This window comes from Nerophis lumbriciformis, linkage group LG06 (assembly GCF_033978685.3).
Source record: "Nerophis lumbriciformis linkage group LG06, RoL_Nlum_v2.1, whole genome shotgun sequence".
NCBI lineage: Eukaryota > Metazoa > Chordata > Actinopteri > Syngnathiformes > Syngnathidae > Nerophis > Nerophis lumbriciformis.
The window spans coordinates 30949643-31093821 of NC_084553.2; the positions used below are offsets into that span (position 1 = coordinate 30949643).

Genomic DNA, 144179 nt, shown 5'->3' on the forward strand with positions numbered 1-144179 from the left:
CTTGCGAACATGCCATTAAGACTGTGTGAGCTTTAGGGGTGTCCCTAACTTTTTCGCTTCCATTACGATTCTGGCATTGGATAATACTGATATTGATCCGATACGATATCAGAAAGAATCATACATACCAGTACTTTTATTTTGTTTTAGCATTGATGGACTATTAAGCTAAAGTGACCTGCATGTCACTTTTTTATGCGGCTGGACTATCCATCCATACATTTTTCTAACGCGTGTCCCTCTCGGGGTCACAGGGTGTGGCTGGAGCCTATCCCAGCTGCATTCGGGTGGAAGGCGGGGTACACCCTGGACAAGTCGCCACCTCATCGCAGGGCCAACACTGATAGACAACATTCACACTTACATTCAGGTACATTTTAGTGTTACCAATCAACCTTTCCTCAGGTCCATGTCTTTGGAGGTGGGAGGAAGCCGGAGTAACCAGAGGGAACCTACGCAGTCATGAGGAGAACATGCAATCCACACAGAAAGACCCGAGCCCTAACCAGCACTAACCACTGTTCCACCGTGCTGCCTTGGCTAGATAATGCTTCAACAAAATATTGTTGACATGTATAACTGACATTATTATGACACTGACAATAAAAGGATTTATTGACTGATATTTAAAAAAATTACCTCTTTATTATTAACTGTCTGGAATGGACTTATGCTGTCTTTACATTGAAGTGGAGTAGTGATTGCAGAGTCGTGTATAGAGAAAGTATGGCCAACCCGGTTTCAGGCAATCTCCTCAATCATTGGTCAAAAGGCTCTCACGTGACCACAGTATAGGGCGCTATGACTGCTACCAACTTTGAGTTGATGCTATGTGTTTGCTGCGCTTCCTCTTTTGTTTTTCAACGTGTAAAAATGCCCTGTCGTGCAGCATATGGCTGCTCCACCCGCAAGAATTGTAGAAAGCTTATACGTCGCTTTCCCCACAACTTGTAAAGAAGACATGGAAGTAAAGGTTCAGCATCAACACTGGACAGCCATCAACTACAGCGTCTTGTGTGAGGTAAACACATGACACGTCTGTGTTTTATTCAGGATAGAACACACAGAAGCTAATACAAATTATAACAGGAAAAAAATAATACATTTAAGAGACGGTTTGACAAAATCAGACCGTCTTTGAATCTCAGTAAAACTAAAATAATGCAATTCGGTAACAGTAGAAGAGAAATTCAAACACAAATACAAATAGACGGAGAAGACATGGAATGAGTAAAAGAAACCACATTTTGGGTGTAATAATAGATTAGAAAACAAATTGGAAATCCCATATTAAAAATATACAACATAAAGTGGCAAGAAATACATCAGTAATGAATAAAGCAAAATATGTTCTGGACCAAAAATCACTCCATATTCTCCACTGCTAGCCAGTGTTAGTATATCTGAGATATTGTGCAGAAATATGGGCAAATAACTACAAAAGTACTCTTATTCACTGATCAGTTAGAATAATACATAATGAGTGATACATACAGTGATTACAAATACATTGGAGGCAGCCAGCATTGTTGACATACTTCACACAAAAGTCATAATGTCTTAATAATTGTTGGTCCATAGCTAATAAAGATTTTGGCAAAATGAAGTTGTTCTATGTTGTGTGTATTTTCTTATGTTTATTGCGCCGTCGGGTGCGTGTTAGAGAGCCTGCTGGTCACTAAACACTGCATGAATGTAGCAGCAGAGTGCGTCAAATATGGCTGCAAAATAATACTTTCACAAAATAAAAGCAATTTTATTGTAAAGTTATGAGCTGGAGTAGGTTTGGAACTATATATAGACATGTTATTTTGGTTTATTTAGTCAGGAAAATGAAAGTGAAACCCACAGCATTTGCCTGCATCCGGCCGCACATGTTCTTGGTAGCAAAGATGGCGCCTGTTGTTTAGTTGGTCATACTCTCTTTATACACGACTATGGGTAATTGTTTTTTTAGGAGACGCCTAGTGGTCACAATAATTAATTAAGCTAATGACGCAGTAAGTTGTATGATGCGGACACGTTTGTTACTGGATAATTTCTAAAACGCTTCTGCGTTGTAGACGTCGTATTTGTAAGTAATATGCCATCATATTTATTTTATACTTCTTTAAATTGACAAATGTGGTGTTTTAGACCAAAAAATTCATTACATTATTACGTATGTCTACCTTGTGTGCTATTGTGTGCTTAGCTGTTGTATAGCTGCTAGCTCTTCGTCGCCTATAGCCTACCATGTTTACCATTTGTAAATGACCTAACTTAAATACAAGAAAAAGACCAACCTTGCGTGCTTATTGGAGACATGTATGTTAATTCGACGTTGCACAGGTAAATTTGCTGCGGGACTGCTTTTATTGGAGCTAATATCGTAAAGTTTTGATGCAAGGCTATATAATCCAATACTTTTTTTGCTGTCATTGAATTTGTATCTGATATCAACATCTGAACGGTACACCTCTAGTGAGCTTAAAAGATGGTTATGAATATGTATTACATTTGGAAAGCCAAACTGTGGCGGGCCATACCAAATGACTTGGCGGGCCAAATTTGGCCCCCCCCGTCCACTTTCGGTACCACAGGCCTAAAACATGTGTTAACTTCTCAAGCAACGAAAGAAACAGTTGTCCCTCTTGTCCTCTCCAGATGTTTTATTGAGTGAGCCCCGTAACACTAAGGAGGAGAAGGAGTAAGTCCACTAAATTTTGGCACTATTTACACTCACAGGAAGTACACATTGTAGCTTGCAGCCACAAAAAACATAACAGTGCTTTCTTGTGTGGCCCGTGCGTTTCATTTTGATGTCTACACCTAAAATGTAAGACTGCATTGCAATAAGTTCAACGTCTTTATTTAATCCATTATGAACAATAGAAAGAGCATCCATGCATGTTTTGCTCAAGAGCACGAGTGACGAGTAGGCGGAATTAGACCTGCGGCCTTTCACTCACAGACTGCCTAACCACTAAGCAGTTGTCAAACTCGTTTTCATTGAGGGCTCCATCATATAGCCGATTGTAACAGTAAATAATATATGAATATAAATATATAAGGAGTTCCCTCATGATATTGTTTCACAATTACCTGCGCATTTGATTATTATATATGTTTTTACGTCAAACCATATAAAAAATCTGTACATTTTCTAGTAAAAAACTGGAAGCTTAGTCACCAGAATTTTACTGTAAAATTCACGGTGGTTTTACAGCACATTACTGTAAATGAAAAAACTGGACCAATACATGTATTGTCATTGATACAGTGTAGAGTATACAGTTATAATATAAACCAGGATTAAATTTAAGTATCTATTTTTATTTTTATTTAAAACATTTAGAGAATGTATGATAATAAAATATTTGTTGTCATGCAACTGCATGCAGTACATCACATGTTTTTTTCTGTCAGAATGGAAAGGACGAATACATTTAGTAAGAACAGATAAAGTACTTTATTGGTGTACATTATTTTCAGGCTTACGCGTGCCAAGTAAATTGCTTTATATTTTACCTATGTGGTTTATTGCAGTGGTTCTCAAATGGGGGTACGCGTACCCCTGGGGTTACTTGAAGCTATGCAAAGGGGTACGTGAGATTTTTTTTTAATAATATAAAAATAGCAACAATTCAAAAATCCTTTATCCATCCATCCATTTCCTACCGCTTATTCCCTTTGGGGTCGCGGGGGGCGCTGGAGCCTATCTCAGCTACAATCGGGCGGAAGGCGGGGTACACCCTGGACAAGTCGCCACCTCATCGCAGGGCCAACACAGATAGACAGACAACATTCACACTCACATTCACACACTAGGCAAATATATTTATTGACTAATACTTCAACAAAATATGAATGTAAGTTCATAAACTCAGTGAAGCACAAGCTCAGGTTTCTTACTAAAATGTCTGTCAAAAGCAACAATGCAATATTCAGTGTTGACAGATAGATTTTTTTGTGGACATGTTCCATAAATATTGATGTTAAAGATTTCTTTTTTTTGTGAAGACAAGTTTAGAATTAAGTTCATGAATCCAGATGGATCTCTATTACAATCCCCAAAGAGGGTACTTTAAGTTGATGATTACTTCTATGTGTAGAAACCTTTATTTATAATTGAATCACTTGTTTATTTTCCAACAAGTTTTTAGTTATTTTTATATCTTTTTTTCCAAATAGTTCAAGAAAGACCACTACAAATGGGCAATATTTTGCACTGTTATACAATTTAATAAATCAGAAACTGATGATACAGTGCTGTATTTTACTTCTTTATCTCTTTTTTTCAATCAAAAATGCTTTGCTCTGATTAGGGGGTACTTGAATTTAAAAAAATGTTCACAGGGGGTACATCACTGAAAAAAGGTTGAGAACCACTGGTTTATTGGACTCATCTGCCTTGTACTGTGGCATTCATAATTCCAGACTGCCACCTGTTGGACAAATAACTCAGGGGCGCTTCAACTGAAAAAGTCAGATAATATCCATCTATCTAATTCTAAACTGACTAAATGGATTAGAGACAAGAAATCACTGAATAAACAAACAAAAATCTTGGCTGAAGGCAACTACGATGTAATCCACCCAATGACAACCCAGCATTAAAGAGGACCTGTTAGGCAAATCCAACATTTTTTACCTATTGGGATCTGCTTTTGTGTATTTGGGATTCACATAAGTCCCAAAAATATGAAATAAAACCATAGCGTCATGGCGGAGATATTTATAAAACAGTCTTGCCTTTCTTCATATTTCCACCAAACGAGCTGTTTGTAATTTACCCAATTTGTGATATTTTTCCTTTTGGAATGTCACCTGATATCTTCATATATGGTAACGTTTTACCCTAAGAGCTTTGTGCGAGTTCTAATACAACATTGTAGTCAAAATTAAAGTCCTTCTTTTTCCCTATCCTCTTGTTGTGGGGCAGACTGGCTCGTACATTCATGTATACTATGCTATTGCCATTTCTAAAACAAAGTAGCGCATAGTATTACTTATGTCTGTCAGTTGACTCGATATGGAAGCGCCAAAATCTACGACATGGCTGATGGGAAGAAGACGTAGTCAAGTGGAGGCACTACTGTAAATACCACAAAACCACCCACAAAACGGCGCATCCTGAAGATACAGTCAGAAAGCGGTTTGAAGTTGGTCTGTAAAACATAATTTATGCAAGATTTTGACAAAAAAAACACCATTATTTATTATGTAGACAACAAGGAAGTGTTTTTTAAAAAATCATAATATGACCCCTTTAAAGGCAGTTCCCCTGCAGACCACCAGTTTGTGCTGTTTTTCCAATATTTTCTTGTCTTTCCAGGGTATAGCTGCCTTCGGCCTGAGGGCAGCTGGGATAGGATCCAGATCCTCCTACCCCCCATTGATGTCCAAATGATCCACTCAATACATGGTGTTTACGTGACGTCACACATCCGGGTTATCCCGGGTCATCCGCCATCTTGGGAGGCAAACAAAACACACCTGGCCTAGTTGACACGCTTCACGATTATTGACAATAGCTTCGAGCAAACACTGGTGAAAGGCGCATAATGGTTATTTCCTGTTGGGTGAATGGATGTACAAATCGACGGGATGGATCAGTGCAGCGAGGATTTTTCAGTATTCCTAAAATTAGACACAACGAAGGAGAACAGACAAGGAAAATCAGCGAGGAGAGACGACGCTTGTGGTTGGCAAGCATCAACAGGAAAGAGGAGCCATCTCAACATTCCAAAATATGTGCTGATCACTTTGTAACAGGTAGGATTACGTCTCAATCTGTTTATTAAACATTTTAGAACGATGTATTGTTTATTTTTTTGTCAATTTGCTATTCTCGAAGCCCTTTATGGGATGGACCACGAAAGCGAAAGCATTGTGTCTTCTGGTTGTATCTTTCCAACGTCTGGTTGTCCAAGCCTTCTTTATACTTCTTTTTTGCTGGTTTCTCGGCCATTATGCATACGTTTGTGAACGGGTTCGTATATATGAATTTGCTGATGTTGTACCGGTGCGCTTGCCTTTCAAAATGGCGGATCGTGCGGAGCATCATGGGAAATCAGTCGGGCGTGAAAACTATGTATTGGACAACACATTTTCCTATCAATGTCATGTTGTACGTTTCTAAAACACAAGGGGGAGAATCTCTCTCAGTCCCAAAACTAGTCATTGAATTACCTGTTGTACCTGAGGTGCCTGATACACTAACCTGACTCTCGCCAGATCCTTGTAGTTCGCTGAGCTCCACACAAGGATCTGGGCTCGAGGGCAATGCAAACTCCTTCAAGATAGTAAGAAATAATGAACCAATCAAGATCGGCAGGCGGGATTTCATAGATGTGATGTAGCGCCGAAGCTACTGTTTGATTCAAACAACAATGGCGGCATGCAGCGAGGAGTCGTGTGCTGACATTGATTCTGCTATTGCAACTGTTTTGCGACATCGATCATCTACGAACATTGCTGCGTTGTTTCAGTAAAAGTTCTCTAACTTTTCGCTCTGTCGTTATCCAATATGTCGGCTGTTCTGTTTTGGATTTCCCAGCGCCGCCCCAAAAAAATCATTGATCTCATAACTTTTTCCAGTAGTACCCTGGTTGTTTGCTTTTCGCTGAAAAAGTTCCACCAAAAGTTAGTCCCAGTTTTCGTATACCATATCATGCAGCCAAGCTTTGCAGGTGATAAACTAATCCATTTGCCAGTGTATCATTCAGCAAAATTGAGTGATGAAACAAAAATCCTGGTGAGTCAGTCTTTTCTTTATTGGGTTCAACAGAAAATTAACTCACCAGAAAGTTGTATGTGCCAACATGATAAAGAGGGTGAGAAACACTATTGAAATTTACATATATTTACATGTATTTGCACTACCGGTAGTAGGTATGTTTTTGTTATTTGTAGGCCCTATGGTATCTGCATACTATGCTTGATAATATAATACGAACCGGGATTTATTTTCAAATTTCTAGTAAGCTATGAGTATATGTGGCCACGAAAGTAACTCATTGTCATTGATGGTGGGTGTATAGTGCTTGTTCATATTGCTAAAATAAGAGTTAGCATCCAGCATTTAAAAGCAAAAAAAATATAACAAGAACACCACCGGCTAGCTTATGTAACCATTAGTGTTTTAACAGAGCACATTTGTATGAAAATTGTCAATATTTTTCAAAATTACAAAGTTTATGTAATAAACATTTTTACCACCCCAATAAAATGATTGGTGTTTACGGTGGTCACTCACCCGGGTGAGGACACATGCTAATAGCAGGGAGCGCATGCACACATACAAAAGCAGTCCAAGAGAAGCAACGAACAATTTGCAGTCATGTTGTTGTTATGATAGAATATACTTTCTAATGACAGCTAACGGTAGCTATCCAAATTGCTATTAGCTAACAACGCCTAAAGCTATTGCACGTGCACAGGGCCGTTGTATAGGGGGTAAAGGTGATGACAATTCTAAGGGCCCACAGCTCGCCATAGCCCACACATAGCCCCCAGTACCCTTTATGACAAAATTATTACTCATACACTAAACTAATATATATTCATACTAATGAATCTGAATTAAAACAAAGACACAAGCCCATTCTAATTGTATCATTTCAATAACATCCCTTGCTGTAAAAATGGTTTTGTCCACACCAATGTTCCTTCTTAGGTGCGCACTGCTCCTGTCCTCTGTGAACAGAAAATTATGCAGCGCACAAAATCCAAATCCAATTTAACTCTTACAAAATAAACACACAATAATTTATTTTGTAACAAGTGGTCACAAAAGATAAAACAATGGTGACGTCAGCTGAGACGTTTTAAGGAGGTCTGAATCAACATTTTACAAATTTTATTGAGCAAAAATGATTACTGTCGGCCGTAACTACACCAAAACAACATTAGCAACAAAACGACTTTCGAACAACAGTGGTCCCTTTCACACCAAACAAACAAATTACATGTCGTATTAACAGCAACCCCTCGCTCTCTTTCATTTGCGTCAAAAGACCCACATGCTTGGTTCAACTCTTCTGTGTTATGACACATTCAAGTTCTACTTAGTAGTTAATAATTACTGAGTAATTATTAACATTATCATTAATAATTACTGAGTACTTATGGCCTTTGTCAGATGCTCATAATTACTAATTATGAACATCTGACAAAATTCAGTTACATTATCAAAATGTGTTTAGTGTGTCCTTGTAAAATGTGTTATTAGTGGGACATTTAATAGCCTAAACACGAAAAAGTTAGATGTTCAAATATTTGTTGTTATTGTTGTTATTTTGATTTCATAGCGGTATAAAATCAAAGACACCTTATAAGCTGATAACAACAAAGTAAAAAAGACTATTTAGAATTTTGGACAGTTTATATTGACTTTTGAATGGTTAAAAAATGTAATTGTCTGAGGAAAGTGAAGCTCTCCACTTAGAGCTATGGTAGTACTAAGAAGCCCATTTAGATTTTGTCCAAGAATAGGTTAGTTCTGCATAATTTTTTTCATGAAAAATAACATTTAATGTCATGTGTTTATTTTGTTTGGAGTAAAGTTTAGGTTGGATTTTGGATTTCGATTTTGTGCGCTGCATGGACACATCGGGAGCAGTGCGCAATTGCGCAGGCGTGCACCTTATAGGGCACATTGGTGTAGAGTGTGTGAACCAAACCATTTTTAAGGGGCCTACGGTGTTATTGAAATGATTAAAATTAGAATATAGTATGACTTGTGGTTTTGTTTTAATACGGATTAATTCGGTTGAATATATATTAGTTCAGTGCATGCATAATCTTTTTGTCATTGAGGCTAGGCCTTCGTATGGGATGAAAGGTGATGACAATTCTAAGGGCCCACAGCCTGCGAGGGCCCACACACAGCATTCAGTAGCCACCGCCAAGAGCACTGAAAAACAACAAAATTGAAGGTGGCAATGAATAAGGTAGAGGGGTGTTTTGTCGATGTCTGCTACCCATTGATGTCTGATCCCCAACGCTACTTAGCATGCGCACGAATGCAAATGTTTCAAATATTAGCTTCAAACAGAAAGCAACTGCCTTGTGTACAAGTAAATGTTAAATACTGTTTATTTATTTCATTGTATCTTCTGACCAGCAAGCAGATAGAAAATTACAGTGTGAGAAAGCAACTGGCAGTTTTTTTCGAGGAAGCAGTCAAATTTTCAGGGCCGTTGCTAGGATTTCTGAGCCCCCTAAAAGAGTATCAGTGTCGGCAAATCTACCCCATTGTGTTGTTTTCAGTGTTCTTGACAGTGCCTAGTGTAATATACACTCAATTTGTTTCCTTTTTTACGATTAACGACTTAACAAGTCAGAGTATTATTATGTATATTATGTATTATTACTTGTCTTACTCTCATGTCACTGATTTGCAACATGTTATTACACCGCTGATTGCAAATACATTTTCAATTAACCACTCAACATATAGGTAGTGGGTATTTTATTGTATTTAACAATCAAGCACTGATATACAAAAAAAACTAAATGTCCTTGTTAAAGATATGTGTGGGCCTTAGCAGGCTGTGGTCTGCAGATCAAACCATTTTCTAAGAAAAGGTCAAGGGGTTATTGAAATGAACAAAATGTTAATATTGTATGACTTGTGGCTTTATTTTGATTCAAATTCATTTGTATGAATATACAGTTTATTAGGTCAGTGTATGCAAAATAACATTGACAGAGAGGCTAGTTGGGATTATGTGTGGGCCCGAGCGGGCTTTGGGCCCTGAGAATTGTCATCACCTTTCCCTCCTGCGTTAGGAGGGAAAGGCGAGATGGGGTATATATTGTCAACCATCCCACACTTATCATCATACCACTTTCCCAAAATAGCATATAATACTCTCTGATAGCTTAAAGGTGCCACATGTAGTAATGTGGCCAGAAATGGTACTGCAATCATGGTCAAAATTCTTTAGTCCCCTCCCCCTTTCCCTGACTGAGGTTGCCAAATAAGCAGCCAAATCCAGCTCGATCAACTGGGCAACTCCAAGGAACTTCAAACTTCCACTGCCTCTTACTATGGGTTGAGATGCTGGGCCCATAATAGCTGAATAGACAAGCGTTTTGTCAATAAAAAATCTCTAACCAACACATTTTACACAGAATTAGGCTATTTTCAGGAAGATGTACGTCATCCCTGTGTACAATATCACAACAAATGGCGATCATATGGTTATTGCCAGTACTATCAGAAAACAAACACTAAAACAAAATACACCCAACGCTAGCATTGGTTATACTGGTGAAAATAAGTTATACATGCTTAGCAGCTTAATGTACGCCCAAAACTAAAGAAGAGACATTTTACAAAGGTATGCTGATAGGCTACACGAATGAGGAATTATTTTATTATGTGATTTGGCTGTCTCCATATGTTTCACATTGCCATGATGACAGCCGTGCTAATGTCGGAACCCATTTCCTCAGCGTATCGGCATATTGAGAGCGAAATATGCACATAGGTTTTATTTCTCGAAAATATATTTTACCCTGTCAGTTCGAATACACATTCACATACAGGCTAACGGGCATATATTTCCCCCGTTGGCCTGTATGTCGATGTGTCATTGACCGGGCTAGCATACTAAGCATTACACTAGGAGCGAAGCACCATCACACTAAGCATTCGTTGCATGAACATACTAGCTTGGTAAAAGTCCACAAAATGTCCACAAGATCATAGACTGTATTGGACAATATAGTTTACATACCAAATGTCCATTTCCATTTATTACAAGTAATAAGAAAACATAAAGGCCTGATTTACCTATCAAGGAGGAAATTAGCAAGTTTGGTGTCAGATGAAATCGTCTCCATCGTTCAAAAAAAATCCTTGTTTTGTTTCTTGCTTTGTCATGAAAAAGTTGAGGATCATAACAACGCCTTTTAGATTTACTAAGGTCTGACATATTTAGTAACTTTACCAGTGACAGTAGCCAGACGAAGAGGGCGGTGCATAACTGGCAACCAGGATGTGACACACTCACAGACTTTTTTAATTGTTCAAATCGAAATGAAAACAGTAACAAGATTTCGGGGCTGTAAATCTAATTTTGAAATGAGCATATCCCAGCTGAACTACTCTTACCAGTTATAGAGGTATTCGAAAAGAACATGATTTATTAATGCCTTTTGACATATCGAGGTCATTTGGTGATGACTTGACATGAAGTTATTGCATATTGCTCCTTTAACAAAGACTCATTGGCCTTACTGTTGGTGCGATCCATTTGTACTGGAAAGTCGGAATTTCAATTGGAACGCCCCTCGACGTCAGATTTCCGACTCGAAATGTCGGGGCTATCTCAACACCTTCGAGTTGGGTCAAAGATGGCTTCTCTGGATGTAAACAATAATATCTGGTATTCTGATTGATTTTCTTGCACTAATTCAGCCATACACGATGTATTGTTAAATGTTACTGTAGCGTGAACTGAATTTATTTCATGTGTTTTATGCGTTCTACATTGCGAGCAATAGCGCCTGTTTCCTTTTCATCCACCTTGTTTGAAGGCTGCCGAAAGAGTGCATATTTTCCCATAAGTTGTTAACATTCAGACAAGGCAAACGCAAAAATAATATTCATGACATGCACCTGGGGATAGGTTGATTGGCAACACTAAATTGACCCTAGTGTGTGAATGTGAGTGTGAATGTTGTCTGTCTATCTGTGTTGGCCCTGCGATGAGGTGGCGAATTGTCCAGGGTGTACTCCGCCTTCCGCCCGATTGTAGCTCAGATAGGCTCCAGCGTCCCCCGCGACCCCAAAGGGAATAAGCGGTAGAAAATGGATGGATGGAACTAGAATGCTTAACGCTGCTGTGACGTCATTAACATCGCCATGCGAGAACTACACCCATGTAGTATGGCCGTTGTGTAACTTCTCGAATGCGAAAATAAAATTGCGCATTCAGTGACTCTTTCACAATTGTACTAAATACCGCTATGTTTGTTATTCAATAGACACAACCAATCGATTAAGTTGTGTTTTCGCTGGGAAACCGAATGATCTCCCAGCATGCTTTGCGGCACTTGATTTTCGACATCTTCCCATAAATACCATCAACTAATAAATCGTACATTTGCTCGTTTAATAGTTTGTAGGGAGAAACATGTACATTACATGACAAAACACGTTGGCTAAAACATATCGTCAATTGGTATATTGCGCGTCGAGTTCGAGGTTCTCTTTGAGTTCAGGGGCGCTACAGTTTGTAGTAGAAGGCGCCATGATTGGTGATTCATTGCGAGTGTTTCCGCTGTGCTTGGCTGGCTCACTTTCACGGCACCATTTCTGCTGCTGCTGCTGCTGGTGGTGTTGGAAAAAAATGAGCCGCAGTATATGCATTTAAAGGACACATACATTGACGCTGGTGACGAGACTGTGACGTGGTCTGATAGACAGGTAAGCGAAAAAAAAGGAACCAAACTACTGAAAACAACGTCCACGCAATACATTTATCGCGGTGTCTTGCAGACAATGAAAACAAGCTAATGAGCCCTGCAAGCTAACGTAGCATGCTGTCTTACGGCGAAGTAGCGAGTGGGGAAGCTAGCAATACGAGTTGTATTGTTGAATAAAAACACCCTGAACGGTTATTATTTAGTCGCTAACATTTGTAGCATGTGGGTGTGGTGGGAGAGAAGAAGCATTGTAAAACATTGAACGCTAGCTAGCTAGCATCAGTTTAACAGAGATGGAAGCTAACAGTGCTTTATGTGGTTATTTTGTTGGCGGTATTAGTGCATTCCGATTAGTGGTCATACATTAAATCCTTACCGAGTAATATATTTTTTTTGTTTTGCATTAGTTTAATTCCATACTGTTTGTTCTGTATGAACCCACAACGAGTGTTTAGGATATGGGGAATCACAGTAAAAATGTGACGCATGATACTGTTACACATTTGTTAACATTATATAAATAAATGTTTGCATTTTTAAAAATTCCTTGTGAGAATACAAATGTGGCCTAAATGTATGCAGGATTTGTAGTTACGTCATCAATTCCGCCGCCATCTTGGAAAAAAACCTTTGTGTTTATTGTCAGGTTTAATCTTATTAGATGTGGCAAAACTCTATCTGATAACACTTTCTCTTGCTGGATGTTTTTAATATAATGTCCAATGAAATTGGTGTTTATATTGTAAAGGTAATTGATGGTGATCATTTGTAAGCATTGCAATCTAAGTCTTGGGGTGGCTATTGCTCATTGAACATCTCAGCAGTTTTGCTAATAGCTAGCAAAGAAATGTGTGACAAATGCAAATCTAATTGCAACTGTAAAGTTGGCCATATTAAAAGGTATTTTATATACTGAAACCTCAAAAATAAAATGTTAATATCTTAAAGGGGAACCACACCTTTTTTTTTTTTAAATTTTGCCTATCATACCAATCATTATGAAATACATGACGGATGCATTGGCAACACTAAATTGGCCCTAGTGTGTGAATGTGAGTGTGAATGTTGTCTGTCTATCTGTGTTGGCCCTGTGATGAGGTGGCGACTTGTCCAGAGTGTACGCCGCCTTCCGCCCGATTGTAGCTGAGATAGGCTCCAGCGCCCCCCGTGACTCCGAAGGGAATAAGCGGTAGAAAATGGATGGATTTTTTAAAAATGCATTCTAAATATTAAATAAATGCGATCAAATGTCCACTTACAATGGAGCCTATGGGAGCCGTTCAATTCTGCCTGTAAAACCCCTAAAAAAACATCCAAACACCTCCATTAGGGTTTAATACACAGTCGTGGTCAAAAGTTTACATACAATTGTAAAGAACATAATGTCATGGCTGTCTTGAGTTTCCAATAATTTCTACAACTCTTATTTTTTTGTGATAAAGTGATAAGAGCACATACTTGTTAGTCACAAAAACATTCATGAAGTTTGGTTCTTTTATTAATTTATTATGGGTCTACTGAAAATGTGACCAAATCTGCTGGGTCAAAAGTATACATACAGCAATGTTAATATTTGATTACATGTCCCTTGGCAAGTTTCACTGCAATAAGGCGCTTTTGGTAGCCATCCACAAGCTTCTGGTTGAATTTTTGACCACTCCTCTTGACAAAATTGGTGCAGTTCAGCTAATTTTGTTGGTTACTACAAGATCTAGGGGAAACCCTGATCTTGTATAAATATATTGCTGTACGAGCATCTACACCATTCAGTTGTGAACATTGAACCTAAAGTGTGTACTCTCTTAGAACAGAGTGATCGATCTACGGTGGTACCTCAACTTACAAGCACATTGCGTTCCACGAATATTGTTTGAAAAAAATACACTAGCACGTACTGCAAACCATACGTTCCACACGGACTTATTTGAGTGACGAACCGGAGAAGATAACAAGCAATGGGCATCTGTGTACCAAAGGTAATACTTGACCGTCCAGTTTATTTAGTCAGGACTAGACAGAACAAAACACAGCATCTGCAACCTCTTAATATTTTTATAGATAAATGTTTGTCGTTTGGATGTTTGTGGCTGGATGCAGCGGAGGCTGGCTGTAGCTTGTGTGAAGCAGACTGACGCTACGGCAGTGCTTGAATTGCCGGGTAGGCTCATAACAGGTAAGACCAGATGTCGATCTCTTAGCGGCACTCTAACGTGCACGTCAACTGGCCAATCAATTATTGTGTAAACAATACAGGAACACAAATGTATAACAAAATGTTAACCGTTTATTGCTCGCACGGCACAACTCTGTTTCCCATAATAGGATAGGTTAGTCTTAAAGTACCAGTAGAGTGGAAAAACAAGTTGCCTCTATATCAGACCTGGGCATTCTGCGGGCCACATCCGGCCCTTTGTACGTCCCTGTCCGGCCCGCGTGAGGCCAATCATAAATTACAAAATAAATTTTAAAAAGTATCTATTTCGAGTGTGCAATACAACGGTGCTGCATTTGTTTTGAAAAGCGTTATTTGTATTACTTCCGTGTGGACGTATGCTCGTGCGCGATTGTGAGTGAATGTGAACAGCGGCAATCACAAATGACAAAATAAATTTAAAAAAAAACATTTATGTCGTGCGTGCAATACAACTGTGCTGCTTTTATTTTGAAAAGTGTTATTTAAGGGCGTATGTCCGTGTGTAACCTGTGAGTGAAGGTGCACAGCGACAAGTGATGCCCAGTTATCCCCGAGACGCTAAAAAAGAAAAGTTGATGACGAATGGCGTGTTTTCAACAAGACATGGACTGCCAAGTATTTCTTTACAGAAATTAAAGGTAAAGCCATGTGCTTAATTTGTGGTACACAAGTTGCTGTGTTTAAAGAATATAGTGTAACGAACTGATGTTGTGTTCTTGAGTTGCGGATATGAGGAGTGAGGATAGACGTGCGTGTGGAAGGAACGAGATAAGTTGAGCTGTGTTAGTATAAGTTGCTCAATAAAAGTTTAAAAAGAGCGTCAGACTTGGTGTGCGCTTCTTCTGGACGCTACAATTGGTGTCAGAAGTAAAACTTTGCGCATACTGCCGCTGCTTGTGTGCGCATACTGCGCTACTTGTGTGCTCAGCCTGCTACGTCATCGGGAGGTACGTGCCACGGTGTTTCCTGGCGACTTTGTCAAGATTGAACGAGGGGAAGGACATTGAGTGGGGACTTAAGGTGCCGGCAGCGACTGCAGATGTCTGTGTGAATCCCGGACGTGAGGAGCTCGTCGCAAAGAGAGAGAGAGAGAGGGAGGAAGGAGAGCGGCAGCGTCTACAGGTGCAGCGCGCGCTGCTTGGCATGGGGGAATTCCGCCCTCAATGAGACTCCCAGGTTTGATGGCAAGGCGAACTGGGAGGCATTTCATCCCACTTCTGACACCAATTGTAGCGTCCAGAAGAAGTGCACACCAAGTCTGACGTTCTTTTTAAACTTTTATTGAGCAACCTATACTAACACAGCTCAACTTATCTCGTTCTTTCCACACGCACGTCTATCCTCACTCCTCATTTCCGCAACAGCAACGCTTCCTCCTTCTTCGCCAATCACCTTACAGGCGTGCTACGTTCACAACAAAGAGGATGCAGGATAAAGAGACAGAAATGGACATTTTTGCATTGTATTATACATCAGGAAGTGTTGTGTAAGAAAGTGTTAAAAATAAAACCATCAAAAGCCATCTGCTTTTGTATAGAGATAAGTTAGGTTAAATGAAAATATTATTATTATTTATCTTACGGTATATCAAAAATAATTTGAGAAAAATTTAATTGAAATATTGTCGGTGTGGCCCTCCAGCAGTGCTCGGGTTGCTCATGTGGCCCCCGGTAAAAATTAATTGCCCACCCCTTGAAGCTATTTTCATATACAGGGTCTACATTAAAACATTCTTGTTCATACTGCATTAATATATGCTCATTTTAAACTTTCATGCAGAGGGAAATCACAACTAAGTCAATTGACCAAAACTGTATTCATTAAACAGTTCAGTTCATGTCATTTCCAAAACAGAAAGTGCAAGATTGTCAGAGACATTTTAAAACAAGCTACAAGTGCACTTTTGTTCATGATGACACACAAGATATTTCAATAAGTGTCACATAAAAATGAGCTGCATATCAAATAGTATATGTCCTACGGTGTTGATGTGGAAATAGTTGCTTCGGCATTGAGTTGGTGTGGCACCGAACGGAGATGTTGACCTCAACAACATGGAAGCAGCCCGTGAGATGAACATCATGGTGGATAATGCCCGGTTACAGTCCCAACCTGTTCCCACGTACCTCGGTGTGAAGCTTGACAAAACACTGACATTCAAACAACACCTGCACAGGCAAAGACAAGTGCCCGTGCCGCCCAAATACGGCGACTAGCCGGCACCACATGGGGAGCCACGACGAAGACACTGCACATTTCCACGTTGGCCCTGGTGTTCTCAGCCGCCGAGTACTGTGCCCCGGTTTGGTGCCGTAGCACCCATGTAAAGAAGTTGGATTTCGCCCTCAACAGCGCCCTGCGGACCGTCTCCGGGTGCCTGCGAGGGACCCCAGTACACCAACTGCCCATCCTCGCTGGCATCGCCCCGGCAAACATCAGACGAGAAGCAGCCACACTGGCCCTCTCCCGAAAGGCACAGACCAGCGAATCCCACCTCCTCCATAAGATCGTCACAGAAACACCACGACGCGTGCGCCTTAAGTCAAGGCGCCCCTTTGCCATGCAAGCCCACGAGCTGCTCAGCACAACATCAGCTGATACTTCCAAGGCCACCTCGGTCAAGACGAGATGGAGAGAACAGTGGAAGTTAGCAGAACCATCTAGGCTGCACCACTACATCGACGACCCCACAGACGTCTCCGGCCAGGAACTGCCCCGTAAGCAGTGGACAACCCTCAACCGCTTGAGAACCGGCGTCGGACGCTACGTAGCAGCGATGAAGAGGTGGGGACTTGCGGAAGATGCCTCCTGCGAGTGTGGGGACCCAGTCCAGACAGTAGAGCATATAGTAGCTAATTGCCCCAAACACCGGCCACCAAATGGCGAAAAAGGTCTGATTGACCTGGAAGATGACACGTTCACCTGGCTCCCCTCAACAGAGCTGAAAATCTAGACACACGACAGAAGAAGAAGAAGAGATGTTGACATATTCCCGCTTGAAGCCAAACCACCGTCAGGCGATGGACCCTGTGCTGTTTTTCTTGGGAATTAATTATTCCTCCATTTGTTACCAGATTCGCATCTTCTTTCTCTCGTATTACCACTCAAACCACACCGTTAGCTTTTAGCATCACAGCTAACGTTACCATGTCGCTATCTGTCTGCTCCGCGGGAGCGTGTGACGTTGCTAACGTGACATTATGTGACGTATGTAAGAAGGTGCGCTTGATTTAAGTCTCTGAAAAGGAGAGACAGGAAAGAGTGAGAAACGCATGCAGTTTAATGCCCCGGAGCTAAAAGCAACTGTATGAGAACGTATACTCGAATATCACGATATAGTCATTTTCTATATCGCACACAGAGACAAACCCGGGATATATTGAGTATATCAATATATCGCCCAGCCCTAGCTGTAAGTAAGACACATTTGCAAACACCAATGATATTGATTAGTCTACAGAAACACTGCTTCATTTTCTATGCCCCATTCAGTTAATGATAACTGCTGGTTCAATGTTAGGCTTAGGTTTTAGCAGATTTTCCGTATTTTTCCTACAGGCAACATTTGGTGACCTCAAACAACAAGGCTATGGATTGATTCACACTGGTTTCGCCTTTAGAAGGGTACTAGAAAAAACTGGAAAATTGATCTTGAAAGTCCTTAAAAAGTGCTTGAATTTGGCCATGGAAAAGGTGTACAAACCCTACATATATCTGATGTGTGACAGAAAGACTTACAAAATTTGCGAGTACATACATATGATCAAAATAGTATCAATCTCAGAGACTCCCGAGCCATTTTGAGAGATAATGAGCGTCTTAGACATGTGATCGTGTGACATAGAGGTAGGAACAGCAGATCCCTTACCTACCAACAACAATGCAAATCATGCAGACTATGGGAGCAAATAACGACTACTTTGAGACAAATGATGGTTTAGAACTTTATACTTTTGATCCTGAATATAAGGAGACTGAGCTGCAAGTTTTAGAAGTTCTGCTAAACAGATCCAGCTTTTGTGAATATATGTATTCCCGTTCAGATGAAGATTTAGTTTTAATCCAGATGAAGTGTTAAAAAAGTGGCTACTGACAGTTACACTGTCTTCCGTTGTGTGTGTGTTTGTCTCCATATCCGGGTCTAAACTGAATGTCACAGATGAACAGCTTCTAGATTCATGGCTAAATCCTCCTAGTACCAGATGAGAGTCATGATTTATAATCTAGAATAATTTTGATGAGCCGAACACGATGCAGTGGTAACAGAAGCAGCACACCATAAGCTTCTTCTTCTTCTTTACAGTTTTACGGCAGTTTGCATCCATATATGTTGCATTATTGCCATCTTCAGTTTAATTTTATAATTACATTAAAGTTTCTCCTTGAGTCCAGTGCAGCATAAACTATAGTTAGCTCTCAGTTATCAATGCTGAAAATAGTTTGTCTGCGCTAGCGCTTATAATAACATCAACAATTAATATTTGGTTAATTTACAGGTCACAAGATGTAAATAGAGTATTTTTTTGCGGGTTTTGGATGGTTATTTAGAGAGTTGTGGGGGCAAAATAGAGAGACCCCATAGACTCCATTGTTAGCTGACTTTATTTATTTACAACTTAGAATGCATAAAAAATAAAATATTGTGTTCATGTCTTACATAAGGATTGTCAATGATAAACAGCACATCTCTTTCAAATTTTTGCATATTTCCAGTATGACTGATCTGATAACATGGCCAGAGTGCAGAAGCGTTACTACTGTGAAGTCAATCTCCGGAAATAGCCAAAGATATTAGGAGCGGAATATTCAAAATGTGGCATTTTGTGATGTTTAACCTGTGTTTTCACATAATTTGTGAATTGTAAATACAATCGGATATGGTTTAATCCAGTGTTTTTCAACCACTGTGTAGTGTGCCACGGCACACTATTGTGCCGTGAGATACAGCCTGGTGTGCCGTGGGAGATTATGTAATTTCACCTATTTGGGTTAAAAATATTTTATGCAAACCAGTAATTATGATCTGCAAATTGAGTGTCGGTGCTGTCTAGAGCTCGGCAGAGTAACCGTGTAATACTCGTCCATATCAGTAGGTGGCAGCAGGTAGCTAATTTCTTTGTAAACGTATCTAATGCTTAAACCAAAAATAAACAAAAGGAGAGTGCCCCTAAAAAAGGCATTGAAGCTTAGGGATGGCAATGGAAAATGAAACTAAAACTGAACTGCCTACAAAGTAAACAAAAACAGAATGCTGGACAACAGCAAAGACTTACAGCCTGTGGAGCAGACGGCGTCCACAAAGTACATCCGTACAAGACATGACAATCAACAATGTCCAGACAAAGAAGGATAGCGTCCGTATAACTGAAATAGTCTTGATTGCTAAAACAAAACAGGTGCGGGGAATAGCGCTCAAAGGAAGACATGAAAATGCCAACAAAACAGGAAAAGCCACCAAAATAGGAGCGCTAGACACTACACACAGGAAAACACCAAAAAACTCCAAATAAGTCACGGCGTGATGTAACAGGTCGTGACACTTACTTTGAGACAAGAGCTATAGTGATGCATGGTTGGTTATGGTTTAAATTCATATCCAACAATTGCAACAATGACTTTACTGTCAGGACTAGACAGAACAAAACACAGCATCTGTTTTACTGTACCGAGTTTACATTTTTTGTTTTCTGCTGGTTTTGATTGATTGAAACTTTTATTAGTAGATAGCACAGTACAGTACATATTCTGTACAATTGACCACTAAATGGTAACACCCGAATAAGTTTTTCAACTTGTTTAAGTCGGGGTCCACGTTAATCAATTCATTTTACAAATATATTCTATCAGCATAATACAGTCATCACACAAGTTAATCATCAGAGTATATACATTGAATTATTTATAATCCGGGGGGTGGGATGTGGTGGGGCTTGGGGGGTAGTGGTGTGCCGCCGCATTTTTTCAATGAACAAAATTGTGCCTTGGCTCCAAAAAGGTTGAAAAACACTGGTTTAATCGATACAATGAAACACAATTAAGCATATTAGGTCAACTTGTTTTTCCACTCTTCTGGTACTTTAATTTATCCCACAATAGGGAAATTATGTGGTTGCAGTGCTGATACAAAAAGTCCACAAAAATAAGGTTAAAAAAAAGAAAACAATAGGGAAACATCATAGAACACAAAGGACTAGGGATGATGTTCGTTAAGAAATTATCGATGTCGATGCCATTATTGAATCCTCTTATCGAACCGATTCCTTATTGAATCTCTTATCGAATCCAGATAGGTTGCTGTGTGTGCACTGAGTTCCAAAAGCCGTAGATGTTATGTGACTGGGCCGGCACGCTGTTTATATGAAGGAAAGGCGGACGTGACTGAAGACAGCCTGCGGACGTTAAAAAGGGTGAAGGTTTCAGGTGAGAGAGGACGCTAAAGGCACGCCCCCAGTGAGCATATAGTGCTGCTGTGTACGTTGTAAATAAAAAAAATACGGTATAGTGGCTTTGATAACGGGAACCGGTTCTCAATAAGGGATTCGAGTCCATGGAATCGGTTCTTTTCTTATCAAAGCATCAGGAGAGCCGGTTTTCCCTACAAAGGACATAAAAGACAATAAAAAGAGCACAGAGCTGATGCTGCCACTTCGGTGGTGCCATTTCTACATACAGCTACAAAAGTAAAACACAATGGAAAAAAACAACATGAGCAATAAATAACAGGGTTTCCTCCAGTTTGCCAATATACTTGTGGCGTTGGGGGCATGGCTACAGGCATGGTCAATGTGACATCATCATATAATTTGCATAATTGTTGATGGAAAAATGGGAAACAATTTCTGAGTTCTTTACATGCATGTTATAGAATTTTACTTTGTTTTCAATGATAATTTTAGTAAATGATCGACTAAAAAAACCTAAAAATTCTGTGGTACATTACATGGGACTTGTAAGTGTCAAAAAGACAGCCAAAAGAAGTTGGTAGATGAGAATAAATCTAAAGGTAAAATATAGTGTAAAAATGCACCCAATTTCAGGAAATATACCGTATTTTTCGGACTATAAGCCGCAGTTTTTTTTCGGACTATAAGCCGCAGTTTTTTTTCATAGTTTGGCCGGGGGTGCGACTTTTACTCAGGAGCGACTTATGTGTGAAATTATTAACACATTACCGTAAAATATCAAATAATATTATTTAGCTCATTCACGTAAGAGACTAGACGTATAAGATTTAATCGGATTTACCGATTAGGAGTGACAAATTGTTTGGTAAACGTATAGCATGTTCTATATGTTATAGTTATTTGAATGACTCTTACCATAATATGTTACGTTAACATACCAGGCACGTTCTCAGTTGGTTATTTATGCGTCATATAACGTACACTTATTCAGCCTGTTCACTATTCTTTATTTATTTTAAATTGTCTTTCAAATGTCTATTCTTGGTGTTGGGTTTTATCAAATAAATTTCCCCCAAAAATGCGACTTATACACCAGTGCGACTTATATGTTTTTTTCCTTCTTTACTATGCATTTTCAGCCGGTGCGGCTTATACTCCGGAGCGACTTATACTCCGAAAAATACGGTAGTCTTGATTTTCAAAATTGTCTTTCGGAGTTCGTGTGGCAGCACTTTGTGCTGATAGAAATGTTCCTCTTTTTTTCCCCCTGAATTTCCCACTTTTTTTCATTAAAGTGTGCCTTTGCCTGAGCCCAGTGCATCATGTTTCAATTGACCATCCTTGAGATTTTCTTACAGTTTAATTGGAGTCCTGCTGTGGTAAATACAGTTGATTGGACATGATTTGGGAAAGCACACACCTGTCTAAGGTCCCACACTTGAACCAAAACCAACCATGAAGTCGAAGGAATTGTCTGTTGACGTCCGATACCGGATTGTCTCAAGGCACAAATCTGGGGAAGGGTACGGAAAAATATCTGCTGCCTCGAAAGTCCCATGAGCACAGTGCCACCAGGACTCTTTCTAGAACTGGCTGGCTAAACCGAGCGATCAGGGGAAAAGGGCACTAGTGAGTAGGGCTGTGAATCTTTGTGCACTGCATGATTCGAGTCGATTCTTTGGGGTAACGATTCGATTCAGAATCGATTCTCGATTCAAAATTCATGCTTTTTTTAATAACATTGGGTGCCAGTTCTATGATTAACTACATTCCTTCATAAAATAAACAGCTTAGTGTTTATATTATTTAAAATAAAACTGTTTTGTTTAATAAAATGTTACCCAAACATTTGATAAAGTCAAACACAAATTAGGCAACAAAAGAAGTATCCCACACTTCTCTTTTCTGAAGTAAATATTTTACAGCAGATATGGGCATGTACATCGACAATACGATTGTCTATTTTATTTTTAATCGATTAAGAATCGTTACAAATAAGAATCGCGATACATTCGAAAACTTTTTTTTTACACCCCTACTAGTTAGGGAGGTTACCAAGAACCGGGTGGTCACTCTGTCAGTGCTACAGCATTCCTCTGTGGCGAGAGGAGAACCTTCCAGAAGGACAAACATTTCTGCAGCGATCCACCAGTCAGGCGTGTGTTGGGGGGGGCCAGACAGAAAGCCATTCCTTAGTAAAAGGCACATGGCTGCCTGCCTAAAGTTGGCCAAAATAAACCTGAAAACTGTCAGACCATGAGAAACAATTTCCTGGTCTGATAAGACAAAGATTGAACTCTTTGGCGTGAATGCTAGATGTTACATTTGGCGTAAACCAGGTACTGCTCATCACCAGGTCAATACCATCCCTACAATGAAGCATGGTGGTAGCAGCATCATGCTATGGAGATATTTTTTCTGCGGCAGGACCTGGGAGACTAGTAGGATAGAGTAGGGCTGGGCGATCGATCGAATATACTCGATATATCGCGGGTTTGTCTCTGTGCGATATAGAACATGACTATTTATAAATGGTTGATTTATATAGGCTAGTAAGGTGAAGTTTTGTACCTGACAAGTTTCGGCTATCTTGCTTCTGCAGCCCTCATCAGAGGTGTCACGTGATGTTAGCGTGATGTCATCTGTGACGTGTTATATGGATTGTTCCATCTCACCTGAAGTGGTGGAATGGCGGTGTCCCCTGGTGTGCGCCGGGGGTAGGATGGTGCGCCCCCTGTCGTCTGGATGTCTACCAAACAGCCGGGGGCGGCCGTGCAGGACTGTGTCCCAGGTGTGGGATAGTTGGTAGGCTCCTTCGTCCCTGTTGACAGTCTTTGGGGCCCGCTTCCTGATTTCAACCGCCTCTTTGATCCACCGATGAAATTTGTTGCTTTCCATTCTAATGACCTTGGCTGCCTCCCAGTTCATTAGATGGTTTTACCTCTTGCGGTGGTCTGAAATGGCTGATTTTAGCGTAGCTTTCATTCTCGTTGCGCGGGTGAGCGTTCCAGATGTTTCCTTTTCACATTCTTTCTGGTGTTCCTTTTTTTTGGGATGGAACAATCCATATAACACATCACAGATGACGTCACGCTAACATCACGTGACACCTCTGATGAAGGCTGCAGAAGCAAGATAGCCGAAACTTGTCAGGTACAAAACTTTACCTTACTAGCCAATATAAATCAACCATTTATAAATACACATTAGTAGGCTAAATGAACCTCTTCAACATATAGAAAATGACTATATCATGATATTCGGGTATACGGTCTCACGCAGTTGCTTTTAGCTGCGGGCATTACACTACAGGCTTTTCTCACGCTATCTTCTCTCTCCTTCTCACAGAAACATAAAACAAGCGCACCTTCTTACATACTTCACATACTGTCGCGTGTGCAACGTCACTCTCGTGGAGCAGAGAAGTAGCAGCATTGGTAACGTTAGCTGTGGCAGGTACGAGTGGTAATACGAGAGAAAGAAGGTGTGATTCTGGTAACGAATGAAGGAAGAATTAATTCCCAAGAAAAACAGCACAGGGTCCATCGTCTGGCAGTGGTTTGGCTTCAAGCAGCAAGATGTTGAACAGACAACCGTAATATGTCAAGTATGCGGCAAAAGCGTTGCGGCAAAAAGTAGCAGCACTGCTAATTTGTAGCATCATTTGAAAAGTCACCCGCTAGAGAATGAGGAGTGCTTGAAACTCCGCTTGTCAAAATCTCCGGCTGGTGCCACACCCACAAAATGCCAAAGCGACCATTTCCAGATCAACACCGTATGGAAAAAAATAGTCAACAACAGAATGAGATAATGTCCGCAGTAATCTACCACATAGCGAAGGACATACACTATTTGATTGTCTATTATGCAGCTAATTTTTATTTGACAGTTATTGAAATATTTTGTGTGACATCATGCACAAAAGTGCACTTTATTTGTTTTAAAATATTGTAGTGACGTTCTGTACAAAAAGTGCACTTTAATTTAGTGTTGTTTTGATATGTCATCTTAGTGACATAATGCACAAAAGTGCACTCATAGCTTGTTTTAAAATGTTTCTGACAATCTTGCACTTTCTGGAAATTACATGAATGTTTGTGCCACTGCTTAACTGTTTAATGAATACATTTTTGGTAAATTGACTTAGTTGTGATTTCCCTCTCTGCATGAAAGTTTAAAATTAGCATATATTAATGCAGTATGAACAAGAATGTTTTAATGTAGACACATTAGGGATGTCCCGATCCAGGTTTTTGCACTTCCGATTCGATACCGATATTGTTTTTGCATTTCCGATCCGATACCGATACTGACCGATACTGGCCTATCCGAGCATGTATTAAAGTTTAAAGTTATTTAGCCTACTTAGTTGTCAGAATCATGTTGAAAAGGGTTTTAGTACTCTTGATAACAACTAGCCATCTGAATTAGGGGAGTTTGATTAATACACAATGGTTGGTGACAAGAAACTGACCTGTTTATTCAAGGATAAACACAAAATAGACAAAATTATACATGACAAACAGAAATGGCATCATTAAACTAGGGCTGGGCGATATGGCCTTTTTTTAATATTGCGATATTTTAAGGCCACATTGCGATACACAATATATATCTCGATATTTTGCCTTAGCCTTGAATGAACACTTGATGCATATAATCACAGCAGTATGATGATTCTATGTGTTTTGATTGATTGATTGAGACTTTTATTAGTAGGTTGCACAGTGAAGTACATATTCCGTACAATTGACCACTAAATGGTAACACCCGAATAAGTTTATCAACTTGTTTAAGTCGGGGTCCACTTAAATTGATTCATGATACAGATATATACTATCAGATATATACTATTATCATAATACAGTCATCACACAAGATAATCACATTGAATTACTTCAGTGTTTCCCACACATTCATTTATTTGTGGCGGCCCGCCACGAAATAATTATGTCCGCCACAAATGGATTTTTCGGCTTTTGACTCGCTCGACCGCTCATAAAAGCAATGGGACTGTCTGTGAATGTTGCTTGTAGTTACACCTCCGGTGCAGTAGGTGGCGGTATGCATTGTAACTCCGCCAAAAGCACTTAATTCACCTGGTGGGCCAGAAGAAGAAGAAGAGGGACGGACGGACGGGACCAAAATACTCGCCGACTACTTTTCATAATGATGGCGCTTCCTACGTTTCTACCTCAAACGTCCAAAAGCTGCTGAAAGCCTTGATCCAGGATGCCATGGGGAAAAAAACTTAAATGGTGCCTTTTGGCGATAGTTAGCAGCTTGGTGGCTCATAGCCGGCTAGCTAACGCTTGCTAGCGTGGTAGCATTGCTTCATTTTTACAGGTGTTATAGGTAGATAGGTTATAGCTGCATCGCTCGCGGCTCGTCATATATTTAATGTTAATCCGCGATTTCACCGAGCGTTTCACTGACGGTTTCGCCTGACGCTGCTTCATTAACACCGCCGCTGTTTGACTCGGTCACCTGTTTTCATACCGACGAGCTAACGTGTCCAGGTTATAACCCTGTTGTCAATAAACACACATGGACTGAAGCTAAATTGTCCACTGTCCACTGCAGCATGTGAATGCAATGAAAAGAATAAAATCTGAGCCAACCAGCTGTTAAAATGTTGTCCAGGTTAATTTTTTATTAAAGGCCCTTCATTTCAAGATTTCAACTGTGATTGGGCTTTAAACAGGTGGATGACCTGTTCAGATGGGTGTAACTGCTACTGGTCAAATAATGTGAAATAGCATTTAATTTTACATGTATGCAATGCCATTTAAATGTAATTATAGATAATAATAATAAATACTGTGTAGTGTTGTAAATAGTCAACGGGAAGGATTCTAGTAAGATATAAGCCATGAGCACTACACAGCCAGAAAAAAACCTAGGCAGGACAAGTAAAAATATTGGGGCAAGTAGATTTGAGAAGTCGGGCAAGTAGAAAAAAACCTTAACGTTGAACCCTGCATGTGTTGAGCTGCTGGTTAGACGGCACTGTACATAGAGCGCTTCTGCTCGTTAGTAATAAATTCTAATGTTGGATGTTCACTCCTTTACACAGATGAGTATAGAAAAATATTTTCAACGGCCGAAAAGGGCTGGACTTGGAGAGGAGGTAGGCCTACAGTCCGGACCACAGGTGCGACCTGTTCAGCAGGAGGAGGAGGAGGAGGTTGACTGACTGTGGCAGGACACCTCTGCCTCTGTTTCACTTCATGTTGCTGGTAAATAATATGGTTGTAGTAGTAGGCTAAAGTTAAATTATTTAGTATTCACTAATTAAAGGGGCAGAGCTTTAAGAGACATTTTAGCTTTTATATTTTATAAGATATATTTTTTGTAAGAACCACAATTAATAAATATATTTCAGTGAATCACTAATTGTTCAAATCTGTATATAAATATGTACATAAAATGTTGTAATTATATTCCAACTCCGCGTTCTTCTTGGTCATCGCCGCCCGCCCCGCCCCCCCGCCGACCACACCACCACAAATAGATGCCTGTCCTGTGGGAAACACTGTACTTACATTATTTATAATCCAAGGTGTGGAGGGGGGCGCCGGATGTAAGTGTCAAAAAGTCAGCCAAAAGAGTTTGATATGAGAATAAATCTAAATTTAAAATACAGGGTAGAAATGCACCCATTTGCAGGAAATGTAGTCTTGATTTTCAAAATGTTCTTTCAAGGCTTGCATGTCTACATTAAAACATTCTTCTTCATACTGCATTAATATATGCTACTTTTAAACTTTCATGCAGAGAAGGAAATCACAACTAAAAAAATCACACATTTTTTCATACGGTGTTGATGTGGAAATTTTTTGCCTCTGCATTTTGATGGTGTGGACGTGTGGCACCGAATGGAGATAAGCGTCTCGACAGACGTTACAATATTTGAACAATGATGACGAAAACTGTTGTCTCTGTCGTGTCCGTGTGTCGAAAATTGTTATGCGCTTATTTTTTTATTTGATTTTGTGCGTGGCATAGATTTACTATGCGCAGAGGACGCTTAAACAGTGCGCAATTGCACAAGCGAGCACCTTAGAGGGAGCGTTGCTCACACGGCTGCACTAGCATCACAGCTAACGTTAGCCACGCTGCTACCTCCCTGCTCGGGGAGGACGTATACGTATGTGACGTATGACGTGACAGTATGTGACGTATGCCGTGACAGTATGTAACGTATGACGTGACAGTATGTGACGTATGCCGTGACAGTATGTGACGTATGCCGTGACAGTATGTAACGTATGACGTGACAGTATGTGACGTGTGTAAGAAGGTGCGCTTGCTGTCTGTGAGAAGCACAGACACAGAAAAGAGTGAGAAGAGCTTGTCGTGTAATGCCAGCAGCTAAAAGCAACTGCGTGAGAATTGTGGATGTGTTGAAGGTGTGCTGGAAAATGCGGAACGGAAATTACGGAGCAGCAGAAAAGTGGAATGTATTATTTAAATCGGTGCGTAGGAAAACACGGACCGGAGTTTTTTTTAAACTGGATCTGGATCGGCATTTTCCCATGCCTTGCCGATACGCAATTTTTGGCAAATATCGGCAGCCGATGCGATCCAAATAACGGATCGGGACATCCCTAAGACACATAGAATCATCATACTGCTGTGATTATATGCATCGAGTGTTAATTCAAGGCTAAGGCAAAATATCGAGATATATAACGTGTATCGTGACATAGCCTAAAAATATTGAGATATTAATAAAAGGCCATATCGCCCAGCCCTAGGATAGAGGAAAAGATTAATGCAGCAATGTACAGGGACATACTGGAAAAAACCTGCTCTTGAACTCAGACTGGGGCGGCGGCTCATCTTTCAGCAGGACAACGACCCTATGCACAAAATATCAAAGGAATGGCTTCAGGACAACTCTGTAAATGTCCTTGAGTGGCCCAGCCAGGGTCCAGACTTGAATTTGATTTAACATCTGCACACTGACTCTTCCTATCCAACCTGATGGAGCTTGAGAGGTGCTGCAAAGAGGAATATAATATTTTATATTGTTAATATAGCTTATGTTATTATTGAGAGCGGGTTGTGCAGTAACAAGAAAGTTCCTAGTTCGAATTGTTCTTCCTCCACCACAGTCACTGCTTTCTGGGTTGCCCTCACAGGGAAGCTTCACCGGCCGAGAAGCTAAATCACAGCCAGGTACGGTCCCCGGGCGCTACATGATGGCTGCCCGCTGCTCATCAAGAGAGGATGGGTCAAATGCAGAGCCTTCTAAAACCACAGAATGTTTAGGAACTTTTTCCCCAGTCGCCACAAAACTTGCAGCTCAAAGACGTGCTGTCAATCTGCCATACCTGCCAACTACTACGGTTTTCCCGTAATTAGTACGGTTTTCATCAACCTATTCCGGGTTACGGTTGCAGTGATAAAAAATATGGTTTTTCATTAATTAAATTTTTTTTATTTTTTTTAAGTTGTATTCACGAAATCGCGTAACAACAATGACAATCGACACTGCTTCCCGTAACTTCCTATCGAGCCATTCCGAATGCCATGTGTAACACGGGTGGGAAATAAGCCATATTTCCTCTCATGACATCTCCTCATATTACCTGCGCCGTTTCCACGTTTAATCTCGCGAGTTTAACACACGCGCTCACGTGACCCGCTGCAGCCAATCACGCTCTATAAAATCCAGCATTCCGAGATGGCTGCCAGGTGCGGTGGCTAAGCCTGGGGACATATGAAGCCGGTATGTTTTAAAGTTGTCGTTTGCTTGCATATTGTAAAAACAACCGTCCAACATTTTACAACTAATTGTAAACTTGTAGGTGCCGAACATCAGGGACGTGTTGCGACGAGAGAGTGTGTCGATGATAAGATATTAAGCCGAGTTGGTAAGTGAATCTGTTTGCTAATAGTAGCGACTAGCCGTACCCATGTATTTCCTATGGGCGGTTAGCATCGGGTTTTAATCCCGTTTCCTCCAATGTTTCTGATCCGATTGAATTTATATTTATGTCGAGTCTTTATTTTGAGTATTTACATATGGTAACTGAGTGTTGTGGCGTTTTAAGGCCATTTGCACTTTTTATGCTATGGTAAAGACAATGAATGAATACTGCCGCTGGTGTGCGGTTACACCCGTCATAGTGACGTCACTGTTATTGTTAATGTTACTCCCGTCATAGTGACAACACTGTGTACTGTCGTGTTTATTTTATACATGCATGTGATTGTTTAAATATTGTTAATGTTAGCAGTATTATAGCTAATAATGATAATAATAAGTGTAACTTATTTATTGAAGGTCGAACGATAGATGACTTAATGTTGATGTTATGTGCGCACATTGATTGAACTTCGGGTCCTGTGCTTATGCAGGCCAGGTCCCTAAGTCTTGGATGGCGAGCTGTAGATAGGCCTCGAGCCTGAGCCCAAGGATCTCCACCTCTCAACCCCTGAACTCCACCTGCTCTGGTCGGGCCGGTAGGCGGCTTATAGCCGAACCCCTTGCCTCGCACCTCATTGCTCTGCGGCCCTTTGCACTACCTCATACACACCCTGCCCATAAACTGAACTCTCACTACAAACTGCCATACCCACAACCCCAAACCGTGTGGCTGTATGAACTCTGAATGCGCATATGGACTGCGATCAGTCTCATATGACCTTTTAAGAACTTTTGATACTACCTGTTATGAATTACCTGAACCCTTGCTGTTTTTTTCTTTTGTTTTGAATGGCCATTCCTATCAATGTATGTCCACTATTTGTTGCACTGTACATATTTAAATAACACCAGTATAATTTAAAGCATTTAATTGTGTCTGTCCTACTCTCTCCGAGTCGTAACCTAGACTTCTGATTAGCCCAAATATTGAGAACGTCTACTATAATAGCTAACGTACCTGTTACGGTACACATGCGCGAGGCTATTTATAGCACCGCTGCCAAGCACGAGGCACCAGTTGCCATTGTTTCCAAACGAGCGAACGATCATGGAATCAGCCGGAGAAAAATCGCATACGAGTCTTAAACCGAAAAGAAAACTGCAGTCATTCCGTGAAGAATATTCAAAAGCCTATCCGGGAATAATTATCCGTTCCAAAAAGGGTGAAAACTACGCGAATTGCACCTTGTGCAGACAAGATTTTTCGATCGGACACGGAGGAATTAGCGATGTAAAAGACCACGTTGGGACAAAAAAACATAAGTCTAATGCCGTTGCTAGCGATACAAGTGGAAAACTTTCAACGTTTTTCGTCGCCCAAACAGATTCTTTGGATGTGATAAATGCCGAAGTTTTATTTACGGAGGCAATAATTGAGCAAACAAAAAGGTAATGACACCAATGTTATCTATTGGAATTGTTTAGTACTGTTATACTGTTAAAAGTGTTTATACTATTTATGCTTTCAAGTCCAAGTTGAAGAAATCTTGTTAAATGTTGACAGCATAACTACCAAAATACAGAAGTATGTCCTTAATATTTTTGCAGTGCTATTTCTGTTGAAAAGTTAAAATGATTACATTAGAGATGTGATGTGCCACTTTTCAAGTGTCTGATGGCTTAAATTAATTTTCATTAATTTTTCATATTTTGAATTCTTTTGAAAGGCTTACAAAAAAACTACATTTTAATTGTAATTCCATGCTATTGACAGGACTATTAATTTTAATGAAGTTATCTTACCATGTTTACAGTATGATAATTGTGATAGAAATATGAATTTTAGGCACAGAATATTTTTTACAATTGAACAAGGCAGTAGATTATACAAGCTTGGACAGAAAGTTAATGACACCAATTTTTTTTTTAATGGAATTGTTTAGTACTGTTTTACCATTTGTTTACTGTAAAAAGTGTTTATACTTTCAATTAACAAATTGAAGTCTTGTGAAAGGTTGACAGGATAACTGGCATTAACTGTCAAAATAATTTCAAACTATTGAAGTTAGCTTACAGAATAAACATGTCAATCAACCCATATGATTTTTGCTGTAATATTTTTGTTTTGAAAAGTCACTGTGACTGATAGAAAAGTGATGGTTTTAGCAACATTTTAACCTGTCTGAATGCTAATAATCATTTTGCGTCGGGGGGCGAAGGAACCCCCCACCAGGACTTTGTCCTGGACCTACCGGGGCCTGCGGCCCTTGGACCCTGGCTACTAGGTTTTTCTGATTTCAAAAGTTGGCAGGTATGATCTGCTCATGTCTATGGCTGACAGACGTGTTGCCGTACTGTGTGGATATTATTGTCTCTCTTGACTTATTAATCTAGTTACTAATTTCCTCTTCTTACCTGGTTACGCTTTGCTAAAACGCAGTTTCTGTTAACCTTCTGTTGAAGTGTACAAAGCATTTATTATTTTCTTGTTTCACTACTTCCCATTCAACTAGCTTAGTGTCGCGGCTAGCATAAACTTGTCATCTCCTCCCCCTTCGTGTGTCTGCGCTAACACATAACGTTAAAAGACTGTTAGCTAATTCCCAGTTGCTAATACTATTCTGTGTGATAGTACTTGTTTGCGTAAAAGTGCCGTTGAAATCACTTGATTATTTGGTCAGCGTATAGCAGCTGTTTTAGACAGCTGTGCATAGTAACACTTCACATTTCCCAAACCCTTTGGCAAGCTACTCAGAAAGTTGTGGCGAGCTACTGGTAGCTTAGCCGCTAGTTTAATGCCAACATGCAATGGCAATCTGGATCCATTGACAGGCTAACGAAAATTAATTATGTGATTGTTTTAAACTTGTACAAACAGTTCACAAATTAAATTTTAACATAACAAAATTGACTTAAAACAACAAATACATTTCAATTTACAGGTATAGTCACCAAACTCTGTAGTAATAAGTATTGACCGCTTTCGTTGTACGGTTAGGCCAGTCTGCTGATCTCCACTCTGCACTGACGGGCCTCACAAGTAAATGAATGCATCGGAAACACTGGGCTTGTTTTGCTGTTTCTTCTTTCTTAGTTATGTTCATTAAACATTGTGTCAATTTGTGTTTTAGATCCAACATGTCTGAGCTTTTTATGGAATGTGTGGAAGAAGACTTGGAGCCATGGCAGAAAGCAGCTTCAGAGCAGTTAATTGAGGATGACGACGAACCCATTTTTGTTGGAGTGCTGCGTATGTGCACACATTTAAGTAGAATTGCTATTTTGGTGTTATAAAAAAATGTTTGGGATAGTTTCTATGCAATCCAATTGCAATGACGCTAGTTTGCTCTTATCTGTTTGTGTATTATTGATATTGAAGTTTTCTCTACATACTCAGCCATTATTATTGTTCCCATTGGGAAATATTTATTTGAGGTTTTTTTTGTCTTTTAACATGTTTTACAGCAAAAAAGGAACACATTAGTGACTCTATTAGAAAGCATGATGCAAAGTCTGCTGCTGCTGCTCCTGTTCCTGCTACTCAGCCAGCCCTGAGCTCCTCATCTATTATGTTACCATTGAAAATTGCTGGAAATGCCATCACTGCTACTACTGTAGCCAATCTCACGACCATGACTCCACGGCCTGTTATTGTCAACAATCAGGTATTGAAATTAAAACTATTACATATTTTCCAGGGAACTTGTGTAATCAATATTATATATTTTGACATGATTTTTATTTTATTTTTTTCCCAAGGGCTTCATTGTTACGTCCCCACAGTTAACTAACAACAGTAACCTTATCGCCACTCTTGGGAAACAGTATCCTCCTGGGACAAAATTTACCATCGTACCAGGTAGAGTTGTAAAAGTAAAATGATAATTGATTTGGTTTTAAATGTGCTTTTAAGCGTTTACATTTTGTGCATTTCAGCTGGTCAGCAGAAGCAGCTACTCCAGCGAGTCACCCCTGTCTCGACGATACCCGGTGTTGTCCATCGGCCTCACGTGCAGCAAATCACCAGCAATGTTGTAACATTGGCTAATGTTCAGAGCCCCACTGTTTATTCAGCCAAACCCAATCTGCTGCAGGTCAGCCAGGCCACTTCTCCGCAGACCATCACCATGCCTGTGCAGGCTAACATTGTAAACAAAGGTGCGCTTTTGGAAGCTATCACATTGGATTGGCAATCCCCGTAAATCTGTCCGCTTATTTTATTTTTATTTTATTTTGGGATATCGTACAGAAAAAAACACGATGAAACGAGTGTTGCCACAAGAGCAGATGGTCAACATTATTAAGAAAATTAAAGTTGATGTTGGTAAGTTGTATTCACAGAATTACATTCTATTCTAATGCCACAACTCTCACTGCGACACAAAGGGCTTAAAGGGAGCAGCTTGAGGAGAAAAAAAAATATCTAAACTGACATTAATAGCACTAATAGTTTCTGACTATAGTTGAGTCTATGCTTTTTTGTACAGTAGGGCAAGCAAACACAACTAAGCCAGTGGAAAATGGTACATCAAAGAAAACATGCCCAAATTGTCAAGAAGAATTCTTTCAGCAGGAGGCCCTGAATCATCATATGACTGTAAGTACGCATGTTGTTAGTTTGTCATTGTTGCAATATAAAAATTGTATTGTTAACACCCGTTTTACTGTAACAATGTTTGTTTCAGAGCTGCCTGGTCAGAGTGGACACTAACGTTTCACTAGCCAATAGCACGGTCACACACAAACTCATCATGCTGGTGTCAGATTTTTACTATGGCCAAGCTGATGGGCAACCTGACAAAACGTCTCTGCAAAGAAGTAACACCACTTTCAAGTGTCAAAGCTGTATGAAAGTTCTCAAGAGCAATATCAGGTACGTTAATGTGTTTACTGAGGAAAACTAATTCCACATCCGGGAAAAAAGCAGTGTTGGGAAAGAAACTACTGCAGGTCTAGATACTTGCTTGTGTTGCCAGTTGTTTCGACTGTAATGTCTGTGTACGGTATTTACTCATTTCATCAACAGTACATTTATATTGCTATACAAGCTGTACGTTGACTACTCTAAAGTATATCCTGTTTCATTATATTAGTATTATGCCTGAAGAAGATATACTGGGATTTTTTTGCAGTCTAGAACTAATGTTGCTAAGGACCCTTTGTGAAGGTATAGGTCAGGGGTCGGCAACCTTTACCACTCAAAGAGCCATTTTGACCCGTTTCACAAATTATAGAAAAACAATGGGAGCCACAAAACTTTTGAAATTTAAAATATAACACTGCATACAAAGTTTTTTTTTGCTTTGTGCTATGTATAAACCAGGGGTCTCAGACACGCGGCCTGCACCTTAATATGAAAATTTAATGTTTGTGCGGCCCGCAAGTTTTATATGAATGCCGCTTGACAGCGTCATACTTGCCAACCCTCCCGATTTTTCCGGGAGACTCGCGAATTTCAGGGCAACTATTCTCTCGAATGTCTGCTAATTTACACCTTAACAACAATAATAAGGGCGTGCCGTGATGGCACTGCCTTTAGCGCCTTCTACAACCTGTACAAACAGCGTGCCAGCCCATTTACATGTTGTATGCGGCCTCTGCTTACACACGTAAGTGACTGCAAGGCATACTTGGTCAACAGCCAACAACTTTAACACTCTTACTAATATGCGCCACACTGAACCCACACCAAACAAGAATGCCAAACACAATCCGGAAGAACATCCGCACCGTAACACAACATAAACACAACAGAACAAATACCCAGGATCCCATGCATCCGCCCCCCCAACCGCCGCACGGGTTGGGGGGGCGGGGTTTGGTGGTAGCAGGGGTGTATAATGTAGCCCGGAAGAGTTAGGGATGCATGGGATTCTGGGTATTTGTTCTGTTGTGTTATGGTGCGGATGTTCTCCCGAAATGTGTTTGTCATTCTTGTTTGGTGTGGGTTCACATTGTGGCGCATATTAGTAAGCAGAGGCCGCATACAACATGTGACTGGGCCAGCACGCAGATAGTATGGTGAAAAAGCGGACGCGACGACAGGTTGTAGAGGACGCTAAAGGCAGTGCCATCACGGCACGCCCTCAATATTGTTGTCCGGGTGAAAATCGGAGAATGTTTGCCCCGGGAGATTTCTGGGAGAGGCACTGAAATCCGGAAGTCTCCCGGAAAAATCGGGAGGGTCGGCAACTATGCAGCTGAGCCGCATCAGAGTGATCAAAGAGCCGCATGCGGCTCCGGAGCCGCGGGTTGCCGACCCTGGTATAGGTGCTTGAGATTTTTAATAGGAAAGCACATCTGTACCTCAATTGCACTCTAACCCTGCAGGTCACAGGTCATCCACATTCTATTGGGGGAACTGAGGTAGCAAAATGCACAGACTGAAAAATGGGCCTTGTTCCATCAGAGTAATATCATTAATGGATTAGATTTTTACAGCGCTTTTCTAGACATTCAAAGCGCTTGACAGAGAACTGCGAACCCATCATTCATTCACTCCACATTCACACTTTAATGGTGGTAAGCTACATTTGTAGCCACAGCTGCTCTGGGCTAGACTAACGGAAGTGTGGCTGCCAATTCGCACCTACAGCCCCTCCGACCACCACCAAACATTCACTCACATTCATACACCAGTGTGAGCGGCACTGGGAGCAAGGTGGGTGACGTGCCTTGCCCAACGACACAACGGCAGGGACCTGGAACCCTCAATTTGCTGGCGCGGTTGCTGTACCATCTGAGCCTTGCTACCCCTTACTGTGTAATTAAAAGGGTGTGGTGAATGGAGAATCATTATTTTGGGACCTGTAGCCAACAAAACACCATTGATTTTACCACACAGTTGGAACCCTGATTTACGAAATTAATTGATTTTTGTAAATATAAAAGTTTGTATATTGAACATATTTCTCAATAAGATTCAATGTAAACATGAATAATGGGTTACAGCTTTGACAAAAGTCCATATTTTAGTATATTTTGAACATAATATAAACCACTATTCAGTACTGTATATCAAATAAACAGAACAAGGGTGTGATGGATCAATTTTCTATTTATTAACAAGCAAAAACAACAAGAGGAACTGTCTTCCTAAACAGCCGCTCTACGGACACACTCACAATATGAAATCACAAAACTCCTTATCTTTAACAGTAAAGTCGTTACAATGATTAGGAATAAAAAATAAAAAGTGGGTGCATGAAACGTTAGTACACAAAAGCATATTTTTATTCGGTCTGTGGTTGGTGAAGCGAAAAGTTTGTAAAATAAGGTTGGACTGTATTGTCTTTGGTTTGACACATTATAGATTTGTGAGCATTCAGGTGACTTGTGTGCCACACCCTATGTTGCAGGTTCATGAACCACATGAAACACCACCTTGAGCTAGAGAAGCAGAGCAATGAGAGCTGGGAGAGCCACACAACTTGCCAGCATTGCTATCGCCAGTACCTGACTCCATTCCAGCTGCAGTGCCACATCGAGAGCGCTCACAGCCCCATAGAATCCACAAGTATGTCACATTGTGGCCTTTTCAGCTGCAGGTTTGTGCAACCCTCGGTGTGACGCGTTTGAACTTCTATTTCCTTCTTCAGCCAATTGCAAGATATGTGAGCTGGCGTTCGAGTCCGAGCAAGTGCTGCTGGAGCATATGAAAGACAACCATAAGCCTGGGGAGATGCCTTATGTCTGTCAGGTCAGCAGCTTCCTGGCAAATCATTGTTGCATGAGCTTCACATTGTGATGCGGTTTATTATACGCTTTTTGTCTTTTCTCCAGGTGTGCAATTATAGGTCCTCCTTTTTCTCAGACGTGGAGACACATTTCCGAACTGTTCATGAAAACACAAAAGACCTCCTGTGTCCTTTTTGTCTCAAAGTATTGAGAAGCAGTCACATGTACATGCAACATTTCATGAAACATCAGGTAAGATGCTGCTTTTTATATCAAGTCTTATATGCTTAATTGTGTTTCATTGTATCCATTATTGTATTTACAATCCACAAAGTATGTGAAAATACAGTCTAAACATCACAAAACGCCACAAATTCAGTCAGCCATTTTGAATATTCCGCTCCAAATATTCCTCAGCAATTTTGATAGATTCGAGATCGGATGACATCACGAGAGTAACACTTTTGCACTCTGGCCATGTTATCAGATCAGTCATACTGGAAATACGCAAAAATTGGAAACAGATGTGCTGTCTATCATTCACAATCCTCATGTAAGACAAAAACACATGTTTGGCATTTTTTATGCATTCAAAATCGTAAATGAATAGCTAATAACAGATCAGGGGTCCTCTTTTGTGCCCATATAACCCCTCTAAAAACATCCAGAAACCGCCAACAATTAGGGTTGTATGGTATACCGGTTCTAATAAAGTATTGCGGTACTAATTAATTGAAAACAGTACTTTTCTGCCTTTTGAAAAATACAGGTATTTTATTTTCATCCGAATGTTGCCATATGGCATGACGTTGCTGAGCCAAGGAGCATGTTGAGTGTGTCAGAGTGCGCAAGGAGAAACACTGTGGGGAGGGAAAATGGCAAATAAAGGCAACTATACTTATTAATAAAGAGGGTGCGTGAAACGCAATATGGAGGTATTTGGGTTTTTACACTATCGATTACGATGGCGCGTTAAACACGAAAGTGCCATGCTGCTTTAAAACATGCCTCACCAAATGTGGAGTGATTACAATCTTTGCTTCACACGTAGGTAAACATTTTTATAACAAACATCGAGACCTGCACAATGACTTTAAAGGTTAAGTAGTTAACAAGTTCCCAGATACATAGATGTGCACACAGCAGCTTGACTTTATGCCAAAAATTAGCGGAGTCCAAACTACCCACGTTGCGCAAACTAATACAAGTGAAATTACTGAATGTTGTAACAAATTGCTACAATTTGTCTTTTATCTTGAACAATGTGTGTTTTACCTGCTACATGTATTATATGTGTAATTTTAGCCATATTATTGTTTTTAGTATTAACTAATGGTTTTATTTGTCTTTAAAGCACAGAACAAGAGTTTCAACCATAAATCATGAAGCATTTAATATATTGTCAGTAAAGCTTTTTATACTTTTCCAACCTATCGTCAGCGATCCTGTTCTGTCTCCCTGTAATGATCTGTCTGATCTTGAATGGGATTGTGTTAAAAATCTTAATTTTCCCTCGGGGATTATTCCTGATTCTAATCCTAGATTATGGCAGGCAATATGTAATATATAAAATTGTTCTTTGAGTGCTAGAAGAAAAGCCCAAAGTGTTTAATGCCTTTCATTTTTTTAATCCTCTAAAATTGTTCTTTAATTGCAATAAGAACCATATGTTTAATGTATCGTAAGATTTTTTGTTAAAATTATTTATTAATTATCCCCATTTGAATAGTATCAAGGTATCGAAATACATTTTGGTACCGGGACAACCCTACCAACAATACTTCATTTAAATGTTGTGAGATGAAAATTAACCAAATATGAGCGATATTGTTATTATAAGCGCTAATGCAGAAAGCATATTTTAGCGGCGCATTGATAGCAGTGCGCTAATGCTACCTTACGCTGCTATTGTTGACAGACTGAGCCGGCGGCTGCTTCGTCTTCGTCTAAAATCTAATCTAGAAGTTAATTCTAGATTATAATTCATGCATCTTTTACCTGGTAGTAGACAAACATGGCCATGGACTGAGAGGCTGGTTGACATTGACATCCCTTGAGATGGCGAAAAAGCTGCTAGTTGCGGCAACTTTTTTTTTTATACCCTTGGTGAGGATTGTCCCGTCGGTCGGCATCCCAGCTAGAGCTGACATCTTACATTGTTTTATAATGGTTTGTTATGCTTAGTTCCTATGTTAAGCACCTTATATTTATTTACTCGCAAACTTTGTAAGTCTTTGGGTGTCATAAATCAGATATATATGATAATAGCTTCAATATAAAGGCAACTTGTTTTTCCATTACACTGGTACTAGTGTGTGAATGTGAGTGTGAATGTTGTCTGTCTGTATGTGTTGGCCCTGTGATGAGGTGGCGACTTGTCCACGGTCTACCCTGCTTTCCGCCCGAGTGCAGCTGGGATAGGCTCCAGCACCCTTGCGACCCCGAGAGGGACAAGCGGTAGAAAATGCATGGATGGATGGTACTTAAAGGCACTTAAACACACACTGCAGGTCTAGAACCACAATCATATTACAGAACCAACTGACACCCACATTATCAAGTAATTGGGGACAAAGACAAGGAAACACTCCATTTAGGAAGAAACCTTAGACAAAACCCAGGCTCTGTGGGGTGGGCGTCTGTTTCATCTACCTCTTACAGTATAAAACTAGATAGCATTTTGGAGCCTGAACTTCGGAAATAATCCACCCGCAAATGGTCTCGGCTTCGGATGTAGTATCAGAGGAACTTTAAACTTCAACCCCTGGGACTCGCTTCCTGCCTTGATGTGTTGAAAACATCTACTGTTTTAACTTAAAAAAAAAAAGCTATTTTTAATGCACATTTTTGCAAAAATCACATACTTTATCATATCATGTTTTTAATACCTGTTTAGTGTGAACTCATATTTGATCAATCACCTCATCATTTATTAATCATATTTCCTAGCTGCACGGCTGCGTTAATGGCCACCATCATTTTAAAATAAGTGTGAGTTTGGATTAGTTTGACAGTTTGCACTGTTATTGTTCTGTCAGGAGTTTTAGAGTAATAAATTAAAGGTTCAGACAGGAAAATGTTTTCTGTCACCAAAAAAACAAACTTTTAAGCAAAACAGCCAATCAAATATTAAATATTTTCCTTCATTGAATCCAAATGAGGTCTTGTGAATACAATTGATCACATTTTTGCACTTTAATTTATTTCAGAACAAAGGCATCCATCGCTGTGGAAAATGTCGACTTAATTTTCTCACCAACAAGGACAGAGTGGAACATAGGACTCAGGTCCACAAGACTTTCAAAAAACCTGAGATTCTGGAGGGACTCCCAGCAGGGACAAAGGTGTGACTTATCTTTTCACTGACCATTCTCACTTAAGGGGACCTATGATGATTTTAATTTACTTTTAAAACACTTCCTTGTGGTCTGGATATTATGTATTCGATATATTTTGGTGTAAATTTTACTACATAGTCACTTTTGTTTTTTTGTTTGTGTTTTTAATATATTCTATTCTAATCAGTCCAAAAATATTATATAATAAACAAATTAATTGAACAGTCACTTTTATAACCTACTTTCAGCATTCGTCTGTAAGATGTTCCCAGATTACAATGAAACCACGCCTCACCCTATTCAACGGTATCATGTGTACACTGTTTAAATGTATATCTTGAAGTCTGCACCGATATTTTCTTTCCAGACACGGTCAACCAATAAACTTCATGAACATTATAAAGATTAACCCGGTCACAACATTAGGTACACCTCCACATTCCCCCATCGATACAAACCTGCATAAAAAACAGCTGCTTTTACCAGCATTTGTCTCTGCATGTTGCATCTCAGCGTTATTATGCATAGGCCGGAATTTGTTTAGGTAACACTTTATCCTACTTTGTTCCTCCTCCTCTGGCTGAGAGCTTTACTTATATGTCCAAATAAGTACATCCTCCTTGCAGGGTTTTCACAACGTAACCAGACTGCAAAAGGCAGCGGAAAGGCATCCAAAACTGCTTGCAAGCTCACGGCAACCTTGTTATTTGACTGTTTGGCATTGTTTAATATGATTATTCAACATTGTAAAAACATTCAGAACATTTCATTAAAAGAGACTAAATTAATCCTCGGTCCCCTTTAACTTATAAAAGGAAGTGTGTCATTCACATTCTTTTTCATTCCTCTAGGTGACCATTCGGGCTTCCCTCAGTGGCAAGACGCCTGCTTTGTCCAGCTCTGTAGATAGAGCGACCTTTACCTTGACTCCAGAAACACTAAGTGTCGGTGCAAAAACAAAGCCTGCGCTTGGTCTGTCCAAATCTAAACCAAACCCCTCTGAAACCAAACCCATTCAGAGAAAGAAGAACATGCATGGAAAGTTCAACATGTCACTAACCCACATCAGGTTTGTTACATGAGCCGTTTACTTTGCCAATCCAAATTCAAATGGAAACCACTTGCATGTGTCTAGAAAGATTCAGTCCTCCAGAGGCCATATTATTGCCTCCCTGAACCTTTCAGGACTCACTAGTATGGAGCTCCTGGGTATTTATGACAGTCCCAAAGCAGATTATTAGACATTATTACAGCCTGATGATAGTAAAACTACCTCATTTAAATATGTTTTCAGATACTCATTAGACAGGCTAAAAATAATCCAGATAAAGCTGCGGTGATAGCATGTAAACAAATTAGTGTGATTTGTTGTGATTGGACTCAGTAATTAAAACAAAATGATAGGATTGGACAGGGTGTTATTTATTTTTTACTGTGTTCTCATTTTCAGTGTGAATGGAGGGTTTTACACCTGCATCGAATGCAATGCCCGAGTTGAAGATTTCTTTTTACACTTCCCTGTAATCTCCAATTGTGGCGCGTGCAATTATCGCACATGTTGCAAAGTTGCCATTGGAAATCACATGATAAGGTACGTTTGATTTGAAACTTAATTTGAGGCTTATTGTTAAGCGTATGTGTCTGTTATTTTTTCTTTGCTCTTTTTATAGATTCCATAGCACCATCAACAAGAGCAGATTCCACAAAATGGATCAGAAGAAACATTCATCTGTATTAAAGTAGGTTTTAAGAAAACCACTACTGTAAAAGCTGAAATTACCGTACAGAAGGAACACTTAACAAACAAATGGCAAAGAGGACTGTCAATGATTGATAGCAGGCAATAATTAGAAGGGTGCTGTTATTTGTAAACATTAAAAAGGAATTACACTTAACAACTTTTTTACTTTAATAATAAATAACAAGTTCTAAATAGCGTGTGCAAACTGTAAAATTGCATGTCCTATTAGTGGCCGTGGTCAGCTACTAAGACTGGGTATTACAAGTGCAAAAGTGGTGCAGACTGCCCTATTTAAATAAGGATTTACTGGCTGTCACAATTCATGGCATCATGCGCCAACCTGTGGCACTATGTTATAGAAAATGCCATAAACAACTATTATCTGTGCCACCTTTTCTGGACAATATAAGAGTGAGATATAGACAACAGAACCTATTTTTAGCATGCCCAAAGTGCACTCTGGGAGACATCAGTTTTGTGCCAAAAACCTCAGCAATATCTGCGATGGTGTGCTGGAATAATCCAAACACAAGAAAATGCATGTTGCAAGAAGTTTTTTCGAAAACGCTATTTATAAACATTCGTAAAAAAGCATACACCAAAACGAATTGTCTGCTGGCTCCAATCAGCCCCTTAAGTCATCCAGCAGAAATAAAATGGCATTGCTGAATAGATCTGTTGTATTAATTTATTCCTGACTGTCAAATATGTTGACATGCACACGGAATGAGGATTCTCTTTCCATCGTCTGTCATTGCACCACATCCCCTCCTTTCTCACACACAAGTGTGCCAGTTTGCACGTACCTTTCAAACATGCTAAATATAGATGCAACCGCGGCAACAAGCCGTTTCAGGCTTGATAAATCACATTGCGTGCGCTAAATGATTATACTTGCATCTCCTCTACCTAGTATTATTGTGGCCGTTCTGATAATCAGCATATATTCTGCATACGAATGAAGGCAAGCATTCTAAAATGCATTGCACTCTTTATTTCGCTCATTTAACAGGCAAAATCTTTGGCGCACAAGCTTAGTAGATCACCTTTTGCTTGCACTATCAAGTGTGTAAGTTTGTTTTAGTACAAGCTAACTCTTAGTAGATCAGGCCCACGGCAGCTTCGGAACCAATATTGTTATGCCGGTAAGCAACAAGCCAGAACGTTGAGTGTACGGATGGATGTTGCACCAAAAGCCGAGTAGCACAACCTAAAGTTTAGAGGGCATGCATATGTCGATAAAGCTGATTACAAGTATTTTGATCTCAAAATAATTGTAATCAGCAGCAGCGAGCTGTCTTTTGGCTTTTTGTTATGCTTTAAACCTAGGGTTTTGCCAAATAGTTTTGCCAAGCTCACAAAGTCATTTGCTGGCATGTCTGCAAAGCTAGCTTGTTGCCATCGCTCAAGTGTGACCATCTCTACAACCTTTATAAATGGTGGCATGGGTCTAAACTCTTCACTCATGGTGTTGCTCTATGCTTAATAATCGCCGTTTGCCCCACAGCCGATTGGCAAAACGTTTGGGAAACCCTGCTTGATTTTTTTTTCCACTAAGGGCTGTATAGTAAAAAATATAAAGAATGTGGAGCGCCACTTTGATACATTTTGTACATTAAGGATGCTGAAACCAATGAGTCAGTGTAGAAGTTATTTGGAAAAAAAACACTATCTTAGTTTTTGTGGTATAGATGATAAAACATAGTTGTTCATGAGGTATATTCAAACTAACACTAACAATGATTTAAATAAATTTTCAGAACATGTCAAGGGCCAATAAAATTTAGAAAAAAACTAGCTGCAGGCCGAAAATGTTTTTTTAATGATCTTTTTTCTTTTGTCTGATAACATGGTTTTCCTGCAGATTCACACTGGTGTGTCTCAACTGTGACCTCCTGGTGAATGCATCAGGCGGGGACATCATGTCCAAACATTTAAATGACCGACCAAATCATGTATGCAAAGTTATTGAAGAGAAAGGTACGCACCATTTTCTTGTTGGTCATGTTTGTGTTGTTGCAAGTTTCTCTAAAGTTGTTTTTTGTTAATTTTTCACCCCACAGACAACCGAGCCGAAGATGGAACGTGAGTAGAAAACACAATGTTACAAACCTACATGTTAGATTATCAATTTTAAAGATTCATGCAATCTACACAAACCTTAAAGTGTTCCAAAAGAAGTGCAGTTCTCATTTTAAAGGCATAGTTCACTGACTAAGGCGACGTTGACACTGCAGGGTCGGATGTCCAATTCAGATTTTTTTGTCAAATCCGATCTTTTTAGTGGTCGTCCACATTACAAAAAAAATGCAATTTCTAATGTAAATGCAATCTGACCCGCATGCGGACATGACGTCATGATGTTGCACGCACTGCAAAGTTTACGGAAGTAAACATGGCTTCCACTCCAGTCGGTTTCAGTACTGGCGCATTTGTGGCAATTTTAAGGATTTTGTGCAATGAAAGTCACATTTTCTGATTAAATTATTGCGTGTAGAGGATTAAAAAGGAGGAGGACGAGTATTTTGGCTCTGGCAGTTTTAGGACATTTTGCTTTGATGTCCGCTTGAAGAGCGTGCCTGTGGGCGAGCAGTCGGAGGCAGGAGTGGTGGAACTTTCAACACTCCATTATTTTCACCGGTTTTCTGCTCCGTTGTCAAATTTTAATTTTGTAACCATCTATTTTATTGAATATTAATGACCCTCATCGCTTTTTGATGGTGTTCTGACCTGATGAATGCAATCTGAGTGCAGTAGCGTTCATATTGAGGACGTATCACATATATATCCAATTTATATCCACATACGAAAGAGGCCTGGGTCGGACATGAAAATTTCGGAATTGCAATGTCCACACACAAGAATCCACAAAAAAGTTTCAATTTACTTGCAGTGTAAACAAAGCCTAGATCTTCCAGCCTTTAGAACTGTGATATAACATGAACAAAACTATGACCAACAATAAATCCAGTGAGTTTTGCACAGGTGTGACTTGCCTTGAACGAATCGTTGTAGCCACTATCTAAACATATTTATGATGACACTACCAGTACCACAGTTTTCTTCTTCCTGTATGTTTATCCCCTCTCTTTGACCAGGTTTTTTGTACCGGCTCAACCAACTGCAGTTTCGAAAGAATCACCAAATGAAACAATGCCCATGGATGATGAACCTAAAATTGAAAAGACTGAACACTTTCGTCATGCTAGCGAGGAACAACCAGAATCTGGGGCAACGTTGCCAGTAGAGGATCTGCCGCCCTCTCAGCCTGCCTCCTTGGCCTCAGTTACTTTGGATAGCGATGTAGATAAGTCACTTGTCGATGCAAACATCCCAGAGGACTGCCACCCCGACCCAGAACCCAACACAGACTAAGCAGGAAACAATACAAATCACAAAAACACTTGTTACACATTTAAAACCCTAAATATTCCCCATCAACCATTAACAGAACAATTAAATGACAGGAAGTCATTGCGACTATCTCTAAACATCTCACCGCAATCACAATTTGTAGATATTCTGTGATGATAGTGGATCCGTTAACCTTGATCCGTACATTTGTTTGTGCAGAACACACTTTAGCTTGACTACATGGAAACATGTATTTGTTTATCATATTACTTAACATCTCAAATACCTGGATTGGCTTAAAGTAATATCCTACTTGAATTTTGATGACATTTTTGTCAGACCATCTACCATTACATGTATATGATATATTTTAGTTAACAAATGTCAACCTTTTAGACATTATCATGTTGAATAAAGTGGGTATAATGCCTTTCCCCACACTAAGAACACACGTAGTTGTCAACTTATTGGAACAATTACTATATCAAAGAAGTGACAAACAACTTTTAGTACTGCATTTCCTGAAATACAGGATTATAAGCATTGTATTGTGTGTGGATTAGTGCAGCTTGTATGTGATCAAGAAGGCTTCATTTTCCACTTTTATAATCAATAAAGTCATTTTTGAGATGTACAGTATTGTTTAAAATGTCCTAAAACATGCATATTGGGTTAAGTGGACACTATACTGCCCATAGATGTGAATACAAATGGTTATTTGTCTGTGTGGCCTGCAAAGTCAGCTGGGATAGGCTCCAACTCATCATGCCGATTCTTGAAATTGGTAAATGTTTCGTTCAGTTTCACCACCGGCTTAAAGGATCATATATTCTGTATAGTATTTTGAATTAGACAATCAAAATACAAAAATATTTATATTTCATCTGTCTACAATACTGCAGGGCTTATGTCTGATTATATTAACTTTTCTCTGACAATGTATTATAGAATGCAACGATCAGCAGAGTATGCAAAATAAGAACAGAGAAACAGGCTCCTCATCCTAAACAAAGGCATCCAAAATGAATATATATAATGTGTGTGTGTGTGTGTATATATATATATACATACATGTATATATATATATATATATATATATATATAATGTATATGTGTGTGTGTGTGTATATATACAGTATATAACATTTTCCATCATTAAAAGGGCTTTACAATTGACGCATACAAAAAAATAGAGTGCCTTCGATTTTTCAGTATGTGGAACTCTTAAAAGTACAAATTTTGCAATTGATTAATATACGGTATACTTTTTTACTCTAATCCTGTCGGGAGCAGTAAATGTACATTTATTGCACCTAGTGTACAATATTTTGTACAGTTTTGCAGTTGCACACTTTTTTCAAAACTACTTTATATGAGCATAATTGCGTTTGGTGAAAGCAATATTGCAGTTGGATGAATTCATTCCAGCATTATTGTGTCATTAGGTGCGTTTATCCAATCCACCGTCGTCGTTTTCGGATGTGACGTCACCAAAAACACGCCAACGTGACGTAATTTCCACAATGTAGCGTAAAGCATTCTGGGTAGTGATGGGATCGGCAGTTCTTTTGACTGTACTGAATCACTAGAATCAGTTCCTTAAATTGATTCGTTCAAAAAAATCGTTCACCGAATCACTTCTGCAGCAGCAGTTCTGTGTGCAGGTCGGCGAATCATGAGTCAGTCAGTAACAGATTCCCCAGCGGCAGATCTCGGTGTGTGTCAGTTCGCGAACGACACAAGCCCTCAGCACCCAATGAACGACACGCACAGTGACTGAATGAGAGCCTCAATGTGACGTCCTCCTCCGCGACACAGTCAGTTCTCTGTGTCAGTAGGTTCGCGAGTCCTGTTGTTAAATATGTTTTATTGCACTGAAATGAAAATAAGAAATAAAAGTGGGAAATAAAAAAAATAGTTATAGCCTACTAAAATGCTTGCAATCAACAGTTAAATATATAGGCCTCGTTTGTTTAGTGCAAAAACAAATATTAAATTAAGAAACCCTTAACTGTCTTCTTTTTTCTCTCTCTTTCTATCCCCTCCTGCTCCGGCCCGGCTGCACTAAATGATAATATAAATACATTTAATAAAGTCAAATACAAATAAGGCAACAAGAGAAGTATCCTACACTTCTCTTTTGTAAAGTAAATCTGAACAGCCGACATGGGCATCTACATCAACTATATGATTTGCCTGAGAAGCTGGACAGGACACAAAAAAAGAAACCCTTAACAAATGCCAACATAAAAACTAAATGTTCTGTAGCAAAGAAAATGTAAACTTAAATATGCAAACAAAAAGAAAATAAATACCTTCAAAATAAAACGAATAAATTAAGAGCCAGAAATGCCAACATAAAAACTAAATGTTCTGTAGCCTACGTTTAAAAATATAACAAAGAAAATATTAACTTAAATGTGCAAACAAAAAGAAAATAAATAGGCTACCTTAAATAAAACAAAACAAATATCAAACCAAGTGCCAGAAAAGCCAACATTAAAACTAAAATTTCTGTAGCTTACATTTAAAAATATAAAAATGGAAATATCAACTTAAATATGCAATAAAAAAGAAAATAAATAGCTTAAATAATATAAAAATCAAGATAAATAATAGCCTATGTATATGTACATACATTAGTTATTATTTTTATTTTAAATCTTCTCAAAAAGCCTGCCCTACACTTTACCCGCCGCCCCTCCCCCTCGCGTCGCTGCTGCTCAGCCTTGCCCTGCACTGACTTTCTTTCTGTCTCCTCTACTCTCATAACTTTATGTGTTGAGATAATGGGGACGGGGCGTGTGTGTGTGTGTGTTTGTTTTCATGTGGCTTGAGTCAACATTAGCCGTTAGCTTGGAGAATGAATGGAGAACGGATGCCAATGGCATGAAACATATCCCCGCCACGGGAGGAGAATCACTCGCGGCATTGGGGCAAGCAGAGCAGAGAGCGAGAGCGTTGTCGTTCACTGAGTGATTCATGTCGTTAATCCGCGGTGAACGAATCGTTCGCTCAGTCCCTCCCCCCGCCCCCATGATGAGTAGCTGGCTGCGTCGTTCGCCGACGTCACAGAATGCGCCAGTTCCACTCATACCGGCGGAGCTCAACTGAACTGAGAAAGGAACGAATCAGTTCATGAAGTGATTCGGTTCAGTACGTTCACTCAAAAGATTCGTTCGCGAACGACACAACATTAATTCTGGGTTCTACCCGCACCAGTGAGTCAGACAAGACGCCACTTTGTTTCTGATACATTTGTAGCTCCTTATTTCATTCCATCATTGATTTCGACTTTTAAGAATTTCTTTTTGGTGTGTTTACGCTGAACAGTTAACAGTTTGTTGCCTATAACCAAGGATGTCGACTCGAAATGGAGGGAAAAGTGGGGCTGTTGTACAGGGGCCCCAAATAAAGGGGTCCTCCTGGGCTTTTGCAACGTATGAATTTGTATTTATTTTCATGTGATTTAAATATATACATTTAAACATACGACGTCATGACTATTAAGATCATATATATATATACTGCATTAGATTTTATATCGCGCTTTTCTATTATTAGATACTCAAAGCGCTATAGTTCTTGAAGTTCAATATTAATATTTCTTGGATGATATTAGAAAGTCTTCATAAAGCACCAGCATTTTGGAACAAGGATGAGGTGGTAGAAGAAAAGTAAAAATAGAATAAACATACCTGTGGCAGGATAGGAGAAAGTTATCTACACGTTTCCCTTTTGCCTCTCATTGCCTATAACTGGTGCGTTGGAGGACCCTCGATTAAAGTTAAAAACAGAAGCATCACTGGGCTAAAGAAAAAAAACGGGGAGGGTTAACCCTAAGGAGTTGCAATAATAATATTATCAAAATCAGTTTCATAAGCCATGTACTGTATGTTTAACACACTAAGAACTTGATTTGATAGGCTGTGCTCTCTTGTTCAACGTAAACAATAAATTTTAACGATTAAGTCAAAATATAACAAGTAATTAAATACTAATATGTGCAAGGCTATTACATAATAGTGCAGTGGTTAATAGAGCTAAGAAAAAAGATGATGACATGAACATGTGTTAATACATTGACAATGACAGGTTAGTTACAGAGTTATTTCACAGCTTTCATCAGATTAATAGCCTGAGGGGAAAACTGTTGTTGTGACGGGTTGTTTTGGCGTACTGTGATTTGTAACGCCTGCCGGCAGGGAGGAGTTTGTACTGTTTGTGACCAGGGTGTGAGGGGTCTGCAGTGATGCTACCTGCTTGATTCCTGACCCTGGACAGGTCAGGTAAGTCCTGGATGGGGGGGAAGGTCTACTCGACGCCGATAATCTTTTTCTGCAGTACTAAGTGTCCGTGTAGTCTGTGTTGGTTCAGCTTGGATGTAAATCCAAACCAAACAATGATGGAGGTGCACAGGACAGACTAAATGATGGAGGTGTAGAACATGACCAGCACTTCCTGGGGCAAGCTGAACTTCTTGAGCTGACGCAGGAAGTACATCCTCTCCTGAGCCTTTTTTCTGATTGTGTCTAAGTGGGAGGTCCGCTTCCGGTCCTGTGAGATTGTGGATCCAAGGAACCTGAGGAAGTCCACAGTAGACACTGTACTGTTCAGAATGTTGAGGGTGTCTTGAGCAGCTTCAGCTCCAGATGGTGCTGACTGCACCAGAAAGCCAACTGTTCCACCCTCCGCCCTGTCTGTAGGCAGACTTGTCGCCACGTATGCCTTGCAACGCGATGGCGTCAACTGCGAACTTCAAGAGTTTCCCCAAAGGATCCCCTGAAGTGAAGTCATTGGTGTAGATCAGTGATTTTCAAACTGTGGTAGTAGTACATACACGGGCTCTATCTAGTGGTACTTTAACTTCTATGTGCAATTAATTTGATTTGATTCATTATTTAAGTACAGTGTTTTATTTTCCTATATGCAAGCACAGTTAATGTTCAAACTGTGTGTAATGTTACAGTGGCCAAAATATTAAAAATACTTGCTAAAAAAAAACCTTCTGCCTTGTTTCTATTGAATACTTAGGCCTGTTACACTACTGTATTTTAATGTTGGTCATTATGGTGGTACTTGGAGAGCCAAGTGTTTTCTGAGGTGATACTTGGTGACAAAAGTTTAAGAACCACTGGTGTAGAGTATCATTATTATGACACGTATAAGAGTATTATATGAATTGTTCATGCTTCAATTTTAATGGATATATGCGTTAAAAACCTACACCACACATGTGCCGTGGCGTATTTTTACACGATTACTCTCAAATGAGGACTTTGTGGATTTGGCTTTGTTAAAATAGATTTCTTTATACTCTTGAGCAAGACCCCCGGAGTCTCGGCCTCTGTGTTCTGGGAGACTGAAGGCTTACATTAGGGGGGAGATCATCTCTTATACATGCTTTGAGAAAAGACTTGCGAAAAATAAATTGACTAAGATGACAACGAATATCCTTGCTAGACAACTCTTACGCTTTCTCTTAAAACCCAGATGTTTACGAGGAAAGACGGCTTCCTCCCACCTCCGAAGACAGATAGGTTGATTGGCAACACTAAATTGGCCCTAGTGTGTGAATGTGAGTGTGAATGTAGTCTGTCTATCTGTGTCGGCCCTGTGATAAGGTGGCGACTTGTCCATGGTGTACCCCGCTTTCCGCCCGAATGCAGCTGAGATAGGCTCCAGCACCCCCTTGACCCCGAAAAGGGACAAGCGATAGAAAATGGATGGATGGACTCTCTCAGGCATTAGATCGCGCCACTGAACAAATGCTCCGCTCGAGATCCCAATTTTTTGAACAGGCCGATAAGGCCAGCAAATTATTAGTGCATCAAAAACGCCAGATATTGGCATCCCATCATATTATGCAGATTCAAACTAATTCAGGCATAACCACTGATGACCTTGAGATGAATAACATATTTAGGGATTTTTTATACATCCCTATACTCGTCTGCTCAATGTTCTACCCATGAGCTGAACAATTTTTTAATAATCTGGACATCCCCTCAGTTCACCGGTCAGCTGCAATGGAATTGGAGAGACCAGTCACTGCTGCAGGACTGAATGTTGCAGTATTGTCACTACAAACCACACTTAATTAATGAGTAACGAATGCTATATTTATTAAGATTCCCATGCATCCCTAACTCTTCCGGGCTACATTATACACCCCTGCTACCACCAAACCCCCCCCAACCCCGCCCACCTCAACCAACGCACGGAGAGGGGGTTGATGTGTGGGGGGGCAGGGTTGGGGGGTGGGGTGTATAATGTAGCCCGGAAGACTTAGGGATGCATGGGATTCTGGATATTTGTTCTGTTGTGTTTATGTTGTGTTATGGTGCGGATGTTCTCCCAAAATGAGTTTGTCATTCTTGTTTGGTGTGGGTTCACAGTGTGGCGCATATTAGTAAAAGTGTTAAAGTTGTTTATACGCCCACCCTCAGTGTGACCTGTATGGCTGTTGACCTAGTATGCATTGCAGTCACTCGTGTGGCTGCAGAAGCCTCATATAACATGTAACTGGGCTGGCATGCTGTATGTACAGGTTGTAGAGGACGCTAAAGGCAATGCCATCACGGCACGTCCTTATTACTGTTGTTTGGCTGAAAATCAGCAGACATTCGAGAAAATAATTGTCCTGAAATTCGGGAGTCTCCCAGAAAAATTGGGAGGGTTGGCAAGTATGAGGCTGTCAAGCGCCATTCATATAAAACTCGCGGGCCGCACTAACATTACATTTTCACATTAAAGGTACGGGCCGCGTGTCTGAGACCCCTGGTTTAAACATAGCACAAAGCAAAAAACATTTTTGTATACAGTGTTATTTCATTTTAAATTTCGAAAGAGTTTTGTGGCTCCCATTGTTTTCTTTAATTTGTGAAACGGGTCAAAATGGCTCTTTGAGTGGTAAAGGTTGCCGACCCCTGCCCTAGTGTGTGAATGTGAGTGTGAATGTTGTCTATCTGTGTTGGCTCTGCTGAGGTGGCGACTTGTCCAGGGTCTACCACCCAAATGCAGCTGAGATAGGCTCCAGCACGCCCCGCGACTCCGAAAGGGACAAGCGGTAGAAAAATGGATGGATGGATGAATCGCAATTGAAATGTGGGTGGTTGATAAGTCGTTTTGAGTGCTTGTGGGTTGCTATGTCTCTCTGAAGTCATTCAGGAATTCAGCTGTCAGTGATTTTATGTTGACATCTGTCTGTGGTTACTTAGTTTATTATTTAATCGTTGTTTTACTTGTGGGGAGAAAAACACAGCATTGGATTTTTGGTAGACAATTTCTGTCATATAAATATGTCTGAAAATCAATAAACAAATGTTTAAAAAAAATAATAATAATTTTGCTGATCATCACGATGCATTATTATGAATCAACTAATCTCTACTTTACACTTTACTTCAGGATAGCACCTGAAGGGGCGGGCTTTGGGCGTCTTGAGTATGGGTGTTACTCCCTCAGAGGTCTTAGTCAAGGCTCAAGTCGTTCGTTTTGCTCACAGACATTTTATTTTAGCCACGCCTTCTTCACGTTACCAACCATGCCAAATATAATGCCGTCAGAACTAATAAAATAAGCAAACAGAACTTACAATTAGTCTGACATCCAAGAAAATAAAACATTGATTTCACATACATATCAGAAAAAATCATACCTCATTGGCCTCATAAACTCACAGGGAATAAAGTTTATTTTCAATCCCAGACTCCATTAACGTCTTCTCCTTTAAACACTTGTTGTCTCGTGCTGCTTCCTTAATTCCGTCACATATTAATGGTCCCCCCAACAATGTGACCAAACCGGAAACAAAAAGTATATTCCCCTCTCAATTTACATTTGTAACAAAAATAAAGCTAACATAGACTTGCACGAATTAACCCAAGGGAATACCTTTTTAATCACATTATGTGTACAATATGAACTTATATTTATGCACTGTATTTATTTATTCTCACCAACTATGAAATTATATAACAAATATTAGAGATGTCCGATAATATCGGCAGGCCGATATTATCGGCTGATAAATGCTTTAAAACAGGGGTAGGGAACCTATGGCTCTAGAGCCAGATGCAGCTCTTTTGATGACTGCATCTGGCTCTCATATAAATCTTAGCTGACATTGCTTAACATGATAAGTAATGAATAATTCCGCTGGTAATCACAGTGTTAAAAATAACGTTCAAAATATAAAACATTCTCATGCATTTTAATCCATCCATCCATTTTCTACCGCACCTGTTCAAGAAGTCGCATTAATGGTAAGAAGTATTGTATTTATTATTGGCTAGCTTCAGAATAACAATATTATTAAAAATAGTAAGAGACTTTTTATACTCTAAAAATGTTGGTCTTACTTAAAAATGCATGCATTTAGTGGTATTCAGTGTTAAAAAATATTATATGGCTCTCACGGAAATACATTTTCAAATATTTGACTTTCATGGCTCTCTCAGCCAAAGGTTCCCGACCCTTGCTTTAAAATGTAATATCGGAAAATATCGGTATAGTTTTTTTTATTATCGGTATCGTTTTTTTTTTGTTTTTTTTTAATGTTAAATCAACATAAAAAACACAAGATACACTGACAATTAGTACACCAACCAAAAAAACCACCCTCCCCCATTTACACTCATTCACACAAAAGGGTTGTTTCTTTCTGTTATAATATTCTGGTTCCTACATTATCCATCCATCAATCTATATTCTACCGCTTATTCCCTTCGGGGTCGCGGGGGGCTCTGGAGCCTGTCTCAGCTACAATCGGGCGGAAGGCGGGGTACACCCTGGACAAGTCGCCACCTCATCGCAGGGCCAACACAGATAGACAGACAACATTCCCACTCACATTCACACACTAAGGACCATTTAGTGTTGCCAATCAACCTATCCCCAGGTGCATGTCCTTGGAGGTGTGAGGAAGCCGGAGTACCCGGAGGGAACCCACGCAGTCACGGGGAGAACATGCAAACTCCACACAGAAAGATCCCGAGCCCGGGATTGAACCCCAGACTACTCAGGACCTTCGTATTGTGAGGCAGATGCACTAATCCCTCTTCCACCGTGCTGCCCGTTCCTACATTATATATCAATACAGTCTGCAAGGGATACAGTCCGTAAGCACACATGATTGTGCGTGCTGCTGGTCCACTAATAGTACTAACCTTTAACAGTTAATTTTACTCATTTTCATTAATTACTAGTTTCTATGTAGCTGTTTTTATATTGTTTTACTTTCTTTTTTATTCAAGAAAATGTTTTTAATTTATTTATCTTATTTTATTATATACATTTAAAAAAAAAAAGGATCTTATCTTCACCATACCTGGTTGTCCAAATTAGGCATAATCATGTGTTAATTCCACGACTGTATATATCGGTAATTAAAGAGTTGGACAATATCGGAATATCGGATATTGGCAAAAAGCCATTATCGGACATCCCTAACAAAGATACATGTTTCTGCCAGCAGCTACAATGGGGGCCCAGAATTTGGTGCTACACCCCTGTCTACAACAGCAGCAAGAATTACAAAATTTAAAATACAAACTTAAAATCCAATAAATCCAAAGTTACAGTACCAGAAGATGCTTTCCAAAAAAGTGTGCTAAAATTACAGCAATAAGAGATCTTCCAAAAGAGGAGCCACAGTGATGTTTTCTATGGAACGTGACTTAGCCTTTCTGTGTCAGAGTTTGTTGGTGACGAACTCCAAGTTGCAGAGATGACGGCAGGCATTGAGCGAGAAAATATGATTTAATTAACACTATGGCAAAAAAACAAACAAAAGGGTACAAACAAAAGGCGCGCACAAGGCGGAGAACAAACTTGGCTATGAACTAAAATAGCACAAAAGCTAACTGTCGACAAGAAACAAAAACACTTACTGTGACACGAAGGAACTATAACAAGAGCAGAGTGAACAAAAGTAGACAGAGCTACAACAACAACTATTATGACAGGTAGTAGTGACAAAAAGTATTAGCGACAATAATCCAGCACTGACTGGAGGGGAATGTAGGTTTAAATAGCAGCTGGATGATTGACACCAGGTGTGGCCAGGTGCCAATCAGCCGCAGCTGAGGGGAAGCAGCGCTCAGGGAGACAATGAGGAAATAACCAAAATAAGAGCGTTGACAGGAAATGACAGAGGAAAAACTAAAACTAGACTAAACTGTCAGGGACAAGCCTGACATTCTGTTGAGTTTTGTGCCGACTGCCTTTTTCTTCTGCCAGGTCCATTAGCACTTCTTTCCTTTTCTACTTGACATTTTACACTCGCAGTAGATAAACTTGGCTCACTCCTTGTCGGCCTGATATTTTATTTATTTGGCGCGCTGCGCGGTGCCGCTACTTCCCATGATGCATTGCGTGATGATCGCGTGGTCTGGTGGCATAGCGCCTTCGGCGGTTCCCATGGAAACAGAGACTCAAAAACATTTGCCAAACGTCGTCAACACGCTTTAAAGGACTTCAAAGCTCTTTACTGACATGGTATTGTAGCGCGGTGAGAAGAAAGGGCAGAAAAGAGTTGAGTTTAAAATCGTGGTGTATGTAGATATAAAAGTTGATTGTACATAAAAAGGTGTAAAAATGAATCGAGGCAAAATAATTATCAGTAAGAAGGTAGGCTTGAACAAGCCGGACAACGCTGCAAAAACGGTAAAACCTCTTTGTAAATAGGTAGCGGACTTAAAAGTGATGAGTAATCAATTGTCTCCCCGCAGTGTCTGAATCATAACCTGAGCAGGAGTCAACAGTACAAGATGGTGGTACACCGACGCGCCCAAGAAGAACACAAGCAGCTGGAGGCCTCGCGAGTGGACCGTGACAGGCAGATGGTGGCCGCCATGAAGGAGGAGGAGAACGTCGACAGTAAGAGGTTCCTACGACAGGTGCAGGAGGAGCAGAAAGAGAGGGAGATAGAGAGCGTCATGATACAGGTGCGTTGGCAAATGTACCTCACAAGTTTTGACTCACCCACTGGTGACAGTCCACTTAATCTTAATATATATATATATATATATATATATATATATATATATATATATATATATATATATATATATATATATATATATATATATATATATATATATATATATATATAAAAACCCTGTTTCCATATGAGTTGGGAAATTGTGTTAGATGTAAATATAAACGGAATACAATGATTTGCAGATCCTTTTCAACCCATATTCAGTTGAATATGCTACAAAGACAACATATTTGATGTTCAAACTGATAAACATTTTTTTTTTTTGCAAATAATCATTAACTTTAGAATTTGATGCCAGCAACATATGACAAGGAAGTTGGGAAAGGTGGCAATAAATACTGATAAAGTTGAGGAATGCTCATCAAACGCTTATTTGGAACATCCCACAGGTGAACAGGCAAATTGGGAACAGCTAGGTGGGTGCCATGATTGGGTATAAAAGTAGATTCTATGAAATGCTCAGTCATTCACAAACAAGGATGGGGCGAGGGTCACCACTTTGTCAACAAATGCATGAGCAAATTGAACAGTTTAAGAAAAACCTTTCTCAAGCAGATTTTGCAAGGAATTTAGGGATTTCACCATCTACGGTCCGTAATATCATCAAAGGATTCAGAGAATCTGGAGAAATCACTGCATGTAAGCAGCTAAGCCCGTGACCTTCGATCCCTCAGGCTGTACTGCATCAACTAGCGACATCAGTGTGTAAAGGATATCACCACATGGGCTCAGGAACACTTCAGAAACCCACTGTCGGTAACTACAGTTGGTCGCTACATCTGTAAGTGAAAGTTAAAACTCTCCTATGCAAGGCAAAAAAACGTTTATCAACAACACCCAGAAACGCCGTCGGCTTCGCTGGGCCTGAGCTCCTCTAAGATGGACTGATACAAAGTGGAAAAGAGTTCTGTGGTCTGACGAGTCCACATTTCAAATTGTTTTTGGAAACTGGACTTCGTGACCTCCGGACCAAAGAGGAAAAGAACCATCCGGATTGTTATAGGCGCAAAGTTGAAAAGCCAGCATCTGTGATGGTGTGGTGGTGTATTAGTGCCCAAGACATGGGTAACTTAAACATCTTTGAAGGCGCCATTAGTGCTGAAAGGTACAACAGGTTTTGAAGCAACATATGTTGCCATCCAAGCAACGTTACCATGGACGCCCCTGCTTATTTCAGCAAGACAATGCCATGCCACGTGTTACATCAACGTGGCTTCATAGTAAAAGAGTGCGGGTACTAGACTGGCCTGCCTGTAGTCCAGACCTGTCTCCCATTGAAAATGTGTGGCGCATTATGAAGCCTAAAATACCACAACGGAGACCCCCGGACTGTTGAACAACTTAAGCTGTACATCAAGCAAGAATGGGAAAGAATTCCACCTGAGAAGCTTAAAAAATGTGTCTCCTCAGTTCCCAAACGTTTACTGAGTGTAACACAGTGGTGAACATGCCCTTTCCCTACTACTTTGGCACGTGTTGCAGCCATGTAATTCTAAGTTAATTATTATTTGCAAAAAAAATAACGTTTATGAGTTTGAACATCAAATATCTTGTCTTTGTAGTGCATTCAATTGAATATGGGTTGAAAAGGATTTGCAAATCATTGTATTCCGTTTATATTCACATCTAACACAATTTCCCAACTCATATGGAAACGGGGTTTGTATATATATATATATATATATATATATATATATATATATATATATATATATATATATATATATATATATATATATATATATATATATATACCTATCCTTCCATCCATTTTCGACCGCTTATCCCTTTCGGGGTCGCAGGGGGTGCTGGAGCCTATCTCAGCTGCATTCGGGCGGAAGGCGCTTTACACCATGGACAAGTCGCCATCTCATCACAGGGCCAACACAGATAGACGGACAACGTTCACACTCACATTCACACACTAGGGCCAATTTAGTAATATATATATACACACACACTGCTGTACACTCTGTACACTGCTGCTGGAATTTTTTCCTGAGGGAACTCTCCTGAAGGAATCAATAAAGTACTATCTATCTATCTATACACATACATATATGTATACATTAGGCTTGTCCCGATAACAATATTTACCGATACCATAATGTATTTCGATACTTTGGTACTTTTCTTAAGAAAGGGAAAGGAAAAAATGCCTTTATTGGCTTTATTTTAAGAAAAATAAAGCCAATGTGTTCTGTTGGGCTTGCTTGCTAGAGTCATTTATTGAACAGGCGTCAACTTGCAGTCCACATGTATCTTTTATGTGTGACTGCCATCTACAGGTCACCCTTTTAATTACACCATGTACCACATACAATTGCTTCAAGGTCGGTAAGCACAACCAGGATTAATCCATACATTAGGCCCAACAGGTTGTAAGGCGCACTGTCAATTTTTGAGGATAATGAAAGGATTTTAAGTGCGCCTTATAGTCCAAAAAATACGGTATTTTTGATAAGTAATTAATTAGTCACTTGTTACTTTCCCAAAAAAGTAATTGAATTACTAACAAAATTACTCTTCAATTAATGTAATTAATTACTAGGGAAAGTAATTGTAGTGCCACTTAAATATATATATATATATATATATATATATATATATATATATATATATATATATATATATATATATATATATATATATATATATATATATATATATATATATATATATATGTATACCGGTTTATATATCTGTCATATCCAGTTGAGAGACGTTTCACGAGAGTAGAGTTTTTGTGTGTGTGTGTGTGTCACTTTAAAAGGTAGTGCCTGTTACCAAGTGATGTCAGTGAGAGTGCGCTCAGAGCAGCATTTTAGCTCAGTGGTGTTTGTTATCTTCGCAACGGCAGTTGCTAGCTCTGTTGAATCTTTTCACTGCATCATGTTAGCGCGACTAAATATATAGAGCTTAAATGTGATGATGATGATGGCTATCTGGTTACAATCCACTATTTCCATTTGAATCAGTCACGTGCGGTGACCTGGGCAGCATGGTGGAACAGGGGTTAGTGTATATGCCTCACAATACGAAGGTCCTGAGGGGATCTTTCTGTGTGGAGTTTGCATGTTCTCCCCGTGACTGCGTGGGTTCCCTCCGGGTACTCCGGCTTCCTCCCACCTCCAAAGACATGCACCTGGGGATAGGTTGATTGGCAACACTAAATGGTCCCTAGTGTGTGAATGTGAGTGTGAATGTTGTCTGTCTATCTGTGTTGTCTAACATCCTGTGGTTTGTCTTTGTTGCAGGCCCATACTGAGAGAATATTAAGAACAAAGCAACTTGAACAAGAGGAAAGACTCGCCAAAGAGCTGGCCCGTATCAACCAAGAGAGGCAAAGAGAACAAAAGATGAGGCAGTACATTAGAGATAACAGGTTTGCTCTCTTCATGCAATTTGCAGTCTTCATTATACACTTTTAAATAATCTCTTCAAACAACTTTCAGCATTGAGCTACGAGAATTAGAGTCCAAGTTGAAACTGGCTTACGTGAACAAGGAGCGAGCTGCACAGATGGCAGAGCAGGAAGCTATAAAGACTGAGACAATGGTGACTTTTACATTTCTCACGTGGCCTCTTGAATTGCATTGAGTCACTTTTGTCCATGTCTCGTCTCCTTGAACTTCAGCGCCAAAATGCGGAACTTGACAGCAAAATGCAGAGCGACCGTGAGCAGGCAGCCATCGAAGAGCAGAATATGGAGCAGAAAAAACTGGAGGAGCAGCTTGAATATCAGCGAGAGCTGAGCCTACAGCTCGTGGAGCGAGAGCGTAAGAGACAAGTGGCGTATGAGGACTTCTTAAAGGAGAAGCTCATGGTGGATGAGATAGTCCGCAAGATTTACCAAGAGGATCAAATGTGAGTTATTTTGCACTCATAATAATTTTCATTAGAGCAGTCTTAATTATTCCACTTAGTCAGGCAGAGAACCATACTTGATTACAGAAATAGGTGTGAAAATGGTGTACCAACAACCGATCATGGAGAAAAATTATACTGAAATTAGGGATGTTCCGATCATGGATTAATGCTGCCGATTCCGATTATCCATGAGTAAAATCGGCCGATTCCGATGGCATGTATGAAATCTTTCAATTTATTTATTGTGAGTGCTATTGGCAGTTAAACAATATCAGCACTATATTGAAACTAGTTCCTTGATCAAAACAAGGTAAATAGTACACAATAACTAAACAAAATAAAAAACTACTATCTAATACTCATTGAGAGACTTTTTGGCCTAAAATCCCTCCTGTGTCTAGAGATTTATTCTAAGAATTTGTAAACATTAACAAAAAAAATATTATGGGAAAATAAAAACATTGATCTCATCACTATTGATGGGTTCTACATGTAAAGCAACTTTGGGTACTTAGAAAAGCGCTATATAAATCTCAGTTATTATTATTATTATTATTATTATTATCAATCATATACTGATAATACCTTCAGTATTGACACCACCAATGTATTTATTTATTCCTCTTTCGTGTTGTGTACTGACTGACAATGCTGACACATCAACAGGTGTTGTTATATTATCTTCTCTCTACATCTAATTATGTCATTGTTAATTTCCTGTTAATATCGGCTTACTTCCGGTTGTAACGTAGTTCCATCGACACTTCTTAAACTTAACGAGCACTTATTTTTTTGTCTTTTTTCAAGCAAGCTTAGCTATTAGAATTCCTGCTCCTGGCTTGCTCTTGGTGTGGAACATGTTTAGCCTCGTCCTCCAGTGATAGTGTTACATGATAATGGTACATACCATTTTAAGAAATGCAGTTTATTTTCCATAATGCAGGTGATTGTTTATTATCACAGGGGAAGCACTTCCCCACTGTGTATGGAGAGACATTACTAATATTTGTCAGCCAGGGGAGTAAAATTAAATACAATATTGGGGATCAGCATTTGTGATCGACATTAAAAGGCATTAATTTGCAATGGCGATCACATACCTTTTCGAGAAAATCATCCGATACTGATCGATCGGCACATCCCTTACTGAAATACAATGATATATCATAATATATATGTAAAATAGATACAAATAAAACATTTTTGATTAAAATCTAACCTGTGCAGGTTTAATTAGAAGGAGCAGCATGTATGCTGAAACTCAGCGGTATCTTGGTTTTTGTATGCCTCACACTTTACGTATGATTTGGTTTTCAAGAAATATTTTTTAACAAAGTTTGCTCCAGTTTTCGTATACCGTTATCGTACAGCCAAACACTGGCGGAACAAACTAGTCCGTTTGCCCCACATATCATTGCATGGGATTGAGTACCCAAACAAAGAATCCCCCATATTAGTGACTCAGTCTCTGGCTTTTTTTTATATGGCTGCAAAATAACTGAACACTGGGTCGATTCATTTAGCCAAGGTCAGCACTTTAATAAAGGTAAAAAAAAAAAAACATTACTGAATTCAAGAAAGACTGCGTTAGATAAATGAACAAAATAAACAAAGTTCTCATGAATTGTTAATAAGTTATGATTTACATAATGAGATAAATGATATCTGTGTTTTATGTAATGCATTTCAAAAGTCGTCCTGGGTGGAAATGTTATTTATAAATGTGAGCCAATATGCAAACCTTTGCAGCCCAAAAAACATCACATTTTAGTGAAAGTAGTCAATTGTACAATTATACTATAAGAAAACTTGAAGGATGCAAGGGCCAATTTGGTACATTTTGTACATTATTAAATATATTAAAAGTCATCCACGGTAGGTCAATATATACTAAGCTATCTCAACAAACTAATGTCTTAGCTTTGTGTTTTATAACACAAAGCTAAATAGTGTAATCAGGGGCGCCGAAAAGGGGGGGTAAAGGAGACGGATTCTAGCGGCCCATGATGGAGGGGGGCCCAGAGAGGCCCCTAATGATGATGAAATTATAATACAGAAAAAATAATGACACTGTGTTGGGGGCCCTGTAAAGATTATTTTCATGGGGCCCAAAATCCCTAGCGGCGCCCCTGAGTGTAATATCTAATAATATATCACATCAATACTGACGGACTCATTTCATTTCACAATATGCTGAGGAAAATAAAGAACAAGCTTCAGGCTAAAAAATTGGAATGCCGGTGCTATATTTGGTTAAATAGATGGGTTAATATAAAGACATTACAATACCTTATCTATTGCCTCCCGTTCAGTAATCTATCGTAGTTCCAACAGGAGACAGATAAGACACATGAAAACATGAGTGTGTGCAAAGTATGTGTCATCTGTTGCAGGCAGCAACAGATGAAACTGGAGAGGGTGCGAGCCACCCAGCAGCACATCGAGGAGTTCCAGAGGCAGCAAGCTGAGTGGCGGCGCTTGGAGAAAGAAAGGATGGAGGAGGAGAACAGACGCATCAAGGAGTTTGCCAGCAATCAGCAGAAGTCGGCAGAGGACAGGATGGCCAAGATCAGAGAGCGAGAAGAAGCATTACAACATCTGAGAGACACGGTTGGCATTCATGTCCACATGTCTCACTCTCTCTGCTGTGGAATTCACACAACAAATTCTTGTGTACTTTCCTCCAGCTTGCAGAGCAAATTAAAGAGGAGAACAAACAGCGTGAAGAGATGGAGAGAGTCCGCGAGGAGCTTTGTTTAGAGGAACAAGAAGAGACGTACAGGAGGCAAGAAATTGTAAGAATAATCACTGTGATGAATCTCTGTCTTTATGCATCCTTTTACAGTCTAATTACTTAGACATCCAAAAACTGTTTAACAAAGTTTTAATTTACTGTAGTCATAACATTTTGTGACAGGTACATTCTACATTAAAAGGGATCATCATATCAGATTATATACAGTACTCTAAGATAATGGATTTAAATCATGATGCTAAATGAAATACTTGATATGGTTTATTTCTTTCGGACATCCTTAACAAGGAACACTGAGGAACAGCAAGTTAATAGCAGGGTCTATTATATTGGGGGACAAGCCAAGACACCTACTGTGTTGTGTCTGCATACTAACATTAAGAGACAACAACTGTCATTTTGGGGCTTCATTCACCTGAGACCATGTTAGCAAACAAATAAATGCATGTCACACTTTACTTGTCAAAGTCATTTGGATGTAAATTGTACTTCTCACCTGTAAGAAGAACTCCTTTCAAGGAACGTATTCATGTGTATGATGATACTCTGCGACCATGGCTTGACCTGACAATATATTTTTTGCTATTACAGGAAGAGATGGAGAAAAATATCAGACAGAAGCTGATGATGCAGAGGACCTGCCAGGAACAAATGGCTATGAAGGAGATGCGTCGACTGGCAGAAAAAGAGGAAGAGGAGGAGTTCCGCAAAACGATGATGGATAAGTTTGCGGAGGACGACCGCATAGAACAGATGAACGCCAAAAAACGACGCATGAGGCAACTGGAGCACAGGCGTGAGGTGGAGAAACTGATAGAGGACAGACGGCAACAGCTGGAGGCCGATAAGGTAGGAGGGGTATTTTGTCTTCACATGATGTCGCAAATGAGCTTTTATTGTCTGACAATTAGTTCACTTACCAATATGTTTATTATTGTAGTTGTAGTAACTACAATATATCAAACTGGGAGCTGTTTCTAATATTGATAAATATTCAAGCTCTTAGCATGATGCAGCACACGTCTACAACATTGCCAACTACTGTAATGAAATATGTGACATTTTTTAAAATGTCTATCTGTAAATTGTAGGAACTGAAGGCCAAAGAGGCCGCGATGGAAGAGGAGAGGCAGGCGTTCTGCAGACAGGTCATAGAAGATGAGAGGCAACGACTTCTCAAACGTCACGCTACAAAACTTCTTGGACACTTCCCGAAGGTATGAGTCTTGTATTACAACTAGGGATGTAACGGTATTGTGGACATCGCGGTTTTACGGTTTCAACATCTTCACAATAATGCTGTGACGCTGGAGGGGTTCTCGTGGGGGCCGTGTTTCTGTTTGGGCGGTGGCGGTCTTCCCGTCCGGCTGCGGGGGTCTCAGGGCCCCTCGGGGCAAGGCGTCCCGGGACGTCTTTCTGCCCGCGTAGGGTGTGGTCTCTCGCTGACTTGGGGGCTGGCTGTCCCCTGCTTATCCCGTGCCTTGTCCTCTGCTGGGCGCGTCTGTCTATGACCTGCTGCTGGCCCTACCAGGCGGCACATTGGGCCCGACTCTGGGGGTCCTGTCGCTGGCGGGCCTGGCTGCGTGAGGCCGGTGTTCCCTTGCTCTCTGGGTGCTGGGGCTGTACTTTGGATCCCGCGCACACTGGGAGACAAATAGATTGTACATACAAAAATACACATACACACAATTATACATATGTACATTCATTCATACATACATACGTGCACACATTGATACTTACCCACATACATAGGTACCTACGCTCCCGCATACATACACAAATACAGTACATACATTCACACTCACGGTACATACATCCACACGCACAATCACTGTGCAAACATACACATACTGTACATATACAAGCACATATGCATACAAACACTCATGCATATAATCACGTTTCATCAGACATATATTAACAATGTTCCCCAAGGGGAAACTGGCTAAAACACGGCACACTGACAAAGCTTAATCTAATGGTACTATAACAATCTACAAGGTTAATACAGTTCGCTTCTCTTTCTTCCCCTCCATTTATCTGCTTTCTTTTGTAATTCAAGATATAATTACATATATGTGTTGTTGCACTTGAAACAATTGTATTGATGACATTAGAGGTAATTATTGTTATTATTCATTTTCAATCGTGCTATTGCTATTGTTATGTGTATTGCTCCACTTGTAGTGCAATAATGTTCACTATCATTTCTGTGTTATTAACATTTAATTCACTAACTGCTTCTTTGCTATCACCTTTCGTAACATATTTGTACATATCATATTTGTTGATGCTGTTCTGTTGTTGTGGTTGTTTTTGTTGTTGTCTCTCTGTCTTATCCCCTTTTCTCCCTGCAATTTCCCCCTCTGTCTTCCTTTTTTCTCTTTCTATCCCCTCCTGCTCCGGTTCGGCTGTGCCAAACATTAATATCAATTTATTTAAAAAAGTCAAATACAAATACATTGGCACTTAAAGTACATGTTAGTAGTAATAAATATAATTAGAACATTTTAATGTTTGTGTTCCATTACAGTAGGTGTGTTTATTCTAAACATCTCTGCCACTTCATTTTACACACAATGGCATTTTTAAGTCATAGTATCGTACCGTGGCGTTAATACTTTGATAATATCGTACCATGAGATGTTGATATTGTTACATCCCTAATAATACCTGTATTATTTAAAGCAGATATTAGAAACAAGTAACAACCATCAATGTGTCTACTTCCAGGGTTTGCTTCGTGAAGACGACCTGAAGCACTTCGATGAAGAATTCAGAAATAACTTCAAGATACGTCAGGCAGATAACTCAGAAAATGATTGATTTTTGAAGCTTTTATTTTAAGTTTCAGACGTTACAAACTTCTTATGGCTGAATGATGGCAATCCTTTCATGACCAACTCAGGGTACACATGTATTACCTGATGCCATCCTACAGGAAAGCTAGAATTGTCGTGCAATTGCAATCTATACAGCCACAGTAATAAAAATATTGTTAAAAAGAATCTAGTGCCAGTCAAAACAACATTTTGTAATGATGAGATTTATTGATCAGGACATACTGCAAAAAAGAGCTGTCAAAATACAAGATTAAAAAGACTAAATTTTAGGGAAAAAATACTAAAACCTTGTGAAATTAACTAGCTGCATGGACAGATAATTTTACTTGATAAGACATTCTAAATTAATATTTGTATAGCAATTAGCAATACTTTTCAGATAGAAATAAGTATTTTAGCTTTAAAACAAGCATTATTCTGAGGTGGCGACTTGTCCAGGGTGTACCCCGCCCTCCGCCCGATTGTAGCTGAGATAGGCTCCAGCGCCCCCCGCCACCCCGAAGGGAGTAAGCAGTAGAAAATGGATGGATGGATGGACAAGCATTATTCAACAAGCAATTCTTAATTCCAGTATCCTCGAAATGTTGCAGAATATTTAAAACAACATTTTCTATGTGGGGACCAAAATATCTTATTTGAATAGTTATTATTATAGTTATTAATATCAATTTTTTTTCATTCTGTTTTTACTAAAATAGACAAAAGAAATAAGTAAATAAGCTCTAAATCTTTTAAATCTTGGCAAGTGGCAAATAATTTGCAGTGCACCAAGACTTAAATGTCATGTATGTAGAATGTGTTGGGCAGTCTAGAAGGCTGAAAAAGATGGCGGCTTGGAGATGCTGCCAACTAAAACAGAGACTATTGCAGTGTCACACGTTCCTTTATTATGAGGCCAGCGTATTACACCAATATGGAAACAGTCCACAAGTATTTAGGTCTTGCCCCAATCCAAGGCTTTCATGAACTCCTCCTCTGTGAAGGACAGCAGCTTGGCAGCTTCCAGATGCATCTGCACACCAATATACCATACTCAACTTTTAAGCTTTTTTTGCCAGAGTAGAGAAACTCACCTTTTGTCTTTTGAGAACATCAATCAGTTTGAATTGTTTCTTCAACCCGATGATGAGCTCTGTTTTCTGCCTTTTTAGCAGTTTGTTTTCTGCTAGTAAATTTTCACGATTCTGATGCTCCTCGTTTGTCTTGTCCTTGATTTATGAAAAATAAAAAGTTGTAAAACATGTCAGTTAGTTTTTCATCGCAACAAGCATCGGTTTGCTGGTCCTTTATTGACGTGTTGAAGAGAATATCTTGCTTGCCTTGTTCATCTGTTTAGTTTTGTTGAGCTCTGCCTTTAAGCGCTCCACCTCCTCCAGTGCTCTGCTGAGACGAAGCTCCACAGTGTTGTGGACAGTTGCACCTTGTTTGGTGGATTTATTCAACTTCTCAATTTCCTTCAGACAAACAGGTTAAGTTTTCAAGTTTGGCTACCATTGTACTCATTGACATTGATAGAAACCTTTTGCAAAGCAGACACTTGCAGCTGAAGGCTGTCACATTTGATGACGGCCTCGTTCTCTGACGCTTTCAGCTTGTCAATCTTTGTCTGCTGGATGTTGACGCTCCTCTGCAGCTTGACTCGATCCTCCTCCAGCTGCCTGACTTTTGTATTCAGCTTGACATTTTCATCTTCCTGAAGTTAAACAAAACACCAGCAGGAAGCCTTATTAAAAATAAAGATCTCAATCTCCTTATAGTGGCTAAAAGTAGCAATAGTATTTAATGTGAAATATAGCTGTAGTTTTTCTGCACCTTATTTTGTCTTTCAGTCATAAGCTGATCCATTTCCCCTTGCATAATTTTTATGTTGGCCATCAGAGCATGTATTTGTGCAGATGAAACACCTTAACGAAACACAACCATGAAGGCAATTAGAAATACACTTTAGAGCTAACATTGATAAAAGTGGAAAAGCATATATTCACACGGCTCCACTTTGCTTTTTAAATGGGAACATGTTCTGGCCCAACTACATAAAGGCCCTTTTTATTAAGAAAAAGATATACAGTATGTATCTGTACCTACGAACGGTAGAGTTGTTACAGTTAGGACTTCTGGAGATTATAATTCAGGGGTAGCGAACCTGTGGCTCTAGAGCCAGATGTGGCTCTTTTGATGACTGCATCTGGCTCTCAGATAAATCTTAGCTGACATTACTTAATACGATAAGTAATTAATAATTCCGCTGGTAATCACAGTGTATAAAATAACCACGTATGAACCAGACTACAAAGCCATCAGCAAAACCATGCAGCACTAGAAGTCGCATTAATGGTAAGATAAGAGACTTATTATACTCTAAAAATGTTGGTCTTACTTAAAAATGCACGCATTTAGTTCTATTCATTGTTAAAAAATATTATACGGCTCTCACGGAAATACTTTTTAAAATATTTGGCTTTCATGGCTCTCTCAGCCAAAAAGGTTCCCGACCCCTGTTATAGTTCAATTGTGTGTTACACCTGAGTCATAATACCCAGTATTGGTAACGTGCCATCAGTATTATCAGCAACATCCAATTCTTCTTCACATTTGGTCTATGTTAAACCAACAATCATGCCAATTTTGAATGATATATCAGTGATTCTCAAACTGGTACTTGTATGCGGGCTATATCTAGTGGTACGCCAAAGAATCGCTTTTAAAGTATAGCGTTTTATTTTCCTATTTTCAAACACTGTTCAAACTATGTAATGTTACAGGGGCCAAACATTAAATGTACTTTTTAAATAAAACCCCTGCCTTGCCTATTGAATACCTGGGCCTTGTACTGTATTTCAATGTTGGTCATTTAAGTGGTACTTGGAGAGCCAAGTGTTTTCTGAGGTGGAACTTGGTGAAAACAGTTTGAGAACCACTGTGATAGATGATAGGAAATTGGATGAGCGAACACATATCTTGTCACCTTATCTACAAACCTAAATGAGTGGTTTGATATCACATGGGATTTAAGATGAGGTCATGCTAGCACTGTTGAAGTCAGTGTACAGTTTGTAAAGAGTCAACACGGCCATTATTGTCCAAGTATAGCTGCCAGCACGAGTGAGTAGCAAGAAGATTGTGTATTGCCTAGAGTAAAGCATAATGGTGGTAATGTCGGGGCCTCGGGCTGTACGACTGCTTACGGCACTGCGGAGCCGCGGTTCATGGAGGGAAAGTTTGAAGTCGTGGGCATGATGGCCTACTTTGGAAAACAGCTTTCCAACATAATTTGATTATCAACCTCGCAGTGGAATAGTCGGAGATTGAACCCCTCTTCTTCCTCCGTTAGGGTTGAGTACCTTCTGACAGCCCGTGTAAAGCCCGTGTGTTTGGAAAATGTATCGATTGCGTTCATCGTGACTTCTTCGAATATTAGTAAAACATGACTGACAACATTTGTTACCAAGAGTAAGAGATAACTCTTACCTGCTTAAAGTTTTGGCTGTCACTTCAGCCTTCCTTAGAGCGGTCGATGCTTCCTGGCGTGACGTGTTTAAAAAATGCTGGCTGCGTTTTGGCCTCCGACATTTCCTACTCTCTAAAATGCTCTGCTGCTCTCAAGAATATTTGATGAATAATGCTGGGAGGTTGTTTCAACATGAAGGATGCGGGGCTCGTCGGCACACGCCACCTTGCCTTGGTGTAGCTCTTTTCTGGCAAAGGTAATGATCCTCCCACAGGTTCACATACATAAACTTTGTTACGACTTTTACTTCCTCTATTTAGTCAAGTTTAATGTCTTCTGGGCGCTGTGCCAGAGCCGTGGACCTCACTAAACTATCCAATCTCAACCATGTGTATTTTTTTTATCAGAGTGTTTTAGCCTTTTTTGAGGTGAAAAAAGTCACAAATGAGATCTCTGTTTTGTTCACTTTAATGAAAAACTATGTTATTACCTTTGGCACTGTATAGGGCCAGATCTACATTTGTGTGACGTTACTGACACCTAGTGACCAGTCAGTATACAGTAGTGTGGTACCTCAACTTAACAGCGTCCCACCTTAAGAGTGTTTTAGATAAGTGGTCCCCAACCTTTTTGTAGCTGCAGACCGGTCAACGCTTGAGAATTTGGGGGGATGATTATTTTTTTTATTTTTTTTAAATAAAGAAATACAATCATGTGCGCTTACGGACTGTATCCCTGCAGACTGTATTGATATACATTGATATATAGTGTATATATTGCGTTTTTAGGTTGATTTAATTAAAAAAATAAAAATAATATATATATATATATATATATATATATATATGTTTATTTTTATTTTTTTTCCCTTCTCAACCAAAGTTATGTTGACATCTAGCTTTAAGCTAATGCTAGCGAGTGAGACCGATTGTTTTAGTTGGACCTTACAGGGGTCACTGTGACATTTGCTACACAACTAATGGTGGGGATGCCTGTAACTCAAATTTTTGTTTACAACATTAAAGCCTAACAATAAGCCGAGATACTTCTATTATCTAAAACAGTGGTCCCCAACCACCGGGCCGCACAAGGGAAAAAAAATAAATATATATATATATACATATATATATATATATATATATATATATACATATATATATATATATATATATATATATATATATATATATATATATATATATATATATATATATATATATAAAAAATAAAAATAAATATATATATATATATATATATATATATATATATATATTTTTTTTTTTTTTTTTTTTTTTTATTATTATTATTTTTTTCCCTTGTGCGGCCCGGTACCAATCGGGCCACGGCCCGGTGGTTGGGGACCACTGTTTTAGATAATAGAAGTATCTCGGCTTATTGTTAGGCTTTAATGTTGTAAACAAAAATTTGAGTTACAGGCATCCCCACCATTAGTTGGTGTAGCAAATGTCACAGTGACCCCTGTAAGGTCCAACTAAAACAATCGGTCTCACTCGCTAGCATTAGCTTAAAGCTAGATGTCAACATAACTTTGGTTGAGAAGGAAGAAAGTGAATGTGAAGTGCCGAGAAGAGGAAGTGGATGATATTCATTGAATTAAAGAAGAAATCCTCAACAACGTTTTGTGCGTATAACTGCTAGTCTGCACCATACTGAAGCAGAATGAGTCTAACACCAGCCAAGGATGTTGAAATAATATGTAAATGGGGGACATCTCTCCATTAAATGTATAATTTATCATTTGTATTTGATGGAGACGTAGCTGGAAGGAGATATGTGAAAGTCCATTCTCCAAGGTAAATGTTGTACATTATTATTACATTACTTTAAACAACTACTGTAGTTCTTAGTAGTACATTATATTGCATAGTTTGTTTACAATATTTCTTATCTAAAATCTTTTTATTTTTTTAAAGGCATGTTACATGTTAAAATTGTGCTGATTTACTAGGGACCAAGCCCCGATTACGCCGCAAGAACCAATTAAACTTGCAAGTTGAGGTACTACTATACGATCACTTCTTTCGTTTGAAAATAAATCAATAAATAAAACGCCATAGAGCAGGGGTAGGGAACCTATGGCTCTAGAGCCAGATGTGGCTCTTTTAATGACTACAACTGGCTCTCAGATAAATCCTAGCTGACATTGCTTAACAGGATAAGTAATGAATAATTCCGCTGGTCATCACAGTGTTAAAAATAACCATGTATCAACCAGACTACAAAGCCATCAGAAAAACCATGCAGCATCAATGGTAAGAAGTATTTTATTTATTATTGGTTACCTTCAGAATAACAATGTTATTAAAAAGAAAAATAAACTTATTATACTCTAAAAATGTTGGTCCTACTTAAAAATGCACGCATTTAGTTGTATTCAGAGTTAAAGAATATTATATGGCTCTCACGGAAATACATTTTTAAATATTTGGCTTTCATGGCCCTCTCAGCCAAAAAGGTTCCCGAACCCTGCCATAGAGTCAACTATGAAAATGCTGAGTCAAGGACAGCCTCGCCCAAGCACGCCTCCAAGTGTCTTGCTGAGGAAGCTGAAGGTGAGGATGATGACTTAAGTGGCCAAGGCTGTGGTCTCTGGACCACGATTGGACACAATTTGGCCGTGTTCACAGTCAGGAGTAATCGCTTGTGTTATCAGCTATTGACCCAATAATGGCTGTGCGTTGACTTCTTCTCAGTGGGTAGTAAATTGACTGAATTGTACACTGGCTACTCGGTTTCACATCTCCAGCATTGTGCTTTGCGAAGATATAATAAAATAGTTTTTAAATATGAAAGAGACTTATTTAACTATGTAATGACGCCACTTACCCTTGCCTTCGTTGTCGCCATCATTGAAGACATCATTGTCACGATTCATTTTGTCTTCCATGTTTTGTATGGTCTTTGCCAGGAAGGACTCCACAGGATCTGCTGTAGCTCCTGAACCGTCTCCAAAAACTCTGCGGAAAACAAAGTGGAAATGTGACATGGAGAAAGCCCGACAATAGGTCGTCAGTCTTAAACAACTCACGCTGTTCTTCCTTGTGATGCTGGCCTCACCCCTTTTTTGGCCTCCGCCTAAGAACAAACATGTACACCAATAACAAAAATAAAGAGCTAAATGATGTTCTCTTGTGGTTCTACCTTCTCACGAGGCCTCTGCACAGGTGTCAGTCGATCCTTGGTTTTGCTGGATGTAATGGAAGATATAAATATGCAAGGACAGTGTTTATCAGCAATCATTTGAGATGATTACCTTGCAGCTGGTCCATCCTCCGAATCCTTAAGTGGGGGCGTGACTGAGGTTTTTGATAAAAATTCTTCACGTTCTTTCTGGCGTGGAAACATAAGGTAAAAGCTTCAATACAACATAACCAGCATCCTTTTCACCGTATTCAATGCGCTTCACTTTTTCCACATTTTATTATGTTACAGCCCTTTTCCAAAATGGAATGCATTCTTTTTTGTCCTCAAAATTCAACACACAATACACCATTATGGCAATGTGAAAAGTTTGATTTTTTAAATAAAAAATACAAATATGAAAAATGACATGTACATAAGTATTCACAGCCTTTGCTCAATACTTTGTTGATGAACCTTTGGCAGCAATTACAGCCTTAAGTCTTTTTGAATATGATGCCACAAGCTTGCCACACCTATCTTTGGGCAGCTTTGCCCATTCCTCTTTGCAGCACCTCTCAAGCGCCACCTGGTTGGATGGGAAGCGTTAGTTTTCATCCAGAATGTCTCTGTATAATGCTGCACTCATGTTTCCCTCTATCCTGACTAGTCTCTCAGTTCCTGTTGCTGAAAAACATCCCCACAGCATGATGCTGCCACCACCATGCTTCACTGTCGGGACGATATTGGCCTGGTGATGAGTGTTGCCTCATGGTTTCCTCCAAACATGATGCCTGACATTCACACCAAAGACTTCAATCTTTGTCTCATCAGACAGACCAAATAATTTTGGTTCTTATGGTCTGAGAGTTTTTCTGGTGCCTTTTGGCAAACTTTTTTTACTAAGAAACGGCTTCTGTCTGGCCACTCTACCATACAGGCCTGATTGGTGGACTGCTGCAGAGATGGTTGTCCTTCTGGAAGGTTCTCCTCCCTCCACAGAAGAATGCTGTAGTTCTGACAGAGTGACCATCGAATTCTTGGTCACCTCTCTGACAAGACTAAGATGAATGCAGCAATGTACAGAGACATCCTGAATGAAAACCAACGCTTCCCATCCAACCGGATGGAGCTTGAGAGGTGCTGCAAAGAGGAAAGGGTGAAACTGCCCAAAGATAGGTGTGCCAAGCTGGTGGCATCATATTCAAAAAGACTTGAGGCTGTAATTGCTGCCGAAGGTGCATCAATAAAAGTATTGAGCAAAGAATGTGAATATTTATGTACATGATTTTTTTTTTTTTCTTCGTAAATTTGCTAAATTAGAAAACAAAACTTTTCACATTGTCATTATGGAGTATTGTGTGTAGAATTTTAAGGGCAAACATTAATTTCTTCCATTTTGGAATAAGGAATAACAAAATGTGAAAAAAGAGAAGCGCTGTGAATGAATACTTTCTGGGTTCACAGTAAATTAGGACCATTTCTTTAAATCGGTACCTTGAGTTGATCTTCTCGCATTGCCAGAGTTGCTGTTTTAGCCTCCAGCTTTGCATTTAGCAGCCTTAAGGAAATGATCAAACAAAACATTCACTGTACTTAGTACTTATTGGATACACTACTTAGTCTTTGTCATATGTATTGTCTTAATGAAATGTCACTTTTCTAATTAATTGCTCACAAAACACAAAACAAGTTCTCCTATAAACCAACATTTTACTCCTACCTGTATTTCTCCTCCTTTGCCAGAAGGTAGCTAGCAGGCATCTTTGGCGTTGATGTGGCCTTCAAACCTCACCTGAGAGTACAAAAACACAATATGATTTAATACTTGTCTGTAAATGCATTGTGTGCTTTTATATTCATTTAATTGTGTACAAATATGATTGACTGTTTCCTGGCTATACGAGGCTAAGCTAACCCTTTCAGGTTTGTTTGTTTATTGATTACATTAATAAAGACGTATGCTAGTATCGTACACACAAGCATCAGTTCATAATAAAGTAATCGATATAAATATGCCGATAAAAAGTATCGATCTAACCTGCGTGACGACGGGACTGGAATGTTTACAGAATCTTGGTGCGCGACTTTTCGTTGCCTAGCAACTTTTTTCAACAGTCTATAACTACGGTGGCCGGCATGAGACAAGCTGTGGTGCTAAACTGGTTTGAGGGGAACAAAACGTCCTCGCAGCGTTTGAGTAAGAAAAATAAATAGTGTATAGTTTTGCGTTCACACATTTACTGGTTTGTTATAAGAATGACGTTTTTCTTCGTCATTTTGCTTACCTTCTGCACAAAGATGGAGCCGTCACGTGGAACGTCGTTTTCGTGAATCACCAAAGATGTGTGCCCAAATTAAAAGTATTTGCTCAGTAACGTTGACGGGCAAGGGCAGCCATTTCTTCAGGTAATCTTTATATTTACTGGCTACATCATAGTTAGACGTCATTAATGTCTGCTTCTCTAATATTAATAATGGAAATGTAAAAATAAAGGATGGAGGCCCGGGGGTTGTGCTTACGTCTTGTTTTTATTGCCACCAGCCGCCACTGCGCATGCGCACGGCTGACAGCTACTACACGGCGCACATGCAAAGAAATCCCATAACGTGAGGGGGCACCGGAGCAACACGCTTCTTCTTTTTCTGCTCGCACACGTCTTCCTTCCCCCTCATGCACCGCCACGCTCGTCTCTGATGCTTCCCCCCTATGAAGACTGTAAAGTGCAACAAGCTGGAGGGACGAGATGTCGGAGGAGGGCGGCTGGCTGACGACGACGACAACAACAACACGGCGCGCTGATGTCCACTTAGCACCGCGACGACCTCTCCTCCTTTCAAACTAGCGGGCTACGCCTCGTCGTCCGCCCAAAAGTCCGGTTCGGCTCGGGACGCCTGGGATGGCAGAGGAGGACCCCCAGCAACTGCACACGGAGCGCGGGGCGTGCAGTTTGCCCGGGCTGATCGCCGGGCTGCAGGGTGCGGAGGCCGGGGCTCTCCAGCTCAGGATCAAGAACTCCATCTGGTGAGAGCCGCCGTGCATGTTTGCACCATTTCATAGCGCGCACATGTGCACACTTTTACCACTCTGCACGCTTCTACAGCAATATAACATAGGTACGCCTGCACTGTCTAATGATAGCATCTAATACAACGAACATAGGAATTTATAACTTTAATGTCATGATTTGACAATATTTAACATTGGGGTTGTAATGTGGGTAATATTTTGCAGCTAAAAGAAGCAAAATATAAGTTAAAAAGTAGAGATGTCCGATAATATCGGCCTACCGATATGATCGGCAGATAAATGCGTTAAGATGTAATATCGGAAATTATCGGTATCAGTTTTTTTAAATGATCAGTATCGGTTTTTTTGGTTTTTTTTAATTTTATTTTATTTATTAATAAATCAACATAAAAAACACAAGATACACACTTCTTTCTGTTATTAATATTCTGGTTCCTACATTATATATCAATACAGTCTGCAAGGGATACAGTCCGTAAGCACACATGATTGTGCGTGCTGCTGGTCCACTAATAGTACTAACCTTTAACAGTTAATTTGACTAATTTTCATTAATTACTAGTTTCTATGTAACTGTTTTTATATTGATTTACTTTCTTTTTTATTCAAGAAAAATGTTTTTAATTTATTTATCTTATTTTATTTTATAAATTTTAAAAAAAAGGACCTTATCTTCACCATATCTGGTTGTCCAAATTAGGCATAATAATGTGTTAATTCCACGACTGCATATATCGGTTGATATCAGTATCGGTTGATATCGGTATCGGTAATTAAAGAGTTGGACAATATCGGAATATCGGATATCGGCAAAAAGCCATTATCGGACATCCCTATTAAAAAGACAATATTTCAGTGGGGAAAAAAGCCAACTAAAAGTAGTGAAATTATCTGTCCAGGCAGCAAGTTAATTTTACTTGATAAGACATCCTAAATTAAGTGAATTGAAGTAAATTATATGTATGTAGTGCTTTTCTCTAGTGACTCAAAGCGCTTTTATATAAGTTACATTTAAACCAGTGTGGGTGGCACTGGGAGCAGGTGGGTCTTGCCCAAGGACACAACGGCAGTGACTAGGATGGTGAAAGCGGGGATCGAACCTGGAACCCTCAAGTCGCTGGCACGGCCACTCTACCAACCTATACCGCCCCATTAACATTTGTATATCTAGACATTAGCAAGACTTTTAAGATACAAATAAGTATTTTATTCTGAAAACAAGCATTATTCAACTTGCAATTCTTAAATTAATTTGCATCCGTGGGATGTTGAAGAATATTTAAACAAGATTTTCTATGTGGGGAACCAAATTATCCTATTTGAGTAGTTATTTTCTCAATTTAAAAAAAAAACAAGCATTATTCAACTTGCAATTCTTAAATTAATTAGCATCCATGGGATGTTAGGATAGGATAAGACTTTATTGTCATTGCACAAGTACAACGAAACTATGTTTTCAGCACAAACCCGTTCAAGATTAGACAAACAAACAGTTTACAGGGTTACAGAACAGGAACGCTGATGGGTCGCCAAAGGCGCCCCGTAAAAGATAAGAAAAAGGTAAAACGCTGGGGAAGAAGATGAGTAAAAAAATACAATCTAGACTGGGCTCGTAAGGGGGCCTAGTCTGGAGTGGGAAAAATGTTGAAGAATATTTAAATAAGATTTTCTATGTGGGGAACCAAATTATCATATTTGAGTAGATATTTTTTCAATTTTAACATTTTTATTTTATTTATGTATTTATTTGACAGGCACAGTACAATTAAACATTGCTACCCACAGGTAACCGATGTCAAAGTACATAGGACTTTTAGCCACAGGCTGATTTGCAAACCTTGTCCCTGGTTAGGCTTTTTTTTTCTTTTTCTTTTTTTTTTTTTAAAAAGTTGAGAAAAGTGTAAAACACAAAAGGATTAAGAATAGACAAAATACAATTATTCATGCTAAAATTAAGATTATAATGTAAAGTCAATGACTAAAAATAAATAACACTTAAAACTAGAGAAATTTAGAGAAATGAAATTCTGTATCTCGGCAAGTGGCAAATGATTTGCAGAGGAAAGTAGTAGGAACAGTTTTTAGTTGGTTTTGATTAAGTTTATTTTCAACATGCTTAACAGTGTTAAAGAAAAGACTAAAAAAAAGAAGCAAAAAGAAGCAGAGCGTATTAAATCCTACCCTTTCTCCGTGCCACAGCAAGTACTGATTGTTCGCTTTCTTTGTTTCTCGTGTTCCTCTTGCCATTTTGTAATAGAAAAAAAATGACAAAAATAGGTAATAGTAAAGTTAATATGTAAGATTTGCAGGTAGCTTATTCAGTAATAAAATAATAAATAACAGAATATATGATGAAACACTACTTTAAATAAATCAGTGATTCTCAAACTAATTGTACACGGGCTCCATCTGGTAGAATGCCAAAAGAATCACTTAACCAAGTGATTAGTATTTTATTTTCTTATATTCAAACACAGTCTTACTGTTCAAACTGTGTGTAATGTTACAGTGGCCAAAAACATTAAATATATTTGTTAATTATAACATCTGTCTTTTTTAATGAATACTAAGGCCTACTATGCTAATGTATTGTAATGTTGGTCATTATTGTGGTACTTGGAGAGCCATGTTTTTTCTGAGGTGGTACTTGGTGCAAATGTATGAGAGCCACTGAAATAAATAATACAAATAATAACTCCAGCTACACCACACCAAGACTTACTACACAAACAACAAACATCATGTGAAAGTGTGTGAGTTACCCCAATTTGTGTTTAGTGACTATAGATAATGATAAATAACGCCACATAATACAGTTTTATTTAAATCTCCAATCAACATAGAACATTTGTTTGGCTGAATCAAATGTGTCATACATTGCCAAAGCCACACTGAAGTAGTTTCTATTCAAAGTAGGGCGGGGTCAAATAATGTCAATACTTGTGATGGTGATACGTTATTGACACCCAGGTGCTAAATAGTGTGACATCAGTACAGTTGTGAGTGGAACCCATAGATACACAGACATATATATTACTTTTTAGCATTTTGCTACTTTTGAGACTTTCCTGATTTAAGGTCACATTCATTCAAAATGAGCCCTTATGTCTGAACTTGTGCGCTGCCATTTAAATGTTGCCCTTTCAAAATGTCACGAAAAAGAGTCTACATGTCTGCTGTGTAAGCAAAAAACAAACAAACTCAAAACGTGCTGTTGTGCAGCCGTGGATGTTTCCACTGAAACAGTGGAGAGGGAGCTTCTCCCAATCGTTACACCAGAACAGAGATTGGGATTTAATGGATCAATTTAATCTGTTTCAAATGCTAGTTTGTGTCTAATCTGTCCGCACAAAAGCAGAGCTCAGGTGTAATCCAGTGTACCTGCTAAATGTGCCCTGAAAACAAGCTAATGAAGCCCTCTTGGCTCGGAGCAATCCTTGGCCGCCTGGTAACAGCGAATTAAAGCGTTAAACTGTTCTCGGCGCGGCTTACAGCCCGACTGTGACCCGCGCGGCCTTAGCGAGCAAGTGTCCTTAAATGTGACCCACTCTATCTTCTGTCTCACTGTCAACAACAGGATGACCTGTCTGCAGATTAGGAATTAAACCTGGACAAGTGGGGTGGCCTCTGCAAGCTCACACTGAATCAGCAAGGCAAATATAGCTGCTGTTTATTTACATTGAGATATTTGCTAGAGAACACTCTGTAGGGTGTTTTACCCAGAAAAATAAGATACCATAAATACAACACTCAGGGTTCGTACGGGTGCTTAAAAACCTTGAAAATGCTTGGATTTTAATGTTGTGTTTTCAAGGTTTGAAAAATGCTTGAATTTTGGTTGAAGTGCATGTAAATGTTCATCATATTTCTCAGCAGTCTGACGCAATAGGCTAGTTATAAAGTGGAAAAAAATAAAATAAGTTTCCTTAAAAATGAAAGCTACACGCTTGATCTGTTGGCTTTGCACGAGCCCTTACATTAGGTTGTTACAAGAGGACACTGGTGCATCGGTCCATCATGCCCGGAGGTTGTCGTTTTAATGAACATTGGATGGAAAATGACATATACAAACTTTGGATAAAACGTGGACCAAATTCTCGTGTAGCCTGCTGCAAAGTATGCAAAAAGGAAATCCAGCTTTTCGCAGTGGGAGAGTCGGCTCTCTCGAGTCATATGAAAGGTAAGCCACAGAGATTACTAGCCGTACAAGTTAACTAACATTAGCTAAAGTTTTGTTTTCTAACCTTTTGGTACATGCGAGACCTAAACTGTGAGACCAGCGCTAGATTACATGTTAATTACGGGCAGTTATTACGAGCTATGAAAGGAAAAAAGCGAGCGTTTGTCAATGATAAATTATAATGTTAAGAACTTCCCTCAACTAAAAATGTATTTGTTATCATAGCCACGTTATAAGGCTAGATATGATTAATGACAGGTGTCTGAGGTGTTGTGAGACAAACAAAATATTTTCCTTTAGTTTATAATCCTTATATTAATGTGGAACACTTTTGTTAATAAATAAGTGAAATTGACATTTTGAGGGTGCGTGTATTTATATCACATTATGCAGTTTACAAGCACAAATACGATGTGAATCAATCCGTGCTGTTCGATGTCATTGAGTGCCGTAAGTAAGAAAAATAACAAGAAATTTGAAAAACAACACAAATGGAGACACGTTTGCAAACACCAATGACATTGAATAGTCTACAGAAACACTGCTTCATTTTCTATGCCCCATTCAGTTAATGATAACTGCTGGTTCAATGTTAGGCTTAGGTTTTAGCAGATTCTCCGTATTTTTCCTACAGGCAGCATTTGGTGACCTCAAACAACAAGGCTATGGATTGATTCACACTGGTTTTCACCTTTAGAAGGGTACTGGAAAAACTGGAAAATTGATCTTTAAAGTCCTTAAAAGGTGCTTGAATTTGGCCATGGAAAAGGTGTACGAACGCTGAACGCTGTAATAAAATATTTTAAACAGAGGATTGATTTAGAGTCCTCAAATTTAAAAACAAATGACCACAGATAGAGCTGATGGATATGTGGGGCACTGCTTCACTTGTCCCCACGCTTACAAAAACACTTTATTTTTCTGAAGAATGGATAATCACCTTTACCAGTAAAATTTAAATGCAATCAACTCTGCTACGTTAGCTTTGATAACCATCATGGTAAACCCCAGTCTTTGTTGATTAGGCCGCTTACTTTTAACGCAACTGCTGGAGTAGCCTTCTTTTTATAACCCTTCTTGTTGAGACTAGTCCTCCATAAAAGATGGCGGTACAATTATTCTGTTTCGTATTTGCCTGATGAAAACCTTTTTGGTTGAACGACACATCCTCAGGGGCATTTTACTGTACATAAATAATGCATATGACTTTTGATTTATTGGTCAGTATTCCACTTTATGCGCAGAATTGTAATGGTCCCACAGAGACAATGAGAACATTTTTTTTTTTACATTCAACAGCATGAGTTCATGGCGGTGGGCTACATGACCTGAGAGATGCTGAAGGGAGGGTCGTCTCATGCCAGACATTCCTCTGCTTTATAAATAAATGCGCCAGCACTCATGTTACAGAGGCTGCATACTCATTTATACTATTATCTCTTCTTTTCAGCAAATCTGTTCAATCCAAAGTGGAAAGCATTCTGGTAAGTATTGTTCTTAATGCCTTTTCTGTTTTAGTTAATATAGTACAACTGTTGAAAATGTGTTCATCCTCCCCCTGGCTCTGATTTTGTGAATGACTGCCAACGTGAGTAGCGTAGTTGGCACAGTCAAAAATTAGACAACACAATTGTGGTCTTGGTTCCTGGTAGTTTGCTTTGCTGTCTTCAGTACTTCCTACATGGGAGAGACATAAAGTAGAGAAGGAATTTTAATGGCCTCATTCCTGGGTGGATCTCACGTGAGAGGAAGGAGGGAGAGGTCATTCAGTTTGCAATGCCGTCTGCTGAAAATGATGGAAAGCGCCACTCTACGAAGCAACTGATATCTTAAATATCTTAAAACACATTTTAAGATATTCAAAACTCTACTACCGTCTGGCGGTTAAAGTGGACAGTACTCCATCCACCCCCCAATTTGTCACATTTCACGTGTCAGGTAAACTGCAACGAACAGGGCCACATTAATCCCCTGTGTAGTGTATTGTTGAATGATAAATCAATTGTTTTACTTAAAACATTATTTCATTATTACATTTAAGGATAAACAACAATACCATGTGATATGAAATCATATTGTTACATCCCTATTATTGTCTTTTACATATGGTGGCTGATACTTTAAACACAGAAGTTATGCAGAACTAAGAACACACAAACACCATAAAACAGATGCAATTGGAAAATTCTGCAAACAAAACATGCTGCATATACAAACCCCAAAACCAGTGAATTTGGCACGATGTGTAAATCGTAAATAAAAACAGAATGCAATGATTTGCAAATCCTTTTCAACCTATATTCAATTAAATAGACTGCAAAGACAAGATATTTAATGTTCGAACTGGAAAACTTTGTTATTTTTGGCAAATATTAGCTCATTTGGAATTTGATGCCTGCAACATGTTTCAAAAAAGCTGGCACAAGTGGCAAATAAGACTGAGGAAGTTGAGGAATGCTCATCAAACTATTATTTGGAAAATCCCACAGGTGAACAGGCTAATTGGGAACAGGTGGGTTCCATGATTGGGAATAAAAGCAGCTTCCATTAAATGCGCGGTCATCCACAAACAAGGATGAGGCGAGAGTCACCACTTTGTGAACAAATGCGTGAGCAAATTGTCCAACAGTTTAAGAACAACATTTCTCAACGAGCAATTGCAAGGAATTTAGGGATTTCACCATCTACTGTCCGTAATATCATAAAAGGTTGGGAGAACCTGGAGAAATCACTGCACGTAACATTGAATGCCCGTGACCTTGGATCTGTCAGGCGGTACTGCATCAAAAAGCGACATCAGTGTGTAAAGGATATCACCACATGGGCTCAGAAACACTTCAGAAAACCACTGTCAGTAACTACAGTTCGTCGCTACATGGGTACGGTGTGGCGCAGTTGGGAGAGTGGCCGTGCCAGCAACCTGAGGGTTCCTGGTTCAATCCCCACCTTCTACCAACCTCGTCACGTCCGTTGTGTCCTTGAGCAAGACACTTCACCCTTGCTCCTGATGGGTCGTGGTTAGGGCCTTGCATGGCAGCTCCCGCCATCAGTGTGTGAATGTGTGTGTGTGTGAATCATACTTGCCAACCTTGAGACCTCAAAATTTGGAAGATTTGGGGGGGGTTTGATGTGGGCGGGGTCGGGGTGGGTGGGGTTAAGGGGGGAGGAGTATATTTATAGCTAGAATTCACTGAAATTCAAATATTTCTTATATATATATATATATATATATATATATATTATATTGAAACTTATATATATATATATATATATATATATATATATATATATATATATATATATATATATATATATATATATATATAAGAAATATTTGAATTTCAGTTTATATATATATATATATATATATATATATATATATATATATATATATATATATATATATATATATATATATATAAAATAAATACTTGACTTTCAGTGAATTCTAGCTATATATGGTATGAGGGTGTATTAGTGCTCAAGGCATGGGTAACTTACACATCTGTGAAGGCACCATTAATGCTGAAAGGTACATACAGGTTTTGGAGCAACATATGTTGCCATTCAAGCAACGTTATCATGGACGCCCCTTCTTATTTCAGCAAGACAATGCCAAGCCACGTGTTACAACAGTGTGGCTTCATAGTAAAAGAGTGCAGGTACTAGACTGGCCTGCCTGTAGTCCAGACCTGTCTCCCACTGAAAAGTTGTGGCGCATTATGAAGCGTAAAATATGACAACGGAGACCCCAGACTGTTGAACAACTTAAGATGTACATCAAGCAAGAATGGAAAATAATTCTACCTCAAAAGCTTCAAAAATTGGTCTCCTCAGTTCCCAAACATTAACTGAGTGTTGTTAAAGAAAAGGCCATGTAACACAGTGGTTAAAATGCCCTGTGCCAACTTGTTTGCAATGTGTTGCTGCTATTAAATTCTAATTTAATGATTATTTGCAAAAAAAAATAAGTTTCTTAGTGCGAACATAAATATATTGTATTTGCAGTATATTCAATTGAATATAAGTTGAATAGGGTTTGCAAATCATTGTATTCTGTTTTTATTTACGATCTACACAATGTGCCAACTTCACTGGTTTTGGGTTTTGTACATAAATGCTGCAGCATCAAAGACAATTGCAAAATGAAAATGCTGCAAAAGTCCAAAACACAAAAGCCTAAAACACATGCCTAATAGAAATGCTGAAACTTCATGGAACAAAAAGTGAAAGTAAGCAATGCTTTCTTGGGAGCCAGACTTGAGGACTATCCGTCCTTAAAGACCAGACAATAATGGGATGCCCAGAAGAAGGTTGCTGGAATTAAAGTGTAAATATCTCATTACATTTTACTTAAACACTGTAAAATATTACTTTTTAAAATCTTTTAAGACGGAGGTCTGCCGCACCTATCTTCTGTTTTGTCATTTTCTCTGTTTTGAGCGTGTGGACGTTGCTGCGCGTTTGCCCTGGTCGGCCACAGTATTCACAAGAGACTAATTACCTTATGATGACGACATAACTGGCTGCCCATGTTTACACCAAGAGTCAGATTGTTTGGAAATGGAAATCTAATTATTCCATTACACTGTCAAACTTTTGCCATTATAAAACTCTAACGTTGAAGGCAGGGGCAAAATTTGGACACACCACTGACTTGCTTACGGGGGTATGGCTTGAAAGGATCAGATGCATTTTTTAGAATAAGATGAAAGAGAAATAAATTGTTCAATTTATTTTTTGTACAAAAGAACATTAATGGAATTAAATAAATCGCTTTATTGGATTGCATTATGATTTAGTTTAATGTTTACCAGAGATCGATTATAGGCGCCAAAATATGGCATTTTGACGTTATCGGTATTGGCGTATTTTTATCTATATGTCTTTTTTTTTTTTAATAACAGAACTACATTAGCAGATACAATATATACACATATGATGGCAGTATTTAAAAAATAATTAGTGAAGTAGAATAGTGAACACTGCTCAAGCACCAGCCTGTTTGCGCTTCATACTGTCTTCCACTGCAGCTCCTACGCTTATACACGCTATATCTCTTCTGTTTAGCTTTCAAAATGTATTATTTTTTTGCCGGGAACTTCAGTTATTGTCCTTTTTTCCCAGCTTCTTACCGGTTCCGTTTTGTGTTTTTTGCTACTGCAACAAATAATCCTCCGTCCACAAGAAGGAGCGTGGGCTCATTAAAGGGGCACGGCGAGTTTCATGTTGTTATGTATTAAATCCATAAACTGCTATAAAATTGAGTAGATGGCGAGTGATTGTGATGTAGAGAAATCCCATATTTTTACCAATTTTCTCTGGAGATTCCCCATATTTTGAAATGCAAATGTTGATTGCTCTCTGACCAGCAGAATTAGACACATGTAATAAAGGTGTTTGTGAAATCCCATGTTGTTGTTGATGTTAAATTAAGCACAACATTAGTGCTGCTTTAAACACTGTGTTGCTACTGGTCCGACGTTTCCTTAAAATATTGTTAAAAAAAACAGCTTAAAGCCTTGTCCAGCTGTTTACTAATGTATTTTATTCATGTTTATAAAACTTATACTGCAAATGAATATCGGCTCCATATATCGGTTATTGGCCTCTTGACTACTAATAATCTGTGTCTGTGTCGGCCCTGAAAAAAACCCATATCAGTTGATGTTCCCTGGATAAAAAGACTGACACTTTGGCCATTGCACAACCAAGAGTCACACACACTTCAACAGCAAATTGTGATTCTTTATTCCCTTAGCACAACTTGTACATAGTAACTAGTCTTGAGTGGACCACAAGACTCCTTGTTTGGACTTTTTATTTGTATTACTTGTTTTAGATTCATATTGCCGCGTGGAGGCCAACTCGCTCTTATCTCGCATCTGACTGATGATTGGTCATCTGCTGCTTGCTGTCAATCATTGTCAAGTTGGCAATGGGGCAGCCCCCAGAAAGCCAATCAATGAGCTTGTGGGCGGACGGAAGGGACAAGCTCTAGCTTGAGTGCCCGTTTTCCGCCTGGCGCTAATGTGTGACTTGTCTCCATTTAATTGCTTGTATTCCGGTACATGACTTCTTCCCGAAAGTGAAAAGCAGAGGTGGTCAACCAAGCCTGGATGGGTGTTGTGCATCAAGCAGCGCGCAAAGTCTCTGAGAACGCAAGTGGCCTAGATCTTACTGCAAAAAGCAAATACGAGCAAAAACTCAAACTATGCAATTGAATAGATCTCTATATTTGTCGAGTGATATCAAGGAGTGGAATAGTGGTATCAAATCAATGTCCAGGAGAAATCATGCTTCGTTTTTGCTTGGGTAAAGTTGCATTCCATGATTTAACTTTGCGTCCACTGCCATGTTGTTGCACACGCCGTTTACGAGTATGCATGATTTTTCCCGTCTTTATCAAAATATAACTATGTATCTCAACACTGTGTATGTGCTGAACGCTTCATTTATGATCGCTGCCTTTGGTAAAAGCTTAACTCTTTTAGGTTTTGCTCAGCCCTTATGTCTTATGAAACACTTGTAGCAAAAATGCGTTTTAAGAATTCCGAAACAAGATAAAATATTAATAATATCAAAATAATACTTAAATGGTAAATAATACCCGTTAAGTGTATCAAACAAACCTTTAAGAAAATGATTACTGCAAACTCGCATGTTCTTCCAATCTGCGCCTTTGGTCTTTTCCTGTCGTCTTTCGTAAAATCTTGCAGTCTTCCGCCCTTCTTGATTACCTCTCGAGGAACTCTGAAGAAACGTTTATGATTTTTGCGATTTCAACGTTTCGGACAGCCAAAAACAAAACAAGCATAGGGCATTTATCTTTGAGAAAGGCTAAATGACGCCTAATACCCATTGAGAACAGATGCTGGCTTGCCCACCATGCATATTTAATGAGCGGGACGTAACGTCATGTAAATCCAAGCCTAGCGTAAAACATTTTTTTGGGGTGTTAAAAAGTACATGAGACAAGAACTGCTTTTTAAAAGATGATGTCTGTTTTTCGTCCAAGTGTAAAAACAAGTCAACCAAATTAATATGTTAATACAACAGAACACTTACCGTATCTTAAATTGAATGACAAATGAAGAGGCCATACTGCAAAAAACACATGCCATAAAAGTCAGACCTACAGTATATTATCGACTCAGCCCTTATATCTTAATTATGTTCAACTACTGCTTCACGTTACATTGTTGGGCCACAAGGGTCGCCAAAAATATATCTGTTTCTCAGCTGTGGTCCGTATGGGCGGCAGCGGTACACAGTTGTAATACACTTTTCAACCATTTATGGCAGTAATGACAATGTCAAACAAACAGAAGAAGTCTGGTGCTAAAGTCATAAGGAAATTTCTTAAGCGCAAAAATTACGACTAAAGTGGCAAAGCTGTATTTTCATTTGCACTTTAGTTTTATTGACAGTTAAGTTAAGAAACATATTCATTACTAACTTACAATATTTATTTTAGCACAACATAGTTGGATGTGAATTTATTTTTCGTCAGTTATTTGAGACCTTTCTTATGCTTTATATTACCGGTAGTACTTATTTTTCTAATCAGCATGACTTAAACATAAGGTTTATGCGTTAACTAAATAATAATCTTTGTGATTAACACATGGTTTCATATAATACGACAAGGTGGTAAAATATAAATAGGTTAGATATAGTTATTGAATATGATTAGAATAAGGAGTAAAATTACTAATTCAGTGTTAATATTTGAGTGGGACCCTCTATAGTAAGAAAGTTGGGCCCCAAGGTCAAAAAGGTTAAGAACCTCTACATTACAATATATACGGCTAGCATAATACAGTACTCACCATGCAGCATTATTAATTTCTGCATGTATAGTATTCAGTCTGTTCTTTTAACACAAGGTCCTTCTTTTGAGGTACTGTTCCTTTGCATTTTAGGAGGCTGGTGGGGGGGTTGTCATAAAAAAATACAATCATGTGTGCTTACGGACTGTATCCCTGCAGACTATTGATCTATATTGATATATAATGTAGGAACCAGAAATATTAATAAGAGAAAGAAACAACCCTTTTGTGCGAATGAGTTTGAATGAGTGTAAATGGGGGAGGGAGGTTTTTTGGGTTGGTGCACTAATTGTAAGTGTATCTTGTGTTTTTATGTTGATTTAATTAAAAAATTTAAAATATTTTATTTTTTTTAATTTTATTTTTTATTTCTTGTGCGGCCCGGTACCAATCGATCCACGGACCGGTACCGGGCCGCGGCCTGGTGGTTGGGGACCACTGGACTAGAGGAATCAAACTATATCAACCCCCTATCATATAGCATGTTGCCTGCCTGCCTGCTGCCCCTGGAAACCTGTGGTTCCCTAACAACAACAATAAAAACAGAGCAGGGAATTAGAAATGGTTGACGTGATGTGTTTATTCTTAGGGGGCAAAGCAGGGAAATGTCTGAGTGGAGGTACATGTTGGCACTGTAAGGATGTGTATTTGTGCACTCTGAATGCAGTGGGGCATCCTGAGAGGCAGATTTGATTTCATCTGACCCAATCAGGCTCTTTCTAGCAACATGAGAGCTGTGAGTACACTTGATGGAGAAAAGTGTTGGGATACCTCATGAATCTTAGTAATTTTTCTTACTAAGTCAATGCCTTGCAGGAACACAAGCAAGGGACGTATTTAGAGTCAAATCTCGCCACATTGCTCTTCTATTAATCCATTTTCTACCGTTGTCTCTTTTGAGGTAGCCCCCAGAAGCCTGTCTTAGCTGTATCCTGGACAAGTCGCCACCTCCAAAAGTGTATTATCAGAATCAGAATATACAACATTGTTTGGCCTAAATTAAGAATTTTTAAGCATAAAAAGGCCAAATGCACTGGAAATATCAATTCTACATTAGTATTGGCCACTAAAGGAAACCAAACCATTCAGACCTTAGCCAGATTGGCTCAGCCTTATTAACATATTGGGTTTAACGAGCGTAAAGGTAAAAAAGGGTGTTAATTAATGTCTACAGAGCTCTTATAATGTTTGAAAAACATATGTAGAAAGGTTGTAAACAGATTTTTTATGCTCTAGTTATGAAAGTATTAGATTTATATTCAGAGGTGGGTAGTAACGCGCTACATTTACTCCGTTACATCTACTTGAGTAACTTTTGGGATGAATTGTACTTCTAAGAGTAGTTTTAATGCAACATACTTTTACTTTTACTTGAGTATATTTATAGAGAAGAAACGCTACTTTTACTCCGCTACTTTTATCTACATTCAGCTCGCTACTCGCTACTAATTTTTATCGATCTGTTAATGCACGCTTTGTTTGTTTTGGTCTGTCGGACAGACCTTCATAGTGCCTGCGTTTCAACAAATACAGTCACTGGTGACGTTCACTCCGTTCCACCAATCAGATGCAGTCACTGGTGACGTTGGACCAATCAAACAGAGCCAGGGGTCACATGACCTGACTTAAACAAGTTGAAAAACGTATTGGGGTGTTACCATTTAGTGGTCAATTGTACGGAATATGTACTGTACTGTGCAATCTACTAATACAAGTTCCAATCAATCAATCAAAAGTGTGAAGGAAAAAAGACCATTTTTTATTTCAACCGTACACCCCGTCAAAAGCCTAAAGACTGACTGCACAGTTCCTGTCTTCACAAAAAAATGAAAGCCTGCGCAAACAAGCTAGCAAGCTACGGAGTTTGCCGCCAATGTATTTCTTGTAAAGTGTATAAAAACGAATATGTAAGCTGGACATATAAGATGCCAAAAACCAACCACTTTCATGTGGTATTAGACAGAAAGGAGGAACTTTTTTTCTCCTCCATTTGAAAACGTGGACGTTTGTCATCACTACTGTCTGATTCCAATCAATGCAAGTCATCAGAATCAGGTAATACACCAACTTATATTCTTGTCTTCATGAAAGAAAGGAATCTATATGTGTTAAACATGCATGTATATTCATTAAAACACTATTAACATGTAAACAAAAACGGCAAAAAAAAAAAAATATATAAATTATATACTGTATATATCAATGTATGTATATATATATATATATATATATATATATATATGTATGTATGTATGTATGTATGTATGTATATATGTATGTGTGTGTGTGTGTATATATATGTATGTGTGTGTGGGTGTATATATATATATATATATATATATATGATATGTGTGTGTATGTTACTCATCAGTTACTCAGTACTTGAGTAGTTTTTTTACAACATACTTTTTACTTTTACTCAAGTAAATATTTGGGTGACTACTCCTTACTTTTACTTGAGTAATAAATCTCTAAAGTAACAGTACTCTTACTTGAGTACAATTTCTGGCTACTCTACCCACCTCTGTTTATATTTAATAATTCCAACTTCGCAGAAATATATTTACTACATTCAGGCCTGGAACGAATGAAGAGCAATAAACAAGCAATGACTGTAAAGGCATGCTTGGAAAAGGTTAGAGTTGAACCGGGGTTTGTAAACTGTTTTTTTGTTTTGGCCACAGGATATTGTAAAAATTAAGAATGTCCCCTATGAGGGTCATTATGCTGATTCCGACCGATATCAATCATCCAGGAGTGAGATCAGCCGATACCATTTCTAACCACATTTATTAACTGTAATTGTTCAAATGTATATATGGTGAGTGCTATTGACAGTTCAACAATATCAACACAATATTTAAACTAGTTCCTTATTCTCTTTCTCTGTGTGTAACATGTTCAGCCTCGCCATCCAGTTTTAATGATACTTTAAGGGGAACTGCACTTTTTTGATTTTTTACTTTTCCTTATCATTTATAATCTTTTTGTAAGACAAGCGCTCCGATGGATAGCCTTTGACACCCAATTCAAGCCAGGAAAAGGTGATGTCACATTTTAACAGGGGACAATGAAAGGTATTACAGCAATAGGTACTGCCATTGAAAATAAGGAATTGCAGATCGAGTTTTCAAACAATGAAAGACAAATTTGGATTACCGGTACATAACAGCGATCTGTTTAGTTATCTAAAAGTTAGAGACTATTATTATGAGGAAGTAAAAGCAAAATACACAAACAACAAATTTAGTGATTGATGTGATGTTGAGTGCATATAAACCAAACTGTTAAGTGTACTAAATTTATCGCCAGGTTTTATGAGAGTCTTTTGGAATTTAAAGGTGATTCAATATTGTACTTAAAATCAAAATGGGAAGGTGAATTAGAAGTGGATATTACATCTGAGGAATGGTATGAAATGTGTGTAACCCAGTTTACTTCCACTAGCTCACAACAATAGAGGGTTGGAATTGGGGAAAAAATGGTTCGTTTTTTTATTACACCTAAGATTCAAAGTAAAATATTAACATCTCAGCCATCTTAGAGACTCATTAAATTCACATCATACTCATATTTTTTGGAACTGTACAAAGCTAAAATCATATTGGGAATAAGTACACTCAGTTATGTGTAAAGTGCTAGAATATAAAATTCCAATGACATGTATGTATATGGGACACCTAGTGTCAGTTGTACGGAAAGAAGATCATTATTTGGTTACGGTACTTTAAACAGCCTCCAGGAAAGCCATCACAAGATCCTGGTACAAACTTGAACCTCCTACTGAAAAACTATGACTGGATATTCTCAAAGAAATATGGACAATGGAGAGAATGACTCATACTAAATCTAATGGAAGACCTGTTCAAGAAAAGATGGTTAAAGTAGATCATTTATTTCGAAAAACATTCACGATACCTTTTCTTGGTAAAGAAACACCTTTGAGATGATAAATAACGTACTGGAAAAATATGTATGTTACCACAAGCATGTTTTGTTGTTGTTTTTTTGTTTATTTATAAGCAAAATGTAATTATTCCACTTCCACATTTATTATTATTCCACTCTTCTTTTTAGTTTAGATACCTGTATTTTTATTTTTAGTCAAGTTTATGTATATTTATTCCTTTAAAAGTCCAATAAATATTAAGTAAAAAAAAAAGACAAGCGCTCATGTTTTTCTTTTTTTATGCATTCAACATTTTATCTACACACTCGAAGTATATACTGTATTTAATGTAGTAACACGCACATTCATGATAACATGTAATGTTTACGTATTTTGGTTATTTTAAGAATACGGCAGCGCATTGATTTCACAGACGCATCACAACGGTAGCTTTTTCCTTCAACAACAACTAGTACTACTCATGACAGACTCCAAGAGAGACAACAAAGATTACTTTGGAACAAATAATGATTCATAACCTTATCTTTTAGGCCGGAATATAAGGAGCATGAGCTACAAGTTTTAGAATTAGTGTGCTAAACAGATGCAGCTTTAGTGAAACACTAAGCATCATGTAGCAGCATTGCTAAGTGCTAAACAAGAAATACAAACTACAAACACAATACAACGATCACTTACTGTACAATGTCTGCTCTCATTGGGATGCCGGCTGATGGGGTGTTCATATTTTTCTGTTTAGATGAATTTTAATAATTATCCTCCCGCAGGTTAAAAAAAAAAAACTCAAACGAAAAAGTTGGCCACAAACGAGCGTTTTTTCGTGTCTTTTTCATCGTCTCCGGGTCTAAGTTGAATGTCAAAGTTGAACAACTTCTCGGTTTATTGCCACAACCTTCTACTATCTAGGTGAGGGGCATGATTATAATTTAAAAATTAACTTTCACCAATTCAGAAGTGATGCAGTAGCGCAATATAGCGGCATAAGCTAGTTACCTCTGTGGTCACGGCACGGCTACAAATAGAACAATAGCGCTTATAATAACAAAATCGCAAAAACTTGTTAACATTCAGGTCATGAAATATAAATTAAGTATTGTTAGCACTTTTTGGATGGGCTTTATGGGCGCAATAGGTTACTCCCATTAGCTGCATTGTTAGCCAGATATTACGACTTAGAATGCATACAAAAAGAAAAACATGTCCTACCTCAGAATTGTGATTGATAGGCAAAATTCCAAAAAAGTGCAATCCCCCTTTAAGATACAAAGAACTGCAGTTTATTTGACGTAATGGAAGTGATTATCATTACATTAGGGGAGCGGGTCCACACTGTATGGAGTCACATAATTAGCTGATAGCTGCTTGTCAGCCGGGTACTAAAAATACATACAGTGTCAGCCAAAGGGATCGCCTTTGTGATCCGCAATCAAATGCATTAACCGGCAATGGCAATTACATACTTTTTCACAAAGATTGGTACTGATACTGATCGGTGGCCAAACAATTGGCATCCCTAGTAAGAATAAAACAAAATTAAAACGTATATAAACTTTTTGGTGAGATATATTATTCGATTTTAGGCTTATGTGCTATATCACCTATAACACAAAGCTGAGATGGCGATGTTTTGAACTGGTTGTAGTATCTTTAATGCACAAAATGTATCACGGTGGGCCGCTGCATCCTTCATTTTTTGTGGATGTGGCCCTTGATGAGAAAAAAATTGGACACCCCTGCTGTAAGGAGAGCTTGAGAGCCCTGACCTAGACCCCAAATAAAACCTCTATGGGATGAACCACAATGTGTTTGCATGCCCATGCTGTACTGTCTGCACTATAGGTTGGCTGAATGCAGATTGTTGGACTTGGAATTGTGTTCCTGGGGTTCCCATGTTGCCCACACATTCTGTATTCTAGTTAAGAGTCATTTGGCAGGCATCTTACCATCCGTCAGCATCATTAGTACACAGCGCTGCTCTCTGCTGAAAAGGCAACGTCAAGGACAAGTGAGCCGAAGCCCTGCATGATGAGTGATGAGCACCATGCTCCTGTGTTTTAAAATAGGCAGAAAAGGAGGAAGGGGACTGCCCAGTTGAAGCTTGATTCTATAGCCCATGCTTAGTGAAATAATTATATTGTAAGCTGGATGACTTTTAATGTTTCCACTGCACTGATCTGTATCTGTGTGGTGTACACAAGGGGCCTGCATGGATAAAACAAAGCCTTGCATAAACAGTCCCAGAGGTTGTGCACAAGGTTACATGTTGGGTGTGTTGTGCTGATGTGACGTGAAGTTATGTCAGTTACTGCAGTACTGCTGATCGCCACAGGGCGATTAAACAAGATGTGTCGCTACTTTAGGTATGTTAACAAATAAACCTCTTATTGTAGCATTAAAAAATGCCTTGAAAAGTGTTAGATTTAAAGTGAGAAAAATCTAGTGGAGTGTTTTTTTCCAAGAGAGAAAGCGTGAGAGGAGGCTGGATGCTTGTGTGGAGGTTTCCTTGACAGGGTCTCATCCATCTTCATTCTCCTCATTGTTAGTCAAGGTTATCTTAATCTGCACTGTTACTACGCCAATGACAGCATCCAATATGGTAACGGGAAGAAAATGAGACCCAATAACACATCTTATGTTTTGTAATGTAGATTATCCGTTCATGCAGCTAGTTAATTTGACTTGATAAGACATCCTACATTAAGATTTGAATATAGAGCAATGCGCAACATTTTAAAGATATAAATAAACATTTTATTCTGAACACAAGCATTATTTATTTTATTTATTTGCACAATATAAACAGTACAAAAGGTAACATTGTTAAAAACATAGAGACAAGAAATGAGTAATGAGAAATACATAATAAGAAATAAGTGCAGGTGAGAAAAGAAACCCCAAAAGGGCTTATGCAAGGTTCTCACCTAAAGCAGTAAATTAACCAACAAAAATTATTCAACTTGCTATTCTTAAATTAATCATCCTTGGGATGTTGCAGAATTTTTAAACACGATTTTCTATGTGGGTTAAACCCAAGACATTTTATTTGAATACATATTTTCAAATGTTAACATTTTTAAACTAGAATGGATAAATTACATTGTTAATGCAAAAATTAAGATTATGATGTGAGGTCAATGACTAAAAAAGAGTAAATAGCTCTTAAGACTAGGGAAATGTCTAAAAATTAAATGTTAAGTCTTGGAAAGTGGCAAATAATTTGCAGTGTACAAATTATGATGAAGAACTAGGTTAGAGATGAAACAGGAGAGTGTGATACAACTTTTTTAAACTGTTATTATTATAGTTTCTAAATGTAATGAGGTTTGCTACCGTCTTTAGTGCACGTCAAGAGTGCAAAATCAAAGGTTGTTAGCCAACTACCTAAGAAAGACAACAGAAGAACAAGCAATGCTGTCAGGATTCGGAATTTTTTTTGTGGGGGATTTTGAATATTTTCAGCAAAAGATTGGGATAATGCCAACTGGTAATCATAAAGTCAAAGTTAATTTTATTTTAAAACATCCATCCATCCATCCATCCATTCATTTTCTACTGCAAACATGCTTTACAAAATGTACAATAAGCAACAAGCCCAAAAAGCATTAAGAAGAAGCAAACCTAATTTAACCCTTTTATTTATTTTTTAAAAAGCTCAGCAATTATTGGTAATCAGTTCACTTCCTTTAAAAAAGATGGATGACAGGGAATGCTTATAGGTAGGGGAACTGCACTTCTTTTTTTTTTAATTTTGCCTATAATTTACAGTCCTTATGAGAGACAAGGATGATTTAAATGCATTCTAATTCATAAATGAACGTAAATAAAAGTCTGCTTACAATGAAGCCAAAGGGAACCATGACGTCATTGCGTCTTTTGCATTTATTCTGACCATAAAACCCAATAACCATTCAAAAAGCGCCAACAATATTCCATTTACATTTCATGACCTAAATATTAACTACCGGTAAGTACTAGTGATATTGTCATTATAAGCACTAATGTTACGGACTTACATTTAGCAGCACATTCGTCAGAAAGGGGTAATTTCCTTAAGCTGCTGTATTGACATCATCAGCTGGTGACATCTGAGGTCGTGAAAGTTTATTCTAGATCACCTGGATACTAAAATGATGTGGACATGAACTGAAAAATTGGTACACTTTAACAGCCAATTTAGACCTGGAGATGGCGAGAAAGACGCTGGATTGTAACCACCTTTTTTTTTTTTAACCCTTCATGAGGATTATGAGTCACTCTTCATCTAAACGGGAATACATCAACATCTTAACAGTCAGCATCCCAGTAAGAGCAAACAATGTACAGTAGGTGATGTTTTATCATGTTTGTTGGCTTTCATTAATTCTGCAGTGAGTAGTATTTAGTGTTGTAGTTAAAAGAAAAAGTGAACGTTGTGAATGCGTTTATGAAATGAATGCACCGCTGTTTGCTTAGAATTAGTGAAATATATAAATATTACATGTTATTACGTTGTTACTACATTATAGAAACTTGCAGCGTGTATATAAAACATTGATGGATGGTTTTGGAGGTTTTTTTAAGCGCTTTATAGACTGAATAGAGCAACTCCCTTAAACTCCATTGTAAGCAGACTTTTGCTCGCATTTATTTACTAGTTAGAATAGATTAAGAAAAGAAAAACAGGTGTGCTTGTCTTATATAAGGATTGTAAATGATAGGCAAAAAAGTGCTTTACCACTTTAAAGCTAATGTATGTCATTATTTCAGACACAAAAATATAAGAACAACACCGGCTAGCATATGTTAGTTATCATTAGCGGTTGAAAAGAACAAATAAAAAGACAAATGTCTATTTTTTACAATTACAAATCAAATTGAGTAAAAATAAGATGACTGGCACTCATTACAGCTGTCTCGTACACTTGCACATGCCTGTAGCGTGCGCACATACACTACACAAAAGCAGTGCCAGACAAGCGACCAACAATTTGCCATCATGTCTGATAACTTGCACCTTTTTCTGACCGTACACGCTGGGAAGTGGAGAAAAACTGGACAATAGAAAGCAGCCACCAAAAAAAGCAACGAGTCAACACCAGCGTGCATGCGTAGCTTACATGCAGGAAGGGGGCAAGATATAACCTTTGTAGTATTTCCAAAAGTTAGCGCTTTCTCGGCAGCCACATTCTATGTAGCCTAATTCTATGATTCTATGATTCCAAGTTCTACAAACAATATGCTTGTGTGGGTTTTCAACAGATAATTCAGATCCTTCACAAAGTCCAAAAACCTGCATGGTAGATACATTAAAGACTTTAAATGGCCCACATTGTACGCTGTGAATGAACTGTCGTCTTTTTCACAACTTCTGCCCGCCAATTTTCCAGTTGCGAAGGGAGGATCAGAGCAACAGTGTGAAAGCTTTTTGCAATACAGTAATCCCTAGTTTATTACTGTTAAATGGTTTCGGACCTGACCGTGGTAAATTAATTGCTGAGAAGCAGGAATCCTTAATTATAAATGTCATATTTTCATAGCTCGTGCATAAAAACCTGTTTACGACCATCCAAATACGAATCATTATGCGAGCCCTCGAGACATTAAATAACACCCACATAGTCACCTTTGCACTTGTTTAATCCAATTCAGTAATGCTGACTAAGGCTGAGCCAATCAGTGGCCATGATACTAAACCGCGTGTTCAGATTGGCTTGGGCTTTTCTAGTGGCCAATACTGCTGTAGTATTTATAGTTTTAGTTCATCTAGCCATTTTTATGCTTGAATATGCCTAATTTAGGCCAAAAATAGAAATAATTGAAGCTTGAAGCTGCAAACTTCGACGCACAATGTGGCGAGGGACAACTGTACTTTTGGGCAAAACTGGGTTTTGTGTAAAATGCATAGACAAACTAAAAAAGCACTCTTGAGAGACCCTCGCTAGGCCTTACCTTCCAATAGTAAAAAAAATAATAAAGTCCTCAATCCAAAAGATGATTCGGATCACCCCAAAAATGTAATCACTTGTTACTTTTTCATTTTCTGACATTTTCTAAAAGTTTAATCATAATGTGCTAAAGTTTTTGAGCTATCCATAGCGAAATGAAATAAACCTAGTGAAGCCTCTTGTCAGTCATTCACTTTCTTTGTTTCCGTTGGGTCAGTGACATGGGGTGACCTTTACACTAGCTGAGGCATTGGTGCCTCTGGACTGTAGTTGTTTTGTTGTTGTTGTTTTTCAAACTTAAATTCATATGTGTGGGCAGCATGGTGAAACAGAGGTTAGTGCATGTGCCTCACAATACAAAGGTCCTGGGTTCGATCCCCGGGCTCGGGGTCTCTCTGTGTGGAGTTTGCATGTTCTCCCCGTGACTGCGTGGGTTCCCTTCCTCCCACCTCCAAAGACATACACCTTGGGACAGGTTGATTGGCAACACTAAATTGTCCCTAATGTTTGAATGGTGTCTGTCTATCTGTGTTGGCCCTGTGATGGCTAGTCCAAGGTGTACGCCGCCTTCCGTCCAAATGCAGCTGAGATAGGCTCCAGCACCCCCCACAAGCGGTAGAAAATAGATGAATGGATGGAAATTCATATGTTCTAATCGTTATTACATGATGCACATTAAAGTAACACGAAAAGGAAGAGAGTAATTCACTTTCATAAAAACATTATGATCACATTATTATAAATGGGTCCAAAAACTTTTGATAAAGTCCCATTTGCTTGAATAAAATAAGTTAAATATTTGAAGTGTTTCTTACCTATTTGTATTTGAAGCAGCACTATCTATCCTCCATGAAAACGTACTTGGTATGATCACATTCGTATTGTCCTAAAGTCCAGTTTAAAGAAGTGTTTGATCTTGGATATATAATCTTCCATATTGGCAGATACGTTCATTCATTCATTCATTCATTTAATTTCATTCAAAGCAGTAAAACAAAGTTTTTGCATTAGCAAAAAACAAAAAAACAAACGCTCGCTTCCTCTATTACAAATGCCATGTTTGTTATAAAAAAAGAAAAAACATTGTAGAAACATGTGTCTGCTAGCTTGATTGCCCCTACTTCTCCCAGCCCAAAGAATCACAGTACTGCTAACTAATATACAGTGCTTTGGCAATGGAGGATCTAAGCCTCCGTATTTTTTTTCCCAATATTTTAGAGTCCGATTATCAAGAATAATGATGTCACACTTACATTAAAAACACTATAAACAGGCTGTAGATTCTACAGCACAGGTGTCTGACCCAAGGCATTTGATATGGCCCACGAAAACCTGGAAATAATATTTTTTAGTAAGGGAGTTGATCTTTTCTTACTAAATGTATTCGTTCTTTCTATTTTGACAGACAAAAAATAAATGTAATGCATGCAATTGTATATATATTTTAAACTTTAATAATATCTAAAAAGACAACAATAATATACTAGCATACATAAAAATTGTATGTTGAAGTATAAAATATATACTTAAATATCTGCTTGACTTATGATTTTAAAGTAAGTTATCAATCAGAAATGATCGGATCATCCACAAAATGTAATGACTTGCTCCGTTAATGTGAAAGGCTAATGAGTCAGTTTTGTGATTGACTAGCAGTGTTGGGTTAGTTACTGAAAACCAGTAACTAGTTAGTTACTAGTTACTTCCTTTCAAAAGTAACTCAGTTACTAACTCAGTTACTTACACCAAAAAGTAATGCGTTACTGTGAAAAGTAACTATTTAGTTACTTATTTTTTTCTTCTTTGTTTTTTAAAGTTCCCATTAATGCCCTTTTAGCCTTCATTTCAGTACTGTTATTGCACTGGAGAATAATACAATGTGTTGATCAACTTGACATGCATTTGCATCACTGAACTCTGCCAAGCAATGTGGTCTACATACAACACACAAAGACAAAGATACAGGTAAAAGCCAGTAAATTAGAATATTTTGAAAAACTTGATTTATTTCAGTAATTGCATTCAAAAGGTGTAACTTGTACATTATATTTATTCATTGCACACAGACTGATGCATTCAAAATGTTTATTTCATTTAATTTTGATGATTTGAAGTGGCAACAAATGAAAATCCAAAATTCCGTGTGTCACAAAATTAGAATATTACTTAAGGCTAATACAAAAAAGGGATTTTTAGAAATGTTGGCCAACTGAAAAGTATGAAAATGAAAAATATGAGCATGTACAATACTCAATACTTGGTTGGAGCTCCTTTTGCCTCAATTACTGCGTTAATGCGGCGTGGCATGGAGTCGATGAGTTTCTGGCACTGCTCAGGTGTTATGAGAGCCCAGGTTGCTCTGATAGTGGCCTTCAACTCTTCTGCGTTTTTGGGTCTGGCATTCTGCATCTTCCTTTTCACAATACCCCACAGATATTCTATGGGGCTAAGGTCAGGGGAGTTGGCGGGCCAATTTAGAACAGAAATACCATGGTCCGTAAACCAGGCACGGGTAGATTTTGCGCTGTGTGCAGGCGCCAAGTCCTGTTGGAACTTGAAATCTCCATCTCCATAGAGCAGGTCAGCAGCAGGATGCATGAAGTGCTCTAAAACTTGCTGGTAGACGGCTGCGTTGACCCTGGATCTCAGGAAACAGAGTGGACCGACACCCGCAGATGACATGGCACCCCAAACCATCACTGATGGTGGAAACTTTACACTAGACTTCAGGCAACGTGGATCCTGTGCCTCTCCTGTCTTCCTCCAGACTCTGGGACCTCGATTTCCAAAGGAAATGCAGAATTTGCATGGTTGGGTGATGGCAAAAGGAGCTCCAACCAAGTATTGAGTATTGTACATGCTCATATTTTTCATTTTCATACTTTTCAGTTGGCCAACATTTCTAAAAATCCCTTTTTTGTATTAGCCTTAAGTAATATTCTAATTTTGTGACACACGGAATTTTGGATTTTCATTTGTTGCCACTTCAAATCATCAAAATTAAATGAAATAAACATTTGAATGCATCAGTCTGTGTGCAATGAATAAATATAATGTACAAGTTACACCTTTTGAATGCAATTACTAAAATAAATCAAGTTTTTCAAAATATTCTAATTTACTGGCTTTTACCTGTATGTTTCAAAGGGCCAATTTGTTTCAGGCCAGAACAAATTAACTAAACTATTTTAAATAGCTGCAACATAACATACATAAGTAACAAACAGCATAATAACAACATAGCTGTAAAGCAAGGAAAGCACACACTACATACACAAAGCCTAACCAGGCGTTTTTTTCTCAAGGAATTCTGAAACAAAATCATGTCTGAAGCCCAGAACACTCTACACATTTCCCTAGTTTTAGTTTAGAGATAAGGAAAGATTGGCCTAGCCCACTAGGATCCCTCTTTATGTTTGTGAACTTTATAGTCTATACATTTAGAGTGATGTGATAATCAAACACTCTAGAAGTCTAGAATGAAAGAGTATATAAGAGAATTGACAGAGTGTGTGTACCTTCAGTGCTGAATGATGAGCAGAGGCAGAGTTAATCCTTAAGTGGTGGAGGTGGAGGGGAAGTGGCATTGGAGTCTCTGTCTCTCTTTACTAGCTTCGTCGAAGCATGTTGCTTTTGTAGCTTGTTTCAGCAGATTTGAATTGCTGTTTTGGGCAGTAGATAGGATCTTTGATCCAAAGCACAACTTACATTTAACTAAAATGTTATTTTCTTTGTGTTCGACAAAAGAAAAGTAGTGAAAATATCTACATGGTAACAAACTCGACTTCTGGCTCCGCCATGATCAGACACTTTTCCCCCACTCGTGGCAGTAATGACAAAATCAATCAAACAGAAGAAGTCTGGAGCTAAAGTCATAGAGAAGTTTCTTTAAAGGTGCCATATGTAGTAATGTGGCCAGAAAAGGTACTGGAATCACAGTCAAAATTATGTAGTCTCCTCCTACTCTCCATGACTGAGGTTGCCAGATAAACAGCCGAATCCGAATTCTACTCCAAGGAACTTCAAATGGCAATCGACGAGTCCTACGCTGTAGGTTTCTCTTGTTTATGCTTCTTGCAAGATGGTTTACTAAGTCATCATGTCACATTTTACTGATGTCGATTAGCCAAATGTATTTGTAAAGTTATGCAGCAATATTTTCGTGGGGAGTCGGGACAGATTGTTGGCATTACCCTGCTAAAATGTCTATTTTGACCGTACGGTAGAGATGCGCGGATAGGCAATTATTTCATCCGCAACCGCATCAGAAAGTCGTCAACCATCCGCCAGCCACCCGACCTAACATTTAATCAGAACCGCATCCGCCCGCACCCGCCCGTTGTTATATATCTAATATAGACGATGCAAGGCATAGTGAGGTTATAAAGCTTTTGCCTGTTAAAGAAAGGAGACTGATCCAATGCAGCACAGACATTCGCGTGCCACGCTGTCACGGCCCAGACGCACACCAGCGCAATCATATGGGAGCCGCGCTGAGCGCACCTCCAAGCGCGTCTCGCTGCCGGCGACGGCCGGGTATGGTCCAGACGCTCCAGCGCCATCCATTTTCAGGGCTAGTTGATTCGGCAGGTGGGTTGTTACACACTCCTTAGCGGGTTCCGACTTCCATGGCCACCGCTGTCTATATCAACCAGGGTGAGCCCCACCCCTTTCGTGAGCGCACTGCGCGCGGAGTGACCCCTGTTACGCGCCCCCGGCAACGGGGGTGGCGGGCAGGTAAGCTGCGCGGGCGGAGCGCGCGGAGTGACCCCTGTTACGAGCCCCCGGCCACGGGGGTGGCGGGCAGGTAAGCTGCTTACCTGCTGTGCGTGACGCCGGCCGCGGCGGGGTGTCGGTGCGGTGGGCGCGGTGGTGACCCTGGACGTGCGTCGGGCCCCTCTCGCGGATCGCCTCAGCCACGGCTCCCGGTGGGGCCCTCTCGGGGGAAGGGGCCTCGGTCCCGCGGACCCCGGCGAGGCGTCCCTTCTCCGCTCCGTAAAAGTGTCCATCTCTTCTTTTTTTTTTTCTTCTGTTGTGGCATATGCTGCAGGTGCCTGCTCGTTTTTCGTATGTGGGTAACAACATTTAACTATGTATATATATTTCCGAATTGGTTTAACTGCCACCCGCCTGAATCTATTTAAAATCTTTTTTTTTTTTTTCAACCGCCCGACCTGACCCGCGGATAAAATCTAATTTTTTAAAATTTCATCCGCCCGATCCGCGGATATTCCGCGGACTCCGCGGTTGTGCCCGCAAACCGCGCATCTCTACTGCACGGACCACCATCGGAATATGGTAAATGGTAAATGGGTTATACTTGTATAGCGCTTTTCTACCTTCAAGGTACTCAAAGCGCTTTGACACTTTTTCCACATTCACCCATTCACACACACACATTCACACACTGATGGCGAGAGCTGCCAGGCAAGGCCCTAACCACGACCCATCAGGAGCAAGGGTGAAGTGTCTTGCTCAAGGACACAAGGGACGTGACTCGGTCGGTAGAAGGTTGGGATTGAACCAGGAACCCTCAGGTTGCTGGCACGGCCACTCTCCCAACCGCGCCACACCGTCCCCCGTATATATGTATATAATAATATATTATGTATCGCATAGGCCTGCTTTGATGGCAAGCCAAGGCCAACAATAAAATTACTGCCACATTTTGTTCAGCATAACTCTATGTTGCATCCACCCTGACGCGTTGCATTCTCTTCCATGTACGCACATCACCATCTTTCTGTTCAGAGTGCAATTCTATGAGCCAACCCACGTAACGCAAAAACCACGTTACGCATAAATCATATAGCCTACTACCATGTCAATACACAAAGTAGAAAATCATGACATGTAATGCATTATATTGTGCCAAGCAAATACCACCCCATATGTGTTTGATGCACATACAGTACCAGAAACCGCAATTAGCCGTGTTAATTTTGGAACGCATTGGAAATAGGCACTGGCACTACCCAAATCCACATAGGTTTTATTTGTCGAAAATATATTTTGCCCTGTCAGTTGGATGACACATTGACATACAAGCTAACGGGCATATATTTCCCCTGTTAGTTTGTATGTCGATGTGTCATTGACCGGGCTAGCATGCTAAGCATTCGTTGCACAAACATACTAGCTTTGTTAGACAAGATCATAGACTGTATTGGACAATATAGTTTTACAAAGTGTCCATTTCCATTTATTACAAGTAATAAGAAAACGTAAATGCCTGACTTACCTATTAAAGAGGAAATTAGCAAGTTTGGCGTCAGATGAAAAAAACTTATTCGCCTTCAATCGTCTCCATCTTTCAAAGGCATCCCCAATACAAATCCTAATTTTGTTTCAGGCTTTGTCATGAATAAGTTGAGAATCGTAACGACGCCTTTTTGATTTGCTAAGGTCTGACATGTTTAGTAACTTTACCAGTGGCAGTGGCTCGATGAAAAGGGCGGTGTGTAACTGGCAACCTAGATGTGACACACTCACAGACTTTCTAATTGGTCAAACGGTGGAGGGCGGGGCATCGAAATGAAAACAATAACAATATTTCGGGGCTGTAAATCCAATTTTGGAAATGAGCATATCCTGGCTGAACTACTGTTATCAGTTATAAAGGTATTCGAAAAGAACATGATTTATTAATGCCTTTTGACATATCAGGGCCATTTATTATTATTATTTATTGTTGATGTATTTAGAAAGTGTTCATGTTAGCACTGCTTAATTGTATGTACATTTATTTTTTACCAGTTTTTATGAGTCCCTTCTTTTGCAATATATTTGATTAGTATTTATTTTTGTAATCAGCCTGACCTAATCTTGATAATAATCTTTGTAATAAACAAATGATTTCATAACATTTGACAAGGTTATAAACTATAAGTAAGTTAAATATTCAATGTTAATATTTGAGTGGGCCTTTGGTCCCTCTGTCGTGGAAAAGTTGGGCCTCAAGGTCTAAAACGTTAAGAACCCCTGATCTCGAAGAGCGTCACACAAAAAAGAAGATGGCTAGATGCAACAAACATATGAACTCTGCTCTTTGTGGTACAAAAATACTAATTATTCTGTTTCCCTGTTTTTTTTTACAGCAAGATGTTGAAAAGTTCACAGACATTGAAAAACTCTACCTCTACCTTAAGTTGCCTTCTGGTCCCAGCAGTACCAGCGATAAAAGGTAAACATATAGAAGTAACTTTGTGTCCGAATGACTTATTAACATGAATTGATGGTGTGTTGTCAGTGACCAGAGTGCCGTGTCATCAAGCCGTACACAGCAGATGCATGCCTTCAACTGGATCCGCAATTACTTAGAGGAATATCCAGAGACCTCGCTCCCTAAACAGGAGGTCTATGATGAATACAAGTAAGTATATAATGATGATAAAATACTTGATCACAACATAAATGTATACCTCACAGCAATATGATGTTTATGACTTTCTCCTCACAGTTACATTTTCTTTCTCCTCTAAATTGCTGCTGGCTAAAGCATCATTATAAATAGACGCCACAGGCCCGAGAATCGCACAGCAGCATGTGCTAGTAATATTAGAATGGAAAGTCTGAGACAGCTATTGAAATGCTCTGACAGTGTTATGTAACTGTCTTTCTAACTCGACTAAATTCAGACCCCCCCTCCACCCACAGATATATTGGCGCCTTTGGGATAGACAGGTGAAAAGGCTCAAAAGGAACACGGTGTTCAGCACTGTATAACCATGTTATTCCTAATGTGGCCTGAAACATAATTTCCATCCAATAATAACTGATAACCACAGATTTTATAACAAAAGTATTACATCTACTTGGAGTGTCCAAACTTTTCCCATTTATGGCTGCTTTTTACCGAAGTTTTTATCCTAATCTGGGTTTTGTTTAATTGTACATGTAGAATGTCAATGAACACACTGACATACACTGGATACATCTACACATCTTATAATGAGACCCAATGAGAAAAATATAATCTGTTATAAATAATACTGCTCAATTTATGATAGGTATCAATTTAACAACATGCTCGTTATTGTGGTTCTACAGAAATGTGCAATAATCACCAGTCGGTTTGATAGAATAGACCAATTTATCCCACAATAGGGAAATTGTGGTAGCAGTGCAGATTATTACATACCATAACAAAAGTAAAACGTCATGAAAAAAAAAGACTATTAAATAATATGAATTGTGCACTAAACGATTGCACTATATATGGATAAAACAAAAACACTATATTAACATCCATATTGCACACTGAGTGAAAGTTTTGCACACCAATGAAAAAAGCAGATTAGGTGTTGTATCCTTAATTGTAAACATATTGTTCGATCTTTGCATTATTTTCTTTGCAAAAGGTATGGATACAGTGCTATGTTGTTTTGGATAACATTAGAGTGTGGTGGGTGCAACATTCCCTCTAAGGTGCGCGCCTGCGCAATTGCGCACTGCTCACGCGTCCTCTGCGCACAGCAAATCTATGCCGCGCACAAAAGCAAAACATTTGTTTTGTATGATTTTGCAATGCAACTGTGAGTAACAGGTGACGAAAGGCGGCCACAACAGATAAAACAATGTTTGTCAACACTGTTAAATCATTGTAACGTCTGTGGAGACACTTTAAGGAGGACAGGAATTCCATCGGTCCCTTTATTTAGCAAAATTGTTTGTCGGCCATAACCACACCAAAAAATTTGTAAAATACTTTTATCTAGCAAAACTAGTCATTGTCTACCGTACAAACCAAGCCAAAAGCAACTCTTTGTCATCTGTTATATCAACAGCAGCTGCTTGCTTGCTTTCTCTCTCACCTGCACCAACACATACACTATGGCAATTAGCCAATGATGCGTTTATGGCCACACACAAAGTTGGACAACTCCAACACCTAAACAAAGTGTAAATTCCAGGTTGTTATACTATGACTCCTCAATCAGATGTGTGCTTATTCTACTGTCATTTATTAAGAATGTACATTTTTGGATATTAATCATGAAATGATGTCTAGTAGATTACAGAATTGCTAATAAAAATATTTATTTTACAGACAGAAAGTTAATAAACACTTCATCTCATGCAACATGTGAATGTTTTAGGGGAACTAAATGTGATCTCTGAAAGGGGTACACAATCTTTACAAAGCAGGACCCCCACCCAGGCATAAAATACTATAGGGCATAGCTGATTAAAAAAAAAACAATATCTAAGTGGGCCAAATCACATGTATTAGAAAATAATCTCTTGAAATTGACTACGGCGTGGCGCATTGGGAGAGTGGCCGTGCCAGCAACCTGAGGGTTCCTGGTTCAATCCCCACCTTCTACCAACCTCGTCACGTCCGTTGTGTCCTTGAGCAAGACACTTCACCCTTGCTCCTGATGGGTCGTGGTTAGGGCCTTCCATGGCAGCTCCCGCCATCAGTGTGTGAATGTGTGTGTGAATGGGTGAATGTGGAAATAGTGTCAAAGCGCTTTGAGTACCTTGAAGGTAGAAAAGCGCTATACAAGTATAACCCATTTATCATTTATCATTTACTGTCACTTGATTATAATAATAAGACATTTAAATTGTTATGTCAGGTTTGAGACAAATGTGCTGCTGGTATGGCCACAGTGTACACGTCTGTATTCCACTGAATGCTCAGAGTGTTTGTGTGTTTGCTCACACACATGAAAAATTAGAGGGAACATTGGGTGGGTGGGGTACAAAATTGTGTGACTTTGCCACAAACTTTGCTCCTTAGTGAAATGACGTTACAAAGTAAAAGTATATCAAGATAAGTTTTGTGTAAATGGATACTGTAAAATGTCCAAATGTAGAAATTCAATCTTTTTTTGTGTGAACTGCCTAACTAAATTCACTCGGATTCTTGTTTGTTTTCCAGGAGCTTCTGTGACAATCTCAACTATCATCCGCTGAGTGCTGCCGACTTTGGAAAAATGATGAAAAATGTATTCCCAAACATGAAAGCGCGTCGACTTGGCATGAGAGGAAAATCCAAATATCCTTGACTGGAATGGACCGTAGCAGCCTGTCTCTACTCACTTACCATCTGCTCTTACAGTTCATAAGCTCTCTAAATATAGATCAGAAATGAAATAAATTCCCTCTGTGAAGCAGGAGCATAATACACGAGTGCTCGGGGGAATCACAGTGATCTTGACCTTCATGACGCATTACTTTTTTTTGTTGTTGTCCTGACGTCAAAGTAGAAAACTTTCAACATTCATGACCTTTAGTACAATAATTATTTGGACATGGAAAAGTGAGAAGTTTCCCTGTAGCATGTTTTAGGAAGGAGTAATACTGTGTTTGTAGTTTGGGAAATGCATTCTACTGAGAGGTAGTTTATAAAGTTCATTCTTAAATGTATTTATCTTAACACTGCCTTACATATTGCTATAGTGGACTTAGGAAGAGGCCCTTTGTTCACATTCCAGCTTTACCAAGTCTAGATCTACACAAAACTGGAGACGGAGTAAGCACATGTTCAACTTTCTGCTTTGTATTTCAAATTAAGTTCATGTACTACTTTGTTTTGGATACATACAACATATGTATTACTTTGTTTTAGTTTCAGTGTGATGGCCTGGATCCGACAGGCCACCTGGGCAGCATAAAGGAAGAGGTACGCTTTGCAGCTTGCGATCTGGTGTGCGAGTGGGCTCAGAAAGTGCTAAAACGTCCGTTTGAGGCGGTGGAAGATTTGGCTCGCTTCCTGATCGACAGCCACTACATCAGCAACAAGTCCCTGGCAGCTCTCACCATTATGACAGGCACAGCAACAGGTGAGGCACCGTTTGTTGTTGCTATAGTACACATACAGCGGCATCTAGTGGCAGTTGTATGCTACCGCAATTAGTGCCTGTTGTACCAAGCAGGGAGAGAATCGAAACTCAATCATACACAAAAAGCATGTATTTATTATTAGGAGTGTAACAATTGATCGAAAGATCAATTTATATTTCTAAGATCGAAGAAAATCAATCTCTGCTTGGCTAGTTGGCCTTTCAGAAGATATATATCGGTCTAACATCGATTTAAAATGTATTTAATAAATGTTATCAATACTAGAACATAAACTTAAATAAAAACATTCAAGATGGCGTTCCTCAGAGGACGACGTTGCGAAGGTGTCCCAGTCAACTTTGATTTATTTTCCTCACCTTGTGCAGAGCTCGAAGGACATACTCTTAATACAGCTGAGAGAGCGCAGCAATTTTGAACTTTTTGACCCAGCGGCGCTGGTGTCCTTCTCTGAGTTAGCACGCTATGCTCACCAGACTCTCTGACCACTGCAGACGAGGCAACACAAAAACGAGAGCGCGGCAGACGGGTAGGAGCTGACTATAGACTCCGGCGCATAGTTAGCAAAGGAAGGCTAACTCTTCTGGTTATACTACTGGCAAATGTTCAGTCTCTCGGAAAATAAGATGGAGGAACTTCAACTTCAGCGGCTATACTCGGGGAGGAGGAACGGCCACCCTAGTTACAAGCATGGTGCACCGACATCAAGATGATGTCAAACTCCATCCTAGGGATATAACGGTACTAAATCTCACAGCACGATATTATCACAGTATCAAGGCCACGGTACGATATAATTGCGGTATATGTCCAAAATTTAAAAAAAGCCATAGTGTGTAAAATAAAGTGTCAGAAATGTTTAGGATAAACACACGTACTGTAATTGAACACTTAACATAATGTTAAAATCGTCTAGTCATATTTATTACTACTAACAAGTATTTGTAAGTGCAAATAATTGTGCAGGAACATCTCCTGTTTCAAGCAAATATTTAAAAGAATAACTTACAGTAGGGGCATCACGGTGCTACAGGGGTTAGTGCATGTGCCTCACAATACGAAGGTCCTGAGTAGTCCTGGGTTCAATCCCGGGCTCGGGATCTTTCTGTGTGGAGTTTGCATGTTCTCCCCGTGACTGCGTGGGTTCCCTCCGGGTACTCCGGCTTCCTCCCACCGCCAAAAACATGCACCTGGGGATAGGTTGATTGGCAACACTAAATTGGCCCTAGTGTGTGAATGTTGTCTGTCTATCTGTGTTGGCCCTGCGATGAGGTGGCGACTTGTCCAGGGTGTACACCGCCTTCCGCCCGAATGCAGCTGAGATAGGCTCCAACAACCCCCCGCGACCCCAAAAAGGGACAAGCAGTAGAAAATGGATGGATGGAACTTACAGTAGCTGTCTTTAAAGTAACAATGTAAACATCCAGTGTAAAACAATAATGTTCACTTTAGTGTCTTTCACCTTTTACATTATGGGAAACAGTGTCCTCTAGTGGTCGTGTTTTATATCAGTCTGGAAAATGTTGTTTCTCAGTTAAGTAAACTAACAATGTGACTTTTAATAATGTAAATGCCTCACAAACTGATGTTTGGCTATGCTGGCTTCAAATGTGTGATGGCGACCCCGAGAGGGACAAGAGGTAGAAAATGGATGGATGGATGGATGGCTTTCTGAGGTGCCGACTTGCCCAGCCCAGTTTTCTGCCTGAGTGCAGCTGGAATAGGTTACAGTATCCCCGCAACATCCGTCCATCCATCCATCTTCTTCCGCTTATCCGAGGTCGGGTCGCGGGGGCAGCAGCTTAAGCAGGGAAGCCCAGACTTCCCTCTCCCCAGCCACTTCGTCCAGCTCCTCCCGGGGGATCCGGAGGCATTCCCAGGCCAGCCGGGAGAGATAGTCTTCCCAGCGTGTCCTGGGTCTTCCCCGTGGCCTCCTACCGGTCGGACGTGCTTGAAACACCTTCCTAGAGAGGCGTTCGGGTGGCATCCTGACCAGATGCCCGAACCACCTCATCTGGCTCCTCTCGATGTGGAGGAGCAGCGGCTTTACTTTGAGCTCCCCCCCGAATGACAGAGCTTCTCACCCTATCTCTAAGGGAGAGCCCCGCCACTCGGCGGAGGAAACTCATTTCGGCCGCTTGTACCCGTGATCTTGTCCTTTCGGTCATGACCCAAAGCTCATGACCATAGGTGAGGATGGGAACGTAGATCGACCGGTAAATCGAGAACTTTGCCTTCCGGCTCAGCTCCTTCTTCACCACAACGGATCAATACAGCGTCCGCATTACTGAAGATGCCGCACCGATCCGCCTGTCGATCTCACGATCCACTCTTCCCCCACTCGTGAACAAGACTCCGAGGTACTTGAACTCCTCCACTTGGGGCAAGATCTCCTCCCCAACCCGGAGATGGCACTCCACCCTTTTCCGGGAGAGAACCATGGACTCGGACTTGGAGGTGCTGATTCCCATCCCAGTCGCTTCACACTCGGCTGCGAACCGATCCAGTCAGAGCTGAAGATCTTGGCCGGAGGAAGCCATCAGGACCACATCATCTGCAAATAGCAGAGACCTAATCCTGCAGCCACCAAACCAGATACCCTCAACGCCCTGACTGCGCCTAGAAATTCTGTCCATAAAGGTTATGAACAGAATCGGTGACAAAGGGCAGCCTTGGCGGAGTCCAACCCTCACTGGAAACGTGTCCGACTTACTGCCGGCAATGCGGACCAAGCTCTGACACTGATTATACAGGGAGCGAACTGCCACAATTACCCCATACTCTCTGAGCACTCCCCACAGGACTTCCCGGGGTACACGGTCGAATGCCTTCTCCAAGTCCACAAAGCACATGTAGACTGGTTGGGCAAACTCCCATGCACCCTCAAGGACCCTGCCGAGAGTATAGAGCTGGTCCACAGTTCCACGACCAGGACGAAAACCACACTGTTCCTCCTGAATCCGAGGTTCGACTATCCGGCGTAGCCTCCTCTCCAGTACACCTGAATAGACCTTACCGGGAAGGCTGAGGAGTGTGATCCCACGATAGTTGGAACACACCCTCCGGTTCCCCTTCTTAAAGAGAGGAACCACCACCCCGGTCTGCCAATCCAGAGGTACCGCCCCCGATGTCCACGCGATGTTGCAGAGTCTTGTCAACCAAGACAGCCCCACAACATCCAGAGCCTTAAGGAACTCCGGGCGGATCTCATCCACCCCCGGGGCCTTGCCACCGAGGAGCTTTTTAACTACCTCGGCAACCTCATCCTCAGAAATAGGAGAGCCCACCACAGATTCCACAGGCCCTGCTTCCTCATAGGAAGACGTGCTGGTAGGGTGGAGGAGGTCTTCGAAGTATTCTCTCCACCGATCCACAACATCCGCAGTCGAGGTCAGCAGAGCACCATCCCCACCATACACAGTGTTGATACTGCACTGCTTCCCCTTCCTGAGGCGGCGGATGGTGGTCCAGAATTGCTTCGAAGCCGTCCGGAAGTCTTTTTCCATGGCCTCCCCGAACTCCTCCCATGTCCCCGCAACATCTTTTTTAAATTTAGTAGTACCGGTGCTATTAGTATTTAGCACATATTAGCATTTCCCGCGTACAATTTTTTTTCTGGGGTGATTTCCCGCCATGCGGTGCAATGAGAGTGGCTGGCTCTGTGTCGCCTTGGAAACGCTCGAAACGAAAGTGGCGTGCCAAAGGTTATGTTTTTGCGTGGTGTTGTTTGTTTGTTAGCGACATAACTCATGAACAGATTTAATGTCCAGAAAATAATTAATTTTATCTAAAACAATTACGAACACACTTCACTTCCTGCTCACGGCGTTCAACGCCCCACCTTGCCAGCCCCGCGCTTCGCAGAGGATTCTGGAAAATGTACTTTATTTACAGACCTCGCCAACGTTAACAACAACAACAAAAAACTACAATCACCAAGTTTTTGTTTGATACCGTCACACATCACGGTATTATTTAGAAGACTTTGAAACTGTCTATCTCTGTTGGCCCTGCGATGAGGTGGCGACTTGTCCAGGGTGTAACCCGCCTTCCGCCCAATTGTAGCTGTGATAGGCTCCAGCGCCCCCCGCGACCCCGAAGGGAATAAGCGGTAGAAAATGGATGGCTGGATGGATGAAACCGAGGGACTTTGAAACCAAAATACCGCGATATTTATAATTATACATCCCTACCATCCATCCATCTATTTTCTACAGCGTGTTCCTCTCGGTCGCGGGAGGGCTAGAGCTTATGCCCTCGGCCAGTGGTTCTCAAATGGGGGTACGCGTACCCCTGTGGGTACTTGAAGGTATGCCAAGGGGTACTCAGATTTTTTTAAATGTCTGTCAATAAGAACTGTGAAAAGAAATGCAACAATGCAATATTCAGTGTTGACAGATAGATTTTTTGTGGACAGGTTCTATAAATATTGATGTTGAAGATTTCTTTTTTTGTGAAGAAATGTTTAATCCAGATGGATCTCTATTACAATCCCCAAAGAGGGCACTTTAAGTTGATGATTACTTCTATGTGTAGAAATCTTTATTTATAATTGAATCACTTGTTTATTTTTCAACAAGTTTTTAGTTATTTTTATATATTTTTTTCCAAATAGTTCAAGAAAGACCACAACAAATGAGCAATATTTTGCACTGTTATACAATTTAATCAATCAGAAACTGATGACATAGTGCTGTATTTTACTTCTTTATCTCTTTTTTTCAACCAAAAATGCTTTGCTCTGATTAGGGGGTACTTGAATTAAAAAAAACGTTCACAGGGGGTACATCACTGAAAAAAGGTTGAGAACCACTGCCCTAGGCAGTGTACACCTTGGACGGCACCTCTTCGCAAGGCCAACACAGATAGCCTGCTTTGAAAATGTAGAATATTTGACTTTAAAGTTAAGGACATTTTATTTGCCAAGAGAACTGCAATGTATTATACCGAGTATCATGTACATTTACGGATGAGGTTGCACTCAAGGAAATACATGACATGATCAATAGACATTAAAGTACACATCCGGACGGTGCTGTGATTATTTTGGGCTATTTTAACCACTATAAATTTACATTAATTCCCTTACAAGAATACACAGGAATATAGGAAACTTCACCTGCAGTATCCAGTATATATTTTACAGTCACACTGGTGGAATCTTTTCCTAAAAAATTACTGAATCGATCTCAACTCACTGAATCCTTTCGGATTGTATCGTTCTAAAAAAATATTATCGTCCCTGAATCATATCGGCAACCACAAATTCTGAATTGAATCAAATCGTTGTTAAAACGAATCATTAGACCCATATATATTATTCATTATTGTAATGGCGATTTCTTATGCAATTCTTAATGGAACACAGTTACTAGTCATACATTGACTTGATTGAGTGGACTGTTCAGGTTGTCTTCGAAGACGTTCGGTTTTGGATCCTATAGCGTCCTCTCAGACTAGAACTGTGCTATCTAGTCTTGAGCATGAACTGATGAAGCCCGCTTGGATGAGAAGCGAAAGGTCTTTTAAAACAACCTGAACAGTCCACTTGTGATCGATTCAATGCCCTGGATAAATTCATTAATGATAATCACAGACAATTAATAGTCATATTATTGTTTTTCTTGCCTTCAGAGGTTAAGCCCCTACAGACGGGCTCAGCTTTTGTCCCCACCGCCGACATGCACTGCTTCCAGCCTCAAACTGCAACTCTGTCGTCTCCGACTGTCGATGCCAAACAGCAGCTCCAGAGAAAGATCCAGAGGAAGCAACAAGAGCAAAAGCTTCACTCACCATTACCCATAGAGGGTCAAATCAAGAGAGTGGATGACAGCGATGGGCTTTGTGGTAGTCCAATCTCTCCCTCACCTCAGCCAACCATCGGCATTGTGGTCGCGTCTGTCCCGAGACCTGTCACGGTGAGAAAACAGCAGAAAACACTCTTAAGCCAAAATTATTTAAAATCATTTTTTTATTTAACCTCCATTACCCAGAAAAAATAAATAAAAGACTTATACAGCCCAACATGAACTTTAAAAAATAAATACAAGTAACTACTGACTATAAACAAGATGAATATGGTTGCTAATTAGTTTCCTGCTGAAATGATTCAATACTTTGTGTGTAATTAAGTTCCAGACAATTAAACATTTATTCAATAAAATTATCAACCCAACATTTTTAAACTAGACTATTATTTTATTTGGAAACAAAAATGTATTTAATTGTAAATTAAATGACTGCTTAAAAATATGCTTTCTCAAATCAACCCCTAAAAATGTGTAATACTATCAATATACTGTGGTATGTATAACTATAACATCACATTTTCTAACATGATCGCTACTGATTTTTAGTATTTTTTGCAAGTGGTTAGAGTGTCTGCCCTGAGATCGGTAGGATGTGAGTTCAAACCCTGGCCGAGTCATACCAAAGACTATAAAAATGGGACCCATTACCTCCCTGTTTGACACTCAGCATCAAGGGTTGGAATTGGGGGTTAAATCACCAAAAATGATTCCCGGGCGCAGCCACCGCTGCTGCTCACTGCTCCCCTCACCTCCCAGGGGGTGATCAAGGTTGATGGGTCAAATGCAGAGAATAATTTCGCCACACCTAGTGTGTGTGTGACAATCATTGGTACTTTAACTTTAACTTAATTATTTTCTTTCTGTTAAGTTTTTTTATCTATATGCATCGATTTGACTTTTTTTGGTCAAACTATTATTCAACATAGACAGACACCATTTCCCCCAATATAGTGGTAATATCAATATATTTTAATACTCGGGAGACAAAGGCTGATTTTTTGTCCTTTCACTAATTTTTGCTGTATTTTGGCCATATTTTGGTTGCGTTATTCCATCATACATGATTTTTCCATAAGAAGGTTTTTTCCATGTTAAATTTTAAAATTTCAGTGTCCAAATATTTCACTGGTGTACAATACACCTATTTGACAATACCTCAAAGCCAAACAGGACATTTACAGGTCAAACTAAAACAAATGTGAATATCATGCAAAGGTTTGTTTATACCAGCAATTACATTTACAAGGTGAAACAAATATATATGATTTAGGCTCATAACATGCAACTTAAGACATTTCAAGAGTTACTTTGATATAATTATGATGGTACCACTGATAGTAACACACACACTATTATGTTTTTATTTCTGACAGTCCAAATATGTGGGCACGCATAGGTAGGACAAATGATTCTCTGTCCAGCTGTTTTGCAGTGCAATTTCCTCCTTTCTCACAGCCGCGTGTGTAACTGTGTCAGTATACACATACTTTTCAGTCGTGCTAAATAAAGACCCAAAATAAGGCCCGCAGAACAGTTTTAGTCTTAATAAATCACATTGCGCGTGCTGAATGATTATAATGGTATTTTCTCCTCCCAGTATTGTGGGTATTCTGATCATCCGCATATATTTTGCATATTCATGAAGAAAGACACAGTAAATAAATTGTGCTCTCTAGTTTGCTCATTCGACAGACACACTCCTCTGTTTGTTGCTCGTTTGGAGATCAGCTCTGTGTGCGTTAACCAGTTTGTACACGCAAACCTTGAGTAGATCAGGCCCTTTGTACATAGAAAAAGTTACAGATCTTTGAGTTCAGCTTATGAAAGATTGGAGCAGTTGAATGTGTTACATTTATAGTTTGAGGTGTACATTCAAACATTTAAATTAATTAGAGTTTATGTGTCCTTAATTTTTTTGCATCATTTTGCCTCCTATACAGGCACAGCAAAGCAGCCAGCTTATGTCTCCCAGTCCAGTGGGAGCTGGGGAGAGCAAAGTGCTTCCTATAAACTTCCAAGTGGTGACCCAGTCAGTCCAGCCACAAAAACAACCCATCAAGCCCCTCCAAAGTCCAGTGGGGGAACGCTTGGCTCGACAGCGCTATCCTCAAATTCTGCCCAAGCCTGCAACCACCACTGCTATTGCTTTGTGCTCGCCCTCCACTATGATAATTGCCAACAAACCCAACACAACTGTGATGACCACATGTCATGTCACGCCTGTCAGTCTGGTCAAGATGACGGCTATATCACTTGCACCAAATGCCACCACCTCCCTCACAAACACCACTTTGAGGCCGTCATCTGCAGGCATCAGCATTACTTCCGTGTCAGAGGACATCCAGGGCTCACAACAAAACACAAGTATCTCTGCGCTTTCTATTCTGGCCCCAGCAACGAGGCCTGGCCAGGCTGACACACACAACATTGATGTTGAAATGGAGGTTGAGGATATACACAAGAATAGTCAAAACCAAAATCCAAGCAGTTTAATGTGGGCTAATAGAACAATGGCGCAGAGGGCTGCTAGTGTACCTATACCTCAGACTAAAGGCTTCCTAGCTCTGGAGGAACTATCCAGCTCTACATTTGATCCAATTCTCCCCTTGAGCAACAGCACTGAGTCAGCCATTGATTCTAACATTAATCACAACACATCTAGCACAACCACTCTGAATTTCGCTCCCTGCTGTCAAACTACCACAGCCATCTCTGCATTAAACACCAGTAGAGCGCCTTCTTTAGGAGAAGGCAGCTGTCTAACCAAGGGCTTCCGGAAGCGCTCAGGCCTCAGCCCCATCCTCTCTCCTGTCAAGAGGGTTTTTATGCCCCATCATCCAGAGGAGGGCCCAGCAGGATTTCGATATGGGAGTGGAAACGTCCCCCGCCCAGGGGCTCCAACTCGACCTGAGAGTGCACCAGTCACCCGGGAGATGGAGGTGAATATGACCTCTCATATGCACAGTCAAGTCCATAAACTTGGCAATGCATCTTTCAGAGCCAGTGGCTTCTTCACTGATGCCAAAACACAGAGCTCAATGCAGAGGGAACCCATTTCCAATGTTATGGAAACTCACACTTCTGTCAGTCACCCATTAATGCAGCAACCACAGGAGCACCTGATGTCTGACGTGCATTCTATAGCTATTAACCCTGACATTCAAAATCCTTTAAACTCAACTGCACATGTTCAGACCTACCATCAGGCCAACCCTGTTTCTGGACCCCTAGATTTTTTGGATCAAGCTTCGACAGCAAGTCAGCTCCCAATGCAGACTGACCTAGAATACTTCCCATTTGATGATGATGTAACTCAAGACAGCATTGTAGAAGAACTGGTGCAGATGGAAGAGCAGATGAAATTTAATAATCTACAAGAGTTTAGAAACAGTGTCACACTACAAGGCCGGCAGACTGTGATGCAAGAGAACATGATGTCCAATAATCCGACAATAAACACGTTTTACCACGCTGCAAACAGCAGCGGCGTCAACAATCTAGTTCAAACACCAACACTCACTCCCACTCCCACATCAGAAATTACTGGAGGAATCCAAGGCCTTACTAGAGAGAGCCCATGCTCGCGTATCACTCCCATAACACCAGTTGACAGCGCCCTAGGAAGCAGTCGACATACTCCAGTCGGCACTCCGCTCTCCAACTGCAGCAGCACTGTGCCTCCCAGCCCTGTGGAGTGCAGGAATCAGTTTGCATTTACACCCATCAACTCTAGCATCACTGGTTTCCATGACGGCAGCACCGTCTCCAACAGCCCCGTTAAACCCATGCAGAGGCCGATGGCCACCCACCCGGATAAGACCAAGCTGGACTGGATGAATGATAGCTACAACAGCAACAGCGGGAGCTTAAACAAGTCTAACAGTAACATAGGGATCATGCCCAGCTATCAGGGCCTCATAGATGACCACTTTCAAAAGCCTCATGCCTTTGCCGTGCCTCATGCAAGGCACCAGGACAGCCGCTTTGGCCGGTTGACTCCCATTTCCCCTGTGCAGCAGCAGCAGGTAGCCAGCATGGCTAACAAGCAGGAGGGTTTTGCCGTGCCTGCTCCTTTAGATAACAAAGCCACCAACCTTCCCGTCACGAGCGGATCTTTTCGATGTCGCAGCGTTAGCCCCGCAATACATCAGAGAAACTTGGTCGGGTACACAGGAACCAGTGGCCTTCCCATCCACCAGCAGTGTGTCTCTCCGTTTAACTCTCCGTTGACACCCGAAGTATTAAACATCTTAGCCAACAACCAGTGTAATGTGAGCAGCGTGGCTCAAAGGAGTCGCTCTGTGCCCCTCAACATCATGATGCAGACGGAGGTTCAACAATGCAACAGCAAAAATATCACAGATGTTCTTCTGAGCAAGCTAGATGGGGACCATGACACTATACGAGGTCTGGGCCTTAACAATTGTCCTTCTAATTATACAGCTCGAATGAATCTCACTCGGATCCTTGAGTCTGAGAACATGATCCCATTGGACTCCACCGGCACATGCCCTTCGTTACACCCGAATCACCTCATTCAAAATGCCAATAATGAACAAATGATTCTATCTGCCAGTGACAGCCTCGCACAATCAGCCTTAGTGGAGCAGCATCAACAGCAGGGTCAGTCGATGGTGCAAACTTTGAGCTCACAGCGACATCTAGTGAATTTTAGTGGCACCTTTAAGGACATGCAACCAGATAGCAGTCAAAGTAATCAGATGGTGCAACAGGTGTCGGAGCTTGCGACAGGGGAGGGAAATTTCCCATGTGAATTTAGAATGAGATCGGATCTCTCCGGTAGCATCAATGACCTTAATACACTGGATGCAAACCTTCTGTTTGACCCAAATCATCAGCAAGGGCAATATCAAAGTGCTGCTCCAGAGGAGCTGGCCAACGAGCCGCTGTTTCAGCAAATCACCAGCGAGACCACACATTCAAGTGGACTGGAGTGGCTTGAGAGCAAAGATCAACCAACTGTCGGGTTGATGGGTTGAGAGTAAAGCCTTTTTTTAAATCATGTTGAACATGTCATTTGTAGTGTGTGATATGTCTGAATTTTTAATGCAACTCTGGACACAGTGACTTTTGTCCAGTTTAAGTGCCGACCTGAGCTAAAATGATGCTGCAACACTGATCCAAATGCTGGGCATTTCTCTTATCAGACATCACCAGGTGATGTTGGTGTAAAAGCATTTAATTTTTAATGTTTTTGGATTGTTTTTATACTAAAAAAAAAAATCAGCAATTTAATCAAAAATGTTTTGTATTTTTTGTATATTGTTTGGAAATTATTTAAACACATTTTTAAATTTGTGGATACTGCAGAGTTCTGTGTCCTAACCATATTGATGACAAGCATTACACAGTCAGGTGAAAACAGGTGCTTGCCAGTGAAGTAATTATAATATGTCATTATGGTTTTAATTTGAAATCCCTGCATCAGCTCAAAAGTGATGCAACTTAAAGAGAGCTGAAGAGTGGCACAGGGAAATTGGAGCACTTTGTACAGAATACACAGTAAATAATCATTACTATGCATATAGATGGGTTTAGCATGATGTATATTATTCTCTTTACACAATTTCACGTATAGCTGTAACTTTACAGATGGTTTGTCCTGATGGAGTATATGCAACATATCTACTAATCAGAAACATAACTGGATGCAATGGTTCATTATTTTACCTACTGGTTGACTTACACATACATACTAATATATTAACCATATGTTATCCTGTTCATTATCAAATAAATATGATTTAATTCATCACATTAAATGGAACTTCCTTAACCCCAAAGAGAAGGCAGATGTTAAACAGGCCATACACACACATCAGTGTTGAATGGAAGCCCTAAAGCACTTTCAAAAAATATATATGTAAGTAAAGATTTATAGCCAAAAATGTAGCCATTTTTAAACATGTTCTTAAAATGTGTAACCTCTGTGCAAACTTAATAGCAAAATATGCAGCTAAATAGATATGATAGTACCAATGTGATTTATATGTGTGTTAATTATACGGCACAGACAATCTATAAAATTGTGCGCTTCTACAAAAATGCACTGCTTTTCCTCTGCAAAGAAAAAATAATATAAAAAGAAGGCCTTGTCCATACCAAAGATTATTTTAAAAATGTATACTTGCACTAAAATCTCCTGTATTGAATGGTGGGCATATTGGCGAGTTGTATAAATAAAACTTTGGAGGAAAACATCTTAGCACTGTTAAACCAGGAAAACAAGCTTTTGAAATGAACAGGTGTTAATTTACTATTTTATTTATGATTTCTCCATGTCCGTGATAGATTAGGTGTGTTTGTCATGTTGGTCACTTTATTTTTGTTGTACAGTTCAAAGTGTCTGTGTTGTACTGCTCATGATTTGCTTTCTTGTCTGTACAGAAAATGTTATCTTACAAAAACATAGTCTTTCACTGTATTATTGGTTTCAAAGATCATGCAAAGTACTACAGCATATTAGCACCAACTGTATTGTACTATTTGGATTTTTTGTATACTATGCTGTTGCGGTATGTCAGGATAACTTGGTAGTATCATGCAGTATAGTTCTTTAAACTTCTGTAATAGCATATTGTACTTTTAACCCCCATTTAGAGTATTATTATTGATAGCCTTTAGTTCCTATATGTTCTCTCTTTTGTTTGATTAAACTTTAGTGTCTCTAAGAATATTTAATTTGGTTTGCACTGATATTTATTATACTATTGAGACTTTACTGCTCCTCTTTTTGGTGGTTCAGAACTGTATAAGTGCTCTGCACTGTAGGTATTATGTTGCTGTGTCAGGTGAACATGAAAATGTTGAATGTGCTTTTTAAAGAAGAAATTGCTTTTTTCAGGTTTTTTTATGTGAATAAAACATTGAGTACACCAAAATGTTGCACTCCTTACGTTTGTGTGTCCTGGTATGAAGGGGTGAATAGTCTCGAGCTGATGGGAAAGGGCAACCATGTATTCACAGCCACAAACCGTATCAGTAAACGGCAATAAACCGGGAGGGAGGAAGTACTTCGCTGAGAGTAATTAAATGTTTGTTGACTTATTTATTACAGTACAGACACTTACAACTTACTTTGGGAATTTTTTCATCAAAAAACAAATTCTATGAAATGGGGGGCGGAGGAAAACGTCTTCTGCCAGTATCGGGAACAGGCCACAGCTGATGGGGTAGGTTCTGCGAGGTCTTCTGGACTGCATTGGCACATTGCAGTAGCCTAGGTGTGACATTGTCTGTTGGAAAACTGAGGTACAGTGCATTTGGAAAAGAATGTATAATGCATCACTTTTTCCACAATGTGTTATGTTAATGTCATGGAATACATGTGTTTTGGTCCTCAAAATTCTACACACAATAGCCCATAATGACTGTGGAAAATTGTATTTTTTTAAATTTTGCAAATGTATTAACAATAAAAAGTACGTAACCATTCACATAATTTGCTCTATACTTTGTTGATGCACCTTTGGCAGCAATTGCAACCTCAAGTCTTTTTTGAATACGATGCCACAAACATGGCACACCTATCATTGGGCAGTTTCGCCCATTCGTTTTTGCAGCACCTCTCAAGCTCCATCAGGTTGGATGAGAAGTTGGTTGCCTGATTTCCTCCAAACATGACGCCTAGCATTCACGCCAAAAAGTCCAATCTTTATCTGATTAGACCAGAGAATTTTGTTTTTTACGGTCTGAGTCTTTCAAGAGCATTTTGGCAAAACTTTTTACTAAGAAATGGCTTCCGTCTGGCCACTATACCATACAGGCCCTGAGGGGTGGATTGCTGCAGAGAGGGTTGTCCTTCAGGAAGGATCTGTCAGTGCAGTAGTTCTGACACAGTGACCATCGGGTTCTTGGTCACCTACTGTACCTGACATGACTAAGATGAATGCAGCAATGTACAGAGACATCCTGGATGAAAACCAACGCTACCCATCAAACCTGATGGAGCTTGAGAGGTGCTGCAAAGAAGAATTGGCGAAACTGTCACAAGATAGGTGTGCCAAGCATGTGGCATGGTATTCAAAAAGACCTGAGGCTGTAATTGCTGCCCAAGGTGCATCAACAAACTATTGAGCAAAGGCTGTAAATAATTATGTATGTGTTTGTTTGTTTTTTAATACATTTGTAAAAATAAAAACATTTCACATTGTCATTATGGGGTATTTTGTGTAGAATTTTGAGGACACAAATGGATTTATTTCATTTTGGAATAAGGCTGTAAGATAACAAAATATGGAGCGCTGTGAATAATATTTGGATGTAGTGAATAATATTTGGATGTAGTGTACAAATCAGGTATCAGGCCCAAAAGAGACATTTTATTAGATCTGATAAGATACCAGATTAGATTTCCTGTAAAAATACCCTACAGGCATTAGTCATGACGAAATCCTCTTTTTCTTCGGTCAGTTAGGGATTTGTACATTCAAGTGAAACCAAGATGTGTTTTTATTCCCAGTGCACAAAGCACAGCCAATAAAGCAATGTTTGGATGAGTTGTGTGAGGAAGAACTTGAGAACCCTGACTTTAACCGTATAAAATACATTAACAGAGATGGTAAGCCTATTGGCCCTCTCTCGGGTCCAACATAAGTAACCTCACAAATGTTGTACTGGAAGATTTTAAGCTTTATTTTTTTCATTCATCGTTTTCCCTTCCTGTAGTTGTATGCAGGAAGTGTACAATAAAGGACCTCACCTTGCTACCCATGTCACAATAATTGCATGAACATAACTTTTAAATAGCTCATCACAATTATTGGGGCTGATCATTGAGACAATACTAGACAAATGAGGTGTAACTCGTACATGAATAATGGATATGTTCTATTCAGTTTGCTGCAGGAAGTCAAGTAATGATAAATGATAAATGGGTTGTACTTGTATAGCGCTTTTCTACCTTCAAGGTACTCAAAGCGCTTTGACACTACTTCCACATTTACCCATTCACACACACATTCACACACTGATGGAGGGAGCTGCCATGCAAGGCGCTAACCAGCACCCATCAGGAGCAAGGGTGAAGTGTCTTGCTCAGGACACAACGGACATGACGAGGTTGGTACTAGGTGGGGATTGAACCAGGGACCCTCGGGTCGCGCACGGCCATTCTTCCACTGCGCCACGCCGAAAAATGTTTTACGTTTTCCTATACATTAGCTTCACATCATTTTGTTAATGCTGAAAAGCAGTTACACATAACCATACAATTTAATATAAATACAGGGTCAAACAAGATTGAGCTTTATTATCCCTGTATAGGCAGTTTTTGATACAGCTATTACATTAGATGAGTTGGGATGTGTGATTGCATTTTTTCACCATCACCACAATTTTACACTGCAATCTAGACAATAAAAGTTGCGTATATATTATTGAACTAAATGTATCATCCTAATTTTGCCGTATCGCCTATACTTTACCAACACTTCAGGACATGGTCTAAAGGTGTCATGTCTGTGTAATCATGTTTTGTTTTAAGTCATGTTTTGTTTAGTTATAGGACTCTTTAGTTTCTGTCTTTTCACTCCCTTGTCTTGTTTCCATGATTACCCCATTAGTTTCACCTGTTCCACGTTTGGACTCATTGTGCACTCTTGTTTGTCACCAAAGCAACCATTAGTTTTCACCTGTCACGTCACGCACCTGTTTCACGTTTTGAGTCACGCACCTGTTTTCGTTAATCATGTCCATAGTATTTAAGTTCATTCTTTTCAGTTTGTCGTTCTGACGACCTCACCACATTTATGCTCTGTCCATGCCTGGCACTTCTTCCCATGTCCATTCTTCATGCAACTATTTTTGTCTAAGCCAAGTAAGTTTTTGTTCCATGTTTATAGTCTTTTTGTTTTTCATAGTTTGTTCTCCGCCACTGTGCGTGCTTTTCATTTGTACTTTTTTCCTATAGTCTTTTGGTTTCATAGTTTATTCTCTGCCACTGTGCGCGCTTTCATTTATTCCTTTTTTTTGTATTTATAGTCTTTAAATAAAAAATGTACTTACATTCCTGTCTCGCCCGAGCCAACTTTCCGTTGCATCCCGGAAAAGCTAACACCCAAGACCAAGTCTTGACAGTAGGTCGTCAGCAGACCCGCTTTTCCGCACGTAAGTTGGCCGAGTTGGACAATTTGGACGAGGCTTCTTGGGCGGTCCTGTGCGCGATGGAGGAGGAAACTCTGCGCTACTCCTCCGTGGAGTACAGAGACTCCATTTGGTCCCAGGAATGCGGGGACGCAGCGCAGTGCCGGAAGCGCCGCTCCCGACGAAGGACGTCAGGTAGAACTTCCGCGAGCCTGCAGGACACGCCGCTCCCACATGCCCCTCCCCCTCCAGGTGGAAGCAAGCAGCAGACAGCCCGGCTTCGCCCTAATGACGTCAAAAACCAGGATTTTTTTTTTCTGAATTCTTTTTCTTTTGATTCCCCGCCCCCCAGGACCCCCCCCAAGTCACGCCCAAGTCACAAAAAAAAATTTTTTCACCCACAATATCACAGGTAGAAAATAGACATTTTGGACAATTTAAAGGGGACGTTTCTGCCTCCCCCCGCCGACCCCTAGAGAGAGTTCCAGACCGCAGAGAGCGCGTCTGGTATCCGCCCCTTGAGGGGGGGGCTGGGGTCGGGAGCTGTGTAGGTGGGGTGGCTCTGCATCACCATGTCAAGCCACAGCCTCCCTCACGGCCGCCACCACCAGTCTTCCGACCTGTCAAGCCACAGCCTCCAGCACGACCGCCCTCACCAGTCTTCTGACCCGTCAAGCCACAGCCTCCAGCACGACCGCCCTCACCAGTCTTCCGACCTGCCAAGCCGCAACCCCCAGCTAGGCCACCTCCACCTGCTCCAAGGCTAGCTCCACGGCTAGCACCTGTCGCAGCTCCACGGCTAGCACCTGTCGCAGCTCCACGGCTAGCTGCTCCAAGGCTAGCTCCACGGCTAGCACCTGTCGCAGCTCCACGGCTAGCACCTGTAGCTGCTCCACGGCTAGCACCTGTCGCCGCACCAAGGCTAGCACCAGCTCCTCCACGCCAAGACCAAGACCCTCCACGCCAAGACCAAGACCCTCCACTCCAAGACCAAGACCCTCCACGCCAAGACCAAGACCCTCCACGCCAAGTCCAAGACCAAGACCCTCCACGCCAAGTCCAAGACCAAGACCCTCCACGCCAAGACCCACCACGCCAAGTGCCGCCAGTCGCAGCTCCACGACGCCAAGTGCCGCCAGTCGCAGCTCCACGACGCCAAGTGCCGCCAGTCGCAGCTCCACGACGCCAAGTGCCGCCAGTCGCAGCTCCACGACACCAAGACCCGCCATGCCAAGACCAAGACCCGCCATGCCAAGACCAAGACCTGCCATGCCAAGACCAAGACCAAGCCCCACGCCAAGACCAAGACCAAGCCCCACGCCAAGACCAAGACCAAGCCCCACGCCAAGACCAAGACCCGCTGCCTGATGCGCCACGCCGAGCTTCGCCGCCTGACTCACCACGCCAAGTTTCAACGCCTGCAAAGATGACGACGCGCCTGTCTCCTCGTCGGCCACGGATATGGCCGCTACCTGGTCGCCCGCCACGCCAAGTGCGCCCACCTCCCAGTCGGCCACGGATGTGTCCCGTCCCGGGTCGCCCACCTCGCCTGCTGCAGCGGCGTTCCACTCGCCGCCGCCACATGACTATGCCTCGATGGATTCGGGGCCACTTGGGCTGGCGACCCACCGCCATGTCCCCCTTCCGCCCTCCCATGACTCTTGTTAATTTTTTTCTTGGACATCTGGGATCTGTCCGTAAGGGGGGGGTTCTGTCATGTCTGTGTAATCATGTTTTGTTTTAAGTCATGTTTTGTTTAGTTATAGGACTCTTTAGTTTCTGTCTTTTCACTCCCTTGTCTTGTTTCCATGATTACCCTATTAGTTTCACCTGTTCCACGTTTGGACTCATTGTGCACTCTTGTTTGTCACCATAGCAACCATTAGTTTTCACCTGTCACGTCACGCACCTGTTTCACGTTTTGAGTCACGCACCTGTTTTCGTTAATCATGTCTATAGTATTTAAGTTCATTCTTTTCAGTTTGTCGTTCTGACGACCTCACCACATTTATGCTCTGTCCATGCCTGGCACTTCTTCCCATGTCCGTTCTTCATGCAACTATTTTTGTCTAAGCCAAGTAAGTTTTTGTTCCATGTTTATAGTCTTTTTGTTTTTCATAGTTTGTTCTCCGCCACTGTGCGTGCTTTTCATTTGTACTTTTTTCCTATGGTCTTTTGGTTTCATAGTTTATTCTCCGCCACTGTGCGCGCTTTCATTTATTCCTTTTTTTTGTATTTATAGTCTTTAAATAAAAAATTTACTTACATTCCCGTCTCGCCCGAGCCAACTTTCCGTTGCATCCCGGAAAAGCTAACACCCAAGACCAAGTCTTGACAAAAGGACCAAATCAGTTTTATTTAAATAGTACTGTACTAATTTACAATAGAAGTTATCTCAAAGCACTTTACATGTTAATCAGGTCTAGAACCAAGCTCCTCATACATTAAAGAAAACCAAATAAACCCCACATTATCAAGCACTTGGACACAAAAAAAGGAAATATTCCATCTTAAGAAAGAAAACTGTTAGAGGCCCACAAATCAGTCAATGTTTTTGGAGGGTCACTGTCGTCAACTGACCAAAAACTGTTTTTATCATCTCATAAATATTTCTAAAGTGAGAAATTTGTTGTCAAAATTGGATCTCGAAATGATCATTCACGCGTTCATTTCGTCTCGCATTGACTATTACAATTCTCTTTTCACTCTCTTTAACAAGTGAACGCTAAAGAGACTTCAGACTGTACAAAATGCGGCTGCCAGACTTTTGACCGGTGCACCCAGAACAGCCCATATCACCCCCGTTTTATCCAGTCTTCATTGGGTTCCAGTTAAATTCCGCATTGAGTTTAAGATTTTAGTCCTGACATTCTGTGCGTTGCATGGTGGGGCCCCTCAGTACATCACTGATTTGCTATGCCCTACTCCTTAGGGTGCAGCATCCGGTCTTCAGGCCAGGGTCTTCTAAAGATCCCAAAAACTTGTTTTAAAACCCATGGAGATGTCAGGCTTGTCCCTGACAGTTTGGTCAAGTTTTAGTTTTTCCTCTGTCATTTCCTGTCAACGCTCTTATTTTGGTTCTGTTTCCTGTTTCTCCCTGAGTGCTGTGTCCCTTCAGCTGTGGCTGATTGGCACCTGGCCACACCTGGTGTCAATCAGCCAGCTGCTATTTATACCTGCCCTACCCTCCAGTCACTGCTGGATCATTGTCACTACTACCTGTCTTAACACGTGTCGTTGTAGCTCTGTCTACTTTTGTTTCACTCTGCTCATGTCCTAGTTCCTTCGTGTCACAGTAAGTGTTTTGGTTTCTTGTCCACAGTTAGCCTCTGTGCTATTTTAGTTCATTTTGTTCTCCGCCTTGTGCGCGCCTTTTGTTACTTTTTTCTTTGTTGTTTTGCCATAGTGTTGAATTAAATCATGTTTTCTTGCACAACGCCTTCCGCCTTCTCTGCATCTTGGGGTTCGTGTCCTACAAACTCTGACATAATGATCCAGCATAGTACGAACCTCGCGGAGATTTCCTTGGCGGAGAGACTAAACAAAGCTTTATCGTTGATGGCCGAATCAAAGAAAAGCTTTGCCTCTTTTTGCAATCCCTCCCACCCATCCCTGTCCTGTGTTGGTTTCTCGTGGGACGTCTTGTATCCGTCCCTTGAGGGGGGGGCTATGAGTAGCTGTGCAGCTGGGGAGGCACAGCTACTCCTCACCCCAGTGGGTCTGCAACAGACGGCGCCATCCTCTCCGGTGGGCCGGCAGACGCCACCATGCAGTCCGGTGGGCCGGCAGACGCCACCATGCAGTCCGTTGGGCCGGCAGACGCCACCATGCAGTCCGTTGGGCCGGCAGACGCCACCATGCAGTCCGGTGGGCCGGCAGACGCCACCATGCAGTCCGGTGGGCCGGCAGACGCCACCATGCAGTCCGGTGGGCCGGCAGACGCCACCATGCAGTCCGGTGGGCCGGCAGACGCCACCATGCAGTCCGGTGGGCCGGCAGACGCCACCATGCAGTCCGGTGGGCCGGCAGACGCCACCATGCAGTCCGGTGGGCCGGCAGACGCCACCATCCTCCTCTCCGGTGGGCCAGCAGCAGACGCCACCATCCTCCTCTCCGGTGGGCCAGCAGCAGACGCCACCATCCTCCTCTCCGGTGGGCCAGCAGCAGACGCCACCATCCTCCTCTCCGGTGGGCCAGCAGCAGACGCCACCATCCTCCTCTCCGGTGGGCCAGCAGCAGACGCCACCATCCTCCTCTCCGGTGGGCCAGCAGCAGACGGCGCCACCATCCTCCTCTCCGGTGGGCCAGCAGCAGAGGGCGCCACCATCCTCTTCTCCGGTGGGCCAGCAGCAGAGGGCGCCACCATCCTCTTCTCCGGTGGGCCAGCAGCAGAGGGCGCCACCATCCTCTTCTCCGGTGGGCCAGCAGCAGAGGGCGCCACCATCCTCTTCTCCGGTGGGCCAGCAGCAGAGGGCGCCACCATCCTCTTCTCCGGTGGGCCAGCAGCAGAGGGCGCCACCATCCTCCTCTCCGGTGGGCCAACAGACGCCGCCACCGCCATCCTCCCCGGTGGGCCAGCAGACGCCGCCACCGCCATCCTCCCCGGTGGGCCAGCAGAGGGCGCCACCGCCATCCTCCCCGGTGGGCCAGCAGAGGGCGCCACCGCCATCTTCTCCGGTGGGCCAGCAGAGGGCGCCACCATCGTCTCCGGTGGGTCCACCCACGCCGGCGGTCGAGCCGCCTTGCCAGCGGCGTTCAACTCGCCGTCGCCACCTAACTCTTCCCCGCTGGTTGCGGGGACACTGGTGGCCCACCTCCTTGTCCTCCCTCCACCCTCCCGTGACTTTGGACTGTTTTTTGGGGGGGGTTCCTAGAACGTCTGGTATCCGTTATAGGAAGGGGGGCTACTGTCAGGCTTGTCCCTGACAGTTTGGTCAAGTTTTAGTTTTTCCTCTGTCATTTCCTGTCAACGCTCTTATTTTGGTTCTGTTTCCTGTTTCTCCCTTAGTGCTGTGTCCCTTCAGCTGTGGCTGATTGGCACCTGGCCACACCTGGTGTCAATCAGCCAGCTGCTATTTATACCTGCCCTACCCTCCAGTCACTGCTGGATCATTGTCACTACTACCTGTCTTAACACGTGTCGTTGTAGCTCTGTCTACTTTTGTTTCACTCTGCTCATGTCCTAGTTCCTTCGTGTCACAGTAAGTGTTTTGGTTTCTTGTCCACAGTTAGCCTCTGTGCTATTTTAGTTCATTTTGTTCTCCGCCTTGTGCGCGCCTTTTGTTACTTTTTTCTTTGTTGTTTTGCCATAGTGTTGAATTAAATCATGTTTTCTTGCACAACGCCTTCCGCCTTCTCTGCATCTTGGGGTTCGTGTCCTACAAACTCTGACAGGAGACCTGGCATTCCAGGCTATAGCTCCCAGACTCTGGAACAATTTCCACCAGTCCCTCTGTGATCTTGACTGTGTTGAAACTTTTAAGAAACATTTGAAAACTTCCCTTTTTAGTAAAGCTTTTAATTAATGCACCTTTTAACTATCATTTTTAATCCACATTGTATCCTTTTTATGATGTTGCCCCTGTTGTTTTAATTGAATTGTTGTTTTACTTCACCTATGTTTTGTACAGCGCTTTGTGATTTTATCTGTGAAAAGCGCTTTATAAATAAAATGTACTTACTTACTTACTTACAAAGTTTAAATTCTGTGTAACAGAATGTAAATTATGTGGTTGTCTTTTTCTCATCTAGGTGCAAATAGCAGAGAGCTACGCTGTAAAGAGAGATGATCAATTAAGAGAGGAATGAAAAAACAATGTATAAAAACTGTATCAATGGAGTACCACCACTAAAATTTCATATCATGATTATTGCTACCAAACTGATCATGGTTAGCAATATTATTGCGATATGGTTGAATGTGCTCAAAATGTACTTGTTCCGAGGTTTGAACGTGAATGAATGTTTGTCTATGTCTGTGATTAAGGAGCAGTGTTGGGACTAACGCGTTACAAAGTAACGCGTTACTGTAAAGCCGTTACTATCGGCGGTAAATAGTAATCTAACGTGTTATTTTTTATATTCAGTAACTCAGTTACCGTTACTACGTGATGCGTTACTGCGTTATTTTGCGTTATTTTTTATGTAGTATCGGCTAGAAACTGAGAAGATCTGAGTGTTTTATTGCAGCGCTGCGGAAGAGGCGACAAGGAAGAGGCGCGCTGTCTGTGTGTATGTGTGTGTGTTGGGGGGGGGGCGTGTCTGTGTCTACTAACAAGACGTCATGGCGTACCCCGAAGCCGAGTTTCTTAAAATGGAGATATTTTCAGTACGTTTCTTTTATCGACCACAAAGAAAAGAACATTTTAGTTGAATGTAAGTTGTGTCTTGGATCAAAGATCCTATCCTCGCAATTCAAATATGCTGAAACAGCTACAAAAACAACATGCTTCGACGAAGCTAGTAAAGAGACACATACTTCACCTCCACCTCCAACAGCGGCTGGATTTTAACGAGGCACTGCATACTGAAGGTACACACACTCTGTCAATTCTCTTATATACTCTTTCATTCTAGAATTCTAGAGTATTTGATTATCACATCACTCTAAATGTTTAGACTATAAAGTTCACAAACCTAAAGAGGGATACTAGTGGGCCAGGCTAATATTTCCTTTTCTCTAAACTAAGTGGGGAAATGTGTAGAGTGTTCTGGGCTTCAGACATGATTTTATTTCAGAATTCCTTGAGATAAAAAAAACGCCTGGTTAGGCTTTATGTATGTAGTGTGCCTTTCTTGGTTTACAGCTATGTTGTTATTATGCTGTTTGTTACTTATGTATGTTATGTTGCAGCTATTTAAAATAGTTTTGTCAATTTGTTCTGGTCTGAAACAAATTGGCCCTTTGAAACATATCTTTGTCTTTGTGTGTTGTATGTAGACCACATTGCATAGCAGAGTTCAGTAATGCAAATGCATGTCAAGTTGATCAACAGATTGTATTATTCTCCAGTGCAATAACAGTACTGAAATGAAGGCTAAAAGGGCATTAAATGAGGCCTTAAAAAAATTTAAAAATATATATAAGTAACTAAATAGTTACTTTTCACAGTAACACAATACTTTTTGGTTTAAGTAACTGAGTTAGTAACTGAGTTACTTTTGAAATAAAGTAACTAGTAACTGTAACTAGTTACTGGTTTTCAGTAACTAACCCAACACTGTTAAGGAGGGTGTACCCTGGCTTTTCAAAGTTAGCTGGGACCCTGCTAACCATTTTTGGCTCCAGCTCGAGCGAGGCCCCATGACAACTTGCGGTATAGAGCAGGGTTTCCCAACCTTTTTTCCACCAGGGACCAGTTTAATGTATGCATTATTTTCACGGACTGGCTTTCCACGTGTGGCAAAAAAAAAACAGCAAAAAAATTTTGCATGAAAAATCAACTGAAGTAGTGGGAGCCCTGGGCGTGTTTCTTTGCGAAGAGATGGTCCCCGACATGTTGATGGCATATACTGTATACCAGTGTTTAACCATAGGGCCAGGGGCCCAGTGTTGGGCCGCGAGCGCCCCATAAAATATAATATGTGTTTTTCAGCTGTGGTCCGTATAGGCCGCAGCGGTACTCAGTTGTAACACTGCCACAAGTGGTGCAAAAGTGTAATGACAATATCAAAGAAGTCAGAGAAATTTCTTAAGCGCAAAACTTATGACTAAAGTTGTGAAGCTGTATTTTCATTTGCACTTTAATTTTATTTAGGTTTAAGGAACATTCATTTTGTTTTATATTAGCACAACATAATACATATCCGCCAGACCAAAGCCTAAGGTTTATTTGTTAAACTGTGATTAACACATGCTTTTATATTATTTGACAAGGTAGTGAACTGTAAGTAGATTAGATATAATTATTGAATATGATCAATATTAAGAGTAAGATTACTAACTCAAGTGTTAATATTGGAGTGGTGCCTAGGGGAGGGGGGTTTGGTGGTCGCGGGGGTGTATATTGTAGCCCGGAAGAGTTAGGGCTGCAAGGGATTCTGGGTATTTGTTCTTTTGTGTTTATGTTGTGTTACGGTGCGGATGTTCTCCCGAAATGTGTTTTTCATTCTTGTTTGGTGTGGGTTGACAGTGTGGCGCATATTTGTAACAGTGTTAAAAGTTGTTTATACGGCCACCCTCAGTGTGACCTGTATGGCTGTTGATCACGTATGTTTTGTAGTCACTTACGTGTGTCTGCAGACAGGGGCGCCGCTAGGGATTTTGGGCCCCATGAAAAGAATCTTTACAGGGCCCCCAACACAGTGTCATTATTTTTTCTGTATTATAATTTCATCATCATTAGGGGCCTCTCTGGGCCTCCCTCCATCATGGGCCCCTAGAATCCGTCTCCTTTACCCCCCTTTTCGGCGCCCCTGTCTGCAGAAGCCGCATTCAACATGTGACTGGGCCGGCATGTGTTTGTATGGTGAAAAAGCGGACGCTAAAGGCAGTGCCATCACGGCACGCCCTCAATATTGTTGTCCGGGTGAAAATCGGGAGAACGGTTGCCCCGGGAGATTTTCGGGAGGGGCACTGAAATTCGGGAGTCTCTCGGGAGGGTTGGCAAGTATGATTCCAGTACTGGTCCCCGGACCAGTGGTTGGGGACCACTGGTATAGAACATGTATGAATGGAACACTAGCAAAGTGCACATAATTAATCTGAAAGATGTATAGAGATGGCCTCGGTGCTTTTTTCCCAATGGAATGAAAGGAGGACGTCATAGAGGAGAAGGCGGAGGCAGAGAAAGAGGGAGGCGGAGAGAACGCATAGAGGGAGTGACCGCCGTGTCGCAGTTTACTCGCCTTCAAAATTCAAGCGCAACCAGCGTAAACATACGGAAGAAACATAACGCCAGTGCAAGTTCCGTCTACAAAGCGCGGGAGAGTACTGCTAGCACAACAAGGGTCATTTACCTGTTCTCTTCCTTCGGGAGGCGAAAGGTTTGGACAGCATGGCAACAATATCTTTACAGATCCGAGGACTTCCGACAGAAAACGAGGTAGATACCGCTGACATGTTCACGTGACCTGATCTCCAGCTAGCTTGCTAGCAAGTTACTGCTGAAGTTAGAATTAGCTACTTTTTCACGAACTTGATATCGTGTGTTGTATGCGAACTTGCCACGAATGGTTGCATATTGTTGACTTAACAAGTTGACATAACTTTAGCTGAAAAATAGGACTTGCAGTTTTAGACAGTCTCTCGGGGTAGGGACCTGAAGTCCTGAGATATCTGACGTACAACGTCTTGAAGAGCCAAAGGCTACTTCCTGTTTCTGGTCTCGCGCACACAATCACATGCATGCACGTACACACTCTTGCATGCCAATGCTGCCCGTTTATAACAATATCAGAACAGAGGTTGATTGCGAAATGTAATGATTCCCAAACATGATACGGGGGCGCCACGTCGTGTACTTGCAAAGAGTGCACATGACACAAATGACTCACTACTTTTGGCATATGGTACTTTACCTGCGCCAATGAAAAGGTAAGTGGACTTCTAAAAAGTGTGTGTGCTGATTTTTCCTTTCTTGACGATTTTTTAAAATTATAATCGGAAATATGTTTAATTGTATAAGAATAAATGTAACATTAGGGCTGCAACAACTAATCGATTAAAACTGATTATAAAAATAGTTGGCGATTAATTTAGTCATCGATTCGTTGGAGCTATGCGCATGCGCAGAGGCATTTAAAAAACTTTTTTTTATAAACTGCAACATGTACAAACAGCTGAGAAACAATAATCAAAATAAGTATGGTGCCAGTATGCTGTTTTTTTTAAATAAAATACTGGAAAGGATAGAAATGTAGTTTGTCCCTTTTATCCGATTATTAATCAATTAATCGAAGTAATAATCAACAGATTAATCGATTATCAAATTAATCGTTAGTTGCAGCCCTAAAATAAATATTTACAAAATGTAAAACATCTTCTTAGACTTTTCAAATAACATTCATTCCAGTTGTGCACAGTCAAACCCCTGACGTTTTCTGGCTTCCCCATCTGACTTTTGCATCTCATTTCAAATTCAACAAGAGCTGTTTTAGCTTTTGATAACAAGTTTATGCATGTCATTTTTAAAATAGAATACATCGTTTTATGATTGACTAACAGTTGAATGGTTTGGTTTACCACTGATTGTGCCTTCGGACATGGAAACTGTACAAATGTGTATGTGCCTGCAAATATAAATCCACGCCCATAAAATACATCACATACAAGACACATAAACATCCTATTTACTGTTATTATTTAATAACTTAATAAAAACTCATGCACCACCCTTACATTTGTCAAAATATAATTTATGTTATTTTTATTTATTTGGATCCCATCAGCTGCAGCAAAAGCTGCTGCTATTCTTCCTAGCCTCCAAAAAAAATACACAGTTACACAGATAAAATAACAATCGTTTTACAATTCAATACAATTACAATACAATCATAACACTTCTCAGAAGTACGTAATAAGTAATAATTGGGGAAAAAATGGATGGATGGATGGATGGATACCCAAAAAATGTGTCAATTAATTTGTATTATAAGATAAAAAAAATAAGATAATATAAAATATAATTGAAATTATCATAATGACATACAATAATAATGAAAAAGGTAATATCTGCACTTTGGAGTAGCATGTAATAGCATATTTAGGTTTTCAATTAATGTAAAATTAGGTTGATTGGCAACACTAAATTGGCCCTAGTCTCTGAATGCGAGTGTGAATGTTGTTTGTCTATCTGTGTTGGCACTGTGATGAGGTGGTGACTTGTCCAGGGTGTACCCCGCCTCACGCCCGAATGCAGCTGAGATAGGCACAAGCACCCCCCACGACCCCGAGCGGGACAAGCGGTAGAAAATTGTTGGATGGATGGATACTGTATATGCAGGAAACTGTCGGGCTTGTATCCATATTGCAAAAGTAAAACATGTCTGGTTATTAGGGGTGTAATGATTCATTTTAGCAACGATTCAATTCAGAATTTGTGGTTTCCGATACGATTCAGGGACTGTGTTTTTTGGGTTGTTTTTTTTTAGAACGATACGATCCGAAACAATTGAAATCGATTCAGTATATTTTTAGCAAAAGAAATCAGCCATTGTGACTGTGAAGTAAATACTAGATATTGGAGACTGCAGGGGAAGTTTCTTAAATTCCTGTTATTTCTTGTAAGTTAATTATGTATAAATGAATTATGGATACAAACAAGCAAGTAAACAACAACTAATAGCTAAAGGATTCACATCTTATTTGAATAGAGTGCAACCAACACTTTAGATTGAATTAACAAGGGGAAACATTTACTGCTCTAGATTTCAACATTTAATACATTTTCCCAAAAAAATAACAGTAAACAACATTTTAACAGTAGATTTACCTGCTACTTCTGATATATGTAATACAATATTAATATAAAAAATAAAGTACAACCAACATCTTTTGGGTTGATTTACCAGTAGGTTTACCTGCTACTTTTACTGTTGGTTTTTTTTACATAGAAATAACACAAATACAAAATACATTAATATAAAAAAGTATGTGGTCCCAAATATTTTCAGGTTAAATGAGAATTGGTTTGACCTGCTACTACTCTCATTTTAATAAACCGCTGCCGTAGCAGAGAAAAGTTAAAACAAACGCTACAACACAATAACATAAATTCATAACACAAAAACTATAAGCCAAAACACAACAAAATAAAGACGAAACGGAAGTGACAGCGGACAAGTTTTGGCTACTCAACGACTTCCTGAGATGGAAAGGTGAAAACGATGTAATGAACAAAGTTGGAAAAGTAAGTGAGGTGTGACCACTTTTTTATCAAGATAAAAATGTTTCACTTTTTTAATAATACGAATCTACTATGTTTGTCGTAACTTGCTATGATGTCACTTGTCGTGTCCGTTGCGTCCTTTGTGGTTTAAAGTTGTGCTCCACCTGTAAATTATTGTGTTGTGGCGTTTGTATTTATTGTGGCTTTTGCAATCGTGCTGTAGCGAAAAGTTGTTGTTTTAATTTATGATATTGTCTTGTTGCTTTTGCAATTTGTTGTGACCTTTCACAGCCACCGTAGCTATCCAACATTCTTGTTTTGTAGACTAATGGCGATGATGCCATAGATGAACAGACAGAAATACATAACGTTTACATCCTTATCATTGAAAGTGTTAAACTTCATATAAAGTTGGACGATCTTAAATACAATGTTTTGCTTTTTCTACTCTTGGTACAATTGATGGATTTCCTTTTAAAACAATGTTGGATCAAAACCTATCTTTCAGAAGGCAAAATTGCCATGCAAAAATGGATGTAGTTGAATCTAAGGAATATGAATCAATACTCGTTACACCCCTACTGGTTATGTACATCCAAGCAAAATAATACATTTTAATGTCGGGTCTAAGACGTTTTGGTGGCAAAGTCATTCCTGAATGAAGATAATAATCATTATTGAAGTCCAATAACTACTATACTTAAAAATTGCCAACGTTTTTTACTTATCCTTAACGGCTTTAAATGTATTTGTATTTGTACAATTCTGTTTGTCTGAAAACTTTAGAATATGAAAATATGCCGCAGTATTTTATTTTAAGGTTATTACTATTAAAATAAAATTTGTAGGTGTGTTACCTCACTTTTTGGGAGCCCCAACTGTCAAAATATTAGAAAAAAAATATTTAAATGTAGTGATTTTCTTTTTACATTAATCAATTTTAAAGAGTAATGTTAACCATGGCTTGAGTTGATTACGTGACTTAAACATGTAATAATGCACTTGGACACACAAATATACTTGTCAGATATACTTGTCATGTCATTGATCCACCTCTGTCTTTTAATTGAATTCATATATCACATTTACAATTCTATTGTGTTTTTCTGTATTTTTTACAGAGTGAATGCGGAATCCTGAAAGTGAAAGTTATTGCTGGGATCAAGCTGGCTAAAAAGGATATACTAGGAGCAAGGTAATTCTCTTTGGTGTATTTCCTATCATTACTGGATATGTACAATAGTCCCATAAAGACACATCATTTGTGTGGAAAAAGATTACACTTGTATTACGGTTATCATAACCAAAATGATCACATTTATCACTATAATTGTGGAATTTTTGAATGTGCTCAAAAAATATTTAGCACACACTGAAATCTTTTGACCAAGTAATTCTTGTTTTTTTAAATCAATAAAATAAATGGACACACTGTTAGACGAATTTGGGGCGGCGTGGCTCGGTTGGTAAAGCGACCGTGCCAGCAACTTGAGGGTTGCATGTTTGATTCCCGCTTCCGACATCCTAGTCACTGCCATTGTGTCCTTGGGCAAGACACTTTACCCACCTGCACCCAGTACCACCCATACTGGTTTAAATGTAGCTTGAAGATGTAGATAATGGGTTTCACTATGTGAAGCGCTTTTAGTCTCTACAGAAAAAAGCGCAATGTAAATATAATTTACTTCAATACTTTGCATGATTTGTGTATCTTATGCTTCACTGATCGTTTTAATCTTCATATTTTATCTGTTTTAATGTCTAAGCTTTTATTTTTTTAAATATTAGTTTGTACTGTAGCAATTTAATATTTATTGAAATAAAAAGTGTGTAACAAATAAAATTAATTAATATTAATGTTTATTATTTCTGTAGGGCATTTTGGTGTCCTACTCTGTTCAGCAGTCCTTGAGTGCACCATAAAATCACTTCCTTCTCATATACCCCTGAGTAATAAACGATCAGATTGAGGTATGTTGTTTCTTAACGGGGAAACACGGTAATGTTTCTTGTTTTCATGTTAGTATTTAAGTTGCCGATCTGGCGCCAGTCAGTCCTTGAGTTTATCAAAGTGCAGTTGTCAATCACGGTTCTTTTGATAATTTTAATTTAAACCGGCCGGGAGTTTTAACGCAGTTATCCTTAGTAGCGTTTATCATTTTATCCCTAATAGCTGGCATTAGTTGCTAAACTTTGTTAACTTGCTATCATTAGCTGACCACACGCAAAGCTAGTGTGCCTGCCGCATGTGTGTTACGTAGTTTTTAGTTTGTCATTAAGTAGGGATGTCCGATAATGGCTTTTTTGCCGATATCCGATATTCCGATATTGTCCAACTCTTAATTACCGATACCGATATCAACCGATACCGATATGTATAGTCGTGGAATTAACACATTATTATGCCTAATTTGGACAACCAGGTATGGTGAAGATAAGGTAATTTTTAGAAAAATTAATAAAATAAAATAAGATTCTGTTCATAACCTTAATGGACAGAATTTGTAGGCACAGTCAGGGCGTTGAGGGGATCTGGTTTGGTGGCTGCAGGATTAGGTCTCTGCTTTTTGCAGATGATGTGGTCCTGATGGCTTCATCTGGCCAAGATCTTCAGCTCTCACTGGATCGGTTCGCAGCCGAGTGTGAAGCGACTGGGATGGGAATCAGCACCTCCGAGTCCATGGTTCTCGCCCGGAAAAAGGTGGAGTGCCATATCCGGGTTGGGGAGGAGATCTTGCCCCAAGTGGAGGAGTTCAAGTACCTCGGAGTCTTGTTCATGAGTGAGGGAAAAGTGGATCGTGAGATCGACAGGCGGATCGGTGCGGCGTCTTCAGTAATGCGGACGCTGTATCGATCTGTTGTGGTGAAGAAGTAGCTGAGCCGGGAGGCAAAGCTCTCGATTTACCGGTCGATCTACGTTCCCATCCTCACTTATGGTCATGAGCTTTGGGTCATGACCGAAATGACAAGATCACGGGTACAAGCGGCCGAAATGAGTTTCCTCCGCCGGGTGGCGGGGCTCTCCCTTAGAGATAGGGTGAGAAGCTCTGTCATCCGGGGGGAGCTCAAAGTAAAGCCGCTGCTCCTCCACATCGAGAGGAGCCAGATGAGGTGGTTCGGGCATCTGGTCAGGATGCCACCCAAACGCCTCCCTAGTCCGACTGGTAGGAGGCCACGGGGAAGACCCAGGACACGTTGGGAAGACTATATTTCCCGGCTGGCCTGGGAACGCCTCGGGATCCCCCGGGAGGAGCTGGACGAAGTGGCTGGGGAGAGGGAAGTCTGGGCTTCTCTGCTTAGGCTGCTGCCCCCGCGACCCGACCTCGGATAAGCGGAAGAAGATAGATGGATGGATAAATAAATTAAAAACATTTTCTTGAATAAAAAAGAAAGTTAAACAATATAAAAACAGTTGCATAAAAACTAGTAATTAATGAAAATGAGTAAAATTAACTGTTAAAGCTTAGTACTATTAGTGGACCAGCAGCACGCACAATCATGTGTGCTTACGGACTGTATCCCTTGCAGACTGTATTGATATATATTGATATATAATGTAGGAACCAGAATATTAATAACAGAAAGAAACAACCCTTTTGTGTGAATGAGTGTAAATTGGGGAGGGAGGTTTTTTTGGGTTGGTGCACTAATTGTAAGTGTATCTTGTGTTTTTTATGTTGATTTAATAAAAAAAATTTTTTTAAATGATACCGATAATAAAAAAACGATACCGATAATTTCCGATATTACATTCTAAAGCATTTATCGGCCGATAGTATCGAACATCTCTATCATTAAGTGCTAAAAGCCAGTAGAGGACGGAGTACAATACTTAAAACATATTAGAAAGTGAGTGCCCTCTACGCATCCACGTAAAGTTTGCAAACAGCCCCTTTTAATTAAATCATTTTGTTGAATATAGGAAAGTTGGTATTACATATTTTCTCTTAAAGCTCTCTGACATTTGAAACGGACGTTCGCAAATAAGGCGTATGTACTACACTTTTGTCCGCATACCCGTTAAATTTACCCCGCCCCAATGAGCACTCCTTCAATGAATCAGCAAGCAGTGCTCTCTAATTTCACCGTCTCAAAGAATCCTCGCGGTTACTAACGCCTCATCCCTTGTGTTTACCAATCAGCGCTTCCCACCATATCCATGTGAGTTCGTCGTGGCTCCAACCACCGCAAAGCCTGGCTCAAAATGGCGCCCAATCTACATATAGTGGCCACCTGTCTATAGTGGTTGCTATAGACATGTTTGACATTAGTCTTATAATTGGCAAAATGAGAGGCTAAAATGATATGACGAAATGGGATTTAATATGTGTCAAATTGCCCCAAAGTGTTACGAAATTACATTTACAGCACGTTTTGAGTGAAGCTTAAAATAGCGAAGCCATAACTATTATGATAATGTGACTTTGGTCAGCAGAACTTGATAGATTTCATCATTGGCAACCGTTAATGAGCACTTATACAGAACTATCCTTTGCAAATGGATAATGACTTCATTACCCCATTTTACATATATTTCATTGTTCTTTTGCAGTGATCCGTATACAAAACTGTCCCTGTATGATCCTCGAAGTGGAGCTATAGCAAGTGTCCAGACTAAAACCGTTAAAAAGGTGCCAGAAAACACGCACATTTGCCACTGTATTTTTTAAATGTGCTCTTGTCAATCTAATTTTTTTCGCTTTTCTCACGTCTCCCAAGTCTTTGGATCCAAAATGGAATGAAGAATTCTATTTTAGAGTAAGTAGAAATGTGTGCTTCAACCATGAAATACTTGAGTTTGAACCTTTAGCCTAACTGAATGTGTATCATTGCTGCAAACAGTAAATCATTATGGTTTAAGGTATTCTTTATATTTTAGGTGCATCCCACAAAGCACCGCCTCCTGCTGGAAGTGTTTGATGAGAACCGCCTGGTAAGTGATTCATATTGTTGCAGCTTGCAACTCTAAAATAGTTGAGCGCTTGGCTCTGGAATATTGCACAATGTGTGCTGCTTTGTACGCGCCTGGGTGTGTTTGTGCGTGTGTATCGTAGTGATGTTCGAACTGAAAATCTCGTGCTGAGAGAGTCGTACATTTAAACATACAGTTCTCTTACACAGAGCCTTAACCTTAATTACATACTAGGTTGTTTAGGTTCATTATCACATCATCTATAATACTGTGCTGAAATTATGTGGGCAGGCTGGCCATTGTAAGACAAGCTGATGTCAAAAACTGCGGACAATTGAAAAAGATATAAATCAATGTTAACAACCTCAATGCAGCAGAAAAGTACTGTATACCTCATTCGATAGTTACGCTGCTGCCAGCTACAAAGCATTGAGCATAATAGACATGTTCGAAAGGTTTTACAGACAGGATCGTTTTACATAGTGTACAACATCAATCTGTACTTGCCCTCAACCATAAAATGCTTTTGCTCTATGCAAATGAATGTAAGGAATATGTTTTCTTTAGACGAATGACCCCTTTGCAAGGTTAAATTAGGTTTGACTGCCTGTGGAAGTTTAAGTGGCCCTTATTTTGCCACAATGTACAATATATTGTTTGGCAACTGGGATACCTTATTATTCAGTGCTGTACAGTAAATAGGGGCAAATCTGGCTGTTTGAAACACACACACACTGCCTTCAGGCATGGAGAAAAATGAAAAGGATTCTTGTAACACATGGGCTGGTGTTGAATTCAGGTTATAGTGATGTTTTGTGAAGGGTTGTTTACTGTAGTTTAATAGTTCTGTCATGAAAAGCATGCATGTGGCTTTTCTCTTCTGCAGCTGTTTGTGATAGAAGGCTATATTAGACTGGGCCAGTCAATCCTGTCTATAGCGACCATTAGTCTCTGCATTTGACCCATCACCCTTGATCACCCCCTGAGAGGTGAGGGGAGCAGTGGGCAGCAGCGGTGGCCGCGCCCGGGATTCAACCCCTAATTCTAATCCTTGATGCTGAGTGTCAAGCAGGGAGGTAATGGGTCCCATTTTTATAGTCTTTGGTATGACTCGGCCGGGGTTTGAACTCACGACCTACCGAGCTCAGGGCGGACACTCTAACCACAACTCAGCAGCTAATACACAAAGCTTCTAATTTTACCGGATGTTGCAGCAATTTTGCACAGATGCGGTAGAGCGGGACAGGAACTACAAGACATAAACAAAATCAATCCGGTTGGTAAGGATGTAACGATAAACGGTATTAATGATAACCGCGGTAAACCTTCTGCCGGTTAGTAATGCCGTTTTAAATTCAAATTACCGAAAAATCGCGATTGATAGCCGCACTTTTATAAACCCACGGACCAACTAGCACTAACTAGCTCGCGAGCTATCTTAAATGCTAACATGAATATAAGACTCATTAACATCTTTTCACATTAATAAAATGACATACCACTAGCTAGACTTGTATAAACAATTGTGCACATAAAACCCACAGGCAGTGCTCTCTTAGAAAAGAGTGGTCGATCTATACTCAGAGGAGTATGACATGTAGTTTTTTTTTTACAAATTTATTAACAAATACAAAGCTGTCTACAACAGGTAGTGTCACATAAACCGGATGTGAAGCAAAGTGAGCACTCAATTTGCTTTTATCAATAAATAAACAACGTTCTTAAACGCTGACAAATTAAAATAGAAAAAAACCTTAAGAATCCAGAACAATATTTAGTGTTTCTTCTGCCAGTAAAGTAAATTGTGTGTCAATTTATTATCGTTATTATTCAAAATAAAACTTGTGTGCATAAATATGTTATGAGCACATTCAACAATACAGCGATACTAATGAAAACAATGATAATTTTGGTCACATTAATCGTGATAGGAAATATCGTTACATCCCTACCGGTTGATTTTCAGGGAAATGATGCCCATGGTAAAAGCACAAAAATCAGGAACAAAAAACAAATCCAAGAAAGTCCAACCCTCTTCTCCTTCTCCAGTTGGATATCTGGCTGTTTGTTGTTGAATTCATCTTATATAATACTGTTTTGGTAACTACATTACCCAGAAGTCTTAGCAGTAGAACAAAAACGAAAGTAGAGACAATAGTACTTGGTGGAGATATGAGCAAGTATATTGTTGTGCTGAGTTATAATTAAATAGTTGCTGAAAGCGGGTATTCCTGAAATTTTGAAACAAGCAACAGACAAAACACATACAAATTGTCTCGTGTGAATGCATGCTATTTCACTACAAGGACTTGTCAGTGACGTCACTCCTGCTGTCTGGCTGCGTCGGAGCTAGTTTGCACGTATGGAAAAAGGAGCGCGAAGCACAGCCTATATATCTGGTTGATATACTGAACCTCAAATTACTGCTGTTTAATTATAAAATTCTCACCATTCTTTTAAGACCAATTTAAGCACTGTAGTCATCATAACCCCGTTTCCATATGAGTTGGGAAATTGTGTTAGATGTAAATATAAACGGAATACAATGATTTGCAAATCATTTTCAACCCATATTCAGTTGAATATGCTACAAAGACAACATATTTGATGTTCAAACTGATAAACTTTTTTTTTTTTGCAAACAATCATTAACTTTAGAATTTGATGCCAGCAACACGTGACAAAGAAGTTGGGAAAGGTGGCAATAAATACTGATTAAGTTGAGGAATGCTCATCAAACACTTATTTGGAACATCCCACAGGTG

The 144179-nt window shown here is 40.0% G+C and overlaps 5 protein-coding genes across 10 annotated transcripts in view; 4 read left to right on the forward strand and 1 right to left on the reverse strand.

Annotated features, from left to right (window-relative positions):
* The first annotated feature begins 12118 nt into the window (after nucleotides 1–12118).
* znf280d (zinc finger protein 280D) lies at nucleotides 12119–46914 on the forward strand. Of its 4 annotated transcripts, none has more exons than XM_061964103.2 (19): nucleotides 12119–12424; nucleotides 33031–33149; nucleotides 33365–33564; nucleotides 33659–33758; nucleotides 33836–33930; nucleotides 33994–34057; nucleotides 34149–34223; nucleotides 34387–34496; nucleotides 34585–34772; nucleotides 37258–37415; nucleotides 37498–37598; nucleotides 37682–37828; nucleotides 40786–40920; nucleotides 41766–41983; nucleotides 42365–42505; nucleotides 42585–42653; nucleotides 44520–44635; nucleotides 44719–44740; nucleotides 45754–46914. In XM_061964103.2, the coding sequence occupies exons 2-19, from the start codon at nucleotides 33038–33040 to the stop codon at nucleotides 46028–46030; spliced, it is 2328 nt and encodes a 775-aa protein (XP_061820087.1). In that variant the 5' UTR covers nucleotides 12119–12424; nucleotides 33031–33037; the 3' UTR covers nucleotides 46031–46914. The 4 variants fall into 4 exon arrangements, with proteins under 4 accessions (XP_061820087.1, XP_061820083.1, XP_061820086.1 ...); XM_061964100.2 differs by lacking the exon at nucleotides 12119–12424 and adding exons at nucleotides 28978–29903; nucleotides 30391–30495 and having other exon boundaries at nucleotides 33836–34057; nucleotides 45754–46912; XM_061964099.1 differs by having other exon boundaries at nucleotides 33836–34057; nucleotides 45754–46909.
* Nucleotides 46915–56034: 9120 nt separating this feature from the next.
* mns1 (meiosis-specific nuclear structural 1) lies at nucleotides 56035–67725 on the forward strand. The gene is made up of 10 exons (XM_061964107.1): nucleotides 56035–56677; nucleotides 56743–56958; nucleotides 60272–60399; nucleotides 60470–60572; nucleotides 60652–60881; nucleotides 63278–63494; nucleotides 63572–63679; nucleotides 64231–64488; nucleotides 64731–64856; nucleotides 66376–67725. The coding sequence occupies exons 1-10, from the start codon at nucleotides 56609–56611 to the stop codon at nucleotides 66466–66468; spliced, it is 1548 nt and encodes a 515-aa protein (XP_061820091.1). The 5' UTR covers nucleotides 56035–56608; the 3' UTR covers nucleotides 66469–67725.
* tex9 (testis expressed 9) lies at nucleotides 67350–75807 on the reverse strand. Of its 2 annotated transcripts, none has more exons than XM_061964110.1 (12): nucleotides 75363–75807; nucleotides 74798–74869; nucleotides 74572–74635; nucleotides 73208–73284; nucleotides 73096–73141; nucleotides 72983–73029; nucleotides 72781–72911; nucleotides 68298–68389; nucleotides 68005–68178; nucleotides 67805–67939; nucleotides 67559–67693; nucleotides 67350–67497 (listed from the first exon to the last, which is right to left on the reverse strand). In XM_061964110.1, the coding sequence occupies exons 2-12, from the start codon at nucleotides 74836–74838 to the stop codon at nucleotides 67420–67422; spliced, it is 1020 nt and encodes a 339-aa protein (XP_061820094.1). In that variant the 5' UTR covers nucleotides 74839–74869; nucleotides 75363–75807; the 3' UTR covers nucleotides 67350–67419. The 2 variants fall into 2 exon arrangements, with proteins under 2 accessions (XP_061820094.1, XP_061820093.1); XM_061964109.1 differs by lacking the exon at nucleotides 75363–75807 and adding an exon at nucleotides 75116–75318.
* Nucleotides 75808–75956: 149 nt separating this feature from the next.
* On the forward strand, nucleotides 75957–121461 carry LOC133608660 (DNA-binding protein RFX7-like). The gene is made up of 9 exons (XM_061964104.2): nucleotides 75957–76099; nucleotides 81736–81769; nucleotides 105049–105134; nucleotides 105201–105323; nucleotides 107838–107954; nucleotides 108347–108431; nucleotides 108528–108741; nucleotides 114395–114678; nucleotides 116511–121461. Exons 1-9 carry the CDS (start codon nucleotides 75975–75977, stop codon nucleotides 119568–119570), a joined length of 4128 nt encoding a protein of 1375 aa, XP_061820088.1. The 5' UTR covers nucleotides 75957–75974; the 3' UTR covers nucleotides 119571–121461.
* A 12021-nt stretch (nucleotides 121462–133482) lies between these two features.
* Nucleotides 133483–144179, forward strand: part of LOC133608661 (E3 ubiquitin-protein ligase NEDD4-like) — a 56329-nt gene continuing 45632 nt past the window's right edge. Inside the window, exons 1-5 of one of the 2 annotated variants that reach the window (XM_061964106.1) lie at nucleotides 133483–133718; nucleotides 137624–137697; nucleotides 141055–141133; nucleotides 141222–141260; nucleotides 141382–141435. In XM_061964106.1, the coding sequence (XP_061820090.1) occupies nucleotides 133671–133718; nucleotides 137624–137697; nucleotides 141055–141133; nucleotides 141222–141260; nucleotides 141382–141435 (294 nt within the window). In that variant the 5' untranslated portion in view covers nucleotides 133483–133670. The remainder of the gene's footprint in view (nucleotides 133719–137623; nucleotides 137698–141054; nucleotides 141134–141221; nucleotides 141261–141381; nucleotides 141436–144179) is intronic. The other variant, XM_061964105.1, reaches the window with a different exon arrangement.

What these genes read in the sequence shown, in the direction of transcription:
- znf280d (XM_061964099.1), top strand. Translation starts at nt 33,038, where the DNA reads ATGTCTGAGCTTTTTATGGAATGTGTGGAAGAAGACTTGGAGCCATGG. An exon ending in CTGTTATTGTCAACAATCAG is followed by an intron (nt 33,565 to 33,658) that starts GTATTGAAATTA and finishes TTTTTTCCCAAG; the next exon opens with GGCTTCATTGTTACGTCCCC. An exon ending in ATGTCACTAACCCACATCAG is followed by an intron (nt 41,984 to 42,364) that starts GTTTGTTACATG and finishes TCTCATTTTCAG; the next exon opens with TGTGAATGGAGGGTTTTACA.
- mns1 (XM_061964107.1), top strand. Translation starts at nt 56,609, where the DNA reads ATGAATCGAGGCAAAATAATTATCAGTAAGAAGGTAGGCTTGAACAAG. An exon ending in TAGAGAGCGTCATGATACAG is followed by an intron (nt 56,959 to 60,271) that starts GTGCGTTGGCAA and finishes TCTTTGTTGCAG; the next exon opens with GCCCATACTGAGAGAATATT. An exon ending in CGTACAGGAGGCAAGAAATT is followed by an intron (nt 63,680 to 64,230) that starts GTAAGAATAATC and finishes TTGCTATTACAG; the next exon opens with GAAGAGATGGAGAAAAATAT.
- tex9 (XM_061964110.1), bottom strand. Translation starts at nt 74,838, where the DNA reads ATGCCTGCTAGCTACCTTCTGGCAAAGGAGGAGAAATACAG. An exon ending in GCATCACAAGGAAGAACAGC is followed by an intron (nt 72,912 to 72,982) that starts GTGAGTTGTTTA and finishes TGTTTTCCGCAG; the next exon opens with AGTTTTTGGAGACGGTTCAG. An exon ending in AAGTGTCTGCTTTGCAAAAG is followed by an intron (nt 67,940 to 68,004) that starts GTTTCTATCAAT and finishes GTTTGTCTGAAG; the next exon opens with GAAATTGAGAAGTTGAATAA.
- LOC133608660 (XM_061964104.2), top strand. Translation starts at nt 75,975, where the DNA reads ATGGCAGAGGAGGACCCCCAGCAACTGCACACGGAGCGCGGGGCGTGC. An exon ending in AGGATCAAGAACTCCATCTG is followed by an intron (nt 76,100 to 81,735) that starts GTGAGAGCCGCC and finishes TCTTCTTTTCAG; the next exon opens with CAAATCTGTTCAATCCAAAG. An exon ending in CCAAAGTGGAAAGCATTCTG is followed by an intron (nt 81,770 to 105,048) that starts GTAAGTATTGTT and finishes TTTTTTTTACAG; the next exon opens with CAAGATGTTGAAAAGTTCAC.